A 142,402-nucleotide genomic window follows, 5' to 3' on the forward strand; every position below is an offset into this window, starting at 1 on the left:
AAAATAACCCATGAGTCAAAGAAGAAATCACAATGTTAAGTACAAAATCTTTTGAGTCTAATGATATTGCATTTTCACTGTCATTCAGCTCCAAATATTGTATTATACTTGTGAGAGTCAGCTAAAGCAATGCTTAGAGAGGAAACTACATCTTTAATTAAATATATTAGAAAAGAAGAAAGGTTTAAAAACAGTGCTCTAAGCGCCATCTCAAAAAGCTACAAAAAGAAACACAAATTAAACCTAAGGAAAGCAGAGGAAAATAATGAGGAATAAGAGCATAACTCAATGAAAAACAAAGCAGACATTCAAAAGATAAAATCATAAAGCCCAAAGCTGGTTCTTTTAAAAGACTGATAAAATTAGCAAATAACCAGCAAAACTGATAAAAAAGAAAGTTGATAAACCAAATTATCAATATAAGAAACAATAAGGGGAAGTAATTACAGCAAATATTTAAAAGATAATAAACCTGAAATGTGCAAAATTTTTGAAAGATGTAATAATTTTGGAATAAAAAAATTAAAACATAGAATACTTCTATATATATATTAAATAATATGAATCCATAATTAAAGCTTTCTTGTAAGAAATTTCCAGGTCCAGATGACCAGCGAATACCTCCAAAATTTAAAGAAGAACTAATACCATTAGTTGAAAACTCTTTCAGGCAAGAGAAAAATGTGCAAACGTTTCCCGATTCATTTTGTGAGAACACAGTAGCAATGATACCTGATAAAGGATTATAAGAAAAGAAGATTACATACCAGTATCTTTCATGAACTTAGATGCAAAAATCCTACACAAGATTCTGATAAACTTTTTTTCTGTGATATACAAAAAGGATAAGTAAAGAGGATTTCTCCCAACAATGCAAGGTGTGGTTTAACATTAAAAAGCAATTAGTGTGATTCACTACATCAGCAGAATAAAAAAAACTAATAGATACAGAAAAAGCATTTAATAAAATTCAATATTCATTTATGATAGAAAATCTCGGCAAATGAAGAATGAAAGACTTCCTTATTCTGATAAAAACTACTTGCCAAAAGCTCTACAAGCTAATGTTATTCCTAATTATGAAATTTTAAACCCTTTAACCCCGAGATCAGAAACAGATAAGGATGTCTGCTATCACCTTGTCATTCAACATTTTACTGGAGATTTTAGCCAGTAAAGAAAGAAAGAAAATAATTCTAGCAATAAAGAAAGAAAAATGAAAGTGTTAAGAAGATTGGAAAAGAAAAAGTAAAATTATTAGGATCTGTAGATGACTTTGTACAAATCCAAAGTGACAAAATATTAGAATTATAAAGTGCATTTACCAAGGTCTGTACAAGGTACAAGATCAATATACAAAAACAATGGTATATCTATATAACAGCAACAAAGTAATATCATTTACAATAGTATGTGCATGTGTCTACACACACAAATTCTATTAATAAATCCAATGAAAGATGGGCAAGACTTTCTTAATTTAAATATCTTAAGATATTCTTAAGAAAGATCTAGGTAAGTGAAGGGATATACCACGTTCAGGGATTGGAAGTCTCAAAGATGATAAGATGTCAGTGCTTCTCAAACTCATCTACAGATTTAATGCAATCTCATTAACAATCCAAGTAGGGTTATTTTTATGCAAGTTGAAAGCTGATTCTGAAATTTGTATGGAAATATAAATGACTTAGAATAGCCAAGGCCATCTTGACAGCAGAACTTAATTTGGAGGACTTACACTTTCAGATATCAAGACATTTTTTTAAAAGTATAATGCTTGATTCAGTTTGCTAATATTTTGTCTAGGATTTTTTGTGTCTATGTTCATGACAGATATTGATCAGTAGTATTCTCTTTAAAAAATATCTTTAGCCTTGATATCACAATAATGCTGATCTTATAAACAAGTTGGGAAGTATTCTCATCAATTTTCTGAAAGAATTTTGTGTAGAATGGTTGTCAAATCTCATTCATGAGGGCTCCATTCCCATGACCTAATTGCCTCAAAAAGCCCCACTTTGTAATACCATTACATTTGGGGGTGGGTTAGGATTTTAACATATGAATTTTGGGGGACACAAACATTCAAGTCCATTGTATTTCACCCCTGCCCCCTAACCGCCCTGCCAAATTCATGAACTTCTCACATACAAAATATGTCCAATCCATCACAACATCTGCAAAAGTCTTAACTCATTCTAGCATCAGTTCTAAAATCTAAAGCCCAAGGTCTCATCTGAATCAGGTGTAGGTGATACTCAAGGCATCCAAGGCAAAATTACGCTTCAGCTATGAACCTGTGAAACCAAACAAGTTATGTGTTTCCAAAATACAATAGTGGGACAGGCATAGGAGAGATATTCCATTTCAAAAGGGGGAAATAGAAAAGAAGGAAGGGGTGATGGGTCCCAAGCAAGTCCAAAATCTAGCAAGGCAATCTCCATGAGATTTTAAGGCTGGAGAAAAAATCCTCTCTGGTTAGATGTTCTGCTGTTCAGACCCACTGGGGTAGCAACATCGGCCCCACAGTTTGGCGGGGTTCTACCCACTTGAAATTGTTCTGTTGTCTGTTCATTTTTCCCAGTCTTTCCCCCCTCTTCTTGTCTTCATTTTGAAGTTTTTATTGTGTGTCTTCAGCTTCACTGATCTTTTTTCTCCAGTGTCTAATTTGTTATTAATCCCATCCAGTGACTTTTCCATGTTGTACTTTTTATGTCAAGAAATTCCATTTAGTTATTAAGTCTTCTATTTCTCTTCTTATTATGTTCATGTTTCCCTTCACATTTTTGATTATGGTGGACATGTGTATGATAGCTATTTAAAGTCCTTGTTTGATAATTCCATAATTTTTCTCAATTCTGATTTTCATTTCTATTTACTATTTTTTTCTTTTGATTATGGATCACATTTTCCTGGCATGTCTATTATTTTTGGATTGGATGTCAGGCATTATAAAATTTATAGTAAAGAGTTTTGATGTCTTCCTCTAACGAGCTTTGTATTTTGTCCTATGAAGCAACTAAGTTACTTTCAGATCATAATGATCTTCCTGAGCATTGTTTTTAAGTTTTATCAGGGCTAGTTTGGAATAGCCTTTACTATAGAGATAATTTAGCCCTGCTGATCATGAATGATCCTCCTGAGATCTTTAGTGAATGCCAATGTTTTGGGGATATCCAAAAAGCTAATAAACATTTGTAAAAGTGTTCAACATTAGTATCTTTCAGGTAAAGGCAAATTAAGACTCCAATGAGATACCACCTGATACTCATCTGACTTTGGATGGCTAAAATTTAAAAAACTGACCACTCTAAGAGTTGGTGAAGATGTAGATAAACTACAAATCTTGTATTTTGCTTATGGGAGTATAAACTTGTACAAAGATTTAGAAAACTATTTGGCAGCATATACAAAAGATTAGCAAACATATGCTGCGTGACTGGGCAATTTATCTCCTGGGTACATGCCCAAAAGAAATGAATGTATATATCCACTAAGAGACATGTGTGGAGCATATTCATAGCAGCATTTCCTACCATATTGGAAGCAAATAAAATGTTAATTAACAGTAGGATGGGTTAAAAAAATTATCATAGTCATATATGGAATACTATACAGCAACAAAAAAGAATTAACTGCATGTGATAACATGGATGAATCTCATTTATCCAGTTAAGCGAAAGAAGCCAAACACAAAAAGTTATACTTACAAAAAATTACATTTAATGTAATTATTGATAATTGTGTACTTATTGCTATTTTGTTAATTGTCTGGTTGTTTTTATAGTTCTTTTTTCTTCTTTTGTTCTCTTCCTTTGTGATTTGATGGCTATCTTTAGTGCTATGTTTAGAATCCTTTCTCTTTTTTGTGTATATATTATAGGTTTGTATGTGTGTATATTATAGATTTTTGGTTTTTGGTTACCATGAAGTATATTTTTAAGGTGATGATCTCTTAAGTTCAAATGCCTTCTAACCACTCAACGTTTTTACTTCCTCTCACTCAATGAATGTTTTTGACGTCATATTTTACATCTTTTTTTGTTTTGTGTATCCCTTAATTACTTATGGTTATAGATAATCTCACTACTTTTGTCTTTTAACCTTCTTACTAGCTTTATAAGCGATTGATCTACTTCCTTCGTTGTGTTTGCCTTTACTAGTGAGATTTTTTTTCCTTTCATATATTTTACATTTCTAGCTGTGGCCTTTTCTGCTTAGAGAAATCCTTTTAACACCTCTTGTAATGCCAGTTTAATGATGCTGAACTCTTTTAGCTTTTGCTTTATCCATAAAACTCTACCTCTCCTTCAAATATGAATGATAAATTTGCTAGGTAGAGTTCTTCTTGTGGTAGACTTTTTCCTTTTATCACTTTGGATATATCACACCACTCTCTCCTGGCCTGCAAAGTTTTTGCTGAAAAGTCAGGTGATAGTCTTATGAGAGTTCCCTAGTATGTAACTACTTTTCTCTTGCTGTTTTAAAGATTCTCTATCTTTAATTTTTGCCACTTTAATTGTAATGTGACCAGATGTGAATCTGTTTGGACTGATCTTGTTTGGAGCTCTCTGCTTCCTGGACCTGGATATGTGTTTCCTTTCCTAGGATATGGGAGTCTTCAGCTATTACTTCTTCAAATAAGTTCTCTGCCCCTTTCTTTCTCTTTTTACTTCTGTTATTCCCATAAATGTGAACATTAGTACACTTGATGTCTCAGAGTTCTCTTAAATTATTCTCATTTTTTTAATTCTTTTTTTTTCTGTTCACCTTGGGGTGATTTTCACTTCTCTGTGTTCCAGATTATTGATCCATTTCTCTTTATCATCTAATCTCAGTTGCTCTTTTGTAATTTTGGTGTGTCTGTGGGAGGAGGTGAGTTCAAGGTCTTCTTACTCTGCAATCTTGGCGTCCTCCCACTAAGTATTTTCTAATTTTTCTTGTGATTTCTTCTTTGATCCATTTGTTGTTTAAAAGAATATTGTTTAATCACTTAATTTTCCAAGTTTACCTTTGTTACTGGTTTCTAACCTCATCCTGTTATGATCATAGAAATACTTTGTTAATATTTATCTTTTAAAATCTATTGAAACTTAATTTGTGGCTTAACATATATAGTCTATACTGAAAAATAACCCATGCGTACTTGAGAAGAGTATGTATGCTAATGTTGTTAGTAGAGTGTTAGGTACATGTCTGTTAAGTTATGTTGGTTTATTGTGATGTTTAAGTCTTCTGTTTCTTTACATCTGTCTGGTTGTTCCATCCATTACTGGAAGTGGGGTATTCAACTATTACTGTAGAACTATCTATTTCTCCCTTCAATTCTTTCAATTGATCCAGATATTTTGAAAATCTCTAATTAGGTGGTAAAATGTATAATTGTTCTCTCTTTTTGCTGTATTAAACCATTTATAAATATATGGTATCCTTTTTTGTTGTTGTTTCTTGTAAACTTTTAAATTTAAAGTCTATTTTGTCTGATAATAGTATAGCCATTCCTGTACTCTTTTGGTTACTATTGCATGAAATATATTTTTCTATATTTTCACTTTTGACCTGTTGGTGTCTTTGGATCTCAAGTGAATCTCTTGTAGACAGCATATAGTTGTGTCATGTGTTTTTAATCTATTCTACCAAGCTCTGTCTTTTGATTGGAGAGTTTAATCTATTTACATTTAAAGTAATTACTGCTACTCATTTTTGTCATTTTACTATTTGTTTTCTATATGCCTTCTAGTTTTTAGTGCCTCTTATTTTCTGCATTACTGTCTTCTCTTGTATTTAGGTGAATTTTTTAAACAGAAACATTTAGATTCCTTTTCATTTCCTTTTATGTATATTCTAGAGCTGTTTTATTTGTGGTTTCCATGGAGATTAAATTTAACATCCTAAAATTATAACAGTATAATTTGTATTTATACCAGTTTAACTTCAATAAAAAACAAAAACTTTTTCTTTGCAACACTGTCCTAAACCTTTTGGTTGTTGATGTCACAAAATTTCTATCTTTATATATTCTGTGCTCAAAAACATAAACTACTAATTCTTTTAAATGCATTAGTATCCTAAATTATGTAGAAAATAAGATTTAGAGTTACAAACCAATGTTACAGTAATACCAGCTTTTACACTAATAGTTTTTTTTTAAATGTATTGGTCTCCTAAATCACGTAGAAAACAAACCAAATACAGTTAAAAACTACTGTTAAATAATAATAGCTCTTATAATTGACCATGTATTTACCTTTACTGAGATCTTTATTTCTCCATACAGCTTCAAGTTACTGTATAGTATCCTTTTATTTCACCTTGTAGGATGCCCTTCAATAGATCTAGTGGTAACAAACTCCTTCAGCTCTTCTTTATCTGAATGTCTTATTTTAATTTCCCCCTCACTGTGAAGGGCAGTTTTGTCTATATATGATTCTTAGTTGACAGTTTGTTTCTTTTAGCACTTTAAATATATTGGCCATTCCTTATGGCCTCCAAAGTTTTGATGAGAAATCTGCTGATAATCTCCTTGATGATACCTTGTATGTGACAAGTCACTTCTCTATTACTGCTTTCAAGATTCTCTCTCTGTATTTGTCTTTTGAATGTTCTATTTAATGTGTCTCAGTGTGAGTCTTATTTGAATTAATCTTATATGGATGTTGAGTTTCTTGGATGTTTATAATCATGTCTTTCATCACATTTGGATATTTTTCAGCCAATATTTCTTCAAATATTCTCTCTGTCACGTTATCTCTCTTCACTCCTTTTGGGACTCCCATGATGCATATGTTGGTCTACTTGATGGTGCCCCACAGATCCCTTAGACTTTGTTCAATTGTCTGCAGTCTTTTTTCTTTCTGTTCCTCAGTCTCAATAATTTCCATTGTCTTATCTTCAAGTTCACTAATGTTTTCTAATGCTTTCTCAAATCTGCTTTTGTATTACTCTAGTGAATTTTTCACTTCAGTTATTTTACTTTGCATTTCCAAAATTTAGTTTTGATTTCTTTTAGATTTTCTATTTCTATTTAGATTTGACACAATCCCTATCAAAATCCAAGTGATTTTTTTTAAGAACTAGAAAAACTTCATCCTAAAATTCATTTGGAATCTTAAGAGACCCTAACTAGCCAAAAAAAAAAAATCTTGAAAAAGATAAACAAAACTGGGAGACTCATACTTCCTGATTTCAAAACTTGTTACAAAGCTACAGCAATAAAGACAGTGTGGTATTGGCATAAAGACAGACATATAAACCAGTGAAATAGAATAGAGAGCCCCAAAATAAGCTCTGACATACATAGTCAAATGATTTTTGACAAGGGTGCCAAGATCTGGTAATTGGGAAAAGACAGTATTTTCAACAAAAGGTTCTGGGAAAACATATCCACATGCAAAAGAATGAAGTTGGACTCTTACATAACACCATTTGCAAAAATTAACTCAATATGGATCAAGGGCCTAAATATAAGACCTAAAACAATGAAAGTCCTAGAAAAAAACATAGGACAAATGCTTCATGACATTGGGCTTGGCAGTGATTTCTTGAATATGACACCAAAGACACAGGTAACAAAATGAAAAGTAGAAAAATTGGATTTCATGAATTTTTAAAAAAAATTTGCTCATGAAAAGACACTATTTGCAGAGTGAAAAAGGCAACCACAAAATGAGAGAAAATATTTTCAAATCATGTATCTAATAAAGTATTAATATCTAGACTATATAAAGAAATTCTAAAACACAACAAAAACTACAACAAAACAAACACCCAGTTGAAAATTTGGGAAAGGACTTGAATAGACATTTCTCCAAAGAACATATATGAATGGCCAATAAGCACATGAAAAGAAGCCCAACTTCACTAATCATTAGGGCAATGCCAATCAAAACTACAATGAGATACCACCTCACATCCATTAGGATAAATACTATAAAAAAAACCCAGAAAATAATGTGTTAGTAAAGATGTGGTGAAATTGGAAAGCTTGTGCACTGTTGGTGGAAATGTAAAATGATATATCTTCTGTGGCAAACAGTATGATGTTCCCTCAAAAAATTAAAAATAGAACTTCCATATGATCCAGCAATTCCATTTTTGAGTATGTACTCAAAAGAATTGAAAGCAGGGTCTCAAGAGACATTTGTACACTCAAATTTATAGCAGCATTATTCACAATAGCCTAAATGTGGAAACAATCCAAGGACCAATGAATGGATAAGCAAAATGTGAAATATACATATAATGGAATATTAGTCAGCCTTAAAAAGGAAGAAAATTCTGCACTATGCTACAACATGGATGAGCATTGAAGACATTGTGCTAAGTAAAAATAATGAGCCAGTCAGAAAAAGGCAAATACTGCATGATTTTACTTTTATGAGGTACTTAGAGTAGTCAAAATTATAGAGATGATATGTAATGATGGTTGCCAGGGGCAGAGGGGAAGGGGAGAATGAGGAGTTATTATTTAATATGTATAGAGTTTCAGTTTTACCAGATTAAAAGTGTTATGGGAATGGATGGTGGTGAAGCTTACACAGTAAGGTGAATATATTTAACACCATTGAAGTGTACAGTTAAAAATAATTAAGATGGTGAATTTTATGTTAGGTATATTTTACTAAAATAAAGAAAAAAAATTTGTTGTTCAACGTGACTCTTGTTCCTGTACAATCTAGTTGAATGGACTAATACTTAGTTTTTGAAATTTTATATATAATTTCTTCTCTCACTCTATTGCTCATTAAATTATAAATTTCATTTTGATTCTCCATCTCAGGCACTAATTATTTTATCATAACTTTTCTTATCCATTTTACATATCTGTTCTATTGTCAAATGTCAGAATCATTTCCACTATACTTTGAAAATATCTACTCCTTTTTGGAAATGCTGTGCTTTTGTTGGTTAAATATCAGAATATAATATTACTCTTTTAAGGATATCATGCCAATGTTCTATATCAAAGTTTATATTTGTTCAGTACTATCAATTGTTTCTCTTTTTTTTTTCACCCTTTCTTTTTAGGTATAATTACTAGATGTAATTTCAACAGCTTTAGATCTGGAGTGAGAGGCACCCACGTGTTCTTTAATAAATTGTGGTGTGTGTGTGTGTGTGTGTGTGAGAGAGAGAGAGAGAGATATACACAAAACTTTTCAAAGCACAGAGAACAGAGATGGGCCCTTTTGCCTCAGTTTAGGGAAGATACTGGCTGAGCTCATCTGATTTCTTTGCTAACACGTGGTCAGTCTTTAGTAAGAAATTGTTGTCTCCCAATATTAAGAAGAGTTTTTTTCAAATATTTATTCCTACTCTCCCCATAAGTGGGAAGACATTTACTTAGTGTTTCTCATGTCCCAGACACTGTTCTTAGCATTTTATATTTGTTTACTCATGAACTACTCAGTATTTACTCACAATAATTCTATAAAGTAGATACCACTACTACCCCAATTTTATAGATAAGAAGAGGATAGAAAGGTTAAGTAAATTGCCTAAAACATTCAAATATCCCAAGAATGTCCACACAATTTCCTCTCTTGAATCTGGAAGAAGCACAAAAATCCACTGCAAACCATAGTTCCCAGTTCTTATTTAAGAAAACACAGTCATTAAGTCTATCAATTCAGCCTGAAACTTTCCCTGGAGTTCTAATCCCATAGTTCCACCTAAGCACTAAAAATAGTCTCCTGTGTGTCCCACTGGCAACCCCCAATGCAACAATTTCAAAATCACATGTATAATTTTCTCTTCCAGTCTTTGTCTTTCCTCCTGTGTTTTTAAAAAAACACCTTTATTGTGATATAATTCCTGTACAGTAAACTACACGTTTCAGATGTACAATTTGATAAATTTTGATAGATGTTTACACTTATGAAACCACCACCACAATCAAGGTAGCTAACATTTCTATCACTCCCCAAGAGGTGCAAATTTCTAACTTTTATTTTTCCCTTCCCACATCCTTTATCCCCTGGTAACCATAAGTTTGTTCTCTATGTCTGTGAGTCTGTTTCTGTTTTGTAGATAAGTTCATTTGTGTCCTTTTTTTAGATTCCACATATAAGCGATATCATATGGTATTTTTCTTTCTCTTTCTGGCTTACTTCACTTAGAATGGCAATCTCTGGGTCTGTCCATGTTGCTGCAAATGACATTATTTTATTCTTTTTTATGGCTGAGTAGTATTCCATATATATATATATATACAGCATCTTCTTTATCCAGTCACCTGTTGATGGACATTTAGGTTGTTTCCTCCTGTGTTTTTTATTTATGTGGATGGCACACAATCCACTCAGTCATCTAAGCCAGACTTCAGGCTCTTCCTTTCTTCACCCACCAAATTCTCCTTAATTAAACATATACGTTGGCACTGATAATGTTCTGTTTCTTGATCAGAATTGGTTATAGGAATGCGTTTACTTTGACATATTTATCTAGTATATTTATCATTTATGCACTGTACGTAGCATCCAACTGCAATTTAATGACATTATTTAAATTTTTAATTTTTGAAAAAATTCAGTTAATTAAAAAATATACTTTAAAAATGTTTTTAAACTGCTTTGAAGTGATATAAATGTACAACATGCCATGGATGGGTATAAACCAGGACTCAGGTGCTTCTGAGAGAGGTTAGACCAATCCTCCTCCCTTTGTATTCATTTGCATCTACTGATTAACCCAAGGCCTAAGGAACCCCTGAAAAGAAATCATGAACTCTTTTCAGATATATACAGCTATGCCTCTAATAGAAGCCTGATGATAGGGAAGGAGACCAGAAGCCACTGAGAGAGACCTCCTGATAAACAGAAAAAGGAGTTAAGTACAGGAACGCTCTCTACCAGTAGATCCTAAGTAGTGGAGAAGAGAGCTGGTTCCAGGTAGAAGACAGTAGCTGATACTGGAGACAATGCTAACCCAGCCACTCCAGTGGCAGGTGTACACCCTGAGAGACATGGCTTATATGTCTGAATTAGAAGAGTTAAATCACTGATCTCTAAAACACAATGGGGCTCAGTCAACCTTGTTACGATTCCCCTCTTCTCTTCCACTGAGCATTCATCAAGAGAGTCTCTTTCTTACTTCCAAAGAGTGAAGGCATGGATTTTCGGCCTTGAGTACAACACAGTGTCCAAGTTTCAAGGCCTTCAGGCTACAGCTGAATGCCCGCTCTACCAGCACGTGGCATGGCTGAGTTCCTGCTTCCTTGGTTCCTAGTGGTGGTGGTGGTGATAACATTGATAGGAATGGGGTTTCAGCAGGAGTATGACTCTCATGGACTCGTTAGGGCCGGAGGTTATGGAGCCCCTGCCTGGGCATCCACGGCAGTGAGAGAAAGAATGACATAACTAACAGCTCAAGCAGTTTCACTGCAGGGCCTCTCCTACTGAGCAAAATGTAGAAAAAACATTCTCTCCATTTCACAAGTGATAACTTTAATCTCAAGCATCAAGCCAAAGCGGCAGCATTTCAATTCCACTAACAGTGGCACATAGCAATGATGGGGTGCCAGGGCCAGTGTGGAGTGGAGCTTCCATAAACGGTTGGGGCCTGAGTGTGCGGGTTTTTGACTTAACTAGCCATGGCCTGAAGCTCCTACTTTTTGCTTGGTTTTAAAAGTTCTGCGTTTTAAGCTACCAAGATCTAGTTGTGACTGTTAATGGGTGACAGTTGTATTCCCTAGTTGGCAAAGTTTGAGATTTCTGGTTATCTTTGCGAGATTTTGCGTGCGTGCATGCTTGTGTGTGTGTATAAAATCCAGTCTAAATCCACACTGCTGTTAGAATGCTGTTTCCTGAAACAGTCTTGCCTAAATTAAAAACTCATCACTGACTCCACTCTGCTTAGATGTCCAGCTCCTCAGCCTGGCTCACCAGACCCTTCATAATCTGACTCTTGTCTGTATCATTAATCTCATCTCCTGCCACTATCCCCGTAGTCTAATCATCTTGAAATGGTACTTGGATTCCCACTTTCACTGAGGATCTCTTATTTCAATTTTTCTACAACTGTTTGGAAAGTAATATATTCTATTTCTATTTTTTTATTGATTAGAAAATTTAACACATATACTTATCAAAGTCTGAAGCTGAACACTCTCTTTATCCTCCTCCTCCCAAATACAAGGGTCTTAAATACTTTAATTCCATTCTTTCCTTTCTTTTCCAGAGATATATGCTATTGTTGTCCGATGTTTTAATTCTATCTTTGGAAAACACACCAGATTGTATTTTATTACTGTTTTATACCGTCAAGGTTTATTTATATGTATCTGCATATTTATAATTTTCTCGGTCCTTCAGTACTTCTTGCATCCTAACCTTCCATCGGAGATCACTTCTTACATGAGATCATATTTTGTCTAAAGAACTTTCTTTATAATTTTTTTTTAGTGAGGTCTGTTTATGGCAATCTTTCCATTTTTTTCTTCTCTGAAATGTCTTTATTTCACCATGATCCATGAAAAGTCTTTTTTAACTGGGCGTAGATTTCTAAGTTGACCGTTTTGTTTCCTTAGCATATTGAACATACTGTTCCACTGCCCTCTGGGTGTCTTTTGTTGCTCTGAGAAGTCAGTTGTCAGGTTGCCTATTGCTTCTTTGAAGGCAACCCATCTTTCCTTTGGCTGCTTTTAAATTCTTCTTTCTATCTTTGGTTTTGCAGTTTTAATATGTTGTAGGTGTGGATTTCTTTCTGTTTATTTAACTTGAAATTTGTTGGGAATCTGTAGTTTGATATCTTTGTCAGTTCTGAAAACTCATCAGCCATTATCTCTCCACATATTGCCTCTGCCCTAATCTCTCCCTCTTTTTGAGGAGGAGGCGCTTCTGATTAGAAGTATGTTAGGCCATCTCATGTACCCTACATGTTTCTTAACCTCTCTCTCAGAGCCTTATTTCTCTATGATGCTTTCTGCGTGTATTTTTTTCAGCTCTTTCTGTTTCACTGGCTCTATTAACACCTGCATCCAGTTGGCTGTTAAACCCATTTACTGAGTTTCTAATTATAGTTAGAATATTTCTCATTCCTAGAAGTTATATTTAGTTCCTTTTCTTATCTTCTTGGTCATTCTTTAAAATTTCTTGTTCTTTGCTCGTATTTCAAAATTGTCTTTTATTTTTTAATGAATCTGAGACACAGAGAATTGGATAAATCATAACCCTTGGTTCATGGTCACAGGCCTCATTGGACATAATATTCTTACTTGTGTATGAATGTGTATATGTATTTATAAAAGAATATATAATCCCACCATCCAACCCAAGAGCTGGAAGAGCTATCTGCTCCTCCCCATCCTATAACTGTGTTTCCCCCTCCTAAATTTATGATGATCATTCCCTTTCTTTCCTGTTTTTATAGTTTCATAGTATATATAGTGACCTAAATATATTGTTCAATTTTAAATGTTTTTGAACTTTATGAAAAGCATATTATAATCTTCCGGGATTTGGAGAAAATTTGACATTACGTTAACTAAGGTTTATCCATATTTTGGCATGTTCTTTATACTATTCCATGGTATGACTGTTCCATGATTATTTTATCCATTCTTCTCTTAATGGGCATTCTGGTTGTTTCTAGGGTTTTTTTTTTTTCCCTCACTGCAAACAGTCTTGCTATCAATATTACTTGTATCTGTCTCTTAATTAACATGGGTAAGTTTCCTTTGGGGTGGAACGTTGGGTTGTACTGCAAAAAGGATTAGTAAGCCAGTGCACACCAGTAGAGCTATTGGCTGTCATCCAGAGCTATTGGCCAGGCATCTGTTTTGATTGGTCAGTACCCATGTGGTATTGGTTGTTAATATGCTGAATATTACCCTTGAGGGTCTACAAAATGGCAAACTTTGTTTAAGCTCATGCCATATTGTTTTAAAATGGTTGTTCTGATTTATATCTATCTCCACCAGAAATAGATGAGATCCTATTGATCCATATTCTAACATTTGGAATTGTCAGATATCTTAATTTTTGCCAGCCGAATGTGTGAAAATTGGTATCTCAATGTGGTCTTGATTTGTATTTCCTGTTACTAATAAGTTTGAGCATCTCTTCAAGTGCATATTGGCCATAGGCCTTTCTCTGAGAATTCCCTGCTCATATATCTTGCGCATGGATCTTGCTCATGTATCATATATTTTTCTATTTGATTATCTTTTCTTATTGATTTGAAGTTAATATAAAGAAAGTAAAAAATCCTCGATGCCTATTCTTAGTCAGTTATGAATGTTACAAATGTCTCCTCCCCATTTGTAGCTTGTCTTTTTACTTTTTTCAAAGATAATTTAAGAATAGAAGTTCTTCACTTTAATATAGTCAAATGTATCAATCATTTTTTCCCCAGGGAGTGTTTTTGTATGTCTTGTTTAAGAAATTCTTCCTAATCCAAGGCAGAAAAATATTTTCCTGTACTTCTGTGATGGTTAATTCTATGTGTCAACATGACTGGCTCATGGGGTACCCAAATATTTGGTTAAATATTATTTCTGAGTATGTCTGTGAAGGTGTTTCTGGATGTGATTAACATTTGTGTAAAGCAGACTGCCCTCCTCAATGGGAGCAGGCCTCATCCAATCTATTGAGGACTGAATAGAATGAAAAGGCTGAGTAAGAACGAATTCTCTCTCTCTGCCTGACTGTCTTTGAGCTGGCATTGGTCTTCTCCTGTCTTCAGACTTGAACTTGCCTGGAACATATACCATATGCCTTTCTTGTTCTCAGGCCTTTGGAGTTGGACTACAAATATACCACTGATTCTCTTGGGTCTCCAGCTTGCCTACTACAGATATGGGGACTTCTCAGCCTCCATAATTGCATGAGCCAATTCTTTACAATAAATATATATATTTAATAAATGTATAGATTATATTATATAATTAACATTTATTAACTATGTAATTATATATTTTTACAGATTCTTATATTTATAAAAAGCTATTTATAAGTATATAATTATATATTTATAAAATATAATCATATATAATTACATTTAAATATATTTATATATTTAAAGAGATATTTATATATCTTTAATAAATTTAATAAATATACCTTATAATCTGTCTACCTACTTATCTATCTATTTATCTCCTATTGGTTCTGTTTCTCTGGAGAATACTGACTAACACAATTTCTATTAAGAGTTTTGAGCAACCTAAATGCCCATCAAAAGATGAATGAATAAAGAAGTTGTGGTATATATGTACAATGGAATGCTACCCTGCCATAAAAAGAATGAAATAATGCCATTTGCAGCAACATGGATGGACCTCGAGATTATCATACTAGGTGAAGTAAGTCAAAAAGAGAAGGACAAATACCATATGATGTCACTTATATGTGGAATCTAAAATACGATACAAATGAACTTATTTACAAAACAGAAAAAGAGTCACAAACAGAAAACTTATGGTTACCAAAGGGGAAAGAGGGTGAGGGAGGGATAAATTAGGAGTTTCCAATTAACAGATACAAACTACTATATATGAAATAGATAAACAGCAAGCTCCTGCTGTATAACATAGGGAAGTATATTCAAATCGTGTAATAAAACATAATGGAAAAGGAAATAAAAAAATATATATGTATATAACTGAATCACTTTGCTGTACACCAGAAATGAACACAACATTGTGAATCAACTATACTTCAATAAAAATTTTTTAAAAAGTTTTGAATCTCCCATTTAAATCTTTAACCCAATTGGAGTTAAATTTTGTGTATTACGTGAAGTTGCAATCCAATTATTTTTCTAAATAGAAGATGATTTCCCCTCCTTTTCCCACTTATTTGCTGTGCAACCACTGTTACACTTCTAAGTTCCATATATAAACCTGTCTTTGAGCTCTGTAGTCTATTGTACTGATCATCTTCTCCCCTTGAACCAGCACCACATGGTCTTGATGTTATACCTTTTTAATAAGCCTTGATATCTGATAATGCTCATCACACATTTTTATTATCTTCTTCAGAAGTGTTTAGGGTAATTAATGAGATCTGTTAGTACACAGTTTGGAGCTTTTTTTTTTTAAAAAAAACACCTTTATTATGGTATGATTCCTGTACAGTAAACTACACATGTTTCAGATGTATAATTTGATGAATTTTGATAGATGTAGACACCTATGAAACCACCACCACAATCAAGATAGCCAGCAGTTCCATTACTCCCCAAGAGGTGTAAATTTTGAATTCCCAGTTTATCCCTTCCCACCCACTTTACCTGCTGGTAACCATAAGTTTGTTCTCTATGTGAATCTGTTTTTGTTTCGTAGATAAGTTCATTTGTGTCCTTTTTTTTGAGGTTCCATATATAAACAATATCATATGGTATTTTTCTTTCTTTTTCTGGCTTCAGTTAGAATGACAATCTCCAGGACCACCCATGTTGCTGCAAATGGCATTATTTTATTCTTTTTTTTTCTATCATTGAGCAGTATGCATGTGTATATACACACACACACCCCCCCACAACTTCTTTATTCACACATCTGTCAATGGACATTTGGGTTGTTTTTATGTCTTGGATATTGTAAATAGTGCTGCTGTGAACATTGGAGTACATGTGTATTTTTGAATTAGAGTTCCCTCCGGATATATGCCCAAGAGTGGGATTGCTGGACCATAATGATAAGTCTATTTTTAGTTTTTTGAGGAATCTCCATACTATCCTCTATAGTGGCTGCACCAATTTACATTCCCACCAGTGGTGTAGGAGGATTCTTTTTTCTTCACAACCTCTCCACCATCTATCATTTGTGGACTTTTTAATGATGGTCATTCTGAGAAGGGAGAGGTGATATCTCATGTAGTTTTGATTTGCATTTCTCTAACAATTAATGATGTTGAGCATCTTTTTCATGTGCCTATTGGCCATCTGGATGTCTTCTTTGGAGAGATGTCCATTTAGGTCTTCTGCTCATTTTTTGATTGGGTTGCTTGTTTTTTGATATTAAGCTGTATGAGCTGTCTGTATATTTTGGAGATAAGTCCCTTGTCAGTCGTATCATTTGCAAATACTTTCTCCCATTCTGTAGGTTGTCTTTTTGTTTTGTTGATGGTATCCTTAGCTGTGCAAAAGCTTTTAAGTTCAATTAGATCCCATTTGTTTATTTTTGCTTTTATTTCCATTATTCTAACAGCTGGTTTGAAAAAAATATTGCTGTGATTTATGTCAAAGAGTGTTCTGCCTATGTTTTCCTCTTGGAGTTTTATAGTCTTACATTTAGGTCTTTAATCCATTTTAAGTTTATTTTTTGTATATCATTTTAGAGAATGTTCTAATTTCAGTTCTTTACCGGTAGCTGTCCAGTTTTTCTCAGCACCACTCAGTTTGGAGCTTTTAATACCATTTCAAATTAAAAGTACCCTGGATCCTTGGGAAAAAGGTTACTTTCAGATCTGGACAGAAAATGTACAAAGTGAGTTGAAACATTTTCTTATATTAGAAAGCAAGAAAATTACCAATATTTCTAAGGTGGCAAAGTGCCCTGCAGTCAGCTTGAAGAGGCTCCCTTTGGTCAAAGATGGGAAAAATAGAACAATTAATTCAATAGATTAAAATACTTTAAATATGTTTAAATCCGTGTGTTTGTAATGCTCCTTTAAAAATCCTTATTGGTTACCTTTAGAATGCTAGTGAACCAAATCATTACTTTTATTCGATTCGTATTGAGTTAAAAAAGACACAGTGAAGTTCATCTTAAATGTATAGATTTGGATTTGTACAATCTAAAATATTATCTTGAATGTATAGATGTATGAAAATTTATATACATCTATGTAACTATCACTCAGAAGAAGATATAGAAATCTTAATGTGCTTTTGCATCAACTAGTAAATTTGTTAAAATGCATATTCTGATTCAGTAAGACTTTGGATTCTGCATTTTTAACAAGCTCCCAGGTGATACTGATACTGCTGGTCTGTGGACCACATTTTAAGAAGCAAGTTTACAAATTCTTCAATGTTGCAGCATGTAGCAGTAGTTTGTTCTTTTCTATTGCTGCATGATTTTTGCATTGTATTACTAGCCCAACATTTATTTACTTATTTTACCATTGATGGACAATTTTGTTTTCAGGTTTGGCCATTATGAATTAAGTTGCTATGAACATTCTTGTACATGTCTTTTGGTGGACATATGCACTCACTTTGGGGGAGTATATATCTAGGAGTAGAATTGCTGAGTCATAGGGTAGGTAAATGTTTAGCTTTAACACTGTCAAACAGTTTTACAAAAATGATTGAACCATTATACTCTTAGCAGTGTAATTGCTCCACATTTCACCAACACTTGGTATTATTCTTTTAAAAAGATGGCCATTCTATTGGGTGTGTGGTGGTGCCCTATTGGGGCTTCTCGGCCAGTGAGAGAACCTCTTTCAAGAAGTTCTTACTCAAGTTTTTTTCTCATTAAAATTTTTTACGTTTTTTTTCCCACATTGATTTGTAGGGATTCTTCAGATATTCTGGATATGAGTTCTTTATGGGATACATGTATTGCCAATATTTTTTCCCAGTCTGTGCTTTGCCTTTTCACTCTCTTAATGGTGTCTTTTAATGAACATCTGTCTAATTACAGCAAAACCCAATTTGTTAATATTTTTCTTCAATTAAAAAAACTGGTAAAATACACATTACAGAAAGTTGACCCTTGCAACCATTTTAAAGCATACGATTTAGTGGTATTAAGTACATTCGTTATTACCATCCATATCCAGAACACTTTTCCTCTTGCAAAACTGAAACTGTATACCTATTATACAATTACTCTACATTCTCTTCTCCCTCCAGTCACTGGCAATCACCATTCTGTTTTCTGTCTCTATGATTTGAACTACTCTAAGTACCTCATATAAGTGGGATCATGTAGTATTTATCTTTTTATGACTGGCTTATTTCACTTAGCATAATGTTCTTCTTTGTCTCTTGTACTGTTTTTTAATTTAAATTTTATTTTGTCTGAAATTAGTATAGCCACTTCTGTTCTTGCACTATTGCCTTCTTTCATGTTTAGGTGTTTTTTTGTAGTGAAACATCTAAATTCCTTTCTCAGTTCTTTTGTGTATATTCTAGAGCTATTTTCATTGTGGTTACCATGGGGATTTCATTTAAAATCCTAAAGTTATAACACTAAAATTTGAATTTATACCAGCTTAACTTCAATAACATGCAAAAAATGCTGTCCCCCCCCTTTTGGTTTGTTGATATCACAAAATTTTATCCTTATACATAGTATGTCTCATAAGATAAAGTAATAATTCTTTTAAATGCATTAGTATCCTAAATTACATAGAAAACAAGATTTGGAGTTACAAACCAAAGTTATAGTAATACTAGCTTCTACATTAATAATTTTTTTCTTTAACTATATTAGTCTCTTAAATCATGTGGAAACAAACAAATAGTGCAGTTACAAATCATTGTTACAGTAAGACTAGCTTTTATAATTGTCCATAAATTTACCTTTAGTGAGATATTTATTTCTCCATACAGCATTGAGTTACTGTCTAGTGTCCTTTCATTTTAACCTGCAGGACTCCCTTGAGCATTCCTTGCATGAGAGATCTAATGGTAGCAAATTCCCTCAGCCTTATTTATCTGTGAATGTCTTAATTTCTCCTTCATTTTGAAGGACAGTTTTACCAAATATAAGATTTTTTGTTGTTGACAACTTTTAATTTTTTTTTAACAGTTTGAATATATTGGTCACTTTCTTCCGGCCTCCAAAGTTTCTGATGTGAAATCTGCTTATGATTTTACTGATGATCACTTGTATGTGACAAGTCACTTCTCTCTTTTGCTTTCAAAATTCTCTCTTTGTCTTTGTCTTTTGAAAGTTTGATTATAATTAATGTCAGTGTGGATCTCTTTGAATTCATCCTACTTGGAGTTCATTGATCTTCTTAAATGTTTATAGTTACATCTTTCATCAGATTTGGGAGGTTTTCAGATAAATATTTTTTTTCTTCAAATATTCTCTCTGCTCCTTTCTCTTTTTTGTCTCCTTCTAGGACTCCCACAATATGTACATTGGTCTTCCTGATGGTGCCCCACAGGTCCCTTAGGCTCTGTTCATTTTTTCTCAATCTTTTTTCTTTCTATTCCTCAGCCTCAAGAATTTCCATTGTTCTATCTTCAAGTTCACTGATATTTTCTTCTGCCTGCTTACATCTGCCTTTGAAACCCTCTAGTAAAATTTTCATTTCAGTTATTCTATTTTTCATCTCCAGAATATCTTTTTGTTTGTTTTCTTAAGACAGTTTTTTTTTTAAAGTCTTTGGCTAGTAGATCCACCCATAGGTCTTTTTCAGGGATGGATTCAGTTGGTTTACCAGTTTCCTTTGAATGAATCATACTTCTCCCTTTCTTTGTATGCTTTGTGAATTTTGTTGTTGTTGTTGAAATCTGGACATTTTAATCCAACAATGTGATAACTCTGGAAATAAGATTATTCCCCCCTCCCCAAGGTTTACTGTTCTTTTAAAAAATAAAATATTGTAGGCTGTTTCTGTACCAAAGATAAACATGAGTTATACATGTAAGATCTTCTCAGGTGTTTTCTGAGTCTGTGCCTTTTCCTGAACTTGCATAGTGACATTCTGATTTCTCCTGTATATATAGTTGCTTTTGAATATCTTAGCCTTTAATATCTAGGTCCCAAAAAGGGAAAAGAGGAAAATGAAGGGAGGAAAAAGTCTTCAGTCCCATAAAGCCCCTGGAAATTACTTTAGTCAGAGAAGGGAGGTCTTGCAATAATAAGAGGAGGTCCAACAACAACAGTCACTTCCTCTTTGTCTACACCTCTGTTATCAGAAATAGATTTCAGTGATCAGATCCCTAATATTTGGAGAACAGGGCCCTTCTTGCACCCTGGCTTCTGTGAGCTGCCCCAGGAACACATGCACAGCTGCCTGCTACAGGACTGGGGGTAAGGGTTGGGCCATTGCTACTGTACTAAAAGCTGAAGTTGATGAAGATTAATAGCAATTTACCATCCAAGTCTTTCCCTGGAAGTTTCAATAGACTCCAGAGTTCCAAAATAGTTACATCAGACAGATTCTCCGAATGCAGGTGCTGTCTAGGTAGGGAGACAGATTCTTGGGACTTCCTACTCCAACATATTCCCAGAATCCTCTTGTCAGTATTTTCTTATATGGGTAGCACTTTTTGCACCCTGCTTAAGAAATATTTGTTCACTTCAAGGTTATCTAGGTAGGGAGACAGATTCTTGGGACTTCCTACTCCAACATATTCCCAGAATCCTCTTGTCAGTATTTTCTTATATGGGTAGCACTTTTTGCACCCTGCTTAAGAAATATTTGTTCACTTCAAGGTTAGGAAGATATTCTCCTATATTTTCTATAAGCTTAATATTTTACCTTTCACATTTAGGTCTACAATCCATTTTGAATTGCTTTTTCACAAAGATTTTTTTTCCTACTCTTTGAGGTCAAGGTTCATTTTTACCTAACTCATTGTTTTAAAACCGAAAGCCAAAGGGAACAAATTATGTGGGTTTTTTTCTGCTCTTCCTGTATGGACTGTACATTAGGGTAATAAAATAATTGGGGAGAGAAATTTCTCTTGAGAGAAGTTTCTCTTTATAGAAGTATTCCAGCTCATAATTAAGGAGTGAATTATATAATTGGTATACCACCATTTTGCAACTTCTAATGCAGAAAAAAGAGGCATCATAAAAAGAGAGGCTGCAAAATATGATACACCTACTGACAGAAATATACAACACTACTTATGAAGAATTATTGTCCCCTCAAATTGAACCTGCATCTGATCAAACTTGTAGATCAAATTACTAACTTACAAAAAATACGGGGGATAAAGAATTATGATAAATAACTCTGCAAGTAAAAAATCTATACTGTAGGAAATTCTCAAGATAGGCAACCTTATTTTTTTCAACAAATAAATTTGCTGAAAAAAATGGAGAGAGGGAATCTAAAGATTAAAAAGGACTTAAGTGACATCAATCAACTGCAACTGATCTTTGAACAACATGGAGGTTAGGGAATGGATCCTCCATGCAATTGAAAATCCATTTATAATTTTATAGTGGGCCCTCCATTTGCTCTTTCACATCTGTGGATTCACCCAGCTGTGAATTATGTAGTTATAATTATGTAGTACATATTTATTAAAAAGAAAATCTGTGTTCAAGTGGACCCACACAGTTCAAACCCGTGTTGTTCAGGGGTCCACTGTACAATGTATGAGAGAAATCAAAAAAATTTGTTTGGTTATTTCACTAGATATTTGATGACAGTAAGAAATTATTGTTAAACATTTTAGATGTGATCATAATATTGTAATTATGTTTAACAAAAATTCTTGGGTTTTAAAGATACTTACTAAAATATTTATTAATAAAATATTATAGTTATGACTTGCTTCCAAATAATACAGAGGGTGAGTGGAAGATATAGATTAAACAAAATGGGCCAGGAATTTATGATCATTGAATTTGGGAAACAGATACACGGAGGCAGGGGTGTTATACAGTTCTCTCTACTATGTATTTGTGTGTTCATGTTTGAAATTTTTCATGATGAAAAGTTTAAAAACTATCTTAGTCATTCTTGGTTCTTTACTTTTTCATAATTATTTTAGAATCAGCTTATCAAATTACATAGTTTTTAACTGTCTCACCAAACATACAAATATCAGATCACTCAAATCTTAAACTTTTTCAGAGAAAAGAAAAGATATAACACTCTCCCAATTCATTCTATAAAGCTAGAACAACTTAGAAACCAAATCCTGGATAACAAAAGACAGAAAAATATCAGGCTCATTTTTATTTATCAATATAGGTTGCAAAAGTCCAAAACAAAATATTAGCAGATCAAATCCAATGGTATATATAAAGTAAACTATAAAGCTCCTTAATTAAGTTGGGTTTATCTCAGGAAAGTAAAATTTAATATTAGGAAAATCTCTAAAAGGCATTGATGACAACAGATTAAAGGAGCCAAACCATATGATCATGTCAAAAGATGAAGAAAAACCTCTTGAAAAATTCAACATACATTTGATTAAAACTCTTGGTAAATTAGAAATAAAGTGGAACTTCCTTTACCTGATCAAGAGAAGTCTCCAAAAATCCTACAACAAATATCATCCTAAAGAAAAAATGTCAGAGTTTTAAAGTCATGAACAAACATAGCCACCATCACCACTTCCATCTAACATTGCACTCTAGAACCTGGCCAGCACAATAGGACAAGGAAAATAAGCCCAAAACAAGATTATTTTATTATTAAAAATAATTATGTTATATTCTGTGTCTCATATAATAGCTGGGTTCTTTGTAGATGTTTCTGCTATTTGTTGTTTTTGCTGGTTCTTGGTGCTATGTTTCCTTGTGTGTTTGATGGTATTTGACTGTGTGCTGTTCATTTTCTTCAAAACTCTATCTGCAAAAATTATTTGAAGCCTGAGATGAAGGGGAGTTCCTCTAACAAAGACTTACATTTGCTTCTGCCAGACACCCTGGGCACTACCAACCTGGGACCGTTATGTACTAAATTCTTGGTTTCAGGGTTTTCAGATTACCTAGGTAGAATTTGATTGCACACTGTGAGGTTTAAGTTGTAGTTATGGATTTTTCAGGAGGTGAGTCTTCCTCCCTACACTCATTGTTATTGCTGAGGTTTAAAACAGGTAATTTTCCTTACAATTTCCTGGGTGTGGGGAGGGGTGATTTTTTTTTCTAGTTCACCTATACTTTAGAGTAGAACTCTTTGGGGTTCTAAGTTTCAGCAGGGGAATATTTGCCCAACTTAGACCCTGTGCTCTGTCTTCTTTCCCCCATGTCCTGAGAGATCACAAAAACTGAAGTTCAATTTCATCTGTTGGCAAATACCCCTGTATCAGTTATTTATTGCCACAAAATTATGACATAACACACTATTCAAGAATTCAGTGGCTTAAATTAGTAAGCATTTATTATTGCTCAGAAGTCCTCAAGTTGACTGGGTGCTTCTTCTCATTCAGCTGGTGTCATGTGTCTGCAGCCACCATGGATAGGTATATATTTCTGTTGCTCTTGGCTGGGCTCTCTCATGTTTGAGAGTCAGTTGGCCACAGGCTGGTCTACCATGGTCTTGGCCGAGATACCAAGGCTCTCTTGCATCTTCTTTGTGTGGGTTTATTGAGGTAGTTACCTTTTAATATGAATTTTATTATTCACTTGATAAATTTTAAAATTTAACTATAATTGATTTACAGTACTGTGTTAGTCTCAAGTGTACAGCATTAGATTCATTTCCATTATAGGTTATTACAAGATAATGAATATAGTTCCCTGTGCTATCCAGTAAATCCTTGTTGTTTATCTGTTTTATATACAGAGATGTGTATCTGTTAATCTTATACTCCTAATCTATCCCTCTTCCTCTTCTTTCCCCTTTGGTAATATATGTTTTTTTGTATCTGTGAGTCTGTTTCTGTTTTATAAATAAGTTGATTTATATTTTTATCACATATAAGTGATACATAATATTTGTCTTTGTCTGACTATCTTTACTTAGTGTGATAATCTCTAGGTTTATCCATGCTGCTGCAAATGGAAATATTTCATTCTTTTTTATGGCTGGGTAATATTCTGTTGTATGTATACCACACTTTTATTCACTCATCTGTTAATGGACACTTAGTTTGCTTCCATGTCTTGGCTATTGTGAATAGTGCTACTATGAACATTGGGGTGCATGTATATTTTTGAATTAGAGTTTTCGTCTTTTCTGGATATATGCCCAGGAGTGGGATTGCTTGATTACATGGTAACTCTATTTTTAGATTTTTAAGGAGTCTGCATACTGTTTTCCAAAGTGGCTGCACCAAATTACTTTCTCACCAACAGTGTAGGCGGATCCCTTTTCTCCACACTCTAGCATTTATTATTTGTAGACTTTTTGATTATGGCCATTCTATTGGTGTGAAACTACTTCACTGTAGTTTTGATTTGCATTTCTCTAATAATTAGCAATGTGGAAAGCTCTCTTGCATCTTGTCTCTTGTCCTATGGCAGGTTATTCCAGGCTTGTTCTCATGGTGTAGGCAGGAGACCAAGAGAAAGAGTGGAAGTGTGTAAGCCTCTTAAAGCTTAGGCTTACAATTGGCACACTGTGATTTCTTCCAAAGTCTATTGGTTAAAGCAAGTCACACACCCAGATATGAGGGTTGGGAAAACAGAGTCCCCTCCTTGATTGCAGGGAGTTTCAAAATCATATGGCAAAGAACACAGATTCAGGGAGAGGTCAATCAGTGCTACATTTGCAAACAATGTATCATAGCTCCCCAGGCTAGATAAAGTTGGCTTCAATGCTCTGCTTACTCCTATGATTCTACCTTCACTTAGATTTTGGCTGGAGTGATTTTTATTTTTTTGCCAGCTCATTGATGCATTTAAGAAGATTTAAAAATATATTTTATCTATCATTTAAAGAAATCACTTATCACGTTTTCATTGGGAAGATCAACCAAGCACTTAGTATGTCATACTGCTTGACTGACATTTTGAAGATTTTCTGTCTCTGCCCATGTGTTGTTCTCTATCTTAATTCTCTCTCCCAATCTTTGAGACTCTACTCAAATACTTCCTTTATGCTTCCTTACTTTGACTGCCGTTTTTCACCTAGGCAGAGCTGGCTATTTTCTCTAGACTCTAAAAGTATTTAGTGCCCATCTTTATTAAGACATGGAACTCCTAATATAGCAATGATAAATTGCGGCGTGCAGAGGCCTTTGTTAAAAAATTATTAAGAATTTCAAGACATGATGGCAGAACATTAAACCAAGTGTGGAGCCTTGTGTCACCGTACTGTTCACACTCCCATGAAGCTGGCCCTGATAGTAGTGATTGGTTTACATCTCCATCTCCCTTATACATCACTGGATGGGTGTGAGAGGACATTGTCCAAACTAAGCCTGTCTGATTAATCTTTATGCCCCAACAGGCTAGCAAGGTGCCAGGTACAATAAGCAAATGTTTGTGGAATGAACAAATGAAAACTACACTATTTCTCCATTCTAGAACACATCAGCTTTTTGATACAACTGTGAAAGAAAAGTAGAAAATTGTATAAAATGTCCCTATTCATTGTAAGATGCTTTCCAGTTTTAGAATAGTTAACAAAATGTACATCTTAGAACCAAGAAGACATGGTGGTACCTTTTAGTGTCCTACATGATGGCTGTTCTTATGCTTCATAAAAAGTGAGATGCTTCTTGCAGTTCTAAGGTGGGTTCCTGGGACCAACTTTCTATCTTATTTTCCCTGATATCTGCTCTTGGCTGACCCCTGGGCTGGGAATTATCTGCAACCTTAGCTCATGACTGAAGTCTTGATTGTATGAGTCTTGTAGGCAGCAGGACAGGCGACCAGTCTGCCAATCTCCTACCAGATCTTTATGTCATGTGGCATCTTTAAACATCTTGTTGGGAAAAGCGGAAAGAGCTTGACTCCCAGTTTTAACTCATTTGGGTCTGTGACTTCTACTTTCTGGGCCTCAGTTTCCCCCCTTTATACAAGGAGGAGAGCCGATGACCCCAAAAGGGTACAGGGAGAAGGAGGTTATTGGGCCCGTGTTGAATCAGAACTACTCAGGTCTGTTCCTAGAGAGGAGGACGATCAGTCTCCCCAACCTCCCAAGCCCACACCTCACCACCCCAAAGATTTCAAGCCTGGAAAAGGTGGAGGAAGGAAGAGGGGAAGAAGGCTTCAAGGATGCACACTACTCTCCACCCCAACTTTCAGCGCCTCAGACAGTGCTTCCCTCACTCCCACCTCGGGAAATCAGAATCCAGAACCAGCCCCTCCGCTTGCGGCTTCCCCAGTGCGGCCCCCTCCCCCCCATTACAGCATCGCTCTGGGCGCCAAGACGGATTCAAGCCAGGGACTGCAGCAGTCAGCTCTCTCCTCCGCCTCTCCCGGCTCCTGCAGCCTGTGTCCTGGCTCTGCAGCCTCAGGCTGTGCTCTGGACCGTCCCCTTTCCCTCCCCCACCCCGCTCCCGCCAAGGCACGACCCCTGGCTCAGGGCCTAGAGGTGGGCGGGCACAGAGGGCACAGGTGGGGGCCCCAGCAAAGTTGGCAGGTATAGCGGGGGTTTTCCCTCCACACTGGGAATGCCTGGGCTGTGCGGACTGTGGGTGGGGGACGCCTGTCCAAGGCTCTGCGGCCCGGCACAGCGCCCCATCCTGGGAAGCAGAGGAAGGGGGCTCTTGGAACCGAGGCCAGGAGCTGAAGTCGGGTAGCTCACCGGGGAAACCCGAACAGTCTCCTAGAGGGATGTGCCCGGGGGGCTGTGTATGACATTCAGGGTGTGACTGTGCCTCGGTGGGGCGCGAGATCGTGTCTGGGAGGCTGTGTGACTCTTTCCAAGTGCCGGCCTCTGGGCTTGGGTCCCTGTGCCTAGGTCGGCTGTGCGTGGCCGTGACACTGTGTGTGCCCGTTCCTTCGGTCCCAGGCGGGCACGGACCCAGTGGTCCCCAGGGAGTGGGAGCTTCTTCGCACCCCCAGCTGGGCCTCCCCAGCGCTGTCGCTCAGCGAGGCGGGCGCTCCTCGGAGACCCGGACGGCCGCCCGCCGGCTGCGACCTCGGCCCTCCTGGGTCCCGTGCGGGGGCGGGGAGCTCGGTCCCCCTCCCTCTCGCGGGCTCCGGGCTCGGCAGCCCTGCGCGGGGGCGGGGGCGGGGGCGGAGCGCGCGGGCGGGATCCCCCCGCCTCCCCTTCCTGGTCCCCGGGAAATCCAGCCTCCGTGGCTTGGCCGCCTCCCGCTCCCGCGCCCGCTGCCGCTCGGCGCTCGCTCGGGGCTCCGCAGCCGGCGCGGCCCCTCAGCCGGGGGCTCCGCAGTGCCGGGCCCCGTCCCTGCCCGCCTGCCCCGCGCCGCAGCGCCCCCGGCCCGGGCCGCCGGAACCATGTAACCCGGCCGGAGCCCGAGCCGGGCCAGGTAAGCCGCCGGGAGGGGTGGGGACGGGGCCGCGCGCGCTGCGCCCTCTGCAGCGCCCCCCAGCCTCGGCCTGGCTGCGGCCCCGGCGCCGCCCACGCCCCGGGCTCCGGCGGCCTCGGCTCCCGGCCCGGGAAGGGGGAGGGCTGGGCCTCCGCCGCCGCCCCCGCCCCGGCCTGGCTGCCCGTGGGCCTGACCCGAGGGACGGGCGGGGGACCACGCGGAGCGAGGACCGGTTCTCTGGGTAGAGCCACGGGGCCACCAGTACCGGCCCAGACCTGGCCCGGCTGAGGCTCGGGGCTGGGAAGGAGTAGCCTACTGGATTCTGGGGGGAAGTGGCGGTGTCGGGGAGATCCGGAGAGAAGTTTCCTCTGCAGGTGTGTGAGTGTGTGTGCGTGTCACTGTGTGACTGTGATGAGCGTGTGTGTCACCGTGTCTGTGGGTGACTGTGTGTGCCAGTGAGTGTATGCAGTGAGGGTGTGCGTGTCATTGTGGGTGAGTGTGTGCGTGTCAGTGGGTGTATGCAATGTGAATAGGGAGGGAGCTCCTATGTGTGTATCTGTGGACATGTGTGTGGATGAGTGTGTGTTGTCACCGTGTGTGCTTGTGAATGTTTCTGAGTGTGTCAGTGAATGGATATGTGTGTACCGGTGTGACAGCCTCTGTGAGTGGGTCCAGGTATCTGTCGCCTCTGTGTGTGTGTGTGTTGTGGGGGCTGTGTGAGAATGTATCCAAGCAGGGTTCTCTCTGAATCACCCACACCTGGGCTTTGTCCCTCCTCTCCCAGGGTATTCCTGGTGGTGGCAATGGGAATGGGACAGGCAGATGGGACTTTGCAGAGGTCAGATCAATGCCCCCTCCCCAGAGACTCCTCATCCCCTGACTCAGGCAAGAGCTGCATTGCACTTTCCACCTCGGTCCTCACCTTCACCTACCTCGGGGGTTACCCTCTGTGATGCTACTGGTTCTGTCTTTGCTGCATGCTGAGGCTCCTGGAGGTGGTGGGGCCTGAGGTGAGCTGGTGTGCACGTATGCCTCTGTGTGCTTCTCCTCCTTGGGGCCTGGAACTTGTGTCACCCCAGTAATGTTTCACTAAAGGCCCTTTAGAGCCAGGAGCTGAGGAGGCCAGGTGGAGTCTTCTGTCCTGTTAGTCATCAGAGCAGGTGGCTGTGTCCTGACTTCCAAGCCCCAAATTTCCAAGTTCTGGGCCATTGGTTCAGCCCACTGGCTCCAGGTGGGTCTGTGCGAAAGCCCTTTGAAGTAATAATAATTAAAAAAGAAACAACAAAAAAAATAATGCCCTTATATCAGTCCAGGGCTTTTGAAGAATGCTCCCCTCTCAACTCTTTCTCCTTATCTTCCCAACAGCCATGGGAAACAGGCAGGGCAGGTTAAGTCATATGAAATTGCCAATATTCAACTGTTTTTGTTTCTTGCCTACAAAAACAGCAATTTCATGTGGTTCAACCTAATATAATGCCAATTTACAGATGAGAATGTGGAGGCTTAAGAGGTGAATTGCATTCCCCACAATCATATACTGCTCGTCGTGGTACAGAAAGACTCCAACCCAGGTCTTTTGGTGACCCAAAGAGCTCGGCTGGGCCAAGATGAGACAGAGAGTCGTACTCCCTGGGGTACTGTCTCTGACCCTGGTGGCACTGCCCTCCACCTCAGTCCAACATTCCCTAAGTGCTGGGGCTACTTCTGCACTCAGCTGCCAAGGCCTAAAAGCGAGAGAGGGGGAGAAGAGAGGAGGGAGGGAAGGGAGAGGCTTCGTGAGTTGGCAGTGAATCAGGGTCTAAAAAGGGAGCGGGGAGGGCTAGGGTGGCAGGTGTTTCTAAAAGGAACATGAACATAGGATGAACAGCCTCAGATACAACCCCCGCATCCCCCACCCTTACTGCCCCACTGATCTGGCAGGCAGTGCCCACTGCATTTTATGCCAGGGGGCTCACGTCCAAGGAGTGAGCTCGTATGTAGCTATAGAATGATGGCCAGGGGAAGAACCTTAAAATTGACTTGGTCCAACCTCTTACTTATAAAGTGAGGTGAAGCCCAGAGAGGGGAGGGGACTTGCCCAAGGTCACACAGCAAACCTGTGGATTCCTGGCTAGTCTTAACCCAGGAACTTTCCAGCCTTCTGTGTTGCTTTCCATGCCTGGAAACCCCCACTCCCACCCCTACCCTCTGCTCATCAAAACTGAGCAGAGGGGAGTTTGGGAGAAGAAACAAAGACTCAGTAACCTTAAGGTTGTAGATGCTTCAACCTGGGACCTCTTTCCAAAGAGAAGGAGTTACAGATATTCCTGGAAATGGGAATTCCTAGCCATGCCCACCACTGAGGTAGGCCATGGACTTCTCTTAATTCCTGCTGGTGAGGGGCTGAAGCTGCTGCCGGCCAGACTCCCAGACTTTCTTTTGTGGCAGCACCTGCTTTCAGCTGCTGCCTGGCACCTCACATCGTTCTCTTCAGTTGATGTTGGGCCTTGGGCTGGCTGAGCTCCATTTTTCTTCATCCCATCCAGTTTCTGATACATTTTGCCTCTAGCTGGCCTGATGGTTTCTTACTTTATAAGTTCCTGTTAGGAAGAGAAACTTCTGGGACTTGTCTGATTTGGGGAGGGTCTGTGGTTACCCTTGAACCCTTTCTGATTAAATCTTCCACGAGTCTGGGGTAAATGATAAATATAAGTGTTCCCATTTTACAGAAGGGAAAACCAAAATTCATAGAGGGGCCTCTTATTTGTATGGTTTTTCTGTTAATCTACTAAGATCAGTAGAAGAGGTTCTTTAAATGAGGGGATGAAGGGAGCAAATGACAACAGGAGCTTTTGTCTAGAGGGGCCTCAACAGACCCCCTTCCAGTGTCTTACCATCCCCGTGGTCAGGAAACCTTTCCAGAGTCTGATTTGATTCCCACTTGGTGGATTCAAAGCTTTGTCTCTCAGTGGGGGTTGAAAGAACAGTGGCATACCCTCCACTCTTTAAGCATTATGTCTTGATTCCCTCTTTACCCTTCCCCCCAGTCTGAAGGCTGCTGGCTCAGCGGGCTTCCTGCCGTCTGGGGAGTCTGGGTTTGAGCTGGGGTGAGATGGTGGCACCATCGTTATGGTAACGAGCTGCCAGCTCATCGTTGCTAATAACTTGTCAAGTCCCTGGGCTCAAATGCAGCATGCTTTCCAACCAGCCTTTCTTCCCATGTCACAGAAAGAAAAAGTGAGGCTGTGAGGGAGGGGCCTGTGAATAAGGGAGTCTGGGGAGGTAAGTGGCCTTGTCCTTGGGGTTCTAGCTAGAAAGCTGGGGGGAGGTTGCTTGGGGGCTGGTCTACACATATGATTATATAAGTTTGCATATGACTGCATGGGCTGTTACATGTGAATACACTCAGAACATTCTTGTATAAACCTGTACATGCTAGCTGACATGTTCACGTGCTTTTACACAGCAGCTCATATGCAAACAAGCATCAGAACATGCTTGTGCGTGAATACTGCCTCTGCCATCTGCACATAAGGCACCCAAGAAATCTGGGTTTGTGGGGGTGTCCAGGTATGTGGGTGGGGATCTGATCTTTTTCTGATGCAGCTTCAAAGTGTCTTGTTAACAAAAGGACAGAATGGTCCCAGGGTTCCTTCTTCCTTCCAGTTAAGAGCTCATAATGGGGATGGGCCAGGGATGGTGTGGGGGCCCCAAGCTCCCAGCTCCCTAAGGCCCCTGCCTCTATGCCCTTTGAGCTCAGGTATCCCCTGCCCCCCTCACTCTCTGCTCTTTCTCATCTTCTTCTCTTCCTGTGTGTAAATATTAAAGAGCTGAGCCTGCAGGGCTGATGTAGACATGGGGAGAGAATGAAATTAAAAAGGATTCCCTCGCCCCCATCCCGACACCCCCACCCCGCAGTCCCCTGCTCCTGCCTCCTCCCTTCTCCCTTCTCCCCTCCCCTCACTCAGTGCTTCCACATGTCTCTCCTCCCCCCAGTCCAGATGGGAGCTGGCTCCTTCAGAAAGGGGGCTCAGAACAGGGTGTGGGGAGCCACCTCTCTCTGCCTCCCCCCACCACATCTGCCTACAGGGCTGGGAGCCCCCACGTGAGTATTTCTTTTATTTTTGGGGTGGTGGTTGAGAAAGAAAGTGGTTTTAGAACCAGCTGTGAGTGGCGTTGAGAGGCTCAGGGCTGAAAGGAGGTGGGTGGGGTCCTCTCTCTAGGTTCCCTCAGGGAAGCCTCGTGTCTGGGTTTCTTTTTTCTTTGGACAGAGAGGGAAGGGAGGAGTACCAGGTGCCTCCGGTGGATGGGAGCGAGTGTGGGAGGGGCAGGGGAAAGGGGCTTCTGTACTGAAGAGTGTGTGTGGTGGGGGTAAGCCTTCCGTTTCTGGCATCGGGCTGCCTTGTGGCTGGGAGCTGTCCCAAGTGCTGAATGGGACTCAGTGAGATTTGCTCTTTGGAACTGTCCTGGGTCTTGAATGGGGCTGTGTTGGGGCCCGATGATGGAAAGGCTGCTGGGCCGTGCTGAGGTCTCACTAGAAAAATTCTCCCAGATGACCCACTTTCCAAGGACAGAGTCCCTGGATAGAAAGATAGATTTTGGGGTCCTCCCTCTGGCTTTAGTCCTCACAGTTACTAATGGTATTTGGGAAGGGGACTCCTCTTTTCCTGTTTCAGTTCCCCCTTCCCTTTCCAACATCATCCTACTGTTAGTGTTGGGGTAGAGATGGAGGATGATGTTGTGGCTGTGAGCTCTCCTCTCCTGGATAGTTTTTGGTGCAATAGGCTTAGGAGTACTGGCACCAGCCTTTCTCCTACTGGGTTTCAGAAGTTCAGGCTCAAGGCAGATTGTGATGAAGAGAGTTTAGGTTTTGCTGGTTAGGCCTGGGGTGGGTAGAGCTCAGGAGTTCAGGAAAATTTGATTGACCATATAGCATCCCCCTGCCCACCATACTTTTGAATTCAGGACAAGAGATGATGAGAGCTCTGAATTATTCTGCAAGCCTGTCTCATGCTTTGCCCACCCCAACCACAGCTCAGAACAGCATTTGGGAGAGACTTTTGTTGGGGAGGAAGATTTCCAAGCAAAGGACTCAAGGAGTGGGTGGGGTTGTTCAGTGCCATGGAGCAGAGTAGGAGGAGGCTACTAGAGACAGGGCAATGGGAAAAGAAGAAGATCTGGGGGAGAAAAAAACTATTCAAATTAGGGGATAGAGGTCTGGCTTTCAATCCTCCGCATCTTTGTAAATCTTTTCCCCACTAACTTAGGGTCCAGACCATCTCAATTTTTTCTGTTCAATCTTTGTTAATCTGAAGGGAATAGAGCAACGATCTATTTCTCCAGGTCCCTTCCCTTGTCATCCCAGGGGGATGAGAGCCAAATGTCAGGACATGCAGATGAGACTGTGGGGGAACAACAGGCAGGAGGGGATGATGGCAGCTTCACCTCCCATTCCCAAGAGAACAATCAAATATTCAAATGGGATCCTTCTTGAGGGGAGAGGAAGGAGAAAGTTTCCAGATGCTGGGCAAAAATTGGGTGTGTCAGGGAGTTCAAGAAAAAGGGGGTATTTAGGGACCCCAAACTGAACCAGTTCATCCCTTTCCAGATGTGACTTCTAGTTAATAAGGAGCCCCTCACCCATCATGTTTTTGATGTAACTCATCAAGATGATTCCTCCCTTCTCTAGCTGCTTGGGAGGAGCTGAGTTTTCCTTTGCTGTGGGTGCTGGGAGGTGGTAGGTGTGGGTGTGGGTGCCTGTTTGGGGAGGGGAGGTGTTTGTGCTCCACTCAGCTCCCTTGGTTACATAACAGCTTTGATAAGACTTTACTTTGGAGCTGCTGCTACTGCCTGAAGCAGTCACCCCTCCACCCCCACATGGAGTGCTGGATGTCCACCCCCTTCTCCATGGCCCTGTAGAGAGTCCTGCTGTTCACGATCCAGTGTTCCAGCAGCTGCTTTCCTGCTGGGAGATGTCTTTAGCTTGCCCCCCTGCTCCTTGCTAAGCTCTTGTTTTCTAAATACTTGCTTCTTTTATTATTGTGAGCCCAGATCATCCCCACCCCCTTACATTTTTAAGCCTCCACGTCTACCCTCTCTTTGGTGGGGCCCTTGACTGGGATGGGAGGAGCTCACTGAACATCATGAAGCTGCCCTCTAGGGAAGAAGAGAGGTTTTAGGGTCCAGAGGTGATTTTCTTACTGTTCCTTCTTCTGTCCCAATAGCTTTTTTGGAGTCTGGGAGCTGTGGACCATACCCAGAGGTACTGGGAGGAAGCACTCTGGCCTTGATATTTTCTCTTCATTTCCCCTTTTAGAATTAAAAAGTTGTATATCTATAGGGGGTGGAGTTGCCTTTTGGTGGAAAAAGGTGCACCTACCCTGACGTGCACCAACTTCATTGTTTCCTGGGGAAATATTGGTTATGCCAGGCATGGGACAAGAGGATAACAGAGTCCTTTTTTGGAATGACTTTTTTTTTTCTGAGAGTGGGTAGGAGTGGGGTGTGTCCAGGAGTGCAGCATATCTTGTTGATAATAGGAACAACTTTCCAGAAAGAAGTGGGAGACTGGCAAGAGGAGAGAGCACAGGCAAACCTGTGACGTCCCTTGAAGAGAAGGCAGAGGAGGGGCTAGATATCTCTGCTCTTCTAGTCCAAGTATATTTCTGCCTGTGAGTCTGTGTGTGTGTGTGTGGCTGTGTATATGTCTATACATATGTGTGAGTATCCTGTATGAATGTGTACACATTATGAGTTTGTGTGTGTGTAAGCATGTATACATGTATATATGTACGTATGACTCTATGTAGGCATCCATGTATATATGTGACTATAAAGGCAATTACTCAATTAAACCTGTGGGGTGGGGAGGTGCTCACCCAACAATGCGTATATGAGAGTGTAAGCATGCATGTGAGCATATATGTGGGGACACGTGTATGCACACCTGAATTAACAGCATGTGAATATATGTACGTAAGTTGAGTCCCTCTTGTGAGTAAGTGTGACAGAAAGAATGAGAGAGAAATTCTGACTAAACACTGGGGCTGTCCAGACGTTGTTTTCCCACAAACTTGAACTTGATCCACTCTGATGCCTGTGGCTCTTCCTCAGAAACCAGGCTCCTTGAGGTCTCTCAAATCATCATGTCATGGGGACCCAACTGTTTCCCATCCCCACTCATATAAAGGACGTTTGCAGAGAGGAAACCTTTACAGGCCTTGGGGACCGCTGAGTAAAGGGACTGAGCTCAAGGCTGATCAGATGCTGTGGTGCTTAGAGGTGTATGTGGGGAAAGAGTTCAGGAGCTTGAGCATTAGCATTACTACAGAGGTTTCAAGAATCAAGCAGAACAAGCTTGGCTTAGTGCATGAAAGGGGCAGGGATTTTAGGGAGGCCCAAGTGCACACATCAGCCCCACACATAGGGGCATGTGGCAATATGTGTGTACGTGTACATATGTGCATAACTTGTCTATGCCTTAATATGCACATCAACATAATGCACTTTCTAACATGTACACACATGAACAAGTCTACATGAATGTACATACCAATACAAGGATTTGTTGATACATGCTGACACACGTATACATATAGAAAGAGTATGCAGAAATGCATGGACATGTGCTAATACGGGCCTGATTGCAACTCATGACTGCATATATGTGCACCTCACCCGGGTTAACAACAGCCTACAAATAGTCCCTTTTCCATCACATGTGCCTTACCCAATTTATCCATTCATTCAGCCAACACTTATCTTATGCCTGTGATGTGCCATGTACTGTGCTGGAGCTAGGCCTTGACCTCAGGTAACTTACGATCTAGAGAAGGTAAGAGACCTGGATCCAAGTAAGGGGAGTGTGAAGGAAAGTAGGAGGCCATAAGTTCATAGGGGACAGCGGGGACCTGTGGAAGGGCTAGTCAGTTCTGGAGTGGAGGAGGGACGGGTTTGGTAAAGGATCTGCAGAAGAGGAGGCCTTTGAGCCAAGGCTTGAACAGGTGTTCACCAGGTGGGCAGCAGTAGGAAAAGGTGTTTCAGTGACAGGAAATGTCTCAACTGGTTTCCCTACCTCCACCCTTGGCAGTCCCTCCCCTGGAGATACTGCCTCCGTGAAAAACAGCCAGAGTAGGATGAGACCGTGCCATTCCAATGGCTTTCCTCTCATTTGGAGTGAAATCCGAAGTGCTTGGTGGGGCCTGAGTGACCCACATGCTGTGTGTAAAACAGTCTTTGGTGACCTCCCCAAGCTCAAGTGCCGCCCCTCCAAATGCTTCCTTTCAGTTCCACAAGGATGCCGAGCACAGCCTCGCCTCAGGACCGTGGTACTAGCTTTTCCCTCAGCCTGAGATGCCCTCCCGCCAGATACCCACATGACTTGCTCCCTCACTTGATTCAAGTCTTTGCTCAAAAGTCACTTTTTTGGAGAGGCCTCCCGCACAGTCTCTCTTAAATAGCCCCTTGTCATTGCTGTCCTCTCCCTTCCCTTAAAAAACAATCAGCACTTATCAACTCCATTATTTCATATATTTGTTCATCATCTCCCTTTCCACTAGTATATAAACTTCCGGAGAATGGAGCATGAGAATGCTTTGTTCACTCCTGTAACTGCTATGTCCAGAGGAGTGCCTGGCTCCTAGGGACTTAGTACATAGTTGTTGAATAAACAGATTTGGGTAGGCCACATTGGCAGGGGAATGGAACGGGCTGGACCAAGATACCAGGCAGGGAGGCCGGGTAGGAACCCGTTGGAAGAGCTTTGATGAGAACTTAGGATGAGGGCGGCCTGACAGAGAACCTTGGGAGTGGAGGTGGAGAAAAGGAGATATAATGTGCAAACACATGCAGGCACCACACATGGGCATGCCTGCAGGCACGTATATTTTAGCCAGCCAGATCTACTGTCTTAGTCGAGGAAGGCTAAGGAAGAACGTAAAAGCGTCTTTATATGTATAGGTGGTATGCATGTCATGAGCACTCTGTGACAAGCTGGACACCCTCCAGCTCACCCTGGCTGATGTCTCCCTTCCTTTGGGATCTTGTCACCACCACCCCACACGTCTGTCCCTGTCACCCAGGCTGCAAAGGGCTGACATGCAGCGTCCTTCTGGTTCTGTTTGGTCAGTGATACAGGGCTCCTGCCTAAGAGAGCAGGGGTAGGGCACATGGTCCTGAACAGTGCAAATGGTCTGAGGAAGTCAGAGCCACAGAGACTTAGAGATACGTGTGTCTCAGGGCCTGTGGACCCTGAGAGGAGTGCTCAGAGCTGGCGAGCTCAGGCCTGGCCCAGACTTCCTGAGGCCAGATGTGGTGGGAGGCAGGACAACATCCTCAGACAGCATCCACTGTCTAGCCCTCACTTTTCTCCCTGTCTCCTCCTCTCCCTGTTCCACTCCAGTCCTTTTTCTTAGTGAGGTGGGTGCCTTGACCAAGTATGAGCTTCGGAGTGAATGGCTCCTCTGGCTGGTGTGTGAGTTCTGGGATGTGGGGACACCCACCCAAGGAAAGGGAATCCACTTTCTAGAGGACAGGCTGAGGGTTTGGCGATAGGCGAGGAATCTCTCTGAGAGTCAGCTTTGTCTGGATTTCCTCTCTCAGGAGAGAGCTTGGAGGATTGAGCTTGTGTTGCAGAATGAGGAACTGAGGTTAGACCTCAGGCAGGACCGTTCAGCTTCTAGGGTGAAGGGACTGAAACTTAGTACCTAGAGAACGCTGGGAGGCGGCTGGTGAGACAAGGAGGAAGAAGTTGGAGTTGGGGGTCAGCCCTGCCCACGCTGCACCCTGACCTTTGTTGAAATCCTTGCCTGAAATCCTCTTTGAGAGTTCTTCCTCAAGACCTCCAAGCCTGTCCCCGGGTTGCCTCATTTCCAAGAGTTGAAGCCCTTTCCAGGTTCTGGGGTGTATGATGGGGGCCTTCTGCCAGTCCCTCCTCTCATCTGGACCATAGGCGGGGGCGCTGCCGCCGCTCCCCTCCCACCTGGGCTCTGAGCACGGGGGTTGGGCCGAAGCAGCCGCCAGAGCCGCCCACCTGCCCGCGGTGTCATGGCAACGACTCTGCCCACGTGGACGATGAGAAAAGGGAGGAGAAGAGAGGAGAGGAAGCACCACGACAAACAAGAGGATGGGAGGGGTCTCCTCAGGGTCCTGCGTGTGGGGGCCCCCACCCCTCTAGCTTGGCCCAGGGCCCCCAGAGCAGGGTGGGGCTTGTGCTCTCGGGCTGGCCTCATTGAGTGCATGTCCTTGGACGTCCTGAGATGATGACCTTGGCCTCCTGTGCTGGAGGGGGTAAGGGAGCCCACTGGGATCCTGGGGGAGATGGGGCTTTCACATGTGCAGACCTCTTCTCTCTCCACCCCATAAGTCGGGGATGGTGCTTGGGGCTGAGAGGATGAGAGCCCGACCTACTTCTCCATTTTCTTACTATTTTTCAAAAGGAAAATGACCCACTTATCAGCCAATCAGACTGGGGCTTGTTCCCAGGCTCATTCCCTGAGCCCCCCTGCCCAGGCCTCTGCTCCATCCTCAGCCTGTTAGTCACATGCTGGACCCACTTCCTGAGGGAAGCAGATGCACCTGTGTGGAGGGTCCTTCCCTGCCATCTGTATGTGCTGGGCTGGGGAGGGGCCTGTTCCTCGGGTGGCCGGAGCCTGACTGATTCTAGTCAGCTCTGCTTTGGGCAGACACACCCCTTTGATGGCCATGGCCCTGGGCACTTTGTGTCCTGTCCGTCATCCCCATGCATTCTTAGAGTGCACTCCATGGAGGGGCAGGAAGGACTCCGGGGTGGGTGGGAGGAGGACTGTGCCCCTCCTCTCATTCTGTGTTAGTGGGTAGTGGTGGGGCTGTCTTTCCATTTCCAAGTGGAGAGGGAGAGCCTGTAGCACTGGAGAGCCATGTCTGTCTGTCTGTCTGTCTGCCTGCCTGCCTTCCAGAGAACACTCCTAGAGTGTTCTGTCTGTGCCTCTCTTTCCAAGCCCCTCCTCCTCCCTAGAATATTGGTCTGGGCCTCAGAGCCCCCTCCCTCCCTCAGCTATATTGGCTTGGGCTGGCTTGGGGGGTGATTAGGGATTTAATTATTTAGTTTCTCCAGCTCAGTAGATTAATTCCATCCATCACAGGCAGGCTGAGCCATCTCCCCATCTTAGGGCTGCCTGGCTAACCCCAGAGGGAGGCAGCATCATTGCTCACCTGGGCCTAGTATTGGATCTGGGAACAATGGATAAAGTTCTTCTTGGGGTAGGATTTGGTGTTTGACATTGAGCAGATGTGGGTGCCTAAGTGTTGTGAAATGAACATGTAGACCTGTTGTATGGGGATAAGCATGTGAACATGTATGTGAGGTTCTGTATCTGTGGAATTTCTGTGTGCACAAGCATCAGTGTCTGTTGGATGAAAATGCACATGTATGAATCCTTGTGGGAACAGGTTTGTATATATCTGTGCACATTATGTGATGATGACTTGATGTGTGAGGACAAATGCCATGTGAGTCGTGTTGGATGACTCTGCGTGGCTGGGTAATCTGCTTCTGGAGAACACGTGTGTTAAATTGTGAATAAGCAGACTTGGGACCAGGTACGCCCATGTGCACAGAAGAAATATTTACCCTGCTGTGTTGAAGAAGGGATGGCAGGGGTGGAGGTTTCCTGAGGCTGAGTGATGAGTCAGGGCACACTGGGGGTCCATCTGGTGATCTCATTAGACCAGTTTGGTCAGAGAGATATGTTGCTTTAGACCTGCCAGGGCTTGGTTTCCTAGTGGTTGAGAGTGTCGGGCCAGGACTAGACCCAGATTCAAATCACCCACCACCTGTGTGACCTTGGGCAATCTTCTTTACATTTCTAAGCCTCAATTTCCTCATCTGTAAAATGGGAGTAATAATGGTACCTACTGCAAAGGATGGTTGTAAGGACTACACAAAGAATTATACCTAAAGCACTTAATGCAATGCCTGATCAACTGTAGGCATTGCAAGAGCTGACCCTTATACTTCAGAGTTGAAAGGCACCAGAGGTTGTAAGACCTGAAATGTGTCCTGTGCTTGAATCCATCCTATACCATCCTCCAGAGTGGCCCTCCAGCCTCAGCTTGTATACTTCCCTGGACAGGACACTCCCAGCTCTTCTGGAAACCCACATCACGCTGGACCAGCTCTGCCTGCTGGGGAGTTCTGGTCCAGCTGCAGAGAGTCATTTCCTTCATGCCTTCTCCCATTTCTCCCCCTGTTTCTTTGTCCCAACAGAGGGGTACTACTTCTTGATGGCTCAATTATTGACCCTGAACTTACTGAGCATCTACTGTATGCCAGGTCTTGTTTATATAGAGATAGATCAGACGGATCCTGGTTTTTAAGGAGCTCACAGCCTGCAAACAAATATTTACCCTGCTGTGTTGAAGTATGGGACCTTAGAGGAGTTAGCAACTACTGTGCCCTGGGATTGATGGGAGGAACACTCTTAGGGGAAGTTTCTTGGAAGAGAGTATATCCGAATTGCATCAGAGGCCAAGTTGGGAGGACAGGCTTTCCATATGGAAGGATCTTGTAGTCTGTGCTGCCTCCTTTCCCCATATTCTCTCCCACTGTGGTCCTGGCTCCTGCTAAGTCCAGAAATACAGAGAAGAGAGCAGGGGCTAAGATACCCTGGAAGCTGGGGGAAGATCAGACAGAGCTGAGGGATGGGAGGTGCCACCACATGAGCCTAGGAGGTAGCCAACCAAGCAGACCTCATGGGGCCCCATGGGGCCCAGCTCTGTGCTTGACTGCCCTGTGGGAGAGGCCCAGAGAAGATAGGCCATGGTGCAGGCAGCGCCAGTGTGCTAACCCAGGACTTCATGAAGGAACCAGACACCTGGGCCAGAGAGTAGGATACGTCATGTCTGCTGCCTGGTGGACCCTTGCCACGGGCTTGAGAGTCTACCTGTTGTTTTCTGATGGCCCTGGCAGGCTCAGGTCGGGCAGCATTCTGGAGGCCAGGGGCAGCATCAGCCCAAGTCTCATCAAACACGTGCAAATATGAGAAGGTGCTAGGATGCTAAAGTCAAGAGAAACCAACATGTGGAGACAGATGTGCCAGTTGCCTTGGACAGATCAGCTTATTTTCTCATTGCCACAACTTTAGGAGGTAGGTATTGTTCTCCCTATCTTACAGACGGCAAAATTGAGACCCAGACAGGTAAGACAAGTTTTTCATGGTCATGCAGGGAGGCTGAGATAAAATGGTTGGAAGCAGATGGTTGTCTTTCCAATACCCAGAAATAAGGTCACTGGCTTTCCCTTCCAGATCTGTGGGGTTGGAAGAGAGGCTGCTAGCACTAGCTGCAGGGGTTGGTGGGGTCTGTAAATCCAGGGCCCCTCGTTCTCTCAGATGCCGCTGTCTGTGGCACTGGGGCTGCTTTGCTGTCTCTGGCATGCTCAAGGGGTAGGAGGTCTTCAAAAGGAACTCAGGCAAACAGGAAATCCGGGGTGAAACATGAAGCAAGTGAGTCTTCGGAGTTCTGGATCTCTGATGTGTGCCTGAGTCAGGAATGGTTACAGCCTCTGCCTGAGGCTGAGAAATGCTCTCAAAGGCAAGGCCTTTGAGATCTGGGAATCTCACACATTTTAGTGGTTTCTCCCTGGTTGCCAGGAGCTAACCTTCAGCCCTGTGCTGGACACTTTACCTACGTTATCTTAATCCTTGTGACATTGTGGTGAGAAAGGAACCATCCTTGCCCCCATTTGAAAGCTGAATTAGAGAGAGATGAAGGAATTTCTTAAGACTGCATGTCTAGTAACTGGTGGACCTGGGGCATGAACCCAAACAGTATAACTCAAGATCCAGAATCCACAGTCTCTCTTGCTCGCTGTCCCTGACCAGGGTCCTGTAGGAGTCTAGTCTTGGGAGTCCTGCGTCTCAGGGATGGGCTGGGATGACTTCCCCAAAGAAGGTTCCTGGAGACCTTCAGGGAGGGGAGCATGGATATGACGAGGCAGAACAGACTGAGGGTTGATCAGTGGACGGAAAGGGAAGAATGGACCAAAAGCAGTTGGCTGTGGCTGCAACTAGAGGGTATGAGGGGATAAGACCTGATCAGGCTGAACTGTGTCTCATAGGGCCTTTGGCAGCCCGGGAGAAGCCTGAACTTTGCTTCTGGTCCCTCTTGGCCACATGGCCCCAGCTAGGAGAGGAGCTGGGGCCCAGAGAGTCTGAATGAAGAGACCTACTTGGGGCTGGGAGATTTCCTTCTTCTCCACAGTGTGGGGAGGATAACATTTCCCCCTTCATTCCTCTTTCCCCTTTCTGCCTTCCTTGAACAGTGCAAAGGGGCAAGTCTGGAGAGACCCAGATGTGGCTGGAAGAGAACCATCTTTATCTGCCAGTTGACAGGGCTAGATAAACATGATGAGCAGGGCTGGGTTTGGTGGCTGGATTTCTAATGCCAGATCTTCCAGGGGCTCTCCAAAGTCCTTAGAGGGAAAGGAGTGGAGGTCCTTTTTTTGTGGATGTTTGGGCACAGGAGTGGAGTGGAAAGGGAAGTCATTCATTCAAGCAGTAGGTTCTTTTTGAGCACCTATTAGTGCTGGGCATTGTAGATGCTCAGAATACTGCAGCATATAAGACAGACGTAGTCCCTGCCCTCCTGGGGCTTATATTCTGCTATGGGGAGAGATACTGTAAACATGTAATAGATAAAGGAAATAATTTCAAAGAACAATAGTGCTTTGAAGGCAATGAAACAGGGTGATGTAGAGCGATCCTGGGGGGATGTGGCTCGACTTTAGTTAGTGAGTGGTCAGGGAAGGCCTCTCTGAGCTGAGGCCTGAAAGATGAGACGGAGGAAGCCATGGGAGTATCTGGGGCAGAGTGTTCCAGCAGAGAGGACATCAAGTACAAAGCCCCCTGAGGTGGGATTTTCAAAGAGATTATAGGGAGTGTGGGTTATTCACAGGCTGAGCACTGTCCAGTGGGTCAGGAGATGGATTTAGACTTGGATCTTCCTAAATGTCTCAAGTGTTTTGGAACAGTAAGCCCATTTTCTGTAAAATTCCTACCCTATACTCTCAGGAAGAGTTGATTAAATAAGGTAATAAAGGTGAATGAAAAAGATCCCAAACCTCCCTCCTCCTGTTTTGTTCCTCCTTCCTTCTTTCCACTCTCTGGGTCAGTGAGAGGAAGAGGTTTTTCTTGGGTCCTAAGAGCAGGTGTTGGGCACAAGGCATGCTGAGTCTCAGCAACAGAGCTGGGTATTGAGGTTAAGACAGGCCGGGAGTGAGGGCCCCTGCCTAGCTACAGAAATCCTGCCGAGGGCAGCTGAGCAAACAGTGCTGAGATGGTCAAGGGAGCTCAGGCAGAGCTGGATGCAGGAAAAGGTGGGGCTGGGGGAGGGATGCCTTCTGATGGGCGTGGGAGCTTGGGCTACGGGTCAGAGGCTCTGTGTTAAGGCTCCCTAGTAGCTAGCTGGCTCCTTCACAGTGGATATAGGGCCCCAGCCCTCAAGCTGCTGTCAGGATAGGGGGTGGTGGCGGACTGGACTGGGAAACTGAGGCAGAATTGTGGCCACTTGAGTTAGGTTGACACAGAGAAATGGGATGGAAAGTCAAAGTCTGAAACTTTGGGGTCCCAAGGGCACACATGGCTCACGCACAGGTGTGAAGGAGCCCAGGCCTAGAGCAGCAAATGAGCTCCAGGCCTCAGTTGATGTAAGTTCTGCTCTTTGGAACTGGTATGGGGATGACCTCACAGGCTCCAATGTGAGGGGACTAAAGAAGGCTGATCCCCAGCAAGAGAGCAACTGTACCCCTTGGCTGTCATCTGGACCATCACGTCCAGCTTGTAGCTCTTCCAGACACCTCTCGGGGAAGGCATGAATCAGTTAATATATCTTTATCTTTATCTTATCTTTATCTGGAATCTTTATCTTAGCCCAAAGCATCACTTTGTGCCAAACTCTGAGACACTGGCCTTTGTCAAATGCACCTGGACACTTGGGTGGCCAGGTGTGGACAGTCTTGAGTAAGAACTGCTTTTCCCCCAGTAGAATACTTTTGTTCTCATATAGTTGTCCTAGCGAGATTAAGTGACCTACTCAAGGTCACACTGTAAACCAGTGGAGGAAGTCATAAAAATGAGAGTGCACATACCGATAGCTGCCTTTCCTGAGGTGTCACCATGTGCCAGGTGCAGCATTGTATGCTTTACCTCGTTAACTGTCGTATCAGTCATCCCATTCAGATGGCTCTAACATTATCTCCATTGTGCGGAAGAGAAAATAGGTGAATCACCTGCCCAAGTACACACAGGGAATCAGTGAATGGAAAGGGGTTTGAACCCAGAGAGTCTGACGACAGAGGCAATACCAATAACTGCCTTGATCCAGGGAGTCTGGGAGTCACCTAGGTCTCAGGAAAGGAAAACCAGCTGATTCGGCCAGGCGGGGCCCTGGGGGAGCGGAAGAGAAAACACTCTGACTCCTTCTTCTGCAGCCCTTTCCTTCCTCCATTTTCCATTCTTTTTCTGGAAGGTAATTGCTTGGGGCAGTGACAACCTCCTGGCGAATTACACAGCTGGTTTCCCAGTGAGATTTGTAACAACAACCCTGCCAGCCTGGCAGCCCCCAGCAAGTTCCGGTTTAAGAAACTAATTGCTGGATTGTGTAGTTGGTGCTAAATTGGGTAATTTCTTGGTGACGGCATGTGTGCCACTTCTTCCAATCCCAGATAGATGCGAGCTGCATCAGAGAATTTGTCACACACGGCACCCTCCCAAGCCTCCTTCACTCCTCACTTCCCAGCCAGCCATAGGCAATCGCCAAAGTGGCTGCTTCCCTGGGCCTGGAGGTTCACCGTCTGGGCAGCTCTCTGTGTCCTGGGATAGTAGATAGATGACTTGGTGCAATAAAATGGGGGAAGGTAACACCAGCACCCAGAGTTGTCAGAGGGTTTCAGGGAGCTTCTGTGTTTATCTGACCTTGGACTTGGAACAAATGCAGTCCTTACCACCCAAGGGCAAAGGCTGTACCACACTCTGGTTACCTCTAGAGTGTGTGGTATGTGTGAGGCTTTTATTTGTTTGTTTCCTTTTTTTTCCCCGCAAACAAATTCACTTTCATTACTGTGTTCCTTCAGAATGGCGTTTAATTAGTTTGGCTTCCCTGGGCAGCAGCACAGGTAGCAGAAAAGCTAAGTGAGGCGTTGGAGTGAGGCTACACTGGCCTTGAATTCCTGGTGTGCCACCAACTCTGTGACCTTGGGCCTGTCAGTCAGCCTCTCCAGGCCTCAGTTTCTTCTTCTGTAAATTGGGAGGTGGGGATTATATCTATCCCTTGGAATGGTTGTGGGAATTAACATGTAGTAAGAGAAAGAGTCTCGTTCTTTGCCCAGGCTCACTTTCACTCAACAAACACCTGCCATCTGCCAAGCATTGTTCCAGCAGTGGAGGCAAAATGCAGTGAATAAGATGATGAAATTCCTGCCCTTACACGAAGCTTACCTTCTAATGGGAGAGACAGACAATTTCTGAATCACACAAATTGAAAATGGTAATGATAGAAGAGCGACAGAGGTACATCGTGCCTTGAGAGCAAACAGCAGGGAGATCTGACCTAGTCAGGGAGGCCAGAGAAAGCTTCCCTGAGGAAGCAACAACTGGGCTGAGATCTGAAGGATGTGTAGGAGTTAGCAAGGCAGAGGTGGGTGGGAAAAGCTTTCTGGACAGGGGGAATAGGCCCCATGATGGGAGGGATCATGGGACTGCAAAAAGATCGGCCTGGCTGGAGCAGAGGAAGCAAGACAGGAGCGTGTTGTGAGAGGATTTTGGAAACCCGGGAAGGGCCAGAGCCTGCAGGCCTTGTTGGACAGGGTAAGGTGCTTTATCCTAAGAACATCAATAAGCCAATGGAGAGTTTTAAGCAGAGAAGTGACATGATCAGATTTGTGTTTCCAAATGACCATTTGGACTGGAGCAGGGTAAAAACAGAAGCAGGGAGACCATTTAGGAGGCTTTTGCAGATGTCCAGACAGGAGATGATGTTCCGAGGTAGTTGGATTAGTTAGCAGTGCTTTCTGCTGCAGATAACAGAAGATCTGGCCAATGGTGGTTTAAATAAAGAGGAGTTTACTGCTTACTGCATTTAGGCCCAGAGGAAGGCAACTGCTTATGTTGTTTCCATGGCTCAGTGACTCCAGGGCTAGCATTTCTATGATACTCCAGGCCTTTCTCTCATGGTGGCAAGACAGCTGCCCTAGCTCCAGGCATCATGACTGTATTCAAGCGGAAAAGAAAGGAAGGAAGGGTGGTACTAGCAAGGTCTGACCCTTTTATTATAAAGGCAGAATCTTTTCAGAAACCCTCATCAGATTTTTTATATATGTATCATTAGCTAAAAGTGAATCATGTGGCCTCACGGTACAAGGGAGGCTGGGAAAGGCGAAAGGATGTTGGGAGTGAGTTTTAGCTAGTCAGCCGACAGTGATTTGGTGGATAGGGAAATAAGTAGGCAGGTCTATTTTTAGGTAGCAAAATCCATAGAACTTGGTGGTGGATCAAATTATTGGTCCCCTCCTCACTTGTTTTCCCTTCCTATTGATTATGTTTATTAATGGGGTGGCAGCAGAAAGAATGTGATCCAAAGCCTGATATATAGGAGGAAGCCTATATAATTAAATTTATGTCAATTAACTCTTCTCTTTAGGAAATCCATAAATTGGATATCTTCTTCCCTCAGTCATTTGGATTTGATTATATCGTTTAGTATTTGGACATGGGGGATTTTGGAAATCCAAAATGAAAGCTTTCCATGAGGGATTACATTGTGTCATCTTTTGGTGTGTTTATTGAGTGGTTTCATATACACTGTATCACTTGGTATTGAAATCCCGGGAGATGGGTTAGGAGGTATTGTTAGACTTAGAGATGGTAGGTCATTATCTAGTGTTACACACCTTCTGGTCTCAGGGCTTGTGCTTTTTCCACTAGACAATGCTGCCCTTTAAGACTTGGGTAAGGGAGTCGAGGTGATTTGTCTGGAGATGAACAAATACAGGGGCCCCTCTCCTCTGAGACTAGAGCTGGGAGAACATGGATTGATGCTAAAGAGACTGAAGTTTGATAAGATCTTGATGAAGGCTCAGTGGCTGGCAGCAGTGCCTGTGTTGGGTGGGGGGATGGGGGACCTGGGAATGTCCACCACTGGGAAGCACATCAGCTTGATGTGGCCACAGACAAAGCAAATGGGATGGTCTGGGCTTCTGTCAAAGTGGTCGTCTGTGCTGGGTGTCTCAGACATGGGTCCTGCCTAGGGCAGGAGGAGGAGGACCATGCCATGGATGAAAGACCAAGCTATCAAGCTTCTTTCCAAGGCAGAGACATGCTTCTAGGTGGTTTTCCAAGAACTCCTTGAGAGGCCATTTTGCTCTGAAATCATCTCTGCTTCCTCAGAGAGGGGCAAAGGAGGAGAATTGTCATCTAGAGCCAGACAGTTGATATCTGTGAGCTCAACCCAGTTTCCCTCCAGGGAGGATAACCAGCGGCTTCTCCAGCTCAGACCATAGGGTGGGCCAGGGTCTGGGCATGTCCTACCCTCTCCTCTATGGAAGATTCCCAGGAGACTTCACAGTCGTCTCCATGTCTTGCATCCCTCAGGGTCAGGAAGTTCTTCTTGTTGTCTGACTATGTCTCTTACACTACTATTAATCATGCCTGCAAAGCTAGCGCTTCCTCCTGACATCCTCGTGTCTAATAATGGCATCATTAGTCTTCCAGTCACGGCTGCTGCAAACTTCAGAGTCGTCTTCCTTTCTGACTCTCTCTCCCATATCTTCCCAGTGTTTTCCGAACCCTAAATGTCTGCTGGAACTCTCCCAGCCTAACCCTCAGAATTCCTTATTTGCCCATCTCTTCTGCTTTTGTGCCTACTGTTTCCTCCACTGGAAATTCTCTCTCCCCTACCACCTTTGTATGTGGAACACACAGCCATCTTGTTCTTCATCTCAAACCCACTCTTCTCTGGGAAGTCTTCCTCAATTTCCCTCTATTGGATCAGGCCTTGCCCTTATCTGAACTGGCCTAATATTTTGGTACCTCTTTCCAGCACAGTCATTTGTTCATCTTCTTAGTGAACATTTATTGAAGAACAGCTCTGGGCAAAGCCCTGACTTAGATGCTGTGTATCCAGGGATATAGGATTTGGTTCCTACTCTGCAGAAGATCAGATTTTAGTTGGGGAGACAGAAACTGAAACAATTTCAGTGCAGTGTGATAGCTGCTTTCATGGGGGAACCCAAGGTGTTAAAAAAGCCCAATAGAGAGACATAAGCAAAATAAAAGTACAGAAAGTCTTTAAGGAAAGCTGGGGCTTAATAGGAGAAAGTGTTAGGCAGGGGAATGGGTTAGGGGGCGGATGAAAGGAGATTCTAGGAGGAAGCAGCAGCTTGTGCGAAAATACAGAGACCTAAGATAACCCTGTCATGTGAGAGGTTTTTCCCCTGTTAGAATATAAGCCTCTCCATGACAGGGATCACACTTAAATCACTTCTATACACTTCTCACTTAGAGTCTTGTTATGGTAGCTGCTCAATTAATACTTGTGGAATGGAATCATATTTGAGGGCAATGAAAAAAAAAATGCAGTGGCTCAGCACCATGGACAGATCACACAGACACCTGCAGTTGGAGGTAGTCCAACCTGCAAGCTCATTTGCATGTATTTGCATAATGAAGCCAACTTCATTTCCCTCAGGGTCCAAAGGCTCTGCATTATGGGGGATCCAATCAGTCCTAGTGTGGGGAGTTGGGCAGAGAAACTGTCAAGACCAGAGACTAGTCCCCTGAGGACTCCAGGAGAATCTCCTTTCCTCTTTGCTTACCAAACCCTTTTCTTTCCCGTCAGGAGCCAGTGGTCCTGAGCCTTCTGAAGTTAGGATTCTGCCTGGTGGTGTGGATCCTGAAACCAAGGATGGGACACCCCGGATGGTGAGTGGTAGGAGAGTCTGGGAGATGGGGTTCTCAAATCAGAATAACTTGGGTTTGAAACTTGATTCAGTGTGACTCACCCACTTACTGGCTTTGTGACCTCACCATTTTGAGCTCAGTTTTCTCATGGGTAAATGTCGATAATGTCTGCAAACAGGATTTCAGTGGGATTAGAGAATATTAGGTAAGCACAGTACCTGTACATAGCAAGTGCTCAGAGATGAGCTGTGAGTAGGATCTGGAAGAAGCCTGAAACATGGTGGATGTGGGGAGGTGGTGGAGGGGAGGAAGTGAGGATGAGCCTTGGTGGTGCGGCTGTCTGGAGTCTTTGAGGCTGTCATCCCTTCATAGTCAGCAGATGGCCCAGGAGCCTGGTCTAGGATGAGAGAGGGCACCGTCTGCCAGCTCCTCAGTCCCTGTCCCTCCTGCTGGCACCCCCTCCTGCTGTAGCTCCTGTCCTGGCAGCTCTGGAGTCCTGATTGGAGGCAGATCTTGCTGAGAGCTGACCTCTCTGTCCCGTAGCCTTGGCAAGCCTGGGATGGGGGCCAGGGGCACTGGTTCCAATGCTTTCTCTCCATCACCTCTCTTCCCTGCCAGCCCACTGTTCCTGGGAGGAGGAACTCCTGGGTTCCAACCCCAGTTTAGAACTCAGATGCTGCTCAAAAAGCCAGCGTTCCTCCTCTTTATGATTTCTCCTCCCTTCATGACTCCTCTCCATTGGAATGAGGGTGGTGGTAAAAAGCAGAAGGGGAAATTTCATTGGGAAATATTTGGAACCCGGAAGAGGAAGGAGGAGTCATCTCAGGTTATCCCTTCCTATCTCAGTCCTGGGGGGAGGGAGAATGAGCTTGCAGCCAGATGGAAGGAGCTGGGTGTGGAAGGAAGGGGAGGGATTTTCCCGCGGAATCATGGCGGATATGTAGATTTGGGTCCAGTGTTCTTTTTGGTTACTGCTGCTGGAAGCTGTGACCCTGAGGCCTGGCTCCTCACAGCAGTGGTAGTTCGGGATGGGACATATATGTGGCTCTGGATCACTTCGCCTCAAGTCAGCTAGTTAAAAGCTAGTTCACCTAATCACTAGTGTTTGAATATTCTTTTTACGTCTGTATGGGTATCTTTTTATTTTTGGTTACCTAAGCATTTCTAAAAACCCCGTTAGATGAGGGCATTTCCTCTTGTGAATAAGTATTTATCTTATTTGCTGCATTTGATGAATGATGATGTTATTTTGTGCTCTTTTGAGCATCTTTGTCTGGTATGACTGTTTTAAGGATGTTAAGCCCAGTTTTGGAAAGATAGTACAATTAATCACAGTAAATTGATATGCGTTACCTAAAGAGACATAAGAATACCTAACAAAAGATAGTTTTAGGTAAAGTGGCCTGTTCAGTTCTAATCCCATTGCTTCCTATTTTCTCAGGAGATTTCTGGGGCCTGGCCCCCAACACTATGAAGAGCTCTTGCTGAGGCCATGAGGGGTTATCATGGCGACCGAGGCAGCCATCCCCGCCCAGCCCGCTTTGCTGACCAGCAGCATATGGACGTGGGCCCTGCTGCCAGGGCCCCATACCTGCTGGGCTCCGGGGAGGCCTTCTCCAGTGAGCCCCGCTTCTGTGCCCCAAGAGCTGGCCTGGGACACCTTTCTCCTGAAGGGCCCCTGAGCCTGAGCGAGGGGCCATCCGTAGGCTCTGAGGGAGGGCCAGGAGGGGCCGGGGTTGGGGGGGGTAGCAGCACCTTCCCCAGGATGTACCCTGGCCAGGGCCCCTTCGACACCTGTGAAGACTGTGTGGGCCCCCCACAGGGCAAGGGTGCCCCCCGCCTGCCTCCCACACTTCTGGACCAATTTGAAAAGCAGTTGCCAGTTCAACAAGATGGCTTCCACACGCTGCCATACCAGCGAGGTCCAGCAGGGGCCGGGCCCGGGCCAGGGGCAGGGCCTGGCACTGCCCCCGAGGCCCGCAGCGAGAGTCCCAGCCGTATCCGGCACCTGGTTCACTCTGTGCAGAAGCTGTTTGCCAAGTCCCACTCTCTGGAGGCTCCAGGGAAGCGGGACTATAATGGGCCCAAGGCTGAGGGAAGAGGTGGCTCCGGGGGAGACAGCTACCCTGGCCCGGGCTCTGGAGGCCCCCACACCTCCCACCACCACCATCACCACCACCACCACCACCACCACCAGTCCCGGCATGGCAAGAGGAGCAAGAGCAAGGACCGCAAGGGGGACGGACGGCACCAGGCCAAGGCCGCGGGCTGGTGGAGCTCCGATGACAACTTGGACAGTGATAGCGGCTTCCTGGCGGGTGCGCGGCCCCCTGGTGAGCCTGGTGGTCCCTTCTGCCTGGAGGCTCCAGATGGGTCCTACCGGGACTTGAGCTTCAAGGGACGCTCTGGTGGGTCGGAAGGCCGCTGTCTTGCCTGCACTGGCATGTCCATGTCACTGGATGGACAATCCGTCAAGCGAAGTGCCTGGCATACCATGATGGTCAGCCAGGGCCGGGATGGATACCCAGGGGCCGGGCCAGGCAAGGGGCTCCTGGGTCCGGAGACCAAGGCCAAAGCCAGGACTTATCACTATCTGCAGGTGAGGCTTTGGTTGGGGTGGGGAAAGGGTCCTCAGCCCTCATCAATGTTGTCACCCAGGGAACTGTGGAAGGGGTTGGATGGGAGCCAGCTGTTCCTGTGATGTTGGGTCTGGAGGCAAGGAGGCTCTGCCCTGCCTTACTATATCACTTTGAGCCCCTTTTGGGATCTCAGTTTCCCATCTGTGCAGTGAAGGGGCCCTTCTATCCTGGTGTTGGATGTCAGTGCCAGGAAGACTTTTCCTTGATGTGCTGTTTTGAACAAGGTGTGCTGGCCTCTTGTCTTGTGAGGCTGGAGGCAGAATGAGGTTGAGGGTAGGTGGTGAACAGGACAGCGTGGTGCTCCCCGGCTGTGGCTTCCCTTAGATTTGAGGTCAGCAGTTGGAAACAGTCCTCCTGCCCCCAGGCCTTCTCCAGACCTCTTTACTGCTTAAATCTGGGTGGTCCAGATAGTGTTTGATTATGAAGGTCAGTTATTTCCAGAATGTGCCTCTGCTGGTGTTTGCCATTCTGGGGTACCTGCAGGACACCCATGAGGCTGTGGAAGATTCTGGGAGCCTGTGTCTCAACTGGTATGCTGTCCTGTCCTCTTTAACCACCTCTGTGGTGTCTGCAGGTGAGGCTAGGAGCTCTGACCCCTTCTTCCTATGGAGCCTTTGTCCATCTCACACTGACCTCTCTCCATCTTATTAAGATGGGGCCAGGGGCTCTTCTTGCCGTCAGGCTTCCTCTTTTCTGCCTCAGGCCTCCCTCCCCTATCCCCTGACATGTTCTCTTGAGCCCTCCTGTAGTTTTAGGAGGAAACGTCTAGAGAAGTTCTAGAAGTCCAGTAGACTTATGGTTATCCCTCAAACCCACATTCCACGTAGTTAATCCACATCATACTCATTCAGTGAGCATTTCCTGGATTCTGGGATACAAAGATGAAGACACAGATGCTGCTTGGGAGGAGACCACAGTTTAAGGGTGGGATAGACAAGGAAACAGATAGAATACACTGTGATGAGGCCGTGCTAGGAGAGAGCCTTGGGAACCATGGTCGCCCAGAGGAGGCACCTCACCCACCTGGGGTGATGCTGGCCAGGGGTTGCCCAGAGCAACTTCTAGGAAGAGTGTCGCCTGAGCAGAATCTCAGTGGAGGAGTTGGAATTAGTCAAGTGCAGAAGTTCTAGGATTAAGAGTGTTCCAGGAAGAGGCTATAGCATGTTCAAAGGTGTGGAGAATTGAGCTTGCATGTGTCTTTTGGGTGTCACAGACCTTTCTGATAAGTTGTGCACATGTTAGGGCTCTCCTGGGTGGGGAACTTACAAAAGCTCAAGGGACAAATGGGAAGTAGAAGCAGGAAGGGGTGAGACACAGAGGGGAGGTTGGAGACTTCTAGGATTCAGGACTTCTGGGTTGGCCTTGGATTGCCCCCTCCCTGAGTGGAGAGGTTTTCTCAGCTGGGAATTGAGGAGTCCAGCAGCAAAGGCCAAGAAGAGAACACCATCCCTTCTTCCATCCCTGGAGCCTTGCCACCACACCGCTGCTCCCTGCTACTTCTCCAGGGCTGCCCTGACCTCTCTGGGGGCTTTCTTTTTAATATGCACCTCACAGTGTCCTGCAGGGGAGCCAGCAGCTCCGCAGCGGCTATGGAGCAGGAACCCTGCAGTGTAGCAGAGCGTGCCCTGGCTGTCCCGTCTGCCTCCCTCTGCCTGCCTGTGGCTCCTCTGTATAGAGTGTGGGGAAGGGGAATGATCCATCAGGGGCTGGGAGCCCAGGGCACCTTAGGATTGGAATGTCAGCCTGTTTGCAGGAGAACAAGGGGCTGCAGGGACTCTCCAGACAGCCTGGTGCTCCCCTGGCACAAACACAGGGGAAGCTGAGCAGGTGTCTGTTGGATGCCCAATTCTTTTGTTGAGATGCTGTTTCTCCCAGTGGACTCCAGCTCTCCCTCAACCTTCTTCCAGAACCCCTCTTTCCACTCAGAGATCTTGTTCCTTTATGGAGCTTTGTCTCCTCCCTTTGTTCCCACCTTATGACTGAGCCCAGCCTCCCCCACCTCAACAACGCCCTGTGGGCACCTGCATGGGTTCCCATCCCACCCCTGAGTCCCTGTCTCACACTGATCTCTCCCCACTCATCTAGTCTCACTAAATGCCAGTGCCTTCATCATACCTCGTTCTTCACAGTGTGGGCCAACCATCAGGACTCCTTCGCCTTCCTGTCAGCCCACCTGTAGACTCATCCAGGTCCCCAGTCAGCCTCATGCCCTTCCTTCTTGGCTCAGAAGAGAAGCCAGGACCACCATCCCAGGCTGACCCCTCCAGCAGGGCTTGTGCCCATCTTCCCAGGACCCCTTTCATCCATGAACTGTTTCTCTTTCCTTTTCACATTTAAAGACTATCTTTATCTTTACTGGCTCTTTCCCTCATCCAGAGAACATGCCCCAAACTTTCTCATCCTGAAAAAAATCTTTCCTGAACTGCCTATCCTCTTCCGTCTCCTGTCTTCCCTTCATATCTAGGTTCTTAGAGTAGAGACTCCACTTCTCTTCCTCTCACACTCCCCTTTACTTACAGCCCGACTTCCATACCCCCGCCTCTAAAACGCCATGCAGTGGGCACCAGTGGGCTCTTGAGGGCTCTCCTTGAAAGGTGCCTTTCAATGCTTATCTAATAAAAATGGTTAACATTGAGCACTTACTCTGTGCTGGGCACACTACATTGGTCTAATTATCCTTCCCACCAACGCTGTGATGCGGGCATAATTGTCATTCCTAGTTCACAGACAAGGAAACTGAGGTGTAGAGATGGATCCATTTTGCTCAAGTTCACCCAGCTATCAAGTGTTGGGGCCAGAATTTGAACATGGGTCTGTCTAACTCTTTAGCCCAAATCACTAACCTCTGCATGCACGGTGGCATTTGACATTATCAACTCCTTCTATTCTGGAAATGTCTCCCATTTCCATGACATGGCATTCTCCTGACTTCCCTCCCACCCCTCTGCCCACTCCTTCTCAGGTGACTTCATAGGCTCCTCTTCCTGTCTTTGCAGTCCCCTTTTAAATGTCAGTGCCTCCCTTCCCACCTCTCTTTCTTCTTTCCCCTGGGCTGTTTTCATTCACTCCTTTGGATTCAGCTGCCACCCATGCTCCCACATATCTGCTTCCAGCCCAGATCTCTCCACTGAGCTCCAGAACCAAACACCCAACCACCTGCTCCATAGTTCTCTGCCTGACTTAAGATGCTCAACCCTGAACCTATCACCTTTTCCCCAAACCTGTTTCTCTGGGATTCTGTGGCTCAGTGAGCGACAGCACCATCCCCCAGGTCCTCAGCCAGCAGCCTCCCCGTCATCCTCGACTCCTCCCCGCCCCCTCACCCCCCACGTCTAATCAGGCTCAGTGATGCTCCTTAACACCTCTCATCTCCATCTCCTCTTCCCCCTCTTGTCATTGTCTTAATTTAGGCCTCATCATCTCTTGCTTGGATAACAGCATCAGCCTCTTAATTGGTCTCCCTCCTGCCACTTGAGCCCCTGCCCTGCTCCTGGCCCTTCATAATCCATCCTCTGTTTGGGCTGTTGAAGAGCTCTTTCTGAAACAAACTGATGTCACTGCCCTGCTTAAAACCCTCTGTGGCTTCTCATAGAAGATGGTGGGGTTGGGGGGAGTCAGAGGATTTGGGATTCAAGCGGGTTAAGAGGGTGAAGGAGAAGGAGGAGTGAAAGGTAAGTGAGGTCAGGTGATGCTTTACAGTTGGGAGTGAGATTGACATAGGTCCCTTTGGCCTCCGAGCTTCAAGATCTTGGCCCCTGGCATGTCAGCCCCTAGACTCTCTAGGTGGCCCTCAGTGAAGTAGCATGAGGTCCGTGGAGGATGATGAGCACCTCCTGTAGAGGAGGGGATGACCTGAGACTTCACCTGGTCTGCCTCTGCATGCTCCTGAGCGTGGCCTTCTCTGGCCAGGGTGGAGCCCCTCCCACAGGCAGTGGAGAGAGGGTCCCGGCTTCTAGATTCAGTTGGGACTTGTCTGAGAGACAGAGGTCCCTGTCCCTGCAGGTGCCGCAAGATGATTGGGGGGGTTACCCTACTGGGGGCAAGGACGGGGAGATCCCCTGCCGCAGGATGCGGAGCGGCAGCTACATCAAAGCCATGGGGGATGAGGAGAGCGGAGACTCAGATGGCAGCCCCAAGACATCTCCCAAAGCCGTCGCCCGGCGCTTCACCACCCGTCGCTCCTCCAGCGTGGACCAGGCTCGGATCAAGTAAGGACAGGGAGAGCCGGGTGGGGGGGTTGGGCAGGAAGCCAGTACTGGGTGCCTGCAGGAGATGTGCGGAGAGCGGTACCAGTCCAGTTCCCTGCTTAGGGTTTAACCGGGGTGTCTTGCTCTGCTCCATGGAAAGAGGGATCCCTGTGACGGCCCCCATCTGAGTGCCTCTTTGGCAGAGTCCCTTTCACCCAGGAGTCTCCTGGGGATCTCTAGGGGTTTCTGATGGATAGAACCAGCTCGGGGCCCCAGTGCTCTCATTCCCCTCCCCCGCCCCCTAGCAGACCCCCGTTCTGAATCTGGAATTCTGACCTTTCCTAGCTGCTGTGTCCCACCCCGGATCCACCCCCGGAGCTCCATCCCTGGCTACAGCCGTTCCCTCACCACCGGACAGGTAGGGAGAGGCCTGGCACATCAGCAAAGGGTGGGAAAGGGACTTCAGTCCCATGCTCAGCCCAGGCCTTCAAATCAGGAATTTGCCCATGGAGAGAGTGCAGGTCTGGTTCTGGGGATTTGGGAAGACTGCCCTGGGACTCATGGAGCTGACTCGGACTGAGAAGCTCGGAGAGTCACATCCGTAACAACCACCAAGCGTTCTCAAGGTGATGAGCTTGCAAGAGCAACATCAGTTCTGTGAGGTTCCCCAGCCCTGTCCTGGCCTGATTGCTCCCAGCCCACCCCATGCAAAAGGCAGGATTGACTGTCTAGGCTGGAGATAGGCAGAACTGCAGTCCCAGAGATGATCTAGGCTTGAGTTCTTTCCGCTCCACTCCCTACCGTGGACCCCGCTGACAAGATACCTCTGGCTCAATGCCTCTGTTTTCTCACCTTTGAAATGATAATAGTAGTGATGCTTATCTCACAGGAGTTTTGTGAGAAAATGTATGCAAACACAGGGTACTGTTCCCCCAACTGATATTTTATAGGTGTGAGTTCTACACCTAAGTGTAGACTTTCCTGTTAACTAAAGGAGGCAGTCCAGTTCAGTAATTAAAAGCATGAGATAGGTTTGAATTCCAGCCCAGCTCCTTAACCAGCTGAGTGACCTGGGGCAAGTTACTTGACTTTTTTGAGCCCCACTCTCCTTATTTAAAAATAGACATCATAATAGTGTTCTTGGCACATAGCCAGCACTCAATAAAGGTTAGCTATTTTTACTGTCTGCTGGGGAAAAAAAGCAATGCAAGAAGCAGTGGAAAAGACTGTCCACCTTGGCTCCCATTGTTTGCTGCTGCAGTCTCTCAGCATTTCTTTGCCACGTTTCCTGAATCAGGGAATCTGATTGGCACAGCTGTCTTTTCACATGAGACCAGCCTATGTTGCTAAACCCACTAGTTAATGCCCAGTCTTTGTTTCACTTGATCCATCAGCAACTTCTAACATAGCAGATGACTCTCTCCTTCCTGAAACACCTTTCTCAATTGGCTTTGAGGACACTGCACCTTTTAGGTTCTTCTAAAGTTTCTCTCTGGCTGCTTGTTCTCAGTCTGTCACTGGTACCGTCAAAGTGTCAGGATCTAAACACTGGAGTTTTCCAGGGCTTAGTTCCTGAACAACTTCTACACTCACTCTTTGGGTGAGCTCATCCAGGTGCATGGCTTGGAATATTATTAAGAGACAGATGACTCCCAAATGTACACAGCCAGCCCGTATTCTCCCATAAATGCCAGGCATGCATATCTAACTGTGTACTGAAATCTCACCTGGATATTGAGTGGACGTCTCAAATGTAAGATGTCCCAAATTAAACTTCTGGTCCCCTCTCCCTAACCCCCACAAATTTCCTCCTCCATCCAGCGTCTTCTCCATTTCAGATAATGGCAGTTTTATCCTTCCAGGAGTTCTGTTCTGAAAGTCTGAAGTTAGTCTGGACCCCTTTCCACTCTCCAATCCTTCAGCAGATCCTGTTAGCCCCACCTTCAAAGCATTTCCAGGATCTAGTCACTTCTCACCATCTCCACTGCTAGCACTCCAGTCCAAGTCACAATGTTCTTTTGTCTGGGCTATGGCACTGCTTTCTAGTTGGTCTCTTGCACTTGCCCTTGTTCCACTTCATTCTCTCAAATTACAGCCAGAGCGATCATCTAAAACAAAATTGCATTCCCTTAAAACCTGACTCAGAGGAATAGTCGAGCACTTTACTGTGACTTAGTAAGGCTCTGCATGATCTGGCCCTTGCTGCCTCTGAGTTCCTTTCCCAACACTGTTCCCCTCCCTCATCTGCTCCAGCCGCACTGGTCCCCTTGCTGACCCTCCGACACCACACAGGTGCTTCAGCCACAGGGCCTTTGCTGCACTCTCTGCCTGGATCGCTCCTTCCCACACACTCTCATAAATTGCTACCTCACTTTTTTCGTTCTTTCCCCAAATGTTCTAAATTTTAACTTTACCCCCCCATATTTCCCATTCCCCTTTTCTGTTTTTTTCTCCTCCTCCTTCTTCTCATCACTTTACATTATCTAAGACCACGCATACTTTACATATTTCTCCTGGGGACATGGTTTATAATCCCGGCTTTACAGAAGAGGAAGCGGGTTTAATGAGCTAGAGACTATCCATTCTGACATCTGCTTGAGAGTTTAGTACATTTATATTTATTGTGATTTCTGATATGTTTGGATTTATTTCTGTCATCTTATTTTGTGTCTTCCATTTATTCTGCCTTTTGGGTGATGCTTTTCTATTCCTTTGCTGCCTTCTTTTGGATTGATTGGATTTTCTTCATTTTTCTCTTCACCAGACCCCACACTAATTTGGCAGTCATATATTTTAATTTCATTATTTTTGTGGTTATTCTTATAATTTTCATGTTGCGTATTTGACTTAGCAAAGTCTAAAATTGACAATTATATCTATCCTTCTCCTGAACAATGTACATGTACTTGCTGCCCAGTATTTTAGTTCCACCTTCTTTTTACCTCTCCCAATTAGTCTTCATTATTGTTGTTACATTTTATACTACCAGTACATGATTTATATATATACCCACATTTTTACCTTTCTCCCTCCTCACTATACCTTCTTACATTTCATTCCTTCCTTTTAAGGTAAATTCTTTAGTAATTTTTTTCAGTGAATGTCTATTAGTAGCAAATTCTGTCTTTAACAAAAAATGTAGTTTACCCTCACTGTTTAACATAACTTAGCTTATTATAGAATTCTGGGTCAACATTTATTTTCTCTCAGTGTTTTGAAGCTGTTCCTCTGACATCTGTCTTCTGTTGTTGCTGTTAATAAGTCCACTGTCAATCTAATCATCTTTGTTGGTTATTTTCATTTCTCTCTGATTGCTGTCAAGCTCTTTCTTGTCTTTGATTTTGGTGTCCTGCGGTTTCACTATGATGTGTGTGTGTGTGTGTTCCTTGAATCTGAGGATTCATGTTTTTCATCGAATCTGGAAAATTCTGTCATGGTTACTGTCTGCTGGTACATCTTTTTCCATCTTTTTACTTTCAATCTACCAGCTTTTGTATCCAATCTGACAATCTCTGTCTTTTGAATGGGACGGTTTTCTCTATTCACATTTAGTATGATTATGGATATGGTTGGATTGTCTCATGTCATTTTTGTTCCTCCATTCTTCCTTTACTGCCTTCTTTTGTATTAACTATTTTGTGTACCATTTAATTTTTTTTTGCTAATTCCTTTTTTACTATATTTGTGGTTGCACTAGGAATAACAATGTGAATCTTAATATTAAAATCTAATCAATTATGACAAAATATAGAAACATTGCTCTTATATGTCTCCTTTTTCTCTCCCTTCTTTGTGCTATTATTGTTATATATTACCTATACATGTTATAAACCTAAAATTTATTATAAACCAATAATAGTATTTTAATAATTGCTTTGCATAATTTTATGTCTTTTAAAGAAGTGGAGAGAAAAATATATTTGTAGAGTTACTTATATTTACTCACATATTTACTGTTTCTAATGCTTTTCATTTCTTCCGATGGATATGAGTTACCACTGAGTGTCACTTCGTTATAGGGTGAAGAACTTCCATTAGTATTTCTCATAAGATAGCTCTGCTGGCAATACATCCTTCAGTCTTTATTTATTTGGAGATGTTTTTATTTTTATGTAATTTTTCGAAGCATAGTTTTGCTGGATATAGAATTGCTGGTTGACAGTTTTTTTCTTTCAGCACTTTGTACCATTCCACTGCCTTTGGCATTCATTGTTGATGAAAAGCCAGTTGTTAGTCATATTGTTGGGTTTTTTTGGTATGTGATGAATTGTTTTTCTCTTGTTACTGTTAAGATTTTCTTTGTCTTTTAACATTTTGGCTGTAATGTGTCTGGGTATGGATTTCTTTGTGTTTAACCTACTTTGGATTCATTGAGCTTGTTTGATATGTAGATTAATGTGTTTCATCAAATTTGGAAATGTTTAGGGCCATTATTTCTTCAAATATTTTGTCTTCTTTTTTCTCTCTCTCATCTTCTTCTGTGACTCACATTACATGCATACTGGCTTGCTTAATGTTGTCCCATAGGTCTCTGAGGTGCTGTTTATTTCTATTTCATCTTTTTTCCCATACATTCTTTAGATTGGGTAATGTATGCTGATCTATCTTCAAGTTTACTGATCATTTTTTATGTTCAGCCTTTCTAGTGAATTTTTAATTTCAATTATTGTACTTTTCAGCTCCAGAATTTTGATTTGATTCTGTCTTTTTTTCCCCCTAAATTCTCTTTGTTGTGATTTTCTATTAATGATGTCAGTGTTGTCATACTTTCCTTTAACTCTTTAAACATACTTCCTTCTTTGACCATTCTCATAATAACTTCTTTGTAGTCTTTGTCTGATAAATTAAACATCTGGGGACATTCACATTTTCTTGTTTATTTATTTTGTTGATTATTGAAAATTTTAGGTAATATATTGTAGCAACTCTGGATTCTTACTTTACCTCTTGAAGATTGTTATTGCTTTTGTTTACTTGTTTGTTAATCTCTGGACTAAATCTGTGAAATCTGTCTACCTTGCCAGATGCAGCCTCTGATGTCTCCACTAATTTTTTTCCTCTTTCTTGTTTTTATTTTTAAGCCTGGTTTCCTAGGGGTTGACCTAGTGTCTACATGGCTTAGAGTCCAGCCAGAGACAGATCAGAGGTTGTGTGCATAAACTTCAAGCCTATAAGGCTTCTTCTCTCTGCTTTTGTGGTTTTAGGTATAGGCTCGGGAGTACAAACATTGGGCTGTTTTCAAGCATGCTCTGGCTTTTACTTTTCGCCAGGCTCTCTTGCATTTCTTCTGCACATATGCACAGGCTACATTAGCCAGGGATGTGTAGGGGGCTCAGGGCCACTCTGATCTCTATTGTACATGCAGCCAGCCTCTAGTTAACTCAGAATATGTGGAGAACTTACCAAATTCTCTATGGCTGTCTTACTCCCCACTAAATCCCCATTTAGTCTTCCAGTCCATTGCTTGCCCCAAACAGGGATGAAAACGCAGCCTGGCAGTGCTGCTGTTATTCCTGCTCTTGACATTATAACTGAAAATGCTCAAAACTAAGTTATCCCCCTTTCGTAGTTGCAGTGAAGCTTCTGGTTTTCACAGCATGGCCCACCTTGGTTGAACTAGTGCAACTGATAGAGCAGGGAGCTTGCGGAATGGGAGTAGCCCCAGGCAAGGTCACCACAGACTCATGCTGTTCTCACTCAAAGTTCAGTAATTTTCATGAATGTGTTTCTTTGCTGTATACTTTTGATTGATTTTCAGAGTGATAAAATGGTTGTTTTTGACAGTTCTGTGCAGCTTTATAGTTGTCTTGGGGGATAGGATTTTGTATCCTTCTCTGTTGTGTCTGAAGTCAGAAGTCTGGAAAATTCTCAACTACTATTATTATCTCTTCAAATATTGCCTTTTCCACATTCTATCTAGTTCCTCCTCCATAACTCTTATTAGTTGGGGCCTTTTTATTTTTTCCTTCATGTGTCCTAACCTCTCTTTCATATTTCTCATCTCTTTACCTCACTATGCTGCCTTCTGGGTAAGTTCCTCAGATACATCCTCTGATTTACTGTTTTCTCTTCAGTTGTGTCTCATTTACTACTTAACTCATTAATCAATTGTGTTTTAAATTTACCCCTTTCCCCCCTAGAAATCCGATTCAATTCTTTTTCAAATGTTTCTAGTTTTCTTTTCAAAGCTTTTGCTCTGTCCTTATGTTTTCAGTTTATATCTTTTAAGTTTTGGAAAATTTAAACATGATTTAAAAACTTAATTCATTTTAGCTAAGGTAATGCTAGTTGCCATAATAGATAAACCTTGAATTCTCAATAGCTTAACTCAATAAAAGTTTAGTTCTTGTTCATGCCACGGTTTATATTAGTTATCTATTGCTGCAAAATAAAATACCCCCAAAACATAGTGTCTTAAAACAAAAAAAATATTTATTATCTCACAATTTCTGTGGGTCAGGAATCGGTGCCACCTGGATCACAGGCTTCATCAAGGTATTGGCCAAGGCTGCAATCATCTCCAAGGCTTGACTAGAGGAAGATCTCCTTTCACGCCCACATGGCTGTCAGTGGGCCTCAGATCCTTGGCATGTGGGACTCACCATCACATTCGCCACATTACACAACTCACAACACAGCTTGTATCCCCCAGGACAAAGGCTCCGAGAGAGATAGTAAGAGAAGGTGTCCAAGATGGAAGCCACAGTATTTCTGTAATCTAATCTCAGAAATGACATGCCATTGTATTGGCCCTATTCTGTTCATTAGAAGTGGGCCAGTAGGTCTAATCTGCAGTCAAGAGGAGGGGACTGTGCAAGGGTGTGAATGCCAGGCAGTGACGATCATAAGGGGTCATGCCAGAGGTTGTCTACCACACAGTTTAATATTAGCTCATCTTTAAAGGAGCTTTATCTGTGAAAATCCTGGGCACCGTGGGTTAGGAGTGGGTCCTCCAGAAAATATTTAAAAATTCTTTCTGTTAGGCTATTTTTGGCCTGGGACCATTTTCTGTAAATTTTAAATTTGGGGGGTCTGGCCCATGCAGACAGAGAATTCGGTTTCCTGTGTGAAGACTATCTTGTGGGTATAAAATCTTAGGAGATTTACCTCCTTGTCCCTCCCCAAAGTGCCTAGAATACAGACTAGCTTCCTTGTCATCAGTCTGTGCTGATAATTGATTTTTTTTAGCTTACCTTTTCATCAAAGCTTTCTCCTTTTCTACTTTTATGCAGGTCCTAATTTCTAATCCCAAGCTTCATGTGGGCCCAGAGCCTTACTCCTGCAACCTGGTGTTAAAACCTCTGCCCTCTGGTTACCAGCAGTCCCTGCCCCCACCTCCCACCTACACTGGGCTGTTTGCAGCCTTGGCTCACACAGTTAATATTCTGATTTCCAGTCTCCTCTTTGCTTTTGTCCCCTAGGGACTTCTCTCGCTTTTTTGTGAGCTCAGCTATGCATATAAAACAGCATTTGTTATATTTTATCCAGTGTTTTAGAATGTTTTAAAATGGGAGGGGTTTCCAAGGTTATCTAAACCAAATGACATATGTAAAATATACAAGATGTTGCCTAGCCCCCAGTTGAAGCCACTAACTCTGGTACGGACAATTTTCAATTAGACCCAAACAAAGTATTTTCTTTTAAATATCCCACATCCTTGGAAATATTTGCTGATTCTGAGTCTGGTGTGCAGAAGGGCTAAGGTTCTCATTTCCCAAGAGAATTCTTTGACTTTGACTCTCCTGAAAGTGAGAGTTGGGGGGGAGCAGGGTGGAAGGCAGTGTAAGGATAATAGGAGAATTCACAGCACAATTTTATACTTGTAACAGAGCAAAGATTATCTCGGATGTAATATTCCTCTGAGAGACTATAAAAATCTGCACTTCCCTTGGGCCCTGGTCCCTTGTTGGAACTCCAGAGCAACTCTTGGCTAGTAGCGATGGAAGGTGTGTGGCCCCAGGGAATTTCTCACCCTCCTTCTGTCTGCCTTGGATAGAGTTGGTCATGGGAATGGCATGTGGTTGGGATTTCAAGAGCCTGAGAACCCTTGGGAAAGAGGGGTCTCTGAGAGGTATTGTCCCTGTGATTTAAGAACCTCTTGCTACTAATAATGGTAGCTAATGTTTCTTGAGCATCTGCTGTATGCCAGCTAGTATACCTAGTGCCTTACACACAGAAGAGGGCTGGAGATGCAGAGATGAGCCAGAGTGCGATTCCCTCCATCCTTGGTGTCTAGACCTGTGACTGAAATGCTCTCTGCTGGGGTTAGATCAGCTTTCCTGTGCTCTAGAAGGGCCCTCTGGGCTGGATCAGTTCTAGTTGGGAAGTATCTTGAGTCTGGCCTAGAAATAAGAGGATTTAGATCAGCTCTTGAGCTTCAGGAAATACCCTGGCACTGCTGGTCCTTGATACCCCAGAGGTCAAGAGATTTCAGACCGAGAGGTAGACTCACAAGGAGTCATGGGGAAAGACACAGGTGTCACAGTAATGTGGTTTGCGCCAGTCAAACATGGAAGAATTTAACTCCTACAGGATCTTGGATTGATTTTTTTCATGGTCTGTGATTTCTGTACACTTGCAATGAAGCTCCTTTAGAAAAAGCTGCAGTCTTCCTTTTTAATTACTAGATCCACATTGCAATCACTGAATCTGAGTTTCCAGCAAATTTGGTTCTGAGCTTCAAAGCAGCCAAAACAAAGAGAGGCTTATAGTTAGAGAACCCTGGGTTCAATTCCTCAGGATAGGCCTGAGTTAATACAGGTTTAATAAGTTCTCCAGAGATTCTGATGCTCAGTCAGCCTGGCAGGAGAGCCAGGAAATCTGGCACTTAACTTACAAGCTGGGCATCTTTGGACAATTCATCTGCCTTCTCTGAGCCTTAGTTTTCCCATCAGTAGAATAGGATGGAAATTCCTGCTCAATTTGAGGTGGAATCTAGAAATATCATGTCATATGTGCTTTGGAGGCTGAGTTTGGAAACACTGAGCTGCATTTTACACATGGATCAAGCTACTCCTTTCTCTGTTGACTGCACATAAATGTGATGCCATGCATCTTTCCTGGGAGATGTCACAAAATGCAGCTCTGGGATACTTGCTGTCACATTCACCATGTGGATGCTACCGAGGACCTTGTTCGTGACTTCATCCAGTAGCCTCTACATAATCACCCGTGGGAGAATTTCTCTTAGACTCAGTGACAAGAGCATTGTGGTTGTCATGAGTGGTGGCCTGTGTTTACCAGGTAGGCCCTCAGACCATCACATGTCACTGACTGAGGGCTTACCTGCGCCAAGTACCTCGCATGTTTTTCTTTGAGTCCCCTGATAGCCCTGTGAAGATGGTACCGTTCTCATTCCCCCTTGATAGGTTATTAAACTGAGGCCCAAGAACTTTAACTTTCCCAGGCCATGCTGCTAGGAAGAAGCAGAGCCAGTGCTTGAGTCCAGCTGGGTCTCACAACATGGCCCACGCAGGCGGCCTACGGGCTGTCGTCCTTATGTTCGGGCTGCTCTTGGGGTCAGATGTGCGCCCATCCTGTGCTCTGGGTGATGAGCTTACCATACGACCACCTTCTTTCCCTTCTTATTCTTCCCTTTCTTCTTCCCCTTTTTTATTTTCTTTGTGCAACTTTTCTCCCGTAAAACAAATAAGGCTGCAACTTCTGGTGGATTTAGCCTTAGTACAGTGTTATGCGACACGGTTCCATGAACAAAATTTTTGTTTTGCTTTTTCTTGGTTGCTTAAAATATTTTTTAACATTATGGATTCTGAACCACAAAATATCAAAAACAAAAACAAGAACCTCAATCAGCAGTTGCTGAACTTTCTTCAGAGGATGAGGGACAGGGAGGGAACCAGCAGGCTGAACCAGAACCCTAGTTAGTGGGCAGAAAGTAAGGGAGGGCTTGGATCACTTGAAGTTTGATCATTTTTGCTCCATTACTCCATAACCACATGGTTATACCTCTATAGGTTGTGGTCAGTCAATCTTGTAATGCAGTAGGTCATAAATAGTAAAATAAAAGGTGACCTTCCTTGCAGTCCCTCATCTCCACAGTGTGCAAGAGGGTGGCTGTCGGTACCCTGGTCCTCTCTCTCTGGGTCAGATGAGAGAGACGTCAGAGGCTGGGAGTAGGTGGAGAAGGAGACCGGGTGGTCGAGAGGCTGGGGTATAGCTGGACATCTGGCAGAGGCATAGGTCAGCTGGAGGGAGGAGTATTTAGAAGAAAGTATTTAGAATAAAGAGGAGACCCCAGGATTGGCCCTAAGGCAGGCCTGGAGAGCAGCACAGGGCAGGGTGCCTTTATCTTTCTTTGCAAGGAATTTCTTTTAGTCCAAATGTGGAAAAGTCACACAGAGACACAGCCTCCGCAGATCTAGATATATTCCTAAGACACAGCGCCTCAGAGACGCCCCCATCCCATCCCAGCACCGTGGTAACTGTCCTTCTGGTCCCTGCCCCCAGCTCAGCGAGGAGCTGAACCAGCAGCTGGAGGCCGTGTGCGGGTCCGTGTTTGGGGAGCTTGAGTCCCAGGCGGTGGACGCCCTGGACCTGCCCGGCTGTTTCCGCATGCGGAGCCACAGCTACCTCCGGGCCATCCAGGCCGGCTGCTCTCAAGACGACGACTGCCTGCCCCTCCTTGCTGCCCCTGCCTCTGTCTCAGGGAGGCCCGGCTCCTGTGAGTACGCCTTCCCTGCCCCTGGCTGGGCCCTAGATTGGAGAGGACTCTGGGTTCTGGTTCTGGCCCTGGTCACGACTGTGCTGTGTGACCTTAGGCAGATCGCTTGCTGCTCTGGGCCGGATGGTGGGGAGTACAATCCTTGGGTCTGTATGTAGCAGCACGTGGATCACCCTTGGCTACTAGGTCCTGTGACACCGCGCGTGTGTGTGTGTGTGTGCGCGCGCGCGCGCGTGTGTGGTGGGGTGGTCGGCCACAGACACCTGCCAGGGCGCGTTTCTCACCCTACGTGTCTGCCTTCCCTGGCCACAGCCTTCAACTTCAGAAAGGCCCCTCCCCCCATCCCACCTGGAAGCCAGGCCCCGCCCCGCATCTCCATCACAGCCCAGAGCAGCACCGACTCCGCCCACGAGAGCTTCACCGCGGCGGAGGGCCCGGCCCGGCGCTGCAGCTCCGCCGACGGGCTGGACGGCCCCGCCATGGGCGCGCGCACCCTGGAGTTGGCCCCGGTGCCACCCCGGGCCAGCCCCAAGCCCCCTACACTCATCATCAAGACCATTCCAGGCAGGGAGGAGCTGCGGAGCCTGGCGCGGCAGCGGAAGTGGCGGCCGTCCATCGGGGTGCAGGTATGGAAGGAGGAGGCGCAGACCAAAGTTGAGGCCCTAACCGGTTGAGGATGGGTTGAGGGGGATCAGCGGGGCCTTCTGGTACTTGGACCTTTTCCTCACTTGCTCTTAGCCTGGTCATCAACGGGGCTGCTCCAAACAGTCCCAGCCCACTCCTTTGTCCCTCGCTCTGGCACCATCACCCCTATCAGCGAGCGGGAAGCGGTGCCAAGAGGTTGTCATCTTGATGCTTCTGACCTCCTGGGTCTCTCATCTTGTTCAGGCAGATTGTCTGTGCAGGATCTGCCAGCTGGCTTGGGGCTCAGGCATCACTTGTCCTCCCTGGGGAGGGTTTGCGTCCCTTGTTCTAGCCCTGGCCACTGATTCCCCAACCCTGCCACCAGGTGGAGACTATCTCAGACTCGGACACGGAGAACAGGAGTCGAAGAGAGTTCCACTCCATCGGTGTACAGGTGGAAGAAGACAAGAGGTAGGTCAGGGTGGGGGTACCTCAGGCTTTCTTGGGGAAGAAGAGGAGAGAGAGGTGCATAATGACCTTACTGGCCCCGTCTCCCTGTGCACTCTTTCTTCCTGGTCCTGAAACAAACCAAGCCCTTTTATTGGGAGGAGTCAGAGCAGCCACAGAGGTTCTCCACACAGATGTCACCAGGGCAGTCATCAGATCTAAAGTGAACTCTCCTTGTACCCGTGCCTGTCCCACGTGCTGTGAGGTGGACAGGAGATATACAGTGGTCCGGGGAAGGACGTAGTAGGGAGAAGTAGCAGGTAGGTGCTGAGTGGGCCTCCAGCAATTGTCCTTTATAGGAGATTACAGGACTTTTCCAATCCCTCGTTACTTCCTGTGGTGTACAAGTATGTGAACTCAAAAAGAAACAAATAAACGGGAAGATTGCCTCTCAGGGGCCCCTGGCAGATATAACACTCCTCCTCACTCAGCTCACATAAACATTTAAGCAGTCGGGGGTACCTATTATATGCCTGAGTCTGTGGTGTACCCAAGAAATCAGCAGCCACTGTTCTGGCATTAGGTGGCTTCAGAAACATTGTTTCCTTGATTTCCAACTGAAAATTAACACCAAGAGCTCTGGAGGGAGTACTGGGAAGAATCCCTCTGTTGTTGGACTCCTGTAGGAAGATGCTTTCTCTGAGGACCATGTGACAGTGGCCCCTCTGCCCTCTGGGCTGCGGTGCTACCAGGCCAGTGACCCTAAGCATGGTGTCTGGGAACCTGCCTGGGGCTGGCTGTAAGTTTCATGGTAATCTGTGTTTTTCAGGCCGTTCCCACTTGGGGCATAAAACTTGAGTCCCAGTGTCAGTCCCTCATGGCTCTGTTCCCAGTTGCCATGATTGGGCCTTTAGACCTTTTCTAAATTCCCCCAACTATTTCTGAGAATCGCTGGGATGTCTTAGGTGTGTGTATGCCCAGTCAAGTCTTCTTGGGGTTCCTGTGGGATTCACCATTTTTCTCTACTCCCTGCAGTTCCATATGATCCTGAGGCTTTAAATGCCTCCATCAAGGGTGGCCAAAAAGGTGCCTTTGTTGCCCCCATCAGTCCTGAAAGCCACTTTCCCTCAAATTCTTAATATACTACACAGATCACAGAAAAATGGCACTTTATGGCAAACCCAGTTCAGCAAGTCTATGACTTGAGTTCTTGAGAGGTGGGGTAGGAGTCATGGTTGGGTACAACTTTGTGTTCAGAATTCTGCCCCCAACTCTAATGCTGCCCCATGGACCATAAACCAAGACCTTGTGCCCCTATTTGCTCCATCATGAGGCTTCTTGGTCCCTCATCCATATAGACCCCTGGGGATCTGACCCCTGGGGATCTCCCCATTCCTCCTAACAAACCTGTATCCTGGGAAGAGTTCAGCAGGCATTCTACTGAGACTCTGGCTGTGTCAGCAAACTCTGTCCATCATTCATTGATTAATTCATTCAGAAAATGCTTATTAAGCATCTGTTAGATGACAGCTCCTGTTAAATGCTCAGGGAAACATGGAAGACATGACTCTTGCCCTTGTAGAAGTTATGGCCAAAAGGAAATCAAGGCAATGAATAAATAATTGGTGAAAAAAATATGACTACACATTAGGGTATAATAGGCAATGGGATATTATTATACCTTATGGTGGGAATATGAAAGAGCACCAGCTGCTTGCATATGAGGTGACACACAAAGCACATAAGAGAGAAGGGACCTTATTTAGGTTAAGCAGGTGACATTTAAGCTGAGACTTGAGAGTTGACCAGGAGCGCTCAGGTGATGACTCGGGTAGGAAGCATTCCAGGAAGAAAGAATAGCATAAGTGAAGGCAGTGGGGAGGAGACAGTTGGACACGTGTCAGGAACTGGAAGCAGGCTCATGTGGCCGGTGTGGAATGGGATGGGGCAGTGGTGAAGGAGTGGGTTGAAGAATAGGTGGAGGGCAGGTCATGTAAAGTGTAGGCATGATAAAAAACTGGAATTTTATTTCTAACTAATGAGTAGCGATTACAAGGTTAAAGAAGGACTGTGACATGGTTTAATGTAGGTTTACAAAAAATCACTAGCTGCTGAGTGGAGGATGAATTTGAAGGAAGTAATAATGGACATGGGAGACTAGTAAGCATGATTTTTTCATGATCCAGAGGAAAGGTGATAGTCTTTTGCATTATGGATGATCTTGTGTTGGGGATTTTTTTTCTATTGTATTTTTCACTACTAGTGTATGGGAACACTATTACGTTTTGTATGTTAATTGTACGTTCAGCAACTTTGCTGCTCACTCTTATTAGGACACAAAGTTTATCTGAAAATCATGCTAGGTTTTCTGTTTCTATAGTCAGTTATATTTTCTGCAAACAAGGATGTTTCTTTTAAATCTGTATTTAAACATTTTTCTTCTTGTAATAATGCATTGATTAGGACTTCTAGTTCGCTGTTGAGTATAGCACTCTTGTGCCATTCTTGACATTGGTAAATATCTTGTAAGTCCCACTTACAGATTTTGATGGTTATTATTTTTCAGGTTAAGGAAATTCCCTTCTATTCCTAGTTGGCTAAGAGTTCTGTTGTTTTTTTTTTTTTAATAAAAAAATGAGATTGATGGGGGAGGATATAGCTCAGCCTTAGAGTGCATGCTTAGCATGCACAATGTCCTGGGTTCAACCCCCAGTACCTCCATTAAAAAATAAAATAAAATAAATTAAATTAATTAAAAAATACGTAAAGAAACTAATTACCTCCCCCCACCTCCAAAAAAAATGAGAGTGGAATTTTACTGAGTGCTTTTCCAGAGTCTACTTAGATGATCATAGATTTCCTTTCATCTGTAATATGGTGAATTATATTGAGAGATTTTCCATGCTGACCCATTCTTTCATTCCTGGGATAAACCCTGCTTGATCCTATTATCAGTTTGGATTAAGTTTGGCTGTAACGGGGCCTCAATAATTTCTCTCTTGCTTAAAAAAAAGGAAAAGCTTGGATGTAGAAGTTCAGTGTCAGGCCCCTAGGCTCCTCCTGTCTTGCCGATCTTCTACCCTTTATGTATCACCTCATATCCAAGCAGCTGATGCTCAAGCCCCAGCCATCCTGTCTGCATTCTGAACAGTGCCAAGGAGGAAGAGAGGGGGAGGATGCAGCCCTTCCTTTGCAAAACGATTTCCTGAAAGTTACACACAACGCTCTCACACATCACATTGGCTAAAGCCTCATCCCATGGTGGCATCTAGCCTCAAGGGAGGCTGTGGAATAGTCTCTCATTAGGAAGCAATGTGCAGTGAGCAGAGCTGAAAATCAGGGTTCTTATGGCTGAAGACAAAGAGAAGGATGGATACCTGGAACTCTAGCAGTTTTTGTCACAGTCTTGCTATGTTATTTTCATGTACGTTGCTGGATTTTGGATAGCTATTCTTTTAAGATTTTTATATCTAGGTTCGTAAGTGGTATTGTCCTACAGTTTTGTTTTTATTGTTGTTCAGTTCAGGTATTAAGGTTATGCTAAGACTCCTAAAATGAGTTTGGTAGCATTTTCTGTGTTTCTGTTCTTTGACAAAATTTGTGTAAAATAGGAATTATCTATTCCTTAAAGGGTTGGTAAAGGTTGCCTATCTGGGCCGGATGCCTTTTTGGGATAGGAGACACTTTTTGAACTGTAGCTTCAGTTTCTTTAGTGGTTTTTGATCTCTTCTGGATTTATTTTTCTTCTTGAATCAATTATGGTGATTTATATGTTTCTAAAAAAAAAAGGACCATTTTACAAAAATTGACAGTTTTCAAAATTTTTGGCACAAATATTTCTCAGTATTATAATTTTATAAATTTTCATTGTATTTATAAGATATGCCTCCTTTTTATTCCTAATATGACATATTTATACCCTACCTTTCTTTCTTCATCCATTTTGCCCAAGATTTATATCTTATATCATTTTAATACCTTTTTAAAATTATATTTTATTAATCTTTTTTTTTTTTTTAAAACTAGCTTTTAGTTTGGGTAAGCATCTCTACTTTTCTCTTTTATCTTTAATATTTCTTTTCTTCTTCAACTTTTGTGTTATTATTTTCTTTTTTCTACCATATTTAAAACATTTTTCAACCTCTTAAACACTACTACTTATTTTCTAATGTGTTTTTAAGGCTATCAATTCCCTCCTAACTACTGTATCTTCTATAAGATGCTGTCTCTGCATCTTACAAGTTTTGGGATGTGATATTTTCATTATTCAGTTCTAAATAATTTGTAACTTTCATCATAACTTCCTTTTTAACTCGTAAATTATTTAGAAGACTTTTTTAAGTTTCCAAGTGTATTTTTGTGTGTGAGGGTCATAGAACGCATTCTATATGATACTCATTCCTTAAATTTGTTGAGTCTTCCTCCATCATACACACATACAGTATATGTGTGGTCAGATTAATATAAATTGTATTTTTCAAATGTTTATCTTTGCTTTTTTCTTGGATATTTGATCTACCAGTTCTGAGAGAGGTGTGTTAAAAATGTTTCATCATGATTGTGAGCGTGTCATTTTCCCTGGGAATTTTATTAAGTTTTTCTTTAGTTTGAGAGTGCGCTGTTTAGTATTCAGGCTTATGATTGTTGTATCTTCTTGGCAGGTTGGCCCTATTATCACTAAGTAGGCTGTTTTTCATCCTTACTATTGGTTTTTGCCTTGCAGTTGATTTTCCCTGATTTTATTGCAATGTCTGCTTTCTTTTGGTTAATATTCCAATATATATTTTTCTGTCTTCTGACTTTCAACCTTCCATATCCTTATGTTTTAGATTTGTTGCTTGTAAGCAATATGGAGCTAGAATTTAACAGACATATTTAATCCATTCATGTATTTTGATGACTGATTTATTTGGTCTTATGTCTATCATCTCTTTAAAAATTTTCTATTTGACATGCTTTTTCTTTGTTTTTCTGCTCCCCTACTTTTCTGCCATCTGTTGAACCCATCCAAGTGACTTTATTTCTCTTGTTTCTACCACTGGTTTGGAAATCTACATTTCAGTAGTGACTTTCCTCAAATTTTAAATGAAAATACTAAATTTCATATTTCTCTAATAAAGTCTAAAATTAGTATTTTTATCGTGAAATAGGCACAAAACAAAACCTTGGAACACTTTAATCTCCTTCTTAACTCCCTCTTCCTATCTTGCGCATTATAGTTTTCTAGTATTTTGATTATACCTCTTTAAAAATCTCTGCCAAATCAGTTGTTGTTACATCTTTTATGGTTTAATAGTTTGGATTTACTAACATGTTTTAACAATTTATGTGTTCACTGTGGCTTGTTACTGCCCACTGCTTCCCCCGGGATTCAGCTTCCTTTATGCTGAAGTACTGCCTGAGCTTGGGACCAGTTTTAAAGTTAAAATCTCAGCTTGAGGTTTCTGTATCTCACTGGTTCTACTCATTCAAACCCCACACCCACACACAGACTAGCCTTAATATTCTGATTTCTCAGCATCCTGCTTCCAGGCCATGTACCTGAATCATGACATGAGTTTTCTAGTCCACGTTTGTAAATGAAACAAGGTTTTTTGGCTGCTGGCTTTATACATGGGGTCTCCTTCCAGGTCCCCAGGGTGCACAGGCTTGGAGTCTCTCCTCTCATCTTTCCTGGGCATTACCATGTAGCCGCTAGCATATGTCTGGCCCCATATTCCTGTGGCTAACTTGGCTTAGATTTCCTTTCACCACTCAGATTTTGAATTTCCTTCTGCTTTTTTTTTTGGGGGGGGGTACCTGAAGATTTCTCTTTTCTATTTTCAGGGCTTGGCATTGTAGCAGAACCACCTTTTGGGCTTTATTTGATCCAACATTTCTACGTGTGTGAGGATGGAGGGGGTGGGAACTTGCTAAATTGGTTTAGTCCACTATGTTGATCAGTTGTCTGGACTAGGCTATTAGCAGCAGATACAGAGAGAAGTGGACCGATTTTGGAAGTGTTTGGAGTGAAGTCAAGGAAGGGTGAAGATAGGCAGAGAAAGAGGTCTTCCTTGTTCTCCTGTAGGTGTTTGGGGAGGTAGTGTTAGAGTGGGCTGGAGAGGGGAGATGGTGTTGGACAAATGTCCAAAGAACTGAATTGCTTGGGACAGGTGATCACACCGGGAATCCAGAGGAGGTGACAGGTGGGAGAGAAGAAATCTGGCGCATCTTTCTGGCCAGGCTCCCTTGCTTGTCTGCTGAAGGCACCCTTAGTTATACACCTGCACTGTCCTTTCTGTCCCTTATGTCCCTGGCACTTTAAGTCTGACTTACCACACACCATGCCCCAACTGGTACATAAAAGTGAGCCATGGATACCAGCAGCCTTTCTAGGCACACTTCCAGGTCTAGCCCCCCACCTGCTGCCACCCCATTTTCTTGGACTCTCGTCCTTGCTCCTGTCTCACTGGTCCCAGTATTTCTCTCTCTTTCTCTCTGTACTTTGGCTTGAAAAGTTGCCAGAGAGGAAAGGTTTCTCCTTTTCTGCCTTTCAGGGTGTTCCCTGCTAACCTATTGGGTGAGGAATTCGGATTTATTGTTCCTTATACCTGGGGGTTGTCTGTGGGTCCTTCCTGGTGTTCGTCATCAGTGGTGACTTGACCTAGAAATAAACAAGGGTTGGGGCTGGTGCCCCTTCAGTTCTATCTCCACTGCCCCTCCACTTAAGATGCATTTGTCTGCAGACATTTATTGTATATTTATTATTTGTCAAATACTATGTGGGCACTGAGGATACAAAGGTGAGCTGACCCAGACACAGCCCCTGGCCTGTGAAGCTTGCTGCCACATTAATCTGAGAACCTCAGAAATGATGTAGAAATAGGTGCCACGAGGAGAGCTATGGAGATTGTGAGAGTGTATAATAGGGGGCTTTGACCCAGTCAGAAGGGTCAGGCATGGATTCCCAGAGAAGGTCACATTGGAGTGATTATCTGAAGGATGAACAAAAATTAACTAGGTGAAAATGGAAGATGCGTGTTCCAGGCAGAAGGACCAGCAGGTGCTAAGACCCTATGGTGGGAGGAAGCATAATTAAGAAACAGTTACCAGCCCTGTCTCAGAGCATCCTACAGCACCTGTCTTCCCAGACTGAGCACACTCCAGGCCATGATAAAAGAATGCATCAAATGTCCTTGCTGAACGTTAGAAGTCCTTTCCTAGGACTTTTTGAGAACATCAAACCAGGTGATTTTTGCCTCTAACTCTCTTTAACCATAGGATCCCCTTATATCTTCCATTTCTAGATTCCCTCCCACTAAGATCTTATCTTAAATTCCAGATTTAGCAAAAACAAAACAAAATAAACAAGTGAGAAGTACCAGACCATGCAATTAAATTTGATTATCAGATAAACAATGAATAATGTATAGTATAAGTATTTTCCAAAAATTACATGAGACATACTTACACTAAAGAATTATCTGTTATTTATTTGAAATTAAAATTTAACTGGGAGTCCTATATTTTATCCAACAACCCTACTTATACCCACTTGTGCCCTACCAGGGCTATCTGGAGAACTCTGTGTGGGAAATCCACCCCTTCCTTAGCATCATGGTCATTTCTGGCTTTGGGACCTTGGGAAGGAAATGTGCTGAAAGAACAGAGCCTCTGGCCCCTGGGAAGGAAGCTTCCATCCTCATGAAATTATATTCCAAGAACAGTCCTGCAAAAGCAATGAGTTGCTGACTGACCACAAGCCTGGGGTGTAGACACTGCCTCCATTCCTCAATTGTCAGCTCCAGGATGGTTCCTGACTGATTGTCACAACTCTTCCTGAAGCTCCCACCCTAGCCCCACCTTGGCATCATTGTCACAGCCCCCAGGCTGGGGTGGTGGACTCGGGGAGCCCTGATTGATGATATGTCTAAGCTCTTAGATGCTTTCTCAGAGAGGGAGTTAATACAACGGCTGAGCCTTGCTGAAATGTCCCTGCCTGTTCCCCCTTCCACCCCGCCACCCTGCTGCCAAATACTCCTGGCAAAACCTCTTGACAACCCCTGAAAGTTGAGCATTTCTTGGACACTGTGTCCCTTGGGATAAGCCAGTTTCTTCCCAGAGCCTTTTGTATTAGCCCTTAGAGAATCACAATAGAAACATCTCTCTGAAGTAATCGTGATAACAACTTGCAGAATCATCGAGAATGTGATCATTGTCATCCTAGAGGACTTGAGGGAAGGAGGCCTCCTCAACCTTGTTAAAAGGCTTGGGGAGAAAATATTGCAAAAGGTGTTGTTGTGAATTAGTGATTGTTCATGACTGAAGCCAGTTTCTATCCTATATTTGCAGATATTGTTGAAGACCACAGCAAATGCCGCCAAATCCAAAACTAAGTAGGGACATAAGCCCTGAAATTCACTACCCTGAAAATGCATCTTTAAGAGTTAGGATTAGGTTTGGCTGTGAGTTACAGAAAACCCTCAAATGACAATGACTTAAATATGATAGAAGTTTATTTCTCTCTTGCAGAGAGAGTCAATTGAAGGCTGGTAGGTGTTCCGCAGTGTCGAGACCCAGACTCCTATCTTATTGCTTCTTCATCTTTAGCACTTAGCTTCCATCTCATGTTCCAGGATGGCTGCTTGACGTCTAGCTATCATGTCTGCATTCAGGTCAGCAAAAAGGAGAAAGGAACAAAGAAGGGCATGCCCCCTCCTTTTAAGAACATTTCCTGTAAGTTGCAAGTACCACTTCTGCTTATATCCTATGAGCTAGAACTTAGCCATATGGCTACACCTAGCTGCCTGGGGGTTTGGTAAAAGAATCTTTATTCCAAGTGACCATGTGTCTAGCTTAAAACTGTGGGATTCTATTACTAAGGAGAAGAAAGGAGAATTGGATGTTGAGGGATGATTCGTGTTCTCTACCATCCATCCTTCCTTCCAACCAGCCAACCACCAACTACTCAACCAGCATTTATTTGGACTGCCCCATTTAGTAAGGGGGTACTAAATACATAACTAACTACAATACAGTGTGATATGGAGTATAAAAGAGGTTTTATGCAGAGTGCAGTGGGAGAACAGGTAGAAATGATCAACAGCAATCATAATAATAACTATGGTGGTCTAGCTGGGTTCTCAGTGCTGCATTCCCAGTATTTCATTTGTCCACCTCCTTTTCAGTGCCAGCTACAAACCGTCCTGCCTCACCATATTGTAGCTAACATTTACAACGGGTAGGACCAGCACTACTCTTAAGTTCCTTAGATACATTATCTCATAACAACCTTATGAACAGGTACTGTTGTCATTGTCATTTATAGATGAGAAAACTGAGGCACAAGCCATAGAGCTGGGTTTTGGACCTAGGCGGTCTCTCTCCAGAGCACATGTGCTTAACCGCTCGGCAAGCCTGCCTCCCCTAAAGCTGCTCATTCTCATTCCCTCCCCCAGCCTCCCCACCCCCAAATCTGCAGCAGACAGCCTCCCTGCTTACTTCATTGTAACCATTGAACTTACCTGGTGGGCCCTCTCTCCACTTCCAGACCAGCCTCCAACTTCCTTGCACCTCTTCCCTTGGCCCCTCCAACAGGCCTGCCTCGGGGCTTGAGCTATCTGTCTTCCGGATTAAAACTGCCCCTCTCCCTTGATCCTAGCAGACAGTGGAGTGTAATGTTTTAAGAGCTGGCCTCCGCAGACAGGCTGCACTCAACTGATAACTGTCTGATCTTAGAATGTCACTTAGCTTCTCTAAGCCTTAGTTTTCTCATCTGTAAATAGGGGTGATACTCACAGTCTTATCATGGGACTGTGTGTAAGGACTGGGCATATTTATTCATGTAAAGTGCTTTGCCTCACACATACTCACCATTCAGAGGGTGTTAGTTATTATTTATTCCCCTTAGATCTGGTCCTTGGGTTACTGCCTTTCTCTTCTCTGTCTTCAATTGACTTCTCTTTACAGGTTGTATTAGTTACCTATTGCTGCTATAATAAATAGCCACAAACTTAATGGCATCCAATAATACATATTTATTATCTTACATTTCTAGAGGTTGGTGGCCTGAACTGGGTCTCACTGGGCTAAAACCAAGGTGTTGGCAGAACTGATCCCGTCTGTAGTCTCTGGGAAGCATCACCCTTCCCAGTTTCTAGAGGCTGTCTGCATTCCTTGGCTTGCAGCCCACCTCTGTCTTCAAAGCCAGCAGTGGTGGGTTGGGTCCTCACATCTCATCACTTCAACCCTTGATCCCATTGTCCCATCCCCTTCTCTGATTCTCACTCTCCTGCCTCCTTCTTTCACTTATAAGAACCCTTGTGGTGGGGGTTAAAATGGACACACCAGGACAATGCAAGCTTTCATCTTGCTATTTTGGTGTAATCATTTCTGCAAAGTCCTTTTTGCTATGGAAGGTAGCATATTCACAGGTTCTGGGAATTAGGACATGAACTTCTTTGGGAGGCCATTATTCTGCCTACCCCTGGGGATATGGCATGTGAGAACCATCCTAAACAAAATGTCTCTCCTTTCCCACCCCTACCCCTAGCTCTATTGAGATATAATTGACAAGTACCCAAAATAGCCCTGCCTTAAATGTACCTTGTCTTCTTTCTTCTTCTCTTCTCAACCAAGCTCTTTGGAAGAGCTGTCTTGCCTAGTTTTCTCCACCTCCTGACAACCCCCTACCATCTGAGTCTGCCCCCATACTCCACCAAACCACTTCTTGCCCTGAATGCCAGTGGTTTCCATATTGCCAAGTCCATAGACACGCTTAATTCTCAGCTGGCTGCATTTTCCAGTTGGTTGCTCATTCCTTCTTGAGACCCATTTTTGGGATTCTTCCCTGAGCTTCTTTGGTCCCTTGTCTGCCTTTAGGTGACTTCCTCCTGGTTTTCTTCCTCTTTCTCTTTGGCTTAGACACTTCTGGGGCTACACTGTCGCCCTTGGCCCCTGAAATGTCTGTGTTCCCCAGGGTATTGCATCTTTGTTCCATTTCTCTTTTCTTGGGTGATCTTGTCCCACACTGCTGGTTTTAAATACCCTTTGCACAAGGATGGCTGATTCCTGTTTGTGTTCTGCAAATCTCTGGCTCCTGGCTGGGAACGTTGGTGAAGGTTGTGTTTCCAGTAATCCCATAAGCTCCTCAATTTCTTGGTCACCCTTGAAGTAGACACGGTGAGAGAGCTTCTTGAGGTACTGACTTGAGAACCATGGGGCCTGGGGCACCCATGCTTCTGTTCCAGACTGCATAGCCTGTTTCCATCAAGACAGAGTATGATCTGCTCAGGACCCCTCAGAGGACAGTGTAAGGTGCAGATGCAGTGATGCCAGAGGACAGATCCCTGTTATGTGGGGTAACAGGAAAGCAGATAGGGAAGGCAGATCTTCGATGATGTATTTATTGGGGCAGGCTCCACCTTTACCTGTGTGGTTTGCAATTGTTGGAGCTCTGAAAGGGCCAGAGGCTAACTGGAGCTCAAAGCACAAAAACATTCAAAGGGAGCCAAAGTGCATCTAACTGTTCAGTTAGACACATAAGACTCTTACAAGAAGCAGAGCCAAATAGTGGAAGTAGACTGCTGAGGGAGGAACAGTGCTGAGGATGGTCCTGGGGGGCAGTCAGGAGGCTCACAGAGGTAGAGGGGACTTGAGTAGGGAGCAAGGAGGAGGAAGGCCATTTCAGGCAGGGGAATAACTTGTGCAAAGGCTTAGAGTCAGAGCCAGTATAATCTACTTGGTGAAGGAGGATGCAGGGGAGATGAGGTTGGAGAGGACTGCATCCAGAGCATACACCAGCACTTGGGTAAATGCTAGGAGAAGAAGCCTGGGCTTTATCTTGTTGGCACTGGGGAGCTCTGGAAGGGTTTTGAGCAGGGGAATGAGCTGGGCATAGGTCGGCTTTAGGAGGGCTACTCCAGTCCTGGGTGGATTGGTGAGGGAATGTTGGGCCCCAGATCCTAAAATATGCAAGGTATAATTTTATTTTATTTTAAAAATTATTTTATTATTATTATTTTGTATTGAAGTATAATTGACCTACAACACTACTGAGTGCCAAGTGCACAAATCTGATATTGCTATACATTATACCGTTATCGCCACCGTAAGTCTAGCTACCATCTGTCACCATGTAAATTATTATAGTATCATTGACTATATTCCCTGTGCTGTACATTTCATCTCTCTGACTCATTTATTTTGTAGCTGGAAGTTTGTCTCTTTTAATCTCCCTCACTCACCTATTTCACTCATCCCTCCAACCACAAGGTATAATTTTAGACAGAGGAGGTACCTTGGCAATTACAGATCCATTCCTATCATTTTATATTGTATATCTGTGTATGTATTTATATATAATATATAATCACATATATCATGTAATATATTTTATATACATACATATATATATATATATACACGCATATACATATATGTATTAGATGGCCCAGGTGGAGGGTGAATGACTTCCCAAAGGCACATATTGACAAGGCCAGCATTAGAACTCAGGTCTGCCTCCTAGTCCAGTGCACTTCTTCTGTGCTGTACTGAGTGGAGGCAGAGATGTCTGAAGGAGGCTGATCCAACAGTCAAGGAGAAAGCAATGCATATCTTGACCAGGGCAGGACAGGGCAGGCGCCAAGGTGAAGACCATGTGGGAGGCAATGCAGATATGTTCTTGCTTTCTCTCTGTCTGGATGGGGGTTGGGACATAGGGCTGGTTGGAGACTGCACATGAGTGCATCTCTCTTTCCTGGGTCCTGCAGCATCCTTCTGGGCCTGGTTTCTATGGCAACAGGCTCCCAGCAGGCAGTCTGCCAGCTGGAGGGAAGCAAGCAGGCAAGGCAGGCAGGGAGAGGAGGCCTGGGCAGCAAAGAGGAAGGCTGAAGTTGTGTGGGGTGGGGGAGTCTCCTGGGAAGCTGGAAGGGCCCCTAGACCTGGCCCCCCGAGCCCCTCTCTCTTCTGACCATATGAGGATGGAAGTAGCCTAGGACACATGGGCTTTTTTTTTTAATGTCCTTGAATTTCCAGACCTCAAACTTCTGTTTACCTCTCACCACCCCCGCATCTCCTGACTCTCACTTCTTTAAGTTTTGTCTGACCCCAACCTCATGCCCTTCGGGGAGCACTTATTTCTTCAGAAAAAAGAGCCCCCACTCTGAACTCAGGGTGGGGGAAATGAATAAGGCCAACTGACTTTCTGTTTTGCAAATTTTTGCATATTATTAACTCAAAGACAAGAAATTTCCAGGCCCTGTGTCATTCCTGCCAACAACTTAATTCCACTCCACTGGCACAGGCTGACTGTGTCTGGCCAGGCTCCTTGCTGCGCGGTGGTGTCCCCAGAGGAGACGTCCTCCCAGCTGCAGCCCGCCCCTCTCCCCCAGCTGCTCTAAGGCAGTTCTTCCTGATGTTCGAACAGCTGGTGTGGTGAGAGGTTCTTGGGCTGTGGAGTGTGGCGGCCCTGGGTCCAAATCCTGGCTCTGCTTTTTTGCAGCTGGGTGACCGTGGGCCTCTCTGGGCCATAGTTGACTCATCACTCCATAGGGCTGAGGATATATCTCCCTCTCTATCTGTATAGCTGGTATAAACTAGCAAAGATGTATTATTTGTTAAAATGCTGAAATACTTCTGTGTTCATTGGTAAAGGGCTGCCACCCGGAACCCTCTCTGGGCCCCTCTGGTTTGCCCCACAATCCCCACTTCTGCAGGTTGTGCCCTAGCACTTCGGCTCTGTCTGCCTGGTTGGTGTATGCCAGCATCTGTTCTGTTCAGGTTGTTAAATGTTTTGAGTATCACGCCTGTCTACAAGCCGTGCAATAGGTAGGTACATTACCCAGCTGTGACAAGGGATGATATATTTAAAAGTTGTGAATTCATGTCCATCTCTTTGGAGGTTTCCTTTCTCATTTCCTTTCCTTTTGGCTCCGGGTGTGGGTGAGGCTGGGATGAGATTCAGCAGGGGCAGAGATGACTGCCACCTCTCTCACCAGGCGGGCGAGGTTCAAGCGCTCCAACAGTGTGACAGCCGGCGTCCAGGCAGACCTGGAGCTGGAGGGCCTGGCCGGCCTGGCCACAGTGGCCACAGAAGACAAGGCCCTGCAGTTCGGACGCTCCTTCCAGAGGCACGCCTCTGAGCCCCAGCCCGGGCCCCGGGCCCCCACCTACTCAGTCTTCCGCACGGTCCACACGCAGGGCCAGTGGGCCTACCGCGAGGGCTACCCACTGCCGTACGAGCCGCCGGCCACCGATGGGTCACCCGGCCCTGCCCCCGCCCCTACCCCCGGCCCCGGGTCCGGCCGCCGTGACTCCTGGATGGAGCGCGGCTCACGGAGCCTCCCCGACTCAGGCCGCACGTCCCCCTGCCCACGGGATGGCGAGTGGTTCATCAAGATGCTGAGGGCGGAGGTGGAGAAGCTGGAGCACTGGTGCCAGCAGATGGAGCGTGAGGCGGAGGACTATGAGCTGCCGGAGGAGAGTAAGTGAGGGGACGCCAGGCGCGGAGGGACCGCGGCTGCGGGTGGGCAAGACCGCTTTTGATAGGAGGGTCCTTTGGTTGGGTGTGAGTGTGCTTTCTCACGGTTTGGTTGTATAGCCTGGCACCTTGGTGGCCCCGCAGTGGCAGCAGGGGATGCTGGGAGCTCTTGGAAGGAAGCAGGGAGCAGCTTCAGAGGCCGGGCTAGGACTGGGACAGTGACCAGGTGAAAGGACTGGGCTTTCCAGGCGATGGCTGCCAGTCCAAGTCCACCGGGATTGAAAAGACTGCTCCCATCTGGGCTGGTGTGGGAATCCAGGTCTGGTCCAGGTGTGGGACCAGGACTTCAGGCAGCGGGGGAGGCAGTATACAGTGTTAGCTCACATCTGAGGCCTTGGTGAAGGAGATTCCTCAGGGAAGACATGGCCCTGGCCTAAGGGAGGGCATGGCCCTTCCCTGCAAGTCCAGTCTAAGGGGAGACAGTCTTACCTCAGAATCCCCAAGTCGGTGGGATAGTGACTAGAAGACAAGAGTCGTGCCCATGACGTTATTTGGTAATTCTTAATGAGCCAAGAAGTCACATGCTGATGAGCAACAAAGTTCTGCCAGTGTGTGGTCACCCAGCTAGTGCCTGGCTAGGACTGTAGGGCTAGGCCGGGGCGGGTTTCCGTCTCTTCTCAGACATGGGAGGGAAGAGGACACAGGAGGATAAGCACTCAAGAAATGTACGTTGTATGAAGGGAGAAACATCAAGGTTTGGGGATATAGTCTTCCTGGTGAAGTGGGGTGGGAGCTGCTTGTTAAAACCTTGAGGGTGGGATGGGGGGGGAGGTGGCCGCAGGAGACGGATGGATAGACAGTGCCAGGTAATGGAGTGGTCAGAGTCATTCATGGCAGACATCCTGGGGGCTGGGGGAGGGAGAGGCATCACTCCTCTCCTCAAATCTCCTTTTGCTCTCCAGTCCTGGAAAAAATCCGCAGTGCTGTGGGCAGCACACAACTTCTCCTGTCCCAGAAGGTTCAGCAGTTCTTCCGGCTGTGTCAGCAAAGCATGGTGAGTGCCCATGGGCATAGAGCCTACCAGGTGTGTGTACCTGGTTGGTGACCCAGAGTATGTGTGTGCCTGGAGATGTTTGTGCCCACAAGGGAGAGGCCGGGGCTCTTTTTTGTCTCCCTGCCTCCCAGTCCCCACCCCACTCTCCCAGGTTGAGCTTCCTAATGATGAAGGTGCATGGGGCTTTCTATAGTCCTGGCTGGGGATCAGACCCCCCTGACTGGCTGCCTCCTCTGTATCTCCCTCCACTGCAGGACCCCACTGCGTTCCCCGTGCCCACCTTCCAGGACCTGGCGGGTTTCTGGGACCTCCTGCAGCTCTCTATCGAGGATGTGACCCTCAAGTTCCTGGAGCTACAGCAACTCAAGGCCAACAGCTGGAAGCTCCTGGAGCCTAAGGTGCGGGGAGGTGCCTTCAAGCCAAGAGGCCAGACCCTTGAAAAACGCCCTTCTCCAGAGAGTGGGGGAGGGGTGTGGGGAGAGAAGGAGGGCAGAAGAGGCAGTCCCGAACAAGTGACGGTGACCATCTTCCAAAATGACTACGCTCTCGGTCACTGCTCCCTACTTGGCCCCAGTGCTCATCACTCCCTGAGCTGCAAGAACCTTGAGGTGGCTGCAGCCTCCTCTGACCAGCTGTAGTTTGAGGGAGCTGAACTTGAGCTTCCAGAAGGGCCGACTGCCCTCAGCTTGGACGTAGACACAGAGGGGACCGGAGGGTCCCCTCAGCCCTCATCTCAAAAGACATTGTCTGCGATGGGGCCCAGCAGCCTGGGATGTGAACCCTCATTGCCTCAGCTGGGTCGGGGGAGCTGACTCCTCTGGACCTGGAGGGGAAGCATCCACTTATCGGGAGGGAGCGAACAAGCTGATGCGAGTCGTGGAAGACGGTTCCACTAGGGGCGCTCGAGTCCTCCCCCCGCCGCCTCCTTTAAATGAAACGTGGGTTTTGACCTTGGCAGAACAAGTACCGCTGGGGCTTCGCGGGCGGGCAGACGCTCTGGAGAACCGCTCTCCCGAGTCCGAGGCGCGCGAGGTTAACCGGTCCGGGCGGTGGGCGGGCGACTTGGGAAGTCGGGTGGGTCCTGCCCCCAAACCAAGCGGCCGCCCCCTCTGCCGGCAGGAGGAGAAGAAGGTCCCTCCGCCGATACCAAAGAAGCCCTCGCGGGGCCGGGGCGTGCCGGTGAAGGAGCGCTCCCTGGACTCGGTGGACCGGCAGCGGCAGGAAGCGCGCAAGCGGCTCCTGGCGGCCAAGCGTGCCGCCTCCTTCCGCCACAGCTCGGCCACCGAGAGCGCCGACAGCATCGAGATCTACATCCCCGAGGCCCAGACCAGGCTGTGACCGGCCCGGCCCGCCCAGCCCGGGCCTGGGCCCGCGGTTTTCTACCCGTACTGTACACCCAGCGTCGAGGTCACTGTGAACGCGGGCCGCCCGTGCGCCCGCCCCGCCGGCACCGCACGCCCCGGCCCCTCCTGCCCGTCACGCTCTCGTGGGTTTTTTACCTTCCTGACCCCACGCGAAGGCGCCCGGGCTGGGCTGGGGGCCGTGCCTCTCCGCCCGGCGCCCCCACCGGGACCCCCACCTCCCTCCTGGTCCGACGCTTCGTCCCCACCTCCTCCCCACGGGCACCATCTCTGCCATTACTTTCCCCCACGGGCCAGGCCGGGCCGGGTCCCCCATCTGGGCTCTGCGTCCCCCCCCACCCCGCGGGGCTGGGCTTCGTGGGGAATCAAGCTTCGTGGCTTTTTATGAAGAATCCCGAACCCCGCCTAGGAGCCCGCCCCACCCTCCCAGGGGCTCCACCCCCAGCCCTCAGCCCACCGGGCCCAGGGACCACAGTGGCTGGACCAACCCAGGACCAGGGCGCCTGGGCCTCTCCCCTTTGCCAGCTAGCTGCTAGGGAGGGGAGATGGGGGCTTCCCCTCACCACACCTGTGGCTGTTCCCACATCCCCTTGAGTATCCCAGGAAAAATAAAACGGCAGAACTGCACTTGAACCAGCTGCTCTCTCCAGAAGAAGCCACCTCTGCCCGTGGGTGGGGGACCGGAGGTGGAGGGAGGGGAGGCCAGGAGCCCACGCGTTTGGTTTGGGGAGAGCTGGGTTGCCTGGGCCAGCTGGAGGAAAGTGGGTTCGGCCCCCTGGTGGCCGCAGAAGGACCTGAGCCCTGCTGGAGGGACCCAGGTTGGGTGAAGAGGGTCGTCTTCCAGTTCCTCTTAGTTCAGTCCTATTCCCTTTCTGCCTTCAGTTCCTAGGGTTCCCCCAGAGAGGGAAGGCCAGAACCCAGTGCTTGGCACACAGCACGTGTTCCATAAACAGAGAGGGCTATTATTCTTAAATGTAGACAAATACTGGTTTCCCTTCCCTTAAGGGGCTAGTGTTCCCTCTGCTCCAGTAATTCCTGGTCAGTGGCAGAACTGTTCAATTTCATGCTGTCACATTTTCTGATGCCTCCTGTGCTTGGACACATTGATGGGCGGCAGAGGGAGAGGAGAACAGAACTTTCCTGGGAAGCTAAGTGACAACCCAAATCTGGTAATGATGGCTAATATTTATCGGATGCTTACTGTGGGTCAGGCAAGGGGTGAGCGCTTTACAAGAATGTAACTCATTCTTAGGACAGATGAGATAGCTGAAGCTCGGGAGAGGGCAGATGACCTGTGCAAAGTCACAGGCAGGCCTAAGAGTGGTGGATCCAGGTCTGTCTAGTGAAAACTGTGAGCTTTTAAGTCTACAGCCTTCTGAGCCCAGAAAGAGTTGGATGGCAGCCCTCACCAAGAAAGCCATCTTTCCAGTCTTTGTGGTTGATGTGTCACCCTGAGGCAGGAGGAAGAGCCTTCCAAAGGAGTTGGCTGCCCTTGTAGGCCACACTGGACGAGCCAGTTCTTCTCATTCACTTATACAGCAAGTATTTATCAACACCCACTGTTGGCTCTGTCCAGCATCTGGGGGATAGCCCTGAACAGGTTGGTTTCTACTCTTACAGTGCCAACAGCCTTACAGGAAAAACAGACAAATAAGTAAGCAGTTACAATATAGGGGTGAGTGCTGGAAAGATGACTAGGTATTAGTCATTGAAGGAGAGCTGGAGCTGGGAGGGATGTTCCAAGATCAGAGAACAGATGTGCAAAGGCCTGGAGGGTAAAAGGCATTGGGAGTGCAGAGACTTGATCATGCTGGGCTTTTGGGTCAGTGTGAGGAAGGTGGGCCTGGGTCCTGAGGACCATGGGGAGCCATGGAAGGATTTTGAGCAGGAGAGTGGCACAGACATATTTTACAGGCTGGTTTGGAAGACCAGCTGAAAAGCAAGAGGTCATACACCCACACACACTCATAAGAGACCACTGGCAGGTGGAGAGGGCTCCCGTGTGATCTGAATTCCCAAAAGTGAGTCAGGCTGGAGCTGATCCCAAGCAACTTCCTGGGCCCTGTCCAAGACTTAGTGAATAGATTCTTTGCCCTCAGATGAGTTTTTAACAAGTGAGCTAGGTGATTCTGATGGCAGCCAGGTTTGGGAACACTTAGATTGGATAAATGACCATTTCAAAGTTTCAACTAGAAATGCTCATTTGTCTGTTTCCCTTAGACTTGCCAAGTGAGGGGTTGGCTGGGCGACTTGCCCTCCCTGAGGTTCAGTTTCCTCACCTCTACAATGGGGACCTGGGAGAGGTTTGAACCCAATGTTACTCAGAACAATCTTAGCAGGTATTGTTATCATCACTGTTTTAAAGATGAGAAAACCAAGGCTTGGAGAGATTCAACAACTTACCCCAAATCATGTAGCCAGGAAGTGGCTGAGTCTAAGTTTAACCCCTACATTATACAGCTTTTGATGGGTCTCTGTTTTTTCCCAGAAACTGGGCCAGGTTTGCTGGATATGAGAATGGACATGGAGGAATAGGCAATGTCCACACCTGTGCAGGCATCCTGCTACAGATGTGATGCCTAAAATCAATCACCCTGCATGGGGCTGATGTTGGGGGCATGGGATGAGTCTCCATTGGGTGTGATAGCTCCAGAGTTGTGCTGTGCTCCACGGACATGTGAAAGATTAGAGCCTGGTTGAGCTGCTCCCCGTCTGGCCATAGCAAGGCACGTAAACAGAAAGATCCGGTGCAGAGGGAGGCCTGCTCTCCCAGAGGGGCTGAAGAGACCAGAGGAGGGAGCCTCTAGTGGCCAGTGAGTCTGGGAAATCTTTCAGTAAGAGAGGCCTTTTGAACTGGGCCTTGCAGGATGAATTAGAGTTTTGAAGTTGGGGATGAGAAGACATTCATTTCAGGCAAAGGGACCAGTGTAGGTAAAGGCCTGTAATGGTGTGTGTTGGGGGATGATGGGAAAGGTGACAAGCTAGGACAAGGGTAGAGAGGGAATAGAGGAGATGTGCCTGGAAGGGACCCAGGGCGTTAAGCTGGAGATTTCAAGGTTTTATTTAAATTTTTGAAAGACTCTTTGGCCAACAGAAGAGAAATAGACAGTAGGAGACAATGGAAGGCAGGGAAGCCATTGAAGGAGTTGCCAAGGTGGTTCAGGTAAGAGATGGTGAAGAATTTGAGAGACATTCAGGAGGCAGAGGGACTATAAATTGGATCTGGAGAATAATGCAAAGATGAAGAGGCCTTGAGGATGTTTATCAGGTTTTTGGCTGAGTGAATAAGTAATGCCATAAACAGACATAGGGCATTACAGAAGGGAGAATAAGTTTGGAGAATATTAAACATACTGTGACCAATTACCAACCACTTGAGGGGAATACCATGCACTGTGCTAAGCACTTTATACACATTAGGGGTTTAGTACTCAGAACAACCCAAGGAGGAGGGACTCTTATTGTCTGTTTTTGTTTTTTGTTTTTTTTAAACAAAGAGTGTAAACAGCTTTCCTGAGATCAGCAGGCAGCAGGGTCGGATTTGAACCCACAACTCTCTGATTGTTAAGCCTGTGCTCTGGAGACGTTCTCGATTCTGCCTGACAGAACTGCTAGCCATCATCGCCTGAGACTCAGCTCAAGGGCAGGATCCCCTGGGGAACCTTCCTGGATTCTTCTCTGTGCACTTGTGTCTACTCCTGTCATCACATTTCTCACACTCTGTCCACATTTTGAAGACCTCTCTGCTTCCCCATCCATCAGTCAGACAACTCCTGAGGGCAAAGATGGTCCTAGTCATTTTTGCATGCCCAGAGCTGAGCACATGTTAATTGGATGACTGAATGCTAGTTATTCTAGGCAATTATGTTCCCTTCTCCTCTCTACATATTTAATTAGTGAACAAGTTCTGCTAATAATGATTTCCTACACATTTCTTTATTCGTTTTCCTTTATTCCTTTCTCTCCTCCTCCAACTGCCAGAGCTTAGCACTGAGATCTTTGAGAGTGTATGAGATCTGTGAGATCATAGAAGGGTAGATAACCTGATAATGCACTTCTTGAGGTTTCCTGCTCAGATGTCCCTTAAGCTTGAAAAACAAGCCAGAACTACTTTGGGAAGGAAGGGTGGGAAGGGCATTCCAGGTAAATGAAAAAGTGTAAATAAAGGCACAGAGGTGTGAAACAGTTTGTCCTGCGTGGGGGAATAGGAGGGATTTAGCATGTGTTACTAAATATGCCTGGCTGAGACTAGTGGAATGAGGGTGGAAAGGCAGGGCTAGGTGGGGGCTTTATGATGTTTAAATTTTGGTGTTTTTTCCTATACGTGATAAAATGAACGTTTGTACAAGGCGCAGCGGGGATGGACACAGGGTGGGAGTGAATACTTGTACCTGAGGGGTTAAGTAAGACTTAGGTTTTACTGTATTTCAATTCTTTGTATGCGAACAATAGTACCATTTATTTCCCTGCTTGCTATGTGCCGGCATAGCACTTTGCATACCTCATCTCACCTAACTTTCGCAGCATCCCTTGAAACAGGTCTTTCTACCTTTATGCGTAAGAGGGAGAGAACACGCAGACAGCTTAACGATGTTCCCAAGGTCACACAGCTAGAAAGCTATACAGAATCAGAGGAGTTCTTTAGAGTGCTAGGTTATACTCTGCTGAGACCTTCTCGAGGTCAAGGATCATGTCTTTTATTTTTGTGCGCTCAGACCTAGGTGTTAGAAGACGTCTAATAAACATCAGTTAAATATACGAACGCATGACCTTCCACTTTCTCCACGCGGAAGCCCTTGGTGAGGTCAGTGGGAAACCTCCTGGCCGGCAGGGGGCGCTGTATCCTTCTCAGCGCATCGCGGCCCGTTGCGGTCGCTTATCTTCCCTTTCCTTCGGCTGGAGCTCAGCCAATCCCTGTGGTCCGAGAGAGCCGGCGCCTGTGGGCGGGGCCCCGGGGCGAGGCCCCGCGGGCCACTGGTAGTGGCGGCGTCGGAGCTCCCAGCTCGCGGGCGGAGGGCGGGGTTCGGACGGAGGAGTGCGGGCAGCAGAGCAGGTGAGTGAGCGGTCGCTGCGGGCAGTCTCTCCCCTGGGGCGCCTGCCGGGCCGCCCGTTGCTGTGGCGGCGGCTCCTGGCCTTGACCTCTGAGTTAGGTGCTGGCGAGCGTCCGCCCCGGCCTTGGCCAGGCCTGACGGTTCGCTCTCTTCCCGGGGCTCGTCGTCGGAGTCTGAGTGCCCTGCGGACACTGCGGCTCGGGCTTCTCGGCCTCAGGCACGTGGGGGAGGACGCACACTGACCAGGCGGTGAGCTTGGTGGGGTAGGGGGAGCGGGTCGGAAACTCAGAGGGAGAAAGGCAGAACCTTGGACCCCTACCTCCTTGCGCTCTCACCTCTGGGCCTGACTCGAGTAACGGTCAAGATTGATTCTTCCACCCACTCAGGTCTCCCCTGCCCTTGTTAGCAATACTCAAATCTCGGACTGCGGCTTCGCGCGCGTCTCTTTGGGCCTTGGGGGGCCCCGGCACAAGGGCAGGTTTCCCGGCAACCCATTTGACCTTTACCGGACGCGTGGGCTCCCGCTGTGCGGGTCTGGAAATATGCGTGACAGTATTTGCCAGACACTTTTGCCTTTTTCGTTTTGCTATCCTGGGGATGACTTGTTAGGAGTGTTTAAGTGGCCAAATGGGAAAAAAAAAAAGTGTTTAGCTCGTAATCAGCAAAGGCCGGTGCTGTGTTCCTGCCGCTTTTTGAGGGTGGGTGGATGGATGACTCTATGGTTTTACACTGGTGAGTTTCTTGAGCTGTCACTCATTCATTCAACAAACTTCCTGAGCACTTACTGCCAGGAGGGGTGGGAGGGGTGGTAGGTGGACAGGCCACAGTGGGGACGCACAAACATGGCCCTTGCCCTCTTGGAGCGTGAAGTGTTTTGACAAATGCAGACAAATGGGGCAGGTCAGCTCAATGTCTGACACAGAGAAAGTGGTTTTGAATGTTGAATAATTAATGAATGGATTAACTTATTTGGGAATGATTAGAATGTGAGTCCGACGACAGAGGGAGACCTTGTGCTGCGTGTGAGAGAGGATATTAGTGGTGGATTCATGCTTGATATACTTAAAGACGAATTGGAATTCCGAATGGAGAGTTGCTGTTAGGGAAAGTGTTTACTTTTAGAGAACTTGCTTGCAAGGTAGGAAAGAAAATGGAGGAATATTAGGGTTGAGATTCTTCAGAGGTGCCACTTTTAACAATTTCGGAAAGGTAATCTTACAATTTCACAAATCTCTGAGTATAATCTTAGAGTCTTTGCAAAACGGGAAGCTCTTCTAGGTGGTGGAATGCCAAGTTGATGGGGAAAAAATGCAGGAAGCTCTCCTCAAGTCCAGGATTTGGGCAGAAACCATACACCTATTTGCAGTGTGTTCTAGAAGGATCATAGGTGTTGAATTTGGAGAAGCCTAGGTCCAAAACCTGTGGCTCTGTCCCTTCTGGTGATTTTGGGTAAGTTAAGGTAATGTTCCTGAGCCTTTGTGGCCTTCAACAAAAATCTGGGCTGCTAATTCCTACCTTATAGAGCTGTTGTGAAGATCAGATGATGACTAGTGTGTGAATTGTCCAGCATGGTGCCTGGTGCTAAGTCTTGGATCTGCTGCAGTTTTTTTCCCTGATGATAGTCCATTATAGTCTTGGGTCTATAACATGCTGGAATACCTCCAAATTCCAAAGAGAATTGGAACCAAAGAGAGAGGGAGAAAATCAGCTCATCTTTGGTGAGGTTTTGATTGTTTACTTTAGACTGGATAGCTGAGTTGAAGAAATAACTTACACAGAAGGAATGATCATTCTAGACTTCTGGGCAAGTTACTTAACCCTCGATAATACCATCTACACTACAGAGTGGACATGGGTATTAGAGGAGATAGTATATAAGTGCTTAGCCCAAGCCAGGGACATAATAAGTGCTCAATAAATGGAGCGACCACTAGTAGGATAATTGTGAATAATCTTTGATAGTTGTTAATAGTGATAATGATCATTTGAGAATAAATGGCCATTTGAGTGACCTAATTTATGCATTTTAACATTATTTTGGTGTTGTCTTACTTCATTTCAGGAAGCCCTGGGGCCACTCCACTTCTGTTTTTCTGCCATGGCTTGTGCAATGGTTTTTGTCTTTGTTTTTGTTTTTTTTTAAGTATAGTCAGTTTACAGTGTTGTGTCAACTTCTGGTGTACAGCACAATGCTTCAGTCATATGTGTATATACATATATTCATTTTCATATTCTTTTTCACTGTAAGCTACTACAAGATATTGAATATAGTTCCCTGTGCTATACAGTATAAACTTGTTTATCTATTTTATTTATACCAGTCAGTATCTGTGAATCTTGAACTCCCAGTTTATCCCTTCCCACCCCCTTTCCCCCCTGGTGACCATAAGTTTGTTTTCTATGTCTGTGAGTTCATTTGTCTGGTTTTTTTTTTTTTTTTCAGATTCCACATATGAGTGATACTGTATGGTATTTTTCTTTCTCTTTCTGGCTTACCTCACTTAGAATGACATTCTCCAGGTCCATCCATATTGCTGCAAATGGCATTATTTTATTATTTCTTATGGCTAAGTAGTAGTCCATTGTATAAATATACCACAGCTTCTTAATCCACTCATCTGTTGATGGACATTTAGGTTGTTTCCATGTCTTGGCTATTGTAAATAGTGCTGCTGTGAACATTGGGGTGCATGTGTCTTTTTGAATTAAGGTTCCTTCTGGATATATGCCCAGGAGTGGGATTGCTGGGTCATATAGTAAGTCTATTTTTAATCTTTTGAGGAACCTCCATATAGTTTTCCACAATGGCCGCACCAGACTGCATTCCCACCAGCTGTGTAGGAGGGTTCCCTTTTCTCCACACCCTCTCCAGCGTTTACTGTTTGTGAACTTTTGAATGATGGCCATTATGAGTGGTGTGCAGTGATACCTCATTGTAGTTTTGATTTATATTTCTCTGATAATTAGTGATATTGAGCATTTTTTCATATGCCTATTCGCCATTTATATGTCTTCATTGGAGAATTGCTTGTTTAGGTGTTCTGCCCATTTTTGGATTGGGTTGTTTGTTTTTTTCTTTTTAAGTCATATGAGCTGTTTATATATTCTAGAAATCAAGCCCTTTTCAGTCTCGTCTCTTGCAAATATTTTCTCCCATTCTGTAGGTGGTCATTTTGTTTTGCTTATGGTTGCAATGGTTTTTAAACATAGAATTTTCAAGTCCTAGCATGTCCAGAGTATGTGTAATGGGTGGGTGATATTTTTAGGAGCTTATTATGCAAATATAAGGATATGGCTTTGGTTAAAGGCAGTGTGTTTTGAAAGGGCTTTGGCCAACAGATTTGTAAAGTATGGGTTCATCTTGTTAGAAAAGTCATGTTCAGAATAGGAAAAAAACCACTGTCTATCCATCTAAAATCTAGAATGGCTGCGTACTGGATTGGGGTTTGGCCTGCTTAAGTATGCTCCTTATTATTTATGTGAGACAAAGGAACTACTTCTCATTATCCAGGAGCTGGAAGACCCACCATGGGATTGTGCATGGTGGGAAAAGGACGGCTGGCTCTGCTCATGGAGCAGTCGTGTAGAGGAGAGAAAGTCTCTTCCTCACTCTTGAAATGTTGGCAGATTGTGCAGGGAGGTCCTGGGGTCGACAGCAGGTGTGAAGCTTTACTAGGTACGGCTCAGGGGGACTCTTGTGGGGAATACTGCCACATGTGGTTGCATAATTGTCAAAGAGTGCAGTACATAAAATAGATTCTCCCCTCTTACCTAACAATTGAATCTTTTGAAATCTTCTAGATTGTTTCAGGGACCCAACTGTTGCATAAAGCAAGGTACCCTCTTGCATTGCTCTACCTGAGGTGGATGCTCGGTAAATTGTGCCAGGCTGCCTGGTAAGTGGAGAGCCCTGGTGGGTTGTGTGTATTTGGTGGGAAGGGGCCCCTCATGCTGCCTTGTGCTCTTCTGCAGATGTCATGTGGCCTGTGCTTTGGACCGTGGTGCGTACCTATGCTCCCTATGTCACATTTCCTGTGGCCTTCGTGGTTGGGGCTGTGGGCTACCACCTGGAATGGTTCATCAGGGGAAAGGATCCCCAGCCTGTGGAGGAGGAGAAGAGCATCTCAGAGCGCCGGGAGGACCGCAAGCTGGATGAGCTGCTAGGCAAGGACCACACCCAGGTGGTGAGCCTTAAGGACAAACTGGAATTTGCCCCCAAAGCTGTGCTGAACAGAAACCGCCCGGAGAAGAATTAATGGAGGACACAGGGCCCTCTGGGTCCCTCCGTGCGCCGTGACTGGTCTCGCCACCATGTGGACCCAGCCCCAGAACCCACATCTGATTTGCTTTATTGCTTCTTCTGGTCCCTCCCACACCACACAGCCACACACACCGGCTGCTCTGCTATGGCCAGGCAGACACAGTAGTCACTGAGGGGCCGGTGAAGAGGAAGACCGTGAGGGTTCTGGCCTGAAGGCTGCATCTGCGGGATGGTGGCCACAACTGCTCAGGCTTCTGTGCTGCTGGGAGGAGAGTTATGAAATGAACATTGCTGTCAGTCCGCGTTGGGAGACAGATTGGCCTCAAGTGGGAGGGGCTGGGATTGGGGTGATGCCTCTAGGAGGGATACCTACATGCCTCCTTCTGGTTTGCACTGGGGAGAGCTCAGAAATCTACCTGGCTCCCTTAACTAGCTTGGCCTGTCCTTTGTGCTCATTCTCCCTGACATCCTGTCCTGACAGCTTAGGAAGAGGATTCCCTCGGGAAGGAAAGCTATTTCCTATTCTTGGGAGCCCAGGCTGTTCACCTTGGGACAGGTGAATTTGCTTGAAAACAATCACCATCTTTCATCCCCCCATCACTGTATAGTGAAAAACTTGATTAAAGTGATGTCTGAGAACCATATCGATCTAATCCTATCTTCCAGGTGGTGTTTGGGGTCTCCTTAGGAGTTATCCAAGAGCAGGAGAATATTGGCCTTTAACTAAGGAATTCGGGGCCCTGGAAGCGCAAGTTCCCAAGAGCCTTTTTAACATGATAACAAGAGGCTTATAAGACCTTTCAAAGTCTAAATTAGAGTAGACCAGGATGCTTAACAGTTGCTATCAGATTTTCCAAGTTCATATACAACACACACATACACACACTTCCCTGAAAAAAAGTAGTATATGTACATTAAAGAACATTTGGTAAGGATTTAAAAAACCCACACTCTGAGGGCTCTAATAGAGAAAGTTAGAAAGTTAGCATTTTGGTATCTTTCACTAATTCCTGGCCTGTTTTTTTAGATAGTTATCACTACTGTACATTTAATTTTATATTCTTTTTCACAGTGTTTCATATCATAATCATTTTTCCATTTTATCACATGGTCTTCATAATCCTAGTTGTTTCTAATAGCTACGTAATTGCCCGTCAAGTGGAAATACAGCATAGTTTGTTTCTAACAGTTTCCCTATTGCTGGACATTTGGGTTCTTTCTGGTTGTTCACTAGGAGAAATACTTCAAAGAGTATCTTTATAAAGCATTTCCTGCATTTTGGACTAAATAGTAGGACTAGTAAATGGCATTTTGGATGAAATAGGACAGTTTTAAGGGTCTTGATGCATAATACTAAATGTCTTTCCTAAAAATGTTGTTGGTGGGTTTGGAAGGGGTGAGAGTGGAGAGCAGACCTATTGCCTCATGAGTCAACTGACCTTTAACCTGAGTGAGCAAAGGCAAGTAATGAGCAGCTGATGAAGAACAAACTACTTTAAAGTGGGGAGGGTGTTTGCCCTGCTACCTGTCTCAGGATCTGAAGTCTGATCTCAGGATCTTAACAGGTAGATGAAGGTAGAATTCCCAAACAGGTGGAGATGCTGGCTGTGGAGGGGGAGGAGCTGAGGGGATGTGGAAGGGATGGGCAGGGAAGAAGGGGGCAAGTCAGTGGCTTCTCCTCCATTGAGGCCTAGTGGGAACGTTGAAATGAACTGCTGTTGCTTCTCAGGGAATAAATCTGATGGGAACTGTGGGGAAGCAGTGTTGACTGTTGGCTTCTGAAGGAAGGATGAGGTTTCTGGTTCTGAAAGGATTGGCTAAGCTCAGCTTGTTTATGGCTCAGGCTGGCCCGCAGCCCTCATTGGCAGACCAGTGCTGCCCCCTTGTGGCAGTCCTGAGTATGACCCAGCCCGAATCCCCTGGGCTAAACGCAAGAGTAGCAAACTGGCCATGGAAGTCAGTGGGTTGGCTCATGGCTTAAATGAGCCGCCAGGCAGAGGGCTGGAAAGCACAGGCCTACCTGAAGGGGGCAGTAGTTCTGCAGCTTCTTCCAGTTTGTGCTGCTTGCCCAGTGATACCAGATTTTTTTGGGTCCCCCCAACAAGGTGCTAGAAATTGTTTTGTGTGTGTGTGCATGTAAACTTCTGATTTTCAAATGTTGACAACTTGTTTAAAAAAAATTCTAAGCATGCTAACATACCCATGGGGCTAATCTGACACAGTGGCTGCCAGTTTGCCACCTCTCAAACTGCCCCTTGCCTTCTAATGAAATCTGAGAGAGGCCTTGTTTTGAAGCCATCTCTCAACTGTGGCAAATGTTAGATCCTAGGATTGGTTTCCCTTGAAACATTTTTGGGCATTCTGCACATATGTAGTTTAATATCAGCCTAAGCAAAACATTAGAGGACAGAAAACCTACAGAAGTAACACCAAAAAAGTTTTCCCACAGACTGAGACATTTTTGGAGTTCCAGATATTTAAGAATAACCCTGTCACCGCTAATGTGTCTCCTCCCAGTGCCCGGCGGAGGAAGCCCTATCTTTGGAAATCCAAGTTGCTCCCCTTTTCCAGACTCACTCTGTGCCCCCTTTAAATAACTTTATTTCTGAGGGCTTGCCTTCAGTGAATTTCTGCCTCCAGCAAGTCTGTTAATATTCTCCATCGGGTCTCTCTTTCCCGTGGGCTGGTAGAGCTCTGCTGCCGCGGCGGGGCTGGGAGATCGTGCGCACTTTCTGCTCGGGTGACTTAAGTAGCAGGGTTTCTGTGGACGCAGCACAGGCAGGCCAGGCTTGCTGGGCCTGTCCAGGGCACGGACTGGTTTTCTTCCACACGTGCTGATTCACTCTGGAGACATGTGAGCCTCTTTTTGGATTGGCCCCGCAGCCACGATTCCCTGAAACATTAGGAAGTAGACGTGCTTGGGGCTTTCTGCCTGACACCCCACCCTCGGGTCTCTTCCCGGCCCAGCGATAGTGTTGGCTTTAGAGCAGCGTTATCCTGTCTGTGCACGGCAGGGGTCACTTCTCTGCCCTCAGCAGCCAGCGTCTGGTGCTTTTCCACTCTCTCTCGAGCCTTTCCTTTGCCTGTTGCTGTGTTAGCATAAGTCAGCTGGGCAGCCGCCAGGACAGGCCTGTCAGGGGGCCCTTTGACTCCAGTCTGCTTCCCTGGGCCCTGAACCGGTGAGGCTGTCAGCTGATCGGAACACCATGGGATTAGCTCCCCAGAGTCACTCGGGAGCCAGGCAGTGAAAGCGAAAAGGCTCGTGCCTTGCCTCACTTTCCCTTTTCCACTTGGGTTGAGTCTCCAGGCGCTTGTAGAGCGGTGAGCCAGGGTGGGGTGGGAGAGTGCAAATCAGGTGGATTCTAGAGTCTGGCAGACGTAGGAATACGGCCTAAGCAGGTAACTGAGTGACCTTGGCCAAGTCACATGGTCTTTCTGAGCCTCTGTTATCAGTTTTCCTCGTCTGTAAAACAGGGATAAGAATACCTACTTCTGTTGGGTTGTTGCAATGCTGAGGTAACGTAAGTAAAGTTCTTAGCAGTGTCCATGGCAACAAGTAGGTGCTCGATAAATGTTGGCTGCTTTGGTTTTATTGCAGGAAAAAGTTGTATGTATCCTTGTGATCCTGGTGAGTGGGGGCCCAGAGGGGAGAGCCACTTTGGGAGAGTGATCACAGGGACCAGCGCAGGCTTGATGGTTGAGGGCTTCTTAGGAGTATTTTACAGGAAGCACTGCCTTGTGTAAGAACCAGGCTGGCAGGGGGCAGTGCAGGCTTCAGACCTGTGTTGCTCAGTAGTGGTGCTGCCCGGGCTGCAAGGTCAGGGACAAGAAGTGGGCAGCGAGGTGCTGGGGGACTCCTGAGACTGTCATGCATCGGAGTGGGAAGAGGAGAGAGCCTCAGACTTGGAGGCAAGAGGACTGGGTGGCTGGGGACATGCCCCTTCACCTCTAGGCCTTGGTGTCCCCGACACTATCATGCTCTCTGCTGTAGTGAGAAGAGGGAGAAACCAGCTGAGAGGGTGCTTCAAAAACGTGCAGGAGCCGTTATGCCCCTGTAAGACCTCGCTCTTACCCAGCTGGGATGGCAGCCATGTGAATAATGGAATGGACATAAATGCTCCTTTTTATCCTTTTTCTGAACTGTCTCTCAAAAGTATTTGCTAAATAGAAGCCTTTGGGGAATCAGCTTTAAGAGTAAAGAGGAGTGTCGGGGGGAAGGTATAGCTCAATGGTGGAGTGCATGCCTATCATGCGTGAGGTTCCGGGTTCAATCCCCAGTACCTGCATCAAAAAAATAAGTAAGTAAACCTAATTACCTCCCCTGGCCAAAAAAGGAAAAAAAAAGAGTAAACAGGAGTAATTAGTAATTAGTGTGTATTATTTTGCATCCTGTTCCAGTGGTGCCTTGATGTACTTAAAAACAGTTTATTCTTTTTGAGTTAAATTGGTTAACATTAGTTATCTGTTTATCAAATCCTTTTCACATAATGCAAAGATAAACCCTGGCTTTGTTTTCTGTTTAAAAATTCCAAATGGGTCCTCCAAATATTTTTGAGCTTTTTTAAACATCTTTGCTGGTATCCCAGAAAGGGTGGTTCTTTCTAGAAGAGCCTAAAGTCCTTTGTGCCCTTATGTCCCTCTTTTCTGCCCCTATTCCCTCCTGGCTCCTCTGTCCACTTCTGTTTGCTTCCAGGTCTGAGCTGCCAGGTGCAGCTGGAGAATTTTGCATAACCGTGTTGTCTGGTGCTCTCCACTTCTGGGTTCTGGATGCAACCTTCAGGGTGATTTTTTTTTTTAAACTGAGCTCCCCAAGTCCTCAGCCCATCCCTGCACTCATTGTAGCTCTTGCTGCTTGCTGTCCACCTCCACCACGACGTGCTGAAGCCAGTTTCGCTAAAAGCCTTAGTGATTGCAAATCTCGGGCCCTCGTTTGGTCCCAGTCATGCTCGAGTGCTTGCAGGGTCCGGCACTCTTCGTGGAACTCTGTCTTGACATCACTACCACCTCAGTTTCTTTTTCTAGTTCTCTCCTCTGCTGCCGCTCCCTCCTAGTGTTCTTCTGGCTTCACCCTTGGCTGTGTTCTTGGCGAGCCGTTTTAGTCTCGCCTGTGGCTTCAGCCCCCGGCTCTGTCTGCCTCGAGGATTCCCAGGTGTCATCTCTAGTTGTGAATTTCCCCCCAGGTCCCGGGTCACTCTCTGAAACAGCTCTCTGTGCGTCTCCTAGATTTCCCATGGAGGATGATGGTGAAGAGTGTTGACCTGGATTTGAAACTTAACTCTGTCATCTAGTTGTGTGATCAGAAAAACCGTTCACTTTTCTAAGCATTGTCCGTACAATGGGGAAGGTTCTCATGTAGACTGAGAGTGTTTGTAAAACACCTGGCATGGTGTCTGGCATAGACTCCGTCTCCTCTCACCTGTTTCTTGGGTATGTCTGTCCGCCCTCTCCCCCTCTCATGGGTTCCATCACCAGCCTGTAGGGACCCACTCCTTTATCTGGAATTCATCCTGTTCTCCATCTCATTCCCGGCTTCAGGCCCTTGTCATCTCTTACCTCAAGTTTTGGTATCTTCCTGAAATTTCCCATTCTGGCCAGCATTTTCATTCTAAAACACATCTTTGGTGAGATCACTCCTTAAAGACCTGCATGGCTTCTCTCCCAAGGCCCCTTGTGTGCCATGCTGGTGCTTCCACTGTCTGGCCCCAGCCTCCCTCCCATCATCCCCAGGACAGAACCTAGTTTTTGCCATTTCCTGAACGTGTTATACTTATTCAAATCCTGATGCCTCTGTGCGCACCGTGCATTGGGCCTCCTTGTGCACTGTGCATTGGGCCTCCTTGGGTACCTGTGAACTGTTAACACTCCTAGCAGAGTGCATGGGCACATGCCCACTCCCTGCAGCAGAGACTGCCATTCCATCTGCTTCTCTAGCCCTGTTAGCCCTGTGTTCACTCTCCTGCTGCAGCATTTACACGGGCACTGTGAGGGGCGTGTGTCTGTCCCGGTCCAGGCTGTGAGTTCCTTGAGGGCAGGGACCAAGTCTTACCCTGCCCCTCGCACAGAGTCATTTTCAATACATGTTGAGTGAATTAAGAGGCCCCTGAGTGTGATTCTGGGATGGAGCAGGTCCTGGGGCTGGGTGCGGTAGTGGGGCTCCCAGGTATGTGCTTGGAGCTGATGGTGCCTGTGTTGTGCTACAGCTTTGCCTTCCCCAAGGCTGGTCATGAGCTAAACCAAGAGAAACCACTGGCTTCATTTTCCCAGGAGAAGTGGGGCTTGGACAGAGGGCGGGCCTTCCCCTCTGGGTAGGACCTGGACCAGCAGAGCCCATGATGAATTTGACCTTGATGACTTTGCAGTGGGGAACAATGTCCTCAGGAAGGCATTCAGGAAGCCCTTCGTGTAGTAGTGATCAAAGCTGTGTAGCAGCTCAGCAGGGTGGATGGGAGCCCTCCAAGGAGCCCGGTGGGGCCCTGGGTCAGAGCCCAAGGAACCACTTAATGCCTTTTCCAGGTGGGGTTCTCCCTCGGCCTCAGCAGGCCCCTGGGTGAACCCTGTGGAACATGGAAATCCTGGGAAGGCGTCAATGCCTGGGAACCCGAGGGAGCCGCTGCTTCTAGAGTGTCTCTGCTCTGTCTCCATTTTCCCCCTAGTGCCTTCCCTCTGGCCTCGGCTGGTAGGTAAGGCAGGAAGGAGCCTGGAAAACTGGGTTGGAGCACGCTTTGGTGTCCTCATTTCCTCAAGGAGCTGGTGTAAAATGTCTCGAATTGCTAGGAAGCCCTATTCGTTTGTCCCTCCTCCCTAAGGTGCTCAAACTGAAGAGGGAGGAGCACTGGTTGCCCTCATGCTGACTCGGGGTATCTGGGTCCAGAGCGGAGTTCTTGGCAGAGCTGGGCTTGCGGTCTCCCCACGACCCCTCCCCGTCCCAGTTTGCTTCTTGTCGTCACACCAAATGGAGGTCAGCTGGCTGGCGGACTGGTTGACTTGACCAGGGCAAACGCCCTTGAGTGTCTGCAGGCTGGTGGGCGCATGGCTGACACCGCCACAGCCCCTCTGCTGGCAGCTCCTGAGACTTATCTCTGCCGGAGGCTGCAGCCTGCTTCTGCCCCCTTCCCGGTTTTGTTTTCCCAGCACACAGACCAACTATAAACCTTTGGGGGCAGCTCTGCCCCTTTGATGCTCTCCAAGCTGTTTTCCCCACATGCAAGAGGGTAGGAGGTCACAGTCTTTCCCACAGATGGAGGCCTTTGTGTTTATAATTTGGTCAGTTGTTGACAAGGTAGACTTTGCTGCTGCTGTTGCCCCTAAAGCCCTGTCCTTGACTGTCTCTCGCCTCACCGTCCTGTGCTGGGGCTTCGGTGAGCTCCGATCCCAGCCTTTCCCTCCCCTCTCCAGAAATTCGGCTCTGGAGTTAGACTGCTTGAGTTCAAAGCCCAGCACTGCCACTTACAGCTGTGTGTGTTTGGCCTTTGCCAAGCTGCTTAATTTCTCTGAGCTCACGTGTCAGGTAGGGCTAATATATGACTTATCCCTGGGTTATTGTGAAGATGGAAAGACAGCATGCAAGGCATTTGGCACAGAGACTCACGTATAGTTAGCACTTAGGAAAAGTTGGCTATTTTGATTAGTGGTGTTTTTCCATCCCATGCACTTATCCAGACTTCAAGACTCTGTCTCTGGCCTCTAAGAGGAAGCGAGCCCTTTGGTAATGCTGTGGCAGAGGGCTGGGGAACGGCGAGGGGCTCCCCCTGCTCTAACATTTGATGCTGCTCTGCCTCCCGTTAGCCCCCCGCACTCACAGTCCCCCTGTCCTGCCCTGGTGTCTTGCAGCACCCCCAGCTGCAGCAGGTCCCTGATGCCCACACAGCCCTGCCTGGCTTGGCTCACTGACTGGCCTGTGGGCAGATGTGGGAGGCCTGAGGGACTGGGCAGCTAAGGGGTGGGGCTGAGCCGAAGGGGCCCTGCCTGGGTTATTGTGGCTCTGGGACCACCAACCCACGGTGAGGCTCAGCTGAGAGAATACAGGAGGAAGTTCCCCAGGCCCCCCTCATGATCCCATGATGAGGCAGGGAATTATCTTAGTTTGCTAGGGCTGCTGCAGAAAAACACCACAGACTGGGTGGCTTAAGCAACAGACATTTATTCTCCCTCAGTCTGGAGGCTGAAGTCCAAGATCAAGGTGTTGGCAGGGTTGGTTTCCTCGGAGGCCTCTCTCCTTGACTTGCAGAGGCCGCCCTCCTGCTGCCTCTTCGCATCGTTGTCCCTGTGGGCACCTGAGCTCCTGGTGTCTGCCTTTGTGTTCCAATCTCATCCTATAAAGACACTGATCAGATCGGATTAGAGCCCAGTAATGGCCTCATTTCACTTGATCACCTGGTTAAAGGCCTTATCTCCAGATACTGTCACATTTTGAAGTACGGAATTGGAATGGGATCAGGGCTTCAGTGTATGAACTTTGGGGGACACAATTCAGCCTGTAAGAGGAGGGTAGATGGGGTAACAGCATGGAAGGGCTGCCTCTGGGGAAACCTCCATAGGGGAGAGTAGCAGTGGCCAGAGCTGTGGACACGGGTGCCCAGCCTCCTGAGGCAGGAGCCCACTGGTCCCTGGCCACTGGCCTGGTCCTAGGGTGAGACTGGTGCTGGCTCCCCCTCTCTGCCAGAGGCCTTTGGGTGGGAACCCTAGGCCGGAAGGCTCTGTGAGCTGATTATCCCTGTGGTCTCTGGGGTGAAGGAACAGTCAGCGGGCCCCAGCCACGGGTCCTGTCCTTCCCCTCCTTATCAGAGCCTGGACGCCCTTCCGCCTCTAGACCATGGCCCGAGGCTCTCCCAGCGGGGGCAGGCTGACTTTGAAGGGGACAGCCCTAGCTGCTTTAACTGAGCTCTGCAACTCTGGACCCTTCCACGTAGGGAGGGGTAGAAACAGCGCTGTGGGCAGATGGGTGGGGGGAGTGGTAGGAACCAGGCAGCTGTAGAATCTAAACGTCACTTCTGTTATTTTTTCTGGAAGATTTACCTGCCTGATTGTGTTGGTTCAGGCTGATATTCTAGTAAAGACTTTCTTCCCCCCTGAACTTTGTGGTTTTTGATAGAAGCTGAGCAGGGTGGGGAAGGGGCTCAGACATTTGCTGCGATTCAGAATTGGTCAGAGTCCACCTCACTTTCACTTTTATGCAGCCCCATTATGTGGGCTAGTCATTGTTTCCGGAGCCTCCGATGGTGCCTTGCCCCTCCCCAGCTCTCAGAGCCTCCCTCTGGGTTCAGCAGTCCTGGGTCTCAAGTGGCCGTGGGTCCCCCAGGGTCCAGGAGCCCGCCTGCGTCAGCAGCAGGGATGATGGCGCTTTAGGGCAGGTTGCCAGGCGCCTCCTGCCCAGCCAGCCCCTGGACTGCGGAGGTTTCCTGCTTCTTGGAAGAGGGCTGGAAGTGGGCAGCCACCCTCTCTCTGCTGTGGACCATCTTCGTCTCCGGAATCTCAGGCAGACAAATCCCAGAAAAGGCCAGAAGGGAAACCTGCTTGCTCGCTGAGCTCCACTGGAGTGAGTGGCTGCACGGGTCATGGTGTCTCATGGAATCCTGCCCAGATCCCTGCAAAGCGCACTTACAGATGAGGACACGGAGACTCAGAGGCTAAGTCACCCTCTAAGTCACAGGAGGAGGGTGGTGGGAGTAACTGCAAGTCGGCTGGCTTTGGATTCTTTTCCATCCCCAGGGAAGCCGGCTGCCCCTCCCTCTGCCCTTCCTCCCCTGTGAGGGTAGAGGGTGGAGGGTGGGAAAGTTGGTGAGGGCTTCCTCCCCTCCTCTTTCCTTCCATCTTGAGTCTTTGTTCTCCCCAATTCCTGGACACACCGGGCCTGGGGCTCCTAACTGGCTGCGCTGCTGCCCTCAGGTCCCCAGTGGCTAAGGGGAATGAATAGGTTGTCACTTGTTGACCTCTCCCTGCCTCCCACCAGCCCCCCTCACCCCAGCGCCCACAATGGCCTGAGTCTGATTCAGTGTCTGCCTTATTGAAAGTCGAGAACAATACTCACCAGGCTGGCTGCTGGGGGGGTGGGTGCAGCCCCCTGCCCCTCTCCTGGGTTGCTGCTTGCTGGGAAGTTGGGGAAGGACTTTCAGTGTCTGGAATGTGGGTGGGTGTGGTAGAGGGGGTGTGAGAGGAGGGGGCAAATAGTATCTTCACCCTTCACTTCTCAGTGCCAAGCAAGGCTGCGGGGAGTATGGATCTGCCTCTCATTAGCTGGTTGACCCTGGGCCAGTGACTTAACATCTCTGTGTGCTTGTCTTTATTTTAAAAAAAATTTTTGTAATTGAAGTGTAATTGATTTATTATATAAGTTTCAGGTTTACGACATAGAGATTCACAATTTTTAAAGCTTATACCCCATTTAGAGTTATTATAAACTATTGGTTATATTCCCCTGCTGTGCAGTATACCCTTGTACCTTATTTATCTGACACATAGTAGTTGGTACGTCCTAGTCCTCTACCCCGTCTTACCCCCCCCCCTTTCCTCTCCCCACTGGTAACCACGAGTTTGTTCTCTGTATCTGTGAGTCTGTTTCTGTTTTCTTATGTTCACTAGTTTGCTTAATTTTTTTAGTTTCCAGATATAAGTGATGACATACAGTATTTGTCTTCCTCTGCCTAAGTCACTTCAGTGCTTGTCTTTATATGAGGATTTACTACCTACATCACCAGGTAAGCGAGGGGAAAGCCCTACGCCTAGTGCCTGACTCCACGGAAGACACTCAGTACATTAGCTCTCCTCTTGCCCCACCTTCCTGCTGGTGGCTGGGTGGTCTTGATCTCCTTGACCAGCTCCTTCTGGGAGGCAGGGTGCCTGGGAAGGCAGAACCCAGGAAAGCCTTTTCCTGAGTCCAGTGGGACCCCAGTGAGGGCGGTGGCCTCCCCGCCTCCCAGCTTTCTTGCCGTGCTTTGCTTTTTTTGACAAGCAGGAAGCTAAAGGAAGATAAGGCTGAAGGGGTGACTTAATAAGCATTTGTAAGCCTATTGAAGGGTATCATCAGAGTAGAGTGACCAGCAGATACCGGGAAGTGTGTTCATTGTGCACCAGAGGTGTGCAAGTAGACGTGCGAAAGCCTTTCCCAGCAGAGGCCTGGGATCCTGGAACTGGGGAGAGGCAAGGGGTGGGTGACTGAGGAAAGCTGCAGACTCTTTAAAAATAGGTCTTCTGTTCTGCCTGGGCTTGGGTGGGGTTTGACCTGGAGTCAGGTGAGACTGGTGGCATGGTTAGGGGCGAGGGTTGGGCCTGGAGGTAAACAGGGAAGCCCTGCCTCTGCCCCTGCCCCCAGCTCTGCGTTGCTGTATTTTCGGAGACAGCACAGGAAGTGGACCTTCACAATGTCAGGATACAGGAAGCTATCGGACTATTGAAGGCTACTTCCTGTGAGCTGGTCATTCACATACATTTGTCACCGGTTATCAGGCCTTTCGGGCCCTGCCATTGTCTGGAGGGGCTGCAAAAGCCTGGGGGCCGCCAGCAGAGGCTCTTGGACACAGACTGCACTATTGTACTGAACTGGCAGCACCCCATGGGGTGGGGAGGAAAGTGGTGGGTGCAAGGGGACGCCTGGCTCTCATTGTCATCGATTGCACAATGGGGCTGGGGGCTGGGGTCTGTTCCTGCTCATGGGAACCTGAACTTCTAGGAGAAAACGGGGCTGGAGCAGGAGCCTGGCTTCAGGTGTGGTGCCACATAGAGCTGAAAAGGAGTTCAGGCACTTTGTTAGCAGTGGTGGGTTTTCTAGATTTCCCCCAAGAGCCAGTGTGAGGTAAAATGGCCTTGGAATCAGGCAGACCTGGATTTTGAAGTCGTACTGTGCCACTATCAACTGTGTGACTTTGGGCAAGTTGCCTTACCTCTCTGAGCTTCAGTCCTCCTGTAAAATAAGAATAGTCGTAGCTGCCTCATGGGATGATTATTACTTGAGCAATTTGTTGAAGTTCTTAGCTTGGTACCTGGCAAGTCATGGACGTCTAAGAAATGTTAGTTCCTTCTCCACCCTCATCTCCTTCCCTTCCAGCTCACTCCTGACCCTGCTGTCTGGTTCTCCAGTGAGTGAGCAAATCAGCGTGCAGAGGAGATGAAGAGGTATTTTAATATCAGCCCAAACAAAGCAGAGCTCTGTCTTCCTTTATGCCAAGAATATCAAATCAACTGTTAATTATCTGCACTAATGGAAGGCGCAGAAGCAGATAATTTTTCTTTGGCCATGTGCCTTTGGCCTTATGTGTGGACCTGGGTGTGTCTGAGTTCTAGAAATGCACTTCAAGCCAAATAATGAAGTTGTAACAGGGCAGACCTAGCTCAGGAAGAGGCAAGTTAGAACACCATTTGGCAGCCCGCGGCTGTGCCCTGCCGGCCTCTACCCGTCAGGGCCAGGAAGGGGCACTTTCTTCCTCAGCTGCGTGATGAGGTGGGAAACCATGGATTTAGAGTCAGACATTTGAGTTCAAACCTTGACTCTGGCCCTAACTAACTGTGTGACCCTAGTTAAGTTATTAGACTCTTTGGAGTCTCAGTCTCTTCATTTATAAGGTGGAGATAATCCTGTTGACTCTTCAGGGGTTCTGTGAGAGTGAAATAAAGTGGTTTTGTTTTCTTTTCTTTCCCTTCCCCTCTTGTCTCTGTCACTTCAGCCCTACCCTGAACAGAGAGCCCTTTAGATTGTTCCTGGCTCACGGATGTGGCTAAGAGTTTGGACCTTGGAAGGGCTGACTGCCCCAGCACATGGAGGAGGCAAGTCTGCTCTGTCCAATATGGTAGCCATTGGCCATGTACAAATATTAAAAGTGAAGTGAACTAAAGTAAAAAATTCGGTTCTTCACCAGCCCATTTCAAATGTCCAATAGCCACACGTGGCTGGTAGCTACGGTGTTGGGCAGAGGAGGCAGGACGTTTCCATCACGGTAGAATGTTCCATTGGACAGCGCTGAGCTGGGGGATGTGCTGTATCCCGGCATCTGATAAGCACAAGACAGTAAAGCGACAGGGAGCAGGGGTGTGGGTAACCGAGAGCTGAGTTGAATAATGGTCCTCTAGTACCTGGAGCGTCTGTGTGGTGCTCTTCCTCCCAGTAGAGTGAATCCACAGCACACTTGGGCCCTCTGAGGCTGGGCAGGGAAAGCTCCCTGAGTCAGCCCTGTGCTCCAGGGTTGGGTCATCTCCAGGCCTGACAGATGACACAGTTGCCCTGTGTTCCGAGGCCCCCATGCCTGTGTGAATCGTGACTGCTTAGGCCTGGGGGAGCCATGACTGCCGTGAGACTCTTTACCCCAAAGCCTGCTGCTCTGACCCTCTTCCCGCTTTGTCTCCCATCCTTGGCATAATCACCAGAGCCATTCATGTGGCTTTGTCCTGATGTCTGTGACACAGCCTCCCCTTAAGTGTAGAATGTGGCTCCTGAGTGTGACTTTCATTCTCTCCTTACTCCCCACACTTAGCTGCAGATGCTGATCCTACCTCTCAGCCTGGCTGGTCCCCAAGCCTTAGCAGGCTGCTGGGCTCCGGCTTTGGCTTCGGGCACCCCTGAACCTTAGCCTTCTAACCCCAGCCACATCTTCCCAGTTGATGTCACTGATAAGCCCTGCTTTGCTTTCTGACACCCTGACTAGCCCCGCTGGTCTCCTTCTTCTTCGCCCCTCTTCCCCCAGAGGGGCTGGGTTTCTGTGCCCCCACACTGCGGACTGGGGTCCTACTCTGAATACGCTCATGTCCTGAAACCCTGGTTCTGAAATCTGCTCTGATCATCAAACTGGCCTAAAAACCTTGGTGTTGGGCTGGATCTTGCCTTTGGAGCAGCTCATCCTCCTGCCACAGTCCCAGCTTCCTGTCCTTTCCCATTGGCTTGTACCAGCAGTGATGTCTCAGCATGCCTGGCAACTGAGGCCATGGTGTGGGCCCCTGGGCTTGCCCACCTTGGGCAGGCACACAGACAATCCCAGCAGTCAGAGTTCAGAGGCGCTTGGCAGGTGCTAAGTTTAGGAGTGGGTCTGGGATCACTTGTGAGGCCAAGTGGTCCCCAAGCTTGGGAGGTCTATCAGAGTGCCCTGCCTCAGAGTATATTCTGCTCCATTGCATGTTTCACAGTTGGAGACCCTGAAGGAAAAAAGAGAAATGGCTCACTTAAGGCCATGCGGCGGGTCTGAGTAGGGATCGAGCATCTATCTTGCTTCTGTTGGTCAGAGATCTCCCAGACCTTTTCTCCACCCAAGCCTGGACTCAGCCCCTTCCCCCTCAGCACAGAACAAGTTGTTCTCTTGTCCCCCATCTGACCTCTCTTCTTTCCCTCCCTGAAGCTAGGGTCAGGGAGGTGGTCTCCAGGTATCAGAAGGTTTCCAAAGATAATAGCAACTGCACCTACCACTCATTCCTGCCTCTGCCTCACCCACTGCCAGCTGAGGGTCCGGGGAAGTGTCTTGACCCACAACAGTGTGCTGCCTGTGCGATTGTTGGGAGAAGCCCAAGGGACGGTGGACAGGTGCCCCCCGCCCCCAGCTTTTCTTTTTCCTGTGCTGCTGCTCTTTGTCCTGCCCATCCTGGGATGGATGCGAATGGGCATGTGGGGGCTGGGCAGGCAGGGCCTTAGGCAAGTGACCAAAATCCAACCTAGACTTTTCAGGCAAGGAAGACCTTAGTGGTTCACGGAGCTGCTTCGGTGGCAGACATGGTCACCAGTGCTCTCTGTCTGTCTGCCTCACACCTCTGTGTGTCTCTCTGCGGTAGCTCCAGCACATGTGTCTCTTCTGCACATGTGTTTCTTCTCTGCACATGTGTTTCTTCCACATGGAGGAAAAGACGGCTGCGGAGAGCTCTCAAGTCTGATATGTTACAGGAACGACTCTGATCCTTGGTTTCTGAATCCAAAAGTCCCAGAGAAGAGACACACAGGCCCAGGTACCTGTCCCTTGACTAGTAGATAGTGTCTGGGGAAGAGTGTTAGGAGAGACACGGCCGCTTCTGCAGAGGCCTGTGGATGGGGCCCCAGTACTCAGAGAAGGCAGACATCACAGGGGAAACAGCATGACGACGCCTCTCGGGCAGGACACGAGTTTGCACATGGGCGGAGCCCTCTCTGTCATGGTGATTTCTTCGTAGAAATGTGCTGGCCTTAGAAATGGAACTGGGGTGAGGATGATGAGGGGGATTCCGGGGACCTTGGCACTCAAGTGCATGTTAGAGGGGGCCCAGGTAGCTAGCGTCCTGGAAGGAGCACAGCTGTGGAGCCGGAGACCCAGGCTTGGCACTAGCTTCCCTACCCCCACAAGTGACTGGCCTCTTTGGGCTTGATCTCCTTCTCTAAGGAGATGTGACCTTCCCTGGCCTCACCTCACCAACCTGTGGCTACAAGTGAAATCACATTGGCCTTAATGCCCCACTTTTTCTGCCTCATAGCTCCCCGTGTCCAGGACCCAGACTTCTACCTACTCGGAGAGTTCCCAGGACGTCTCACGTGTGCTTGTAGTCTCTGATTTCATGACTGGTCCTGCCCTGCAAGGCACGGAAGGGCTACAAGGCCCTGGAAAGAGCCCTCACTCCATGCCCAGTGCTGTCCCAGTGCCCTCACACCTGCACACAGACTGCACGCCAGGTGACATCAGGTTTCCCTCAGTCCTCACTGGGCTGGAGTCACTGGGAGTTCCATGAACTGAGGAGAAGATTCCTCTCCCCAAGGCCGTGTGGCTTGTGTGCCTTCGCTCACATGACCCCCAGGAAAGAAAGCTCCTCTGCCCACAGCTCCTCTTCCCTCTCACTGAGGTTCCGACCCAGTCCCAGGAGAAAGGGAAAGGTGGTCTCGCTCTGGTCTCTTTCTCTAGGAGTCTCCTGTATACTCCGCCTTGTGCATCGGGGCTGGGGACACGGTGTGCTGTCCTTTCAATGAATCAGACACAACCCGACTCTGAATCCTGGCTTAGCCTTCTCTGGAAACCCCTTCTTCACCGGAATAGCAATTCCCTTTTAGAAAGGTTGGTGTGCTGGCTGAAGGAGACATGTGATAGGTGCTCAGCCAGTGCTACTTACTGTTCCTCAATCCAGGATTCATCGGCCTCCTTTTGGGAGGATGAGGGGTGTAGCACCTCTTATTTGTGTAGCTGCTTGGGAGCCAGGGCAGCAGGCCCACGGAGGGCCAGGAAGGCCTGGCCGGATGAAGCCAGTGTACTTCCAGCCTTAGCAACTCTTCTGTGGTCCTTTGGGGTGAGCGGCCTGGGTCTCAAAGTGATGGAATCAAAGATCCTCCTGGTTGTTAGCTGTGTCGGAGTTTGGGGTGATTCTGGCTAGGACCTCAGGCTTAGGAGGAGAGCGAGCGAACGTACATTTTGAGCGTCCCGAAAGCCCTTGTTTCACCTGGACTCCCTCCTGCAGCGTGCCTCCCACACCGGAACCCCCTGCAGTGGTCCTGCGGCAGCCCGGTGGATGGCCGCTCAGTCTGCTAGGATGTTTCAGAAAGCAGGTCCATCAAATAGGAAAAACGCGTGCTCTGCGTTCATAGATATCTCCTGTGCTGGAGGGCTAGGGGATAAATAATAACTGCATAAAGATAGGGTGGAGAGAGCTGGTTTAAAGATAGTCTCAGAAATAACCTTGGGGAATGTGGGGACAGGGACTCTGTGAGGCGGGTCAGGGAAGGGGCTAGGCTAGAGGCACAGAGAACTCACTGGGGGATGTTTGGGATCTTCACTGTCCCTCAACCCTCCCCCTGTTCCCTGGGAAAGGTCTTCAGAGAAGGGTCTGGCTGGATCATAGAGTCCCCAGCAAAAGTCGGGACCAGGTCATTGACCCACAAAGAAATCATGCAGAGGTGGTGTCCTTGGGGACCAGGCACGATAAAGGATCCACTGGAAGCTGCTCCAGGAGCACTGAAGCTGATGGCTTCCCAGAGACGGCTCGCATACTCAAGGAGCCTCCCAGAGCTGCCCTTTGCCCTGGGACCTGAGACAGGGAGGTGGCCGCCATGATCTGCTGTGTGTCCATTCAGCCTTCATTTTCCACGAAGAGACACCTGAACTCCAGAATCAGTCATGTGCACACACGGAGGCACACCACCCACACCTGCAGCGCCCTCCTGCGCACGCACACTGGGCGCATGCACGGGCCCTGACAGAGGCACTCGCTTCCTTCCCATCTTCAGCCACCCACATCCCAGAGGCTTCATCCCCTCCTCCCCTGCCCTCACTGCCCCACCCCCCAGCGGCCCCACCCCTGAGAAAGTACAGCTCAGGGGTCCCCAGGGCTGAACAGGAAATGCTTTGCACACTCTGGGTCAGCCAGGCTATTTTCTGTCCCAGAACTGGAGGGAGGTTGGGCCGGGAACAGCCAGGCACGACAGGGTCAGCTGTTTTCTGCCTCTTCCTGTGGCTGTTTCTCTACCTCTGTAGTTTGCGGTCAGTGTGTCTCTGTCTCTCAATGGCTCTGTCCTGTCGCTGTACTTCTGTTTCAGGCCTCAGGGTCTTTTTGACCCGATGCCCTTTGATGCCTTTCACTCGGCTGTTGCCTACACAGCCTTCAAAATTCAGCTCAGTGCCACCTCTTCTAGAATACTTTCCCTGACTCCTGTCCATTCTGGACCCTTTGCTCCCAGAGGTCTGCGCAGATGCTCTCAGAGCACTGGACTGTGTGGATGAGTTGGTCTCTGCCCCGCGCTGGACCGTGAGAAGCGTGGGCACAGGAACTCTGTCTTCATGACCTGGTTTCTTGGCATCTGCACACACAGACATCCCTGTACAGGCACATCCACGTGCACTTTGCACACGTGCTCTTTTATTTGTTCACTCACGAGCTGGGGGACAGGATGTGCAGTAGTTAAGAGCGCAGACTGGAGTCAGCCCATCTGAATGAAAATCTCAGCTGTGTGACCTTGGGCAAGTTAGTTAGACTCTTTGTGTCTCAGTTCCCTAGACTGTAAGATGGGGGTGAGACTAGCCCCTGCCTCATGAGTTGTTGGGAGGATGAAATGAGTTGATACATGTAGCACTAAGCATAGTGCCTGGCTTATAGCATGTGCTTCCAAATGTTAGCTACAGTATTATTTCACTTGTGGTAAGATGAAGAAAATTGATGATTTATTACCACTTCTCTGAAGGAGAATGTCTCAGGGCGAATACTGTATCTATCTGAAAGGAATAGTTGGTAGCGTGTGAGCCTTCTTGTCAAGGGATATACCTTGTATAACAACAAATGGTTGCTAAACTACCTTTTATGGAGGGTGGATTTGGGCAGACTGCAAGGTTTTTGTTCAGCTGGGTGAACTGTGCAAGTTTGGGGCCAGAACGGAATTGGAGATAGGAGAGTCTGGGCGTGGCCAGGGGCAAGGGCAAGAGAGTGCATTAGTGTCCTATGCTCCTGAAACAAATGACCATAGCTTAGAGGTCTAAAACAACACTAGTGTATTTTTAGGGTCCTGGGGATCAGAAGTCTAAAACAGGTCTCTTTGGGCCAAAATCAAGGTATCATCAGGCTGTGTTCCTCTCTGGAGGCTCCAGGGGAGAATCCATTTCATTGCCTTTTCCAGCTTCCAGGGGCCACCTCCATTCCTTGACACGTGAACTCCTTTCTCCTTGTCCCATCTTTAAAGCCAGCTCGAGTCCATCTCGCATCGCATCACTCTGACCTCTCACCTCTGGCTTCCTCTTCCGCATATTACAACCCCCCACCTTGATAATCCAGGATAATACCCCATCTTAATGTACCAGGAGCCTTAATTCCATGTGCAACTTTAATTCTGCTTTGCCATGTATCCTGACAGAATCACAAGTTTGGGGAGGGGGAGGGTGTAGCTCAAGTGGTAGAGTGTGTGATTAGCATGCACGAGGTCCTGGGTTCAATCCCCAGTACTTCCTCTAAAAATAATAAACAAACAAACAAATAAATAAATAAATCACCTCCCTCTCACAAAAAGTGAAACAAACAAAAAAGAATTAATAAAAAAAAAAACCAAGCTTGGGGATTAGAACGTGAACATCTTGCCATGGGGCTGGGGCGGAGGCATCATTCTGGTTACCATCAAGGACCACTGGTGTGGTAGAAAGGAGACTGGAAATAATCTGCCTGATGGATATTTGGAAGATCTTGCTGTGGGGTGTGCATGTCTTCTTTACAGAATCTTCAGCAGTCTGATTTTATGTGGAATGTATTTTCTTTGTGATAAGTGTGAAGACATGCAGACTCTTGCTTCAAAGGTTGACACAAGGAAGAACTCCAGGCTTCCCACAACAGAAAGAGTTGCAAGTTGTGTTACAGATTCATTCACTCAACCTGTATGTGCCAGGCTAGGCTTATAGGCTCATAGCCCTCAAGTCATTCACGATCTGTTGGGGGATATAGGTGTACAGACAGGTAAGATCACTCTAGGGTAGGAAGATCAGTGATGAGGTCTCCTTAGAGAGCACAGAGGATGCATCAACTTAGCCTGGAGAGAGGAGCATCCAGGAAGACTTCCCTGGGGAGGTGACACCTCATCTGAGGTTGGAAGGAGGAGTAGAAATTCACCAGGTGAAGAGGGGAAGGTATATTCTAGGCAGCCTGGACTGTCAGGGCAAAGGCATGGAGACATAAGTTGAGAGCCAGCACCAGGAGGGGTGTGTGTGTGTGTGTGTGTGTGTGTGTGTGTGTGTGTGTGTGTAACTTTGAGCACAGTTCCTGGCACACTGGTGGCACTCAGGAAATATTTCTGGAGTAAATACTTCAGTGTTAATGCTGTCCTATCTCTGTTTCTAGGTAGGTCATGGCCTTGCCAGACATAACCAAATATTAGACACCTCCTTTTGGGGAGGGCCCCCAGAGTTGCCATGACCTACCTGCAAAGTCTTTTTCAGGGTTTCTCATTAAGAGGAAGAAGCAACTTTGTTTCGACAGTGACTTCACGTCTTAAGAAAACTTCACACTTCATTGAATCATTTGTAGTTCAGCAGATCCTCTTCTTTGAGCTTAAGCAAATGAGGCTCAGAGAATTAACTAACCTTCCCCAAGGTCACACAGCTGTGTGGCAGAGCGGGGCTGGACTCCAGCACACCTGCTGCACAGCCAGGTCCTGAGCTCCTGCTAATTGCTGGGTGTCCTGCCTCCTTCCCTCTGGTGCTGAGGCAGCTGGGACCTGGGCCTGGGTGGCCTTGGGCTGCCCATGACTGTTTCCCCTTCTTCCCCCGGAAGGGGTTTCCTGATGGTGGAAGTGGGCCCCGAAGGCCTAGAGGGTGTGCATTGTTCATCTGCACCTGGAGGTGAGCTCATGTCAGCAGCACCAGGCAGGGGGAGGGCCAGAGCAGTTCCCTTGGCCCAGGTCCCTGCCTCCATCTTTGCCTCCTTTTCCTGGGAGCAGGTCCCTTCCCCGAGTCCTGGGCTAACAGTCGGGACCCAGTGAGCCAGGAAAGTCCCTCGGTTTCCCTGTCTGAAAATGAGGGTTGGATTAGATTCGGGTTTCCCCCAGTGTGGTCTGCTGAACAGAATACTAGTCCTACGGAGTACTCTCCAAGAAAAGTGTTGCATGGTCAGATAAGAGAAAAGCTGATGATCTCTCCGCTCCCGGGCACATCAGAGGTCCTGAGAAATCCTGGAACGACGAAACCCAGGCTAGCCCATGTCTCTCACTTAACCTTCCTCATACTCCTGTCCTCATGATGTTCCACTGAGAGCACTCTGGGAAATGTTGGAACAGATGACCTCTAAGGTCCCTCCTCACCTCGACTTCCAAAACGTAAGCTCCTTGAGGCAAAGGTCTGGTTCCCATTTGTCGTATAGTTTTGGCTGCCCAGCACCCCAAGCCCCTTCTTTGTTTTGAGGGAATCTCATAGGAGTCTTGGAAGGAAGCTGAGCCCCATCTCTCAGCCCGGAGGTCTCCCTTTGTGCGATACCCCTCTCCCCTTCCTGCAGCTTGGGTGCTGGTGGGGCACATGATCTAGGCACAGGACTTTGAATCCAGAGAGAGTGACCCAGAGATAAGGGACTGCCGCGGGTTTGTTGAGAGGGGCTGAGCAGGGCCAGGCACGTGCAGCCGCATTTGCACGGACCTTCTGTCCACGGCGTCACCCCAGCCAGAGCCCCCTGCTGCTGAGCCTCCCTGGATTCCGCGTGGGTCTCTGAGCCTCATTTTTCAGTCTTCCTATTGCTACTCCACATCCCTCCAGTAATTTTTTCCATGTATGTTAGCCAGAGTTAACCTTAGAACTAAGAATCCTGACTGAGCACGAAGCTGCTGCTCAGTAAATTCTGGTTGACTAAATCTCAATGGTTTCTGTCCCACGGGTGAGTCCACTTTCCTATTTTCAGAAATCCACTCCAGTTAATTCTGTCTGGCCCCACAGCTGTGAGCGCAGACCCTCCATGGGTTGCAGCAGGGCCCAGAGATGGGTTAGACTAGCCTTTGTCTATATGCTGCAGGGGACTGGCCGGTGCCCGCATGGCGGGCCTGACGGAGTGCCGAGGGGGCACAGGAGAGTCCTGCAGGCCGAGGAGAAGACTTCCTGGAGAAGGTGCTCCCGGGCTGGGTCCTGACGAATGGGTAGGGTAGGATGTGAGGGAGGATGTCCCCGGCTAAGGGAGCAGCACCAGACAAGGCAGGTGGGCAAGCCCGGAGCATGCAGGCCTGGTGTCTGCAGAGCAGTGGGCGAGGCCCCGAGGTCCACACTGAAGAGATCGGCTTTTATTCTGTGTGCCAAGGGAGCCAGTGTTTTGAGTAGGGGAGAGACGTGCTAGCAGCCTGGCAGGCAATTTGGTCCCATAGGAAGAGGCTGGGTTTCGGGGCCAAGAGACAGATGTTGCCACTTACGAGCTATGGCTTGAGCAAGTCGCTTGAACTTTCTGAGCCTGTTTCCTCGTCTGTAAAAATGGATACAATAAAACCCACTAGAACTGTTGGGAGGATTTGAGATACTGTATGATATGAAGTAGTTGGTGTGTAATAGGCACCCAGTAAAGGATAGTATTACCATCATCAGACCCCTGTGCTGCAGAGACGGGCCCCTTCACTAGATGTGCCGTGGAGGGTAGGGACGGTGCTTTTTATCCTGGCGCCCTCCCCACAGTTCCCGGGACGGAGTGGCTGTGAGGTGGCATGTTTGGAATGAAGGATGGATGGAGGGAGTACTGTAGCTGGTGTGGAGGAAGGACAGGAGGCTGTCAGGGGATCCAGGTCAGAGATGTGAAGCCAGCACTGGAGAGTGATGTGTTTCTCTGAGGAAAGAAAGTCTCCATGATGTGGCAACTATTTCAGTGTTGGGAGTGAGGAAGAGGCAGACTTGAGAGAGCCGAGAGGTTTGTGCCCTGGGCAGATGGAGGGGGAGGAAAGAAGCTGCTGCTTTTGGACGTGCTGCCCTTGGTGTGGTTGGAGGACATCTGCGTGAACGGGCAGATGGGCTGGGAGAGAGACTGGCTACTTGTGTGTGGACCTGGGAGTTTGTCCCAAAGTTTGAAGGACATGGAGAGAGATTTTAGCTCAAAGTATAGAAAGACTTGGGGGAATAGGTGGCCTTTGAAGGTCATCAGAAGTTGTCAGAGCAGAAGCTGGGCAGCCATTGGCAGGAAAGCTAGAGCACAGTGGTCCAGCACCCGCTCGGGTGGTGTATCAGTGTGCTTTTTCCTGTGTAATAAGCATGGACCTCCGTGGCACACAGCAATCAGGACTCAGGGCTCACAGGTCTGGAGTAAACTGGGGGCTGGCTATGCAGCTCCGCTGATGTCCAGTGGGCTCCCTCACAGATGTGAGGGTTGCCTGGCTGTCGGCCGAGATACATCACCTGGGCCAGGGTGACTGGTGTGGCTGGCTCTGCTCCATGTGTCTTTCGTCATCCCACAGCCCAGCCCAGGCATGTTCTCTTGGCTGTGGATGCAAGGGAGCAGATGCCAACGTGCAAGGCCTCGGGAGCTGAGGCTCAGAACCAGTGCACATTCATTTTGCTGCGTTTTGTCGGCCAGAACAGGCCACAAGGCCAGCCCAGATTCAAGAGGTGGGGAAGGACACTCCATCTCCTCAGAGAGAAAAACTGCAAAGTCATATGACGAAGGTTGTGGGTCCGGGAGGGGAAGAATTATGTGCAGTGCAAAAATGCCGTGCAAGATGGGTGGTGGTTAGACGAGTGCTTCTCAATCCGAGTTCTGTGCAAACCTCAGTTTTGAATGTTTCCCTCAGGGATCCCTGGGAGGCTTGGGGGAGTCTGAGTAGGTTGGACTTGCTTCTTTAGATTAGGGGGGAAAAGGCCTTTAACTTGGTACTAATAATGTTATTAATAATGTATTATTAACGGCAAATGCAATTGAGTGCTCACTACACATCTGACATGTTAGCTCCCCGTTTAATCCCTGAAGGACCTTCGAGATAGGTATTATTACTTTTGGCATTTTGTTAATGAAATGACACTGCACCTTGAAGAGTTTAAGAATCAGGCTGTCTGATTTCAGGGTCCTAGTCCTCAAATGCTCTGTTCTTCCATGTCCCAAGTTTCTATTCCAGGGACTGCTGATTGGCTGAACAGATGCTGGGGGAGGATACAGATCTCAGAGAAGCAGAGGATGGGTGAGAGCACAGGGAGGAGGCTGGAGGGCACAGCAGGGCTTTTGGACAAGGATGAGGTGGCAGAAGGGCCTGAGGTCCTCTGGTGGGGAGGGTCAGGTATGCTCTGAGGGTGCTCAGAGTTTGAGATCCTGGAGGCAGAGCCATTCTGAGTGTGGAAGCCACCCCAGGTGGGTCTGGGCCTATGGGTCAAAATGTGGGCTGAGGAAAACTCACTTAATTCTTTCAATTGCTAGTTTCTGAGTGCCTACTGTGTCCCAGGCCCTGTTCTAGGTACTGAGGATACAGTGAGGAATAAGATGGACCAGGTTTCTGCCCTTTTGAAATTTACTTTCCAGTGGAGAGAAACAGACACTAAACCTACAAGCAAATCCATAATATAATTTCAGATAGTGATAAACACTAAAGGCCTCTCTTAAGGGGTTTTTCCGAGGGTTCAAGATGGTATTGATGACGCAATGCACAGGTGAGAAGTCACCTTCGAGTGCTCCCTGTGGGTCTGTGCTGTGCCACCATCCCATTAGGAGATCACTGCCCAGAGGTAGATGGGCTGGAGGCCAAGCAGTTTTGGAATGAACTCTCAGGCCAGGGCCCTAGGTGCCCTGGGGCAGGAACCAGGTATGTAGTTGGACAAGGGCAGAGCAAATATGGAGCAGAGGACAGTAAAGGGAGATTAGTGAGGATTGTGAACTCAGAGACAGGGGGAGGTGGGTTCAGTGTGAGAGGGTGGGGTCCAGGCTACATCCCTACCAGAGAACAGTCTGTGAAACACTTCGTGAACAGGGTCTGGGCTAAGACCCTTCAGGTCTCAGGGATCTTAGGTGCCAGGGGTCAGGTGGACGTGTGGAGGAAAAGTTTTGAGGCAGCATCTCACTTCAGTGGAAAAGAGAGACCTGACTGATCCATAGTCACAGATGCAGAGTGGGAGAGGGATAACACGTGCAGTGGCGCATTAGAGGGTGGTGTGGTGGGGGGAGCAGTCCACCCTGGCGGGGGGCTAGTTTATCCCAAATATTCTCTAGAATTGCCACTGCATTGTGAAAAAAAAAGGCAGGCTGAATTTTGGTCTGTTTTATTATTATTTTAAAATTTGCTATGATGTACCCCTTTATTGCCCACACCTGGGGTGGCCCATGCCCATACCCCCCTTGGTATATGCACACGGTAGGACAAAAGCAGACCAGAGGCACCCCTTTCTAGCATCTGTTACAAACCTACAGTGACAGGATGTACACTCTCTTTTCCAAAACTTGGAACAAGGAGCTAGCGTGCTGAGTTAAAATGGGCTGATCATTTGACTTTCAGAGCTGTTACTCATCTGTGCGGTGAAACGCTGGCTGCAGCCTCATTTGTGTGCCTGCATTGGGCACTCTGGAGTTGAGCAAATAGGCCACCAAGGGTCGTGTTTGTACAAGAGCCCTGGATGTAGTGGGAGAAATGGTGAAAAGTACTGGGTGATTGATTATATGGCTCCTGGGCAATACTATTAAGATCGTCTCCCGCGAAAGAAAGGAAATAAGTACTGTACTCACACTTTGAAGGGGGAGGTCATGAATGGAGATGAAAGGCAGAGGTGGAAGTGGAGGAATCAAAGGACACAGGCTCTCTCTGGACAGGGTTGGAATTGGTGATGATGGTGAGACTTGCAATCTCTTGATGGGCTTCAGATCACATGGGGTTGGCTGCAGGGACTGTGACCCTTGGTGGAGGTCCTAGTCTTACTTAGAGCTGAAGAGGGGCCTATGGGACCAGAATTCTAATATGCATAGGATGTGAGGATGGTGTGGCCTGGAGGGACAATAGGTTACATCTACAAAATGAGGGTAAGTGCTTTGTCAGCCAAAGACTCTTGCAAATATGAAGGGCGTGGGGCTGGCGAAGGCGTGATGAGAAGGACTTGGACCTTGTGGTCCCGACAGGTCTGGGTTCATATCCCAACTGAGCACCAGTTGCTGTGTGACCTTGGACAAGTCACTTTGCCTCTCTGAACCTGAGTCTCCTCGTTTGAAGAAGCCAATGGGCAGCAGTCCTTACGTTTCACATTCTCTATGAGCACTGAAAGTGGTGCTGGCAAGGGGCTTGGCATAGAGACTGGCCGAGAAGCAGACACCTGTGGATGGGGCACTCCTGCCCTCAGAGGTTAGCCCGCTGTGCTTCTGAGGTCAGCGATGGTGCCCGATGGAGACCTGGGGTCTCCCCTTTTTAGTGAAGGCAGACTTGGGGTTGGCTGCTCTGTCCCTAGAGTGGCCAGGACCTTGCTGTCCCCGCTCTGACTCCGAGCCTGGCATTGTGGCCTGAGCCACCTCCCAGGTGGGCCTGGCCCTGCCGCTGCCTCCACAGCCCCAGCTGGCAGTGTGCAGCCAGGCTGTCCGAGCTTATCAGCTATCATGTTTACTCAGGATGGGTACAGCCCCCCCTCCCCCTTAGAAAACAAGAAAACATGTTTTGCCGGTGGTAGGGTGGAGTGGGGTGGCCTCTCTGGCTCCTGGCCGGCCCCCCAGCAAGGCCGCCAGTAGGCAGACAGCCTGTTGTTGTTGGAGTGGAGAGCTGGCTCCCCAGCGCCAGTTTCCTCCAGCTGTCCAAGCACGGTGGGCTGGGGAGGAAGCCCCCGGGGCCCCAGCTGAACCCCTTGTCACAACAAGGGAACAATGGCCTAGAGGGGCTGTGGGTGGGTATAAGGGCAGCCCCCTCTGTTCCCTGCTCCCCCCAGCGACGGGGACAGGTTGCTGGAATGTCTGCTCCCCGCTCACCTCCTCCACTCCCTGTCTTGTTTTCCGCCTTGTTGGGCACATTGTCTCCCACCACGGGGCCAAGGAAAACAGCGGCTTCAGGAAATGTCTCTGGGCTGTTGCTGGGGTTCTGCAGCTCTGGGAGATAGCAGACCAGGGGAGGGGGTCAGAGAGGGATCCATTCTGCACAGGCTCCATTCTGCCTGGGACTGTAGCTAATAAGTCATGGGTCTATTTCCCATGAGCTCCTTGAGGACCTGGTCTTTCTGCATCTTTGTGTCTTCAGGCCCAGCACAGGGCCTGGAACAGAACAGATGGCAGAAATGAAAGATCTAACATGTGAATAGGTTCAGTTTCTAGGTTTGCTGCCTGGTGGCTGTGAGGCTTTCATCAGGTTACTTAACCTCTCTGAACCTTACTTTCTCCATCAGTAGAGTAAGTACCTCATAGTTGTGTGAAAATGAAATGTGCTTTCAGCATCTTATTTTTCTCCTGGGGAGTATGCAACACAATAAACCCAACAAACTGTAACTAGCATCAGTATACAATCAGTGCCATTGGTGTTATTGTCAGTGTGTGGTTTAGAGGAGGTTGCCACAAAATTTGTAGTAAGAGGTCCACAGTTCTGTCCCTGTGGGTACAGGAGGGGTACTGAGCTGATGCTTTCCCTGCTGGGGCCAGGGGTGCCTCTCCCTACCCATTCACAGCCCTCTGCATTGTAGGCTGGTTCCTGGGAGCCTGGCCAGTCTTGATCGATAGCCCTTGGGGATGAGGCAAGTAGTTCTGGGTTCACTGCAGAACTGATGTGTATGAGGCTCTGTAGGCCATTACCATCTGTTACCTAGTTTAACCTTCACAACAATCCTTAGAAGACAACGTTGTTATCCCCGTCTTACAAATGGGGACACTGAGGCTTAGAGAGAGAGTCAAGGGGCCAAGGTCACATGGCTGGTAATTTATAGGGAGTTTTGGATCTAGGTCTTAGAAATGCCAAGTTACACTCATTCTGTTTTGCTTCACTGCCTAGAGATGCTACTTAGAACTTGAATTGTTGGTGGGATTTGGTCTATCAGTGACTTTGGCCTTGGGATCTTATAACAGGAAGTAAAGATGGAGGTTCGAACATAGAACCAGAGATGGGAACTGAAGAATGGGAAGCTGAGCCTAGCATGAACTTGGGGAGTTGTGTTCAGAGTAGGAAGGATAAAGATGGAGCAATAGTGTGTATGGGTACACATATATATATATGATTAGGTAGGCTAATGCTGTAACACCAATACCAACAAAAACTCAGCCATCTCTCCATGGCTTGATACAAAGGTTTATTTTTTGCTCATTTCACAGTCCAGTGTCGGGGGGGGGGCTCTGTTCTATGCAGTCATTCAGGGAGCCAGGATCGTTCCATGTTGTTGTTTCATCATCGTCTACAGTCTTTTGAGTCCTCCTCTGTATCCCCTCCACCCTCCAGCAAACAGCTCATGGAGAAGGCAACTCACTCCTAACTTCCTTGACCAGAAGAAACTCGTAACACTTTCATCCATATTCTGTTGGTGAGAATTAGTTGCGTGGTCCTACCTAGATGCAAGGAGGCTAGAAATGGGGTCTAGCAGAGTGTTGCATAAGAAGAGGACAACATGATACAGGTGAGTCCCAGGAGGCTCTGCCACAAAAATATCAATGATTAAAAAGTATATAACTAATAAAAATTAAAACAAAAAATGAGAAAAGAAAAAAGAAAAGAGGAAAAAAAAATTTAAAAAAGGGAAAAAATATAGCTAACAATCATTGAACTCGTTCCATGTGCAAGTTTATGCTAAGTTACTGTAGAGGTTACCTCATTTAATTCTCACTTAATCCTTGTGACAACCCTGTGAGGCTGGGACTCCCCACTTTACTGCTCAGGAAACTGGCAGTCATCAATCTGCTTTCTCTCATTGAGGTTTTATCTTTTCTAGAATTTCATGTTAATGGAATCATATATTATCTTCAAAGTTTGGGTTTTTTCTCTTAGCATGTTTTTGAGATTCATTCATGTTGTTGGTATGATCAATCATTTTTATTTTAGCCTTTCTAGTTTTTGTATGTTTTCTAGGGCTTTGTAGTGGTATTTCATTATGGTTTTAATTTGCATTTCCTTAATTACTTACATCATTGAACATCTTTTCACGTATTTCAGTTATTATGTTTGATGAAGTGCCAGTTACCATTTTTTTCTCCTATGGTTTGGTGCTTTTTGTGTTCTATCTAAGAACTCTTTACCTAACTCAAGTTCACAAATCTTTACCCAACCCAAGAATTTATCTTCTTTTTACTTCTAGAAGTTGTTTATTATTAGCTCTCATGTTTAGGTTTTCTGAACTTATTTTGGGTTAATTTTTGTGCATAATGTTTTCCTTCCATATCCAATTGTTCCAGGATCATTTGATGAAAAAACCATCCTTCCCCAACTAATTTATCTTCACATTTTTGTCAAAAATCAGCTGACCACATACGTGTGGATCTATTTCTGAATTTTCTATTCTGGTCTATTGATCTATTGTCTATTCCTGTACTAGTACCACATCTTTTTGATGATAGTAGTTTATAATAAGTCTTTAAAACAGGCAGTGTATAGCCTTTAACCTAGTTCCTTTTCTAGGAATTTTGCATTTTTATATGGGTTTAGAATCAGCTGGTCAATTTCTACCCAAAAAGCCTGCTGAGATTTTTTGTTTATTGTGATTATATTTAATCTATATATATTTAACTTATGTTGTATTTAATCTATAAATCAATTTCAGAAGAATTAACATCTTAAAAACAATGAGTCTTATTATCCATGAACCTGGTATATCTTTTGTTTAGATCTTCTTAAATTTCTCTTTGTAATGTGTTGTAGTTTTCAGGGTACAGATCTTGCACATTTTGTTCAGGTGACCCCTAGTTTTTCATAATTTTGATGCCACTACAAATGGTATTTTAAAAATTCCAATTCCAATTATTCAAAAATAAAGTTTATTTTTATATATTGAGTTTGTAAGTTGAGATATCATTAAATTGACTTATTAGTTCTAGTATCTCTTTTCTTGGTAGATTCCTTAGAATTTTCTAAACGATTATGTCATCTGAGAATAAAGACAATTTGGCTTCCTTTTAAACAAAGATGTATGCCTTTCTTTTTCTTGCTTCATCACATTGACCAGTAAAGTGTTGAACAGAAGTGGTGAGATCCTTACCTAATTCACCATTACGTATAATGTTAGCTGTAGGCTTCTTTGTAGACACGCTATTGTATTGAAGAAGTTCTCTTCTATTTTTATATTACTGAGAGTTTTTGATCGTGAATACGTGCTGAATTTTATTAAATGCTTTTCTTGTGTCTATTGAAATAGTCATGTGATTTTGATTTTCTAGTTATACCAAACTTGCATTTCTGGAATAATCCCACTCAGTTATAATGTATTATCCTTTCTATGTATCCCTAAGCTTTTGTTAGGGAGTTTTGTGTCTATGTTCATGAGAGGTATTGGTCTATAATTTCTTTCTTTCTTTCCTTCCTTACATCCTCCTTTGTTTTGTTTTGTTTTTTGTTTTCTGGGAGACCTGAAACTATAATTAAGTCAAGTCTTGGTTTGGTGATGTGGGGCTCAGCATAAATGATTCCATTTTGGGCCTCTTGTCTTGTTTTTAACACCGTTCAGTTCTGTCAGTTTTGCTTCACATATTTTGAGACTCTTGTTACTAGGTGCATGCATACCCATTAAGGATTGGTATATCTTCTTGAATTGGTGCCTTTACATTATTTGATGCCCTCTTATCCCTGGTCTTAATATTCCTTTTTCTGAAATATATCTTATCTGATACTAACATAGCCATTCAGCTATCTGTTAGTATTGTATTTTTTCCATCTTTTTTACTTAAAAAAATAGACTTTATTTTTATAGCAGTTTTAGGTTTACAGCAAAATTGAGTAGAAAGTACAGAGTTCCCATATAGTCCCTGCCTTCTCCCCTCTCTCCCCACCTCCAGCCTCTCCCACTATCAACATCCAGCACCAGAGTGGTACATTCATTATAATTGGTAAATCTACATTGGTATATCATAATTACCCAAAATCTATAGTTTACGTTATGGATCACTCTTGGTGGTGTACATTCTATGGGTTTTGACAACTGTATAAGGACGTTTATCCACCATTATAATACCATACAGAATAATTCGTTGTCCTAAAATCTGTGCTCTGTTTATCCCTCTCTCCTCTTTAACCCCTGGCAACCACTGATCTTTTCACTGTCTCCATAGTTTTGCTTTTTCCAGTATGTCATATAGTTGGAATCATACAGTATGTAGCCTTTTTAGCTTGACTTCTTTTACTAAGTAATATGCATTTAAGATTCCTTTATGTATTTTCATGGCTTAATAGCTCATTGAATTTTAGTGCTGAATAATATTCCATTGTCTGAAGGTACCACAGTTTAATTATCCACTCACGTACTGAAGCACATCTTAGTTGTCTCCAAGTTTTGAAAATTATGAATAAAGCTGCTATAAACATCCGTGTGCAAGTTTTTGTGTGGATATATTTTCAACATTTTGAGCACAACATTGAAAAGAAGTGGTGAAAGGAGACATCTTTGCCTTGTTCCTGGTTTTAGTGGGAAAGCTTCTAGTTTCTCACCATTAAGTATGATATTTGCTGTAGGTTTTTTGTAGATATTCTTTATCAAGTTGGGGAAGTTCCTGTATTTTGAGTTTACTGAGAGTTTTTATTATGAATAAGTGTTGGATTTTGTCAACTACTTTTTCTGCATCTATTGTTATGATCATGTGATTTTTCTTCTTCAGTCTGTTGATGAGGATTACATTAATTGATCTTTGAATGTTGAACTAGCCTTGCATACCTATGATAATTCCCACTTGGTCGTGGTATAGAATTCTTTTGTATACATTACTGGATTTCATTTGCTAATGTTTTGTTGAGGATTTTTGCATCTATGTTCATGAGAAATATTGGTCTGTAGTCTTCTTTTCTTATGTAATGTCTTTGTCTGGTTTTAGTATTATGGCAGTGCTGTTCTCATACAATGAGTTAGCAAATATTCTCTCTGTTTACATCTTCTGAAAGAAATTGTAGAGAATTGGCATAATTTCTTTCTTAAATGTCTGGAAGAAGTCACCAGTGAATCCGTCTGGGTCTGGTGTTTTCTGTTTTCTATTTTGGAAGTTTGGTGTTTGATTCAGTTTCTTTTAATAGATACAGATATTTAGATAGTCTATTTCTTCTTTTGTGAGTTTTGGCAGGTTGTATCTTTCAAGAAATTGGTCGATTTCATCTATCTTATCAAATTTGTGAGCCTAGACTTGTTTATAGAATTCCTTTATTATCCTTTCAATATTCATAGCATCTGTCTTGATGCCCCCTCTTTCAATTTTGTATTAGTAATTTGTGTTCTCTTTTTCTGTTAGTTAGTCTGGCTATAGGCTTATCAATTTTACTTATCTTCTCAAAGAATCAGCTTTTGGTTTCTGTTAATTTTCCCCATAGATTTTTTTGTTTTCAATATCACTGACTTTTGCTATAATTTTTATTATTTCTTTTCTTTTGTTAACTTTGGGTTTAATTTGCTCTTCTTTTTCTGGTTTCCTTTTTGGAAGCTTAGGTGGTTGGTTTTAGATCTTTATTCTTTTCTAATAAGGCACTCAATGCTGCAAATTTCCTTATAAATGCTGCTTTTGCTGAATCTCACAGATTTTGTTAAGTTGTGTTTTCATGTAGTTCAAAGTATTTTAAAATTTCTCTTGGGGTTTCCTTGACTCATGTATTATTTAGAACTGTGTTGTTTGAACAAAGTTCAAAATGGCAATAAACACACACCTATCAGTACTTACTATAAAAGTCAGTGGACTAAATGCTCCAGTGAAAAGACAGAGAGTGGCAGATTGTGTAATAAAACAAAAGCCTACAATATTCTGCCTATAAGAGACTCACTTGAGAGTGAAGAACACACAGAGATTGAAAGTGAGTGGACAGAAAAAGATATTTCATGCAAATGGAAATGACAAGAAAGCAGGAGTAGCAATACTCATTAAACAAATTAGACTTTAAAACAAAGACCATAAAGAAAGATAAAGAAGGACACTACATAACGATCAAAAGGCGATGCAAGATGAGGCTATTACACTCATTAACATATATACACCCAATATAGGAGCATCTAAATATATAAAACAAATACTAACAGACATAAAGGGAGAAATGATGGGAATACAATAATAGTAGGAAACTTTAACACCCCACTAACATCATTGGACAGGTCTTCCAGACAGAAAATCAATAAAGCAACAGAGATACTAAATGACACAATAGAACAGTTGGACTTGGTTGATATCTTTAGGACATTACATCCCCCCAAATAAAATGTACATTCTTTTCAAGTTCTTATGGAACATTCTCTAGGATAGACCACATACTCGGGCACAAAAGAAGCCTCAACAAATTTAAGAGGATAGAAATTATTTGAAGCATCTCTGACCACAATGGCATGAAACTAGAAATCAACCATAGAAAAAAAAAAAACAAATGAGAAAAAAATGACAGCATGGAGACTAAACAACATGCTACTAAGAACTGTGTTGTTTAACCTCCAAGTATTTTGGGATTTTCCAGCTATCTTTCTTTTATTGCTTTCTAGTTTAATTCCAATGTGTCTAAGCACAGACATTGTACGATTTCTATTTTTGAAAAATTGTTAAGATTTGTTGTTATATTTTATGGCCCAGAAAGTGGTCTATCTTAGTGAATGTCACATATGAGCTTGAGAAGAATGTGTATTCTGCTATTGTTGGATGAAATAGTCTATGCATATCAATTATATCCAGTTGATTGGTGTGTTATCAAGTTCAACTGTGTCCTTACTGATTTTTCTGCTAGGTGGATCTGTTCATTTCTGATAGAGCGGTGTTGAAGTTTCCTACTATAGTAGTGGATTCATCTTTCTCTCCTTGCAGTTCTATCGGTTTTTGCCTCACATATTTTGCACTCTATTGTTAGATGCTTACATATTGAAGATTATTGTATCTCCTTGGAGAATTGGTACTTCTGTTGTTAGGTAATGCCCCTCTTTATCCCTGATGACTTTCCTTGCCCTGAAGTTTGCCATATATGAAATTAATACAGCTACTCCTACTTTCTTTTGATTAGTGTTGGCATGATATCTTTTTCTCCATCAGTTTACTTTTAAAGTATATGTATCTTCATATTTAAAGTGGATTTCTTATAGACAACATATAGTTGGGTCTTGTTTTGTGATCCACTCAGACAATAACTGTCTTTTAATTGGTATATTTACACAATTGATGTTTAAAGAGATTATTTATATAGTTAGGTTATTATCTTCTATATGTTACTCTTTTATATTTGTTGCCCTCATTCTTTGTTCTTATTTTTGTCTTCTCTTTTTCTGCCTTTTGTGATTTTAACTGAACATTTTATATATTCCATCTTCTTTCTTTTCTTAACATATCAGTTATATTTCTTTTTTAAAACATTTTTTAATGATTGCTCTAGAGTTTGCAATATACATTTACAACCAATTCAAATCTACTTTCAAACAATACTATACCACTTCATGGGTAGTGTTAATATTTCTAATAACAAAATAATCCTAATTCTTCCCTACTGTTCATTGTATCATTACTTTCATTCATTTCTCTTGTACATAAATGCACACACTCAAATACATATTTGCTATTATTTTTGAATAAACTTATCTGTTAGAGAAACTAAGAGTAAAAATGAAAGTTTTTATTTTAGCTTCACTTATTCCTTCTCTGATGCTTTCCCTTTCTTTGTATAGGTCTGAGTGTCTGATCTATATCATTTTCCTTCTCTCTAAAGAGCTTCTTTTAACATTACTTGGAAGGCAGGTCTACAGGCAACAAATTTCCTCAATTTTTGTTTGTCTGAAGAAGTCTTGTTTTCTCCTTCACTTTTAAAGAATAATTTTTATTTTAGGTTCAGAATTCTAGGTTGATGACCTCTTCTCTCAACACTTTAAATACTTCACTCTACTCTCTTCTTGTTTGCATAGTTTCTGAGGGTGAATCAGATGGAATTCTTATCTTTGCTCCTCTATAGGTAAGGCATTTTTTCCCCCCTCTGATTTATTACAGGATTTTTTTCCTTTATTTTTTATTTTCTGCAATTTGAATATGATATGCCTAGGTGTAGTATTTTGGGCTTTTATCCTCCTTAGTATTCCCTGAGCTTCTTAGGTCTGTGATTTGGTGTCTGACATTGATTTAGGGGAAATTCTGAGTCATTATTGCTTCAAATATTTCTTCTATTCCTTTCTCTTTTCTTCTTGTAGTCCCATTAAGTGTATGTTATACCTTTTATAGTTGTCTCATAGTTCTTGGATATTTTGTTCTGGTTTTTTTTTTTTTTTTTAGTTTTTAATTTTTTGGTTTTGTTTTTCTTTTCTTTTTTTTCTTTCTTTCTTTTTTAAAAAATTTTGTTTTCTTTTCAGTTTTGGAGTTTTCTATTGAGATCTCTTCAAGCTCAGAAATTCTCTCCTCAGCTGTATCCACTCTACTAATAAGCCTATCAAAGGAGTTCTTAATTTTTATTATAGTGTTTTTTATCTCTAGTATTTCTTTTTGATTCTTCCTGGGAATTTCCATCTCTCTTCCTCGCTTATATTGTCCATCTCTTCTTGCATCGTGCCTATTTTATCCATTAGAGCCCTTAACATTGTAATCATAGTGGTTTTAAATTCTCAGGCCAATAAATCCAACATGCCTGTCATATCTGTGTCTGGTTCTGATGTTTTCTCTGCCTCCTCAAATTGTGTTTTTGCCTTTTAATATATCTTAGTTTTTTTTTTTTTTTTTTTTTTTTTTTTTTGCTATCTGGTCAAAAGGAACTGATATAAATAGGACTTCAGTGATGTGGTGGTAAGGTGTTGGGGCAGGGGAAGTGTTCTGTAGTCCTTTGATTAGTCTCAATCTTTTAATGACCCTGTGCCTTTGGACTGTGAGCTTCACAAGTTTGTGTGTTCATATATGGGGGTTTTTTTTTTTTTGATGGGACTTCCATGTGGCTTTCCTTGAAGAAACATTCCTGAAGAGTGACTTACTTTCAATTTCTGCCAGGTGCCCTAAGGTCTACTTGGCTAAGGACTACTTGTTATGTTAGTTTCTGAGTTTAGAGGTACCTGGCTATTGCAAGGAGCAGAAATTCTAACTCCATACTCATGTGAGAACAGGTCAGTGGTTACTAAATCTCAAGGGAGGCATTTTTTCCCTACTAGCACTAGGGCTGAAAGAGAGAAAAAGTACTGGCCTTATGCAGGAGTCTCGGTTCCAACTCTGCCACAAGTGAGCCCAAAGCTTTGTCTCCCATTCCTAAATCATCATTAAAAGCCAATCCCCTGTTGCCCAAAGCAGGACAACAAAAGCATTGTACCCACATACTCACTTTGGTTTTAAGTTTCCTCTTTAGTTTTGATGTCTCTTTTCAGCTCAGCTATCCACTTGAAAAGTTGTGTGTAAAATTTTATCCAGCATTTCTGTTTTATAGAGGGAAGTTTTTCAGGCTCTCCTATCAGCTGTATGGCCATTTTGTACATGGCTTTTCTCTTTCCCTTGGATTCCTCCTTTCGCTCTTCCCCCAAACCTTTGGCTGATACCTCATCCTCCAGGCCTCACTTCTTCTGAAATCTCCAATTAATAAGATATCCCTGTTAGTCTCCCTTACTGGAAAATTAGTTTCCTTTATAGCATTTATCACAATTTGTAATCTCTTTATATGCTTTATTTACCTTCTCTCCCCCCTATTAGATTATGAGTTCTTTGTAGACAGAGACTAGACCTATTTTATTTTCTAATGATCCCTAGAGCTTAGTACAATGCTCAGAATGTGGCAGGCTATTTATGGAGAATAAATATTTGTTTAATGAATAGTCATGATATTTGGAAATCCCATATTAAAGTTGTGTATGCGGTATTACGTTAGTCTAAGTAATTTCTAAAGTGTTAATCGAGTGTGGTTTCCCAAAGCTTGACAAATATGATTGAGGGGCAGGGGACTCTAGTGTCCTGTTTCGGGGCTCTACCCTAGACTCTGTTCTGCTCAACATTTTAACCAATGATGGGATGATGACATCTGTGAAATATGTTAGAGAATTATACAGGCTTTGTCAAAACTCTTGGTTGAAAGCAGTAGAAATAGACTCTGATTAATTTAAATAGAAAAGCAATTTAATTGGGAAGGTATTAGAGAGCTCAAAGAATTGACCCAAAAGGCTGAGAACTGAGCTTGTACAGGCTCTAAGGAAGGCAAAGCCCAGCCAAGATCCCAGCTTGGAAATGGTTTGCTTAGGACTCCTCAGCTGGCGATGTTGTCACTGGCTAGATCCTGCCATGTTCTTGAATTCTGTAGTCCCTGGGCATTTACCATCTGCTATGGACTGAATGTCTGTGGCCTCCTAAAATTTATATGTTGAAACCTTAATCTCTAAGAAGATAATATTTGGAGATCGGGCCTTTGAGGGGTGATTAGGTCATGAGGGTAGAGCCCTCATGATGGGATTAGTGACCTTATAAGAAGAGACAGGAGAAAGCTTGCTCCCCGTCCATGCCTTCCCCCTTGCTCCTCTCTCTCTCCCACATGAAGAAACCAAGAAGAGGTTTCTCACCAGAACCTGACCATGGTGGCACTCTGACCTGTGACTTCCAGCCTTCAGAACTGTGAGAAATAAATGTTTGCTGTGTAAGCCACCCAGGTTATGGTATTTTTATTATAGCAGCCTGAACTAAGTCACCATCATGCCACTGGGCTCTAACCGTCCTGGGTCTTGGGTACTCTTGAATACTCTTAAATACACAGTGGCCTCCTGGAGGGTTCTGGGTAGAAACATCTGACTGACTGAATTTAAGTCATGGACCCCCAAACCCTACTTGCTAGTTTCTAGGGACAAGGTTTTATCTCCTCATTTCAGCTTTCTTGATAGGAGGTAGACCCTGTCCTCAATTTATCTTAGGACACTCTCCCCATTGGGAGGGGGCTCCAATGCCTGTTCTGAGACAGCTGCCAACCCCAGAGAAGATACTTCTCTTATCGGCCCGAGTCTCTGTCCCATTTCCCCGACCCCTGCCCCAGGCTCAGGGATGTAGCTTCCCTCCCTCTCTTTTTGTGACACTTCCCTGCCTTCCATGCAGTATTTTGGAGCTCTCGTCTCTTACATTGGCTGTGGATTGGGTAGGTCTCCCAGCTCTCTGCTTCTTCATATTCTGTGAATAAGCTTGTGGACTTTACTCTTTTGAAAGGGCTTCCTGCTGAGCCCTGTCAGAATCTCTGAGTTCAGTTCAGTTAAACTCTGTAGACCTTAATGAACCCATTTCCCTTGTTCAGAAAATGCTTACTCTGTGTGAGAGTTTCCTGAGTTTCAGTATTGGGGATGCATAGTCCAGGCCCTCAGAGAATTCGTGGTCCAGTGGGGGAGACCTAGAAAACCAGACTGCCCAAATCCTTAGTTCAGGTTTCTCTTTTCAAAGCCTTGCAGGTGTTGAAAAGCCTGGGTCACCTTCAATTTTTGAGGCTCTCATTGTATTAAATAGTAAAGAATTTTATTGACAGAGTTAGAAAAATTATGACATGTTTAAAATAAGTGAATATTGAATACTCTTTAATACACATGCAAAAACCGGTTTGTATGGATAACCTCATTTACAAATAATGTCAAAACTCCCATTGACGTCGCTGCTGGGTTGGTCGAGGTCTTGATCTTGGTCTGTCCCCTGGTTATCTCTAGTCCAGGTATGACGTACCCTGCTGTCATTGCCTCAGTCCTTCTGGAATCCTCTCTAGAGCCAATCCTGAGAAGCCGTCCTGGGCTTCCTGCCTTACTGTGTTCTGTTCTCTGCAGGGAACAACTACTGTAAGGCTGAGAATGGGCCTTCCTGTGGCTAAAACGTGGCCTGTGCATCTGTGATCCTAACCTAATACGTGGGCATCTCGTCTTGGGAAGCCTTATGGGCCTGTGCAAGGGCTTGGCTTCTTGTGCCTGCCCTTCGTTCCCCCTTATAGGAATCCACCCTCCCTCCACCCTCGGGTTTCTGTTTCTAGTTTTAGAGTTCCTCTGGGTCACAGCCAAGCGGGACTGATGGCCGTTCTGAGCTCAGGGCATGACCTAGGTAATCAGGTCCTCCTACACCCTCAGGTTCTCTGTGATACATTGCTGAGCTGTCTCCTCGCCTGTGGAGGTGGGTGGAGCAGGGGATATACAGTTAACAAAGACCCCAAACGTACAGACGCAGGAATAAACTTAGTCTCCAGCAGGGAAGGCAGTTTAGTTGCATTAAATGCTCAGATTTATCAGATGAAAAATAAATCCAATTTATGGAAGCTGGGAGTGGCTAATATGCTGGATAACAGAGTCCAGATTTAAGAGGATGTTTCTTGTCGGTTGGAGTAATGGGCTGAAGTGGATGTGACGGCATTTCGCTGGTGCAGATGACAGATGTGTCATTTTTAATTCCCCAAATTCCCAATTACTTAAGTTCATGCTTAGTAATAGCTTAGTGGCAGCCTACGTTTGTAAAAGGCTTGGCAGTTTTAGCTGGAAAGCTTTCCAATTATTTTTTATCAGACTCGCATGACCTTGATTATAAAACATCTCCATATGGTGCACAAAGAAGCTAAGGAACCATTTTACTTAAAGCTTTTACTTGAAGTGTAGGCAAAGTGAGAATACACGACAGAAGATGACAGTGATGACAGAAGGCTGCCCGAACACTTGATCAAATAGGCAATATTTTTTTGTGGGAAAATATGAGTTACCAAGATAGATTCATGAAGAAGAAAATTTGGTTAGAAAAACAATCACTGGGTGACAGGGAAAATATTTTTAAAGAATGACATAGGAAAGGCATTGAGGCCAATTGGCTTCAGAGGCAAGTTTGTTTAAACCTCAGGGAATCATCCTATTAAAGCAACTGCAGAGCAGATGGTCTACTTGAATTGGTCATTGACCTGGGTAAAGAATTTCAGGCTGAAAATCACTTTACTCAGAATTTGGAAGGCATTGGTCCATTGTCTTGTGACTTCCAGTACCTTTGCAAAGTGTGTTGCCACTTGATTGTTGAGATTGTGTATAGGGCTATGGTCTCTGTCTGGAAATGTGTATGCTCCTCTCTTAGTCTCCAGTATTCTGAACATTTTCCCGAGTGTGAACCTACATTGTTCATTGATATGGGCACTCAGCAGCCCTCTCAATGCAGAATTTTCTCTGATTACTTCCATTCCTATTTTTTCTGTTCCCCTTTCTGGAACTCCTGTAGTTGGATCGCCTGGTCTGGTCCTCTAACTAAAAAAAAATCTTTTCCCTTTTTTTTTTTTAATTGAAATATAGTCAGTTTGCAGTGTGTTAATCTCTGGTGTACAGCATAGTGATTCAGTTGTACATGTACATATATTCCTTTTCTTATTTTTCACTATAGTCTATTACAAGGTATTGAATATAGTTCCCTGTGCTATACAGTAGGACCTTGTTGTTTATCTATTTTATATATAATAATTAGTATCTGTAAATCCGGAACTCCCAGTTTATCCCTTTCCACCCTCTTCCCTCCCTGGTAACCATAAGTTTGTTTCCTGTTAACCGTAAGTTTGTTTTCTATGTCTGTGAGTCTCTTTGTTTTGTAAATAAGTTCATTTGTGTTTTTTTTTTTTTTTTGGAGGGAAGAGAATTAGGTTTAGTTATTTATTTTTTGGAGGAGGTACTGGGGATTGAACCCAGGACCCTGTGCATGCTAAGCATGCATTCTACCACTTGAGCTATACCTTCCCCCCAGTTTGTGTCATTTTTAAAGATTCCACATATAATGATATCATACGGTACTTTTCTTTCTCTTTCTGGCAAAAAAAAATATTTTCTAATGTCTTTATCTTGGTCTTTTATTCTGTTTTCTGGGGTGGTTGCCTAGTTATCTTCCAAACTCTTTATTGAAGTTTTCAATTCTACTATCATGTTTTTACTTTGCAAGAACTTGGTTTTGTTGCTGTTCTCTGCATGTTTCCTCCTTGGAGGATCATCTTTTTCTCGTGGATGCAATACTCTTATCTTCCTGAAGAAAGCAGTGATGGTTTTTTTCAAAGTCTTCTTCTCCGTACATAATCCTATTTATTTCCTCTAGAAAACATTATTCTGTTTGTTTCAGACTCTTTCATATAAGATGCTTTCCTTGATGCCTGGCATCCTTGCCGTGTGCTCATATGTAAGAGGGTCACTAAAAAGCTGCTCTGAGTGAGTGGATGGGTCTTTCTGACTGTGATCTTCCTTGAGTGGCTGTCTAGCTGTCTGTTTCCTTGGGGAACCCCTAGTGCTCTTATCTTGAGGTCTTTCCTTTTGGGTCTGTCAGATTCCACTGAGAAGACTCTTCCAAACACCTGCCTGGAGAATATACACTTGGCTTCCAAGAGTCTCAAGAAAAGTAAAAGCAATAAAGGGAGACAGTATTCTACCAGATATTAAAATGTATTACAAAGCTATACTAATGAAAAGAGTGGTACTATCATATGTATTGACAGATTGGTGGAACAGAATTTTAGGTAGTCCCGAAACAGACCGTTTTATGTATAAAAATGTAGTATTGGGGTTAAGGAGGGTATAGCTAAGTGGTAGAGTGCATGCCTAGTATGCACAAGGTCCTGGGCTCCATCCCCATCCATCCCCAGTACGTATTGACGTTAAAAAAGAAAGAAATAAAGGAAGGAAGGAAGGAAGGAAGGAAGGAGAGAAAGAAAGAAAGAAAGAAAGAAAGAAAGAAAGAAAGAAAGAAAGAAAGAAAGAAAGAAAGAAAGAAAGAAAGAAAGAAAGAAAGAAAGAAAGAAAGAAAGAAAAGAAAAGAAAAGAAAGAAAGAAAGAAAAAGAAAGAAAGAAAGAAAGAAAGAAAGAAAGAAAGAAAGAAAGAAAGAAAGAAAGAAAGTGTAGTATGTGGTCAAGCTGACATCACAAATTAGGTGTAGCAAGGTTTATTCAATAAGTATTGATGGAATCATTAGTTATTAGAGGAAAAAATTTAGTACCTCACCTTACATTATATGCTAAAATTAATTTATTTGTTCATGCTTTATTTTATTCAACACTCATTCATTTGTCTCACTATTTTCAAGACAGGTGAAATGATTAAACATCAAAGATGAAAAATATCTTACAAAGGGGGAACAACATAAGCATAAAAATATTATGAAGAAAAAAATTGATAAATTTGACTTATATGAAAATTAAAAAGGACAAAATAACACTGTGAGAAATTTTCTAAATAACAAATATGCCAGATAAAGAGTTGAAATCTTCTCTCTATAAAGAAGTTACACAAATTGATCAGAAAGCACCAAAACCTGAGCAAAAATGTGCAAAACAATTCACAGAAGAAACATAAGTGCTAAAGAGGTATATGTTAAAATGTTTAGCCTCACTAGTAATCAAGCCTTATGCATTGAAAGGTGATACGAAATTTTTCCTGATTTATAATTATTAAACAAGGGGATTAAAGTTTTTAATAATGCTAGCATGGGTGCTTTGAAATGGGCACTTTCAGTGCTGTTGAACATGTAAGCCATTTTTTCTGGAGAGAAGTTTGTTTCATATCAAAATCAATCTGGAACAATGAATATATCCATCCCCTTTCTTCTTAAGAGCTTTGGTAAATGCTGTTCCCTCTGCCCAGGATGCTTTTCCCCATCTCTTCTCTGGAGCATTCCTTCTTACCTTTCAGGTGCTGGAGCTCACCTCTTCCGGGAGCCTTCCCTGCCTGCAGTCTAGATCAGATCTTCTTTTTATAGCCTTATCTATCACCCAGCAGGAGCCACCTAGGGTGGAGGTTGGGGGAGGGAAGACAGCTGAGGGTCTCTCCATTCAGTATATAAACCTCCACTGTTACTGGATGTTCATTCCCCCATGTTCTTTATGGTGCTGCCACCTTCTCCTCTGCACAATGTGTCCCCATCCTTGTCTGTTTTTTCCTCTACAGAAAATAAGCTTCCATCTCTCCACAGGGCGGGGGAGGGGTGGTCACCTAGCTGCTCAGAATGGAGAAGGGGACCCATGAGCCCACTGTCAGTCGGCTGTCATGTTTTCAGCTCCACCTTCTCTCCCACCCTCAGAGGAAGTTGGTGCCTTCACTTCTTGTAATTTGCTTTTGCTTTCCTGCATTTCTGAATCATCCTCAATAAATTACTTTCACAATCAGAAAAAGCCCCTAACTTTTTCTAAATTTAAAATTTTATATCTTTTGATCCAGTAATTTCACTTCTTGAAATGTCTTTCTTTTAAGGGAATAGGCAATTTGGAAAACATTTATGTACAGGCAATCACATCACAGTACAAATTAAAATAGAGGATAATTATTTGCAAACATTATCAGGGTCATGGTTAAGGAGATAATGATGAGGTCGTGTGATAAAGCCATTAAGTGGTGTTTCCAAAGATACTTGACAACATGGACAGAAGGCTTATAATTTAATGTAAAATAAAAAAAAGCAGAATATGAAATTTTAGGTATACTTTTACTCAGATGTTATTTAAAAATATGCATTGAAGAGTCTGGAAGGACTTACTTCTGAATATTAACAATTAATATCCCTGGAGGGTGGGATCTCATTGTCTACAATGGTCATGCATTACCTTTATAATCCAAAAAAAAATTTTTAGGTGGAGTGGGAATAGCTCAGTGGTAGAGCCTGTGCTTAGCGTGTGCGAGGTCCTGGGTTCAATCCCCAGTGCCTCCATTAAAAAAACAAACAAACAAAAAACTAGAGATTAAAAAAAATTTTATTTAATATATGGAAAAAAAAGAAAATAGAAAAGTTAATGTAATCCTAGGTTGCATTAATAGAGGTAGAAGCTTTGAGACAAGAGAGGTGATAATCTGGATTCTGACTCCCTGGAGTATCCTTCTAGCACCCAGGGGAGTGTGGCACAGGTTAGGAGGAGAGTAGACAAACTGCAGGTTGCTGGAGGCTTCTGGAAACCAGTCAGCGGGAGGCACAGGAGAAGAGTGGCTCAGGACTGGCCTGGGGGCTGTCTGTGTGGCTACAGTGCTCTGTGGGAAGGGCAGAACTGTGGAGCCTCGTGTGGTCTGAGCCAGGGCTGATGGGAGAAGCTCTAAGGCAGAAAAAGAAGTTCCGACAATCCTGCAATGAATACCTTTTCCTGCAAATGCCAGTGGTCTTGCTGAGGTTAGTGTGAAAGGAAATGAGGGACCCCCAGTCAAGGCACCGGAGGTCGGGGGTAAAAATCACGAAGTCAGCAACCCAGTGGTCAGTGAGCCAGCACATCAGATATGGAAGAAGTTTTGACATCACTCAGCCCAGGAGCCCTCTGCCTTGTTTTTGTGCAGCCCATGATGTTCACTGCTCCCATGGGCTGCAGATAAGACGACCTTGGGTTATGAAAAACTCCCCGTGCACTCTGCATAACCCCATCCCTTTCTTTCCTACTCAGGAAGGCAATGCGAATTCAAGTGACTGGAATTGATCTTATTATAGAAATAACCTTGAATCTGTTCTGATTCACAAAAAACAGCACATCACTTGTGAGCTGCAGATCAATGATTAGTGGCGAGTTACTCCATTCAGTGCTCCTCATACCTGATTATCACCTACCTGTTCCTCATCCAACCCTTTCATTTCACAGTGGGGAGACTGACGCCCAGAGTGGGGAAAGGACCCTAGTCAAGCGGGTGGGAGGAGTGGGAGGCAGGCGTCAAGCCTCCTGGGGCTCTTTCTCTGACTGAGAGTTGCCTGTTACCGAGTTAGATTTTGGTAGGGATAGGCTGATGGGAGCAAGAAGGATGCTATGGAAGAAGTAAGGCTTGAATCTACTGTGTTCCATCCAGGCCACATCACCAAGGAGATGCCTGAGTCTAGTATATATTAACCTTCTCCTTGACCTCCCTCCACCAGTGCTTGGAGGCAAGGCGGTGGTGGCATGGGTTGATTTGTATTCCTCCAAATGGTATGGTGAATTGCTAACTGCCAGTCTTTCAGAATGTGACCTTATATGGAAATAGGGTTAAAAAAAAAGCGCCAAACCAGGACAGGTAGGGGACACAGGCTCCCAGGACTCTCAGGTTGGGTTGGCTCTAAACCTCTGACCCCACAGATCTGGCCTCTCACCCTGGCTGAGGGATCCCTTGGAAGAGGACCTCAGCCTCCTGGAGTTACGCCCTTCCAATGCACGAACAGTCTACTTTCCGCCCAGTCTACTTCAACCACTCGTTTCACAGTCAAAGTGAGCGCAGGGCTAGGCCCATGGTGAATAGGAGTGTCTCTCGGTGATCCTTAGGGACTCACTGGGGAGATGAAATAGACTCATTCTGAGCAGTGGTCAAGATTGCTGAGAGGTAGAGATCATCCCTGGAGACTGGCTGGAGAAGTTAGGAGGGCTTCCTAGAGGAGGAAGGACCTATGAGAGGTTTGCTGGAGAGGGTGAGCCGAATTTTACTGCATGACCACTAGGAGCCAGGCGCACTCACATACTTTCTTTTGTCTATTTCTTGTCACTTGTGAGGCAGGCGGTGTTGTCCACATTTTACAGATTAGGAGACTGAGACTCAGAGAAGTGAAATGATTGACTTAAGACCACATGGCTTTGTATGTATTAGAAGCAGCATTTAAATTGTGGACCCTCTAATATCAAAGCTCATCTTACTCTTTAGCATTCAGACTCTGCCTTTTCCAGGGTACAGGAGGGGTTTGGAAGTGTGAGGGAAGGGGCATGCCAGGCTGGCAAAGGAGCAGGGTGAGAACATGCTGGCTGAGTTTGGGGAGCCCTGAGGAGGCTGGTCTGATTAGATCTCAGGGATTCAGAGGGAACAATAGGAACCAAAGCTGGGTGAGTGAGGGCTGTAACTTATCAGGCTGAGCATTCAGACTTGATGGGTCAGCGGTCAGTGAGTGAGTTCTGGGTGAAGGATACAGAGCTGGTGTTTTGAAGACCTATCTTGATAGGATGGGGGCCAAGTTGCTCACCAGCTGTAAAGGCTTTCAAGGAGAAGCCTGTGACCACATCTGAGGGACCCCATTCCCTCCTCCAACCCCAGCCCTAGGTCTCCCTGGGTAGAGGAGGACAACCAACTTGCCTCCAAGGGCCACTACCTGAGCGTTCCCTCCATCTGGGTTACCTTCCACACAGAAGGTCAACTCCGCCAACACTGGGCTCATCTGCAGCTGTACCTCCCACATCCTAGGTGGCTCATCAGGCCCTAAGCACCCCTTCAATGCCTGACAGTTCCCTCCTCTGTGCCTTTCCCAGTTTTCTGTCCAAATACAGTGTCCTCTTCCCTCCTCAGCAGACTCCTGTTCATCTGTCAAGATCCAGTTCAATTGCCTTTCTTCTTTTCCTGCAAACTTTGTAACTCAGAGGCAAGATTCTACCCTCCACTGGACCCTGACAGTGGCTCCCAACTTTCTACACTGTCTGCATTGTCTGTTCTGAGTTTTAGGTGCATGGTGGGGAGGTATAATGCAGGCCCTTGCGCTGCTCCTTCTGGTGGGCAGACTAGAAAGGGCCAAAGTAGGAGGCGTAAGTGATCTAAATCTGCCTCCCGAATACCAAGAGGGTCCAGGATGAGGCAGGATGGGGTGCAGGCCCATTTGAGCTGGACTCTGAAGGGCTTGGCTGGCTGGCAGGCAGGCAGGGGAGCAGTGTCCGATAAGGAAGCACACTGCAGTGGGGCCATGGGGCAGGATGGGGACAGACACTGCTTTGACCGCTGATTAACGGGCAGGTCGAGGGGGCTGGGGCAGTGGGGATGGAAAGAAGAGGATAGTGTGGAGGCATTTCAAAAGGCAGAGTGTTTCAGACTCAGGGCTACTGAGAGGTGGTATGTAGGATTTTGAAGGTTTAAGGTACTGGCTGGAGTTTGGGTTGCAGAGACCAAAGACAGATTATGTAGGACCAAAAAGAAAAGGAATCCTGGGCAAAGCAACTGTCCCCCCAACTCCCCTCTCCAAGGCACAGTATGACAGTATCAATACACACCTCACTTGTGATCAAGTCTTGTTTATTTTAGAAGCATAAACAGCGGAACTAGAAAGGCATGATGAGAACAAGACACTGGTCCCCTTGACAGGGCCAGATCCAGCACAGGCTGTCTGCGTGTGTGATCAAGGCCGACCCAGCAGCCTCCACCAGCCTTTTCCTGTGAGGATGGGGTGTGCAGACAACCTGGGGGAGGCGAATCTTCCTTGGGGATGGGGGTGGGGTAAGTTTCCTCTGAGTCCCTCTGAACCAGGTGAAAAAGACCAAAGGGCCCAAACACCCTTGGCCAAGAGCACCCCAAGCTGGCTCTGTCTGTGCCTGGGACAAAGCCAAGTTCTGGAGGGGAAACTATGGTGCCCTCTTGTCACCAGGAAGGCCCCAGGTGTTCAAGAACAACATGCAATGAGGCCCTCTGGCCAGTAAGCACCTGCTTCCCCCAGCCCCAGTCATCTCTGCAGAGCCTTCAAGGAGACGGCATTTAAGGCAGCAAGACTTCCCGGGCCTCCTGTTGGGTGATGTAAGCCCCAGGCCCTTACACATACTGTTTCTTGGAAGCAGAGCTGCTGGGGCGACTGGGGGATTTCTGGCCACTCTGGGGAGGTGGGTCCAGGAAGAGGGGGGGTCTGGAAGAAGCCAGCCTCTCCTCTGTAGTCAGGTTGGCCCAGTTCTGCTCACTGGATGAGAGCCCATTGTAGGTGGGGCATGGCGGGGACGAGGGCCCCTCGCCCATGGGGAGGTAGAAGAAGACCTGGTCAGCGTAAGGCTCCGAGGAGGTGCCCTGGGCGGGGGGTATGTCCTGGCCCTGCCGGGCCTTCAGCCCCCGACTGAGGCAGCGGCATAGCAGGTAGGCCAGCTCCAGCACGTTGAGCATCAGGGAGATGAGCCCGACCACCATCATGAAGATGATGAAGATAGTCTTCTCGGTGGGGCGTGAGACAAAGCAGTCTACGAGGTAGGGGCAGGGTGAGCGCTGGCACACAAACACGGGCTCCATGGTCCAGCCATAGAGACGCCACTGGCCATACAGGAAGCCTGCCTCTAGCACACTCTTGCAGAGCACACTGGCCACATAGGTGCCCATCAGTGCCCCACGGATCCGCAGGTGGCCATCCTCTGCCACTGAGATCTTGGCCATCTGTCGCTCTATGGCTGCCAGCGCCCGCTCCACCTGTGGGTCCTTGGCTGGCAGTGCCCGCAGCTCCCCCTCCTTCTGCCGCAGCCGCTCCTCGCGCCGAGTCAGGTAAATGACATGGCCCAGGTAGATCAGGGTGGGCGTGCTGACAAAGAGGAACTGCAGCACCCAGTAGCGGATGTGGGAGATGGGGAAGGCCTGGTCGTAGCAGACGTTGGTGCAGCCCGGCTGGGCTGTGTTACATTCGAAATCTGACTGCTCGTCGCCCCAAACTGACTCGCCAGCTAAGCCCAGGATGAGGATGCGGAAGATGAAAAGGACTGTCAGCCAGATCTTGCCCACCACGGTTGAATGCTCTTGGACCTGGTCCAGCAGCTTCTCAAGGAAGCCCCAGTCGCCCATGGCTCCTGGGCCTCCGTCTGCAGGGAGACAGAGGACACTGTAAGCGTGGCATCCTTCTCAGCCATCCTAGCAACAAGCCTTCAGGGAGGCTAGCCATGCCCATTTTACCTACAGGGGACCTGAGCTCCTGGGGTGGGGTGGGGTAAGGGACTGGCCTGGGTACTCACACCCAGTAGCACTCAAAGCAGATCTTTGGATGATGGCTGCTAAGCTCTGGCAAGGGTACAGCTAGGGTTGCCCTCTAGTCACATCTATGTCCCTCTTATTCTGGCTGTAGTCCCAGGATGACTCCAGCCTAAGGAGATATAGATTGAGGTGAGACTCCCGAGCCTAAGGGAACAGAGAATCTGAGGAACTTATCCAAGGTCACACAGCTGTGCCATGCCCCTCCTCCCTTTTGCCCAGGACAGGCTGTCCCCAGACAGTTGGGGTAGTGGTGCTATCTCCAGCTTCTTAGGGACCCAAAGCCTCAGGTCCCCATTCCCCTCCCCATCAGCTCTCACCCAGCTGGCCTCACTGTAGCCTTTGAGTTTGTGGTGGGGGTGGAAGGAAGGCATGCTAGACACTCAAGGCAGCATTCTGCATTAGCTCCACCTGTCAGCAATACGGACCACCTGCCCCTTAAGTACAGACACTTGATCTGGTCCCCCTTCTCCATCCCCTCCCCCCTGCCAGAGCTGTTGCTGCCAAATTCTAGGCTCTTAAAAGGAACTGTCATAGCAGGGTGGAGGCACAGGCCACAAAGTTCCCAGAACATGGGGGGAGAGTAGGAGGAGGAAAGTAGGGGAAAGGGGAGGAGGAGGGGCTTCTTCTCTGGGAGCAAAGCTGTTTAGGGCTAGGCTCTGGAACCAGACCTGGGTTCAAATCCTGTCTCTAACTGGGACCTTTGATACCTGATGACCTCTTAGCACCTCAGTCTCCTCCCTTGTAAAATGGGAGTAATAATA

At 45.6% G+C, this 142,402-nt stretch overlaps 3 protein-coding genes and 1 long non-coding RNA gene across 10 annotated transcripts in view; 2 read left to right on the top strand and 2 right to left on the bottom strand.

Annotated features, from left to right (window-relative positions):
* The first annotated feature begins 27,779 nt into the window (after positions 1-27,779).
* Positions 27,780-84,971, top strand: DLGAP3 (DLG associated protein 3). Of its 2 annotated transcripts, none has more exons than XM_072974821.1 (12): positions 27,780-27,978; positions 48,826-48,908; positions 50,329-51,486; positions 55,529-55,734; positions 56,059-56,131; positions 66,181-66,394; positions 66,707-67,020; positions 67,404-67,489; positions 81,442-81,926; positions 82,886-82,977; positions 83,232-83,375; positions 84,097-84,971. In XM_072974821.1, the coding sequence occupies exons 3-12, from the start codon at positions 50,380-50,382 to the stop codon at positions 84,313-84,315; spliced, it is 2,940 nt and encodes a 979-aa protein (XP_072830922.1). In that variant the 5' UTR covers positions 27,780-27,978; positions 48,826-48,908; positions 50,329-50,379; the 3' UTR covers positions 84,316-84,971. The 2 variants fall into 2 exon arrangements, with proteins under 2 accessions (XP_072830922.1, XP_072830923.1); XM_072974822.1 differs by lacking the exon at positions 27,780-27,978 and adding an exon at positions 41,033-41,081.
* LOC140700939 (uncharacterized) lies at positions 30,219-37,919 on the bottom strand. Of its 2 annotated transcripts, none has more exons than XR_012079698.1 (2): positions 37,764-37,919; positions 30,219-30,557 (listed from the first exon to the last, which is right to left on the bottom strand). It is a non-coding gene; the product is annotated as an uncharacterized lncRNA (long non-coding RNA). The 2 variants fall into 2 exon arrangements; XR_012079699.1 differs by having other exon boundaries at positions 37,746-37,919.
* A 4,286-nt stretch (positions 84,972-89,257) lies between the features above and the next one.
* On the top strand, positions 89,258-94,292 carry SMIM12 (small integral membrane protein 12). Of its 3 annotated transcripts, none has more exons than XM_015246507.3 (3): positions 89,258-89,391; positions 93,191-93,285; positions 93,362-94,292. In XM_015246507.3, exon 3 carries the CDS (start codon positions 93,367-93,369, stop codon positions 93,643-93,645), a length of 279 nt encoding a protein of 92 aa, XP_015101993.1. In that variant the 5' UTR covers positions 89,258-89,391; positions 93,191-93,285; positions 93,362-93,366; the 3' UTR covers positions 93,646-94,292. The 3 variants fall into 3 exon arrangements, with proteins under 3 accessions (XP_015101993.1, XP_015101995.1, XP_015101994.1); XM_015246508.3 differs by lacking the exon at positions 89,258-89,391 and adding an exon at positions 89,439-89,638; XM_015246509.3 differs by lacking the exon at positions 93,191-93,285 and having other exon boundaries at positions 89,264-89,391.
* Positions 94,293-139,926: 45,634 nt separating this feature from the next.
* GJA4 (gap junction protein alpha 4) overlaps positions 139,927-142,402 on the bottom strand; it is a 3,446-nt gene continuing 970 nt past the window's right edge. For 2 of the 3 annotated variants that reach the window (XM_072975814.1, XM_072975813.1), the window contains one exon: positions 139,927-141,472. In XM_072975814.1, coding sequence (XP_072831915.1) covers positions 140,454-141,455 — 1,002 coding nt within the window. In that variant the 5' untranslated portion in view covers positions 141,456-141,472 and the 3' untranslated portion in view covers positions 139,927-140,453. Of the gene's footprint in view, positions 141,473-141,622; positions 141,969-142,402 lie in introns of those variants that run through there. The other variant, XM_031684000.2, reaches the window with a different exon arrangement.

This window comes from Vicugna pacos, chromosome 13 (assembly GCF_048564905.1).
Source record: "Vicugna pacos chromosome 13, VicPac4, whole genome shotgun sequence".
NCBI lineage: Eukaryota > Metazoa > Chordata > Mammalia > Artiodactyla > Camelidae > Vicugna > Vicugna pacos.

Bases quoted from the DNA above. Each gene is read 5' to 3' on its own strand.
- DLGAP3 (XM_072974821.1), top strand. From the start codon at position 50,380: ATGAGGGGTTATCATGGCGACCGAGGCAGCCATCCCCGCCCAGCCCGC. The intron at 51,487-55,528 runs GTGAGGCTTTGG...CTGTCCCTGCAG, and splicing joins GGACTTATCACTATCTGCAG to GTGCCGCAAGATGATTGGGG. The intron at 66,395-66,706 runs GTGAGTACGCCT...CCCTGGCCACAG, and splicing joins CTCAGGGAGGCCCGGCTCCT to CCTTCAACTTCAGAAAGGCC.
- SMIM12 (XM_015246507.3), top strand. From the start codon at position 93,367: ATGTGGCCTGTGCTTTGGACCGTGGTGCGTACCTATGCTCCCTATGTC.